We start from the raw sequence: 144179 nt of genomic DNA on the forward strand, positions 1-144179 counted from the left end.
ATGCCTGAACCAACCATGTTGTTCCACCTCCTACATATGCGATGACATCACCTGGTTTAAACGTCTCTAGAGACTATATCTCTCTCATCATTACTCAGTGCCTAGGTTTACCTCCAATGTACTCACATCCTACCTTACCTTTGTCTGTACACTATGCCTTGAATCTATGCTATCGTGCCCAGAAACCTGCTCCTTTTACTCTCTGTTCCCGAACGTGCTAGACGGCCAGTTCGTATAGCATTTAGCCGTACCCTTATCCTACTTCTCCTCTGTTCCTCTGGTGATGTAGAGGTTAATCCAGGTCCTGCAGTGCCTAGCCCCACTCCCCAGGTGCTCTCATTTGTTGACTTCTGAAACCGTAAAAGCCTTGGTTTCATGCATGTTAACATTAGAAGCCTCCTCCCTAAGTTTGTTTTACTCACTGCTTTAGCACACTCAGCCAACCCTGATGTCCTAGCCATGTCTGAATCCTGGCTTAGGAAAACCACCAAAAACCCTGAAATCTCCATCGCTAACTATAACATTTTCCGCCAAGATAGAACTGCCAAAGGGGGCGGTGTTGCAATCTACTGCAAAGATAGCCTGCAGAGTTCTGTATTTCTATCCAAGTCTGTAACCAAACAATTCGAGCTTCTACTTCTAAAAATTCACCTTTCCAGAAACAAGTCTCTCACTGTTGCCGCTTGCTATAGATCTCCCTCTGCCCCCAGCTGTGCCCTCGATACCATATGTGAATTGATTGCCCCCCATCTATCTTCTGAGCTCATGCTACTAGGTGACCTGAACTGGGACATGATTAACACCCCGGCCATCCTACAATCTAAGCTTGATGCCCTCAATCTCACACAAATTATCAATGAACCTACCAGGTACAACTCCAAATCCATAAACACGGGCACCCTCATAGATGTCATCCTAACTAACTCTCCCTCCAAATACACCTCTGCTGTTTTCAATCAAAATCTCAGCGATCACTGCCTCATTGCCTGCATCCGTAATGGGTCTGCGACCAAACGACCACCCCTCATCATTGTCAAACGCTCCCTAAAACACTTCTGCCAGCAGGCCTTTCTAATTGACCTGGCCGGGGTATCCTGGAATGACATTGACCTCATCCTGTCCGTAGATGATGCCTGGCTATTCTTTAAAAGTGCCTTCCTCACCATCTTAAATAAGCATGCCCCATTCAAAAAATTTAGAACTAGGAATAGATATAGCCCTTGGTTCACTCCAGACCTGTCTGCTCTTGACCAGCACAAAAACATCCTGTGGGGTTCTGCATTGGCATCGAATAGCCCCTGTGATATGCAACTTTTCAGGGAAGTTAGGAACAAATATACACAGGCAGTTAGGAAAGCTAAGGCTAGCTTTTTCAAACAGAAATTTGCATCCTGTAGTACTAACTCAAAAAGGTTCTGGGACACTGTAAAGTCCATGGAGCATAAGAGCACCTGCTCCCAGCTGCCCACTGCACTGAGGCTAGGAAACACTGTCACCACCGATAAATCCACTATAATTGAGAATTTCAATAAGCATTTCTCTACGGCTGGCCATGCTTTCCACCTGGCTACCCCTACCCCGGTCAACTGCCCGGCACCCTCCACAGCAAACCGCGAAAGCCCCCACTATTTCTCCTTCACCCAAATCCAGATAGCTGATGTTCTGAAAGAACTGCAAAATCTGGACCCCTACAAATCAGCCAGGCTAGACAATCTGGACCCTCTCTTTCTAAAATTATCTGCCGAAATTGTTGCAACCCCTATTACTAGCCTGTTCAACCTCTCTTTCGTATCGGCTGAGATCCCCAAAGATTGGAAAGCTGCCGCGGTCATCCCCCTCTTCAAAGGGGGTGACACTCTAGACCCAAACTGCTACAGACCTATATCTGTCCTACCCTGTCTTTCTAAGGTCTTCGAAAGCCAAGTTAACAAACAGATCACCGACCATTTCGAATCCCACCATACCTTCTCCGCTATGCAATCTGGTTTCAGAGCTGGTCATGGGTGCACCTCAGCCACGCTCAAGGTCCTAAACGACATCATAACCGCCATCGATAAGAGACATTATTTTGCAACCGTATTCATCGACCTGGCCAAGGCTTTCGACTCTGTCAATCACCACATTCTTATTGGCAGACTCAACAGCCTTGGTTTCTCAAATTATTGTCTCGCCTGGTTTACCAACTACTTATCTGATAGAGTTCAGTGTGTCAAATCGGAGGGCCTGTTGTCCGGACCTCTGGCAGTCTCTATGGGGGTGCCACAGGGTTCAATCCTTGGGCCGACTCTCTTCTCTGTATACATCAATGATGTTGCTCTTGCTGCTGGTGATTCTCTGATACACCTCTACGCAGACGACACCATTCTGTATACTTCTGGCCTCTCTTTGGACATTGTGTTAACTAACCTCCAGACGAGCTTCAATGCCATACAACTCTCCTTCCGTGGCCTCCAACTGCTCTTAAACGCAAGTAAAACTAAATGCATGCTCTTCAACCGATCACTGCCTGCACCTGCTCGCCCGTCCAGCATCACTACTCTGGACGGCTCTGACTTAGAATACGTGGACAACTACAAATACCTAGGTGTCTGGTTAGATTGTAAATTCTCCTTCCAAACTCACATTAAGCATCTCCAATCCAAAATTAAATCTAGAATCGGCTTCCTATATCGACTTCCTATATCGACTTCGGTGATGTCATCTATAAAATAGCCTCCAACACTCTAATCAACAAACTGGATGCAGTCTATCACAGTGCCATCTGTTTTGTCACCAAAGCCCCATACACTACCCACCATTGCGACCTGTACGCTCTCGTTGGTTGGCCCTCGCTTCATACTCGTCACCAAACCCACTGGCTACAGGTTATCTACAAGTCTCTGCTAGGTAAAGCCCCGCCTTATCTCAGCTCACTGGTCACCATAGCAGCACCCACTCGTAGCACGCGCTCCAGCAGGTATATGTCACTGGTCACCCCCAAAGCCAATTCCTTCTTTGGTCATCTTTCCTTCCAGTTCTCTGCTGCCAATGACTGGAACGAACTGCAAAAATCTCTGAAGCTGGAGACTCATATCTCCATCACTAGCTTTAAGCACCAGCTGTCAGAGCAGCTCACAGATCACTGCACCTGTACATAGCCCATCTGTAAACAGCCCATCTATCTACCTACCTCATCCCCATACTGTATTTATTTATTTATCTTGCTTCTTTGCACCCCAGTATCTCTACTTGCACATTCATCTTCTGCACATCTACCAATCCAGTGTTTAATTGCTAGATTGTAATTACTTCGCCACCATGGCCCATTTATTGCCATAACTCCCTTATCTTACCTCATTTGCACTCACTATATATAGACTTTTTGTTTTCTTTGTTCTACTGTATTATTGACTGTATGTTTTGTTTATTCCATGTGTGTTGTTGTATGTGTTGAATTGTTATGCTTTATCTTGGCCAGGTCGCAATTGCAAATGATAACTTGTTCTCAACTAGCCTACCTGGTTAAATAAAGGTTAAATAAAAAATTAAATAAAACATTGCTACCAGTGTTGTAAATCACAGCTGGCCTGGTACATTCATTGTTTTCTGTTTCTAGCCATTCGGGATGCACCGTTTCAGTCTCAAATACTTAATATTGGACAAAAATGTGTTAATGTATCTAAGGCTGGGAATGTCAATACATCAATTTAGCGAGGACAATGAGTCAACAAGTCAGCAATAATGTGGCTAATAGCCTAGCTTATATCTTTATGTAGCTATTTAGCAACCTAAAAGCACAGAGCCTAACGTTAGCTAGCTGCTGGGTGGATGTCATGAGTGGGTGAGTGGCCAACTTTTCCCCCCCGTATTGTTTTTCGGTGGCTACATCTAGAGATGCAGGTGTCATTTGGTTAGCTAGCAAGAAATGTCCATTACTTTGCTAGCTAGCTATGCTGAACTTCATCCACAGTTAGGATATATCTTAGTTGTCAATCAAATGTATTTGGCATCTATCAAATGGGTGGGCAGGCAAGTTCCTATTCAGTTGTCAAAACATGGGTTGGGACGAGCATGCATTGACTGGCAGTCTGCACAAGAATGAGCAGGCTACTATTCCCCATTGTTTATTAGTGCAATTTTGACTGCCAACTACAAGGACTTATCTACTGTTGCCTTGTTAGATTTTAGCTCGGCTCTCGCTGGCTAACATTATATGTTCATATACAACTGAGGGAGAGAGTAGAACTGATCAATAGGACTGTAAAGTTCCCAAATATAAGAGAACTCCCGTGGTATTTACATATTTGCAGAAATCCATTCAGGTGTATTTTGTGGCTTTTGAAGAATGCTTTGATCTAATGCCAAGAGTGTGCAACAAAGCTGTCATGGCAACGGGTGGCTACTTTGAAGAATTTTAAATATAACATATATTTTTTATTTGTTTACACTTTTGTGGTTACTACATGATTCCATATGTGTTATTTCATAGTTTTGATGTCTTCACTATTATTCTACAATGTAGAAAATAGTAAAAATAAAGAAAAACCCTTGAATAAATAGGTGTCCAAACTTTTGACTATGTGCAACAATTTAAAGATTTTATTTAGTTGCAGTTCATAAAAGGAAATCAGTCAATTGAAATACATTCATTAGGCCCTAATCTATGGATTTCACATGACTGGGAATACAGATATGCATCTGTGGTCACAGATACAGGGGAAAAAAGTTAGAGTGGATCAGAAAACCAGTCAGTATCTGGTGTGACCACCATTTTGCTCATGCAGCGCGACACTTCACCTTCGCATAGAGTTGATCAGCCTGTTGATTGTGGCCTGTGGAATGTTGTCCCACTCCTCTTTAATGGCTGTGCGAAGTTGCTGGATATTGGCGGGAAATGGAAAACACTGTCGTACACGTCGATCCAGAGAATCCCAAACATGCTCACTGGGTGACATGTCTGGTAAGTATGCAGGCCAAAAACTGGGACATTTTCAGCTTCCAGGAATTGTGTACAGATCCTTGTGACATGGGGTCATGCATTATCATGCTGAAACATGAGGTGATGGAGGTGGATGAATGGGACGAGAATCGGCCTCAGGATCTCGTCACAGTATCTCTGTGCATTCAAATTGCCATCGATAAAATGCAATTGTGTTCGTTGTCCGTAGCTTATGCCTGCCCATATCTTAACGCCACCGCCACCATGGGGCACTCTGTTCACAACGTTGACATCAGCAAACCGCTCACCTACACGACGCCATACAAGTTGTCTGCCATCTGCCCGGTGTCGTGGAAATTCTAATCAAGTAAGAGAGAAGAGACTTTGAATTTCTTGAAACAATCAACCTTCATTATTGCAATAATGAATCAATATTGAGCTGGTCAACGCCCTCCCGTAGGTGAGCCCAACAATACAGAGAACGTAAGGGGTTTATATAGAAACCCCAAAACTGGTTGGTTTCACCCCTCCCCGGTAGATCGGGGCATAATAAGCTACCTTGTTTTCTTCTTGTGGCTATGAGTATCGGGTGTGTGAGGTCATAGTGCACAAACAAGTGCAGTTTGGCAGTTCTGTTACTCCTTTCTCCTACCCAAGCTAGCCTCTGTTCTCTTCATATCTCCACACAGCTGTTCCCTTGGAAGATAGTAAAAGAACAGGATGGGCTGAAGAACTGTGGTCACTCTCAGAGACTCTTTGTCTTGTGTCCAAGTTACTCAGAAGCAAAAATGATTGGAAACAATACAGGTCTATTCTTTTCCTCAGGTTAATCTCTATCCCATGTTCATGACTACATGCTGTGGGGAGTGAACTTGGAAGAGAGGAAACCATCCTTTCTCAGAAGCACAACATTGGTAGAATAGAAATGTCTTACTATTGTTAAGCATATAATTGTGAACTATTAATATTAAACAAATCAGGTAAATACATATTTTTTCTCTCACATTCCCCTCTTAAGAAATCCAGTTTCTTATAAAAAAATGTAAGGGTACAAGCATTACATGATTATTGTTAACTTCTTCGGGATCGGTGTCCTATCCAAGGGACGGTTGAGCTAACATAGGCTAGTGCGATTGGCATGATGTTGTAAGTAACAAGAAAGTTTCCCAGGACATAGACATATCTGATATTGGCAGAAAGCTTAAATTCTTGTGAATCTAACTGCATGTCCAATTTACAGTAGCTATTACAGTGAAATAATACCATGCTATTGTTTTGAAAAGTTATTAATAAACAAATTAGGCACATTTGGGCATTCATGATGCAACATTTTGAACAGAAATGCAATGGTTCATTGGATCAGTCTAAAACTTTGCACATGCACTGCTGCCATCTAGTGGCCAAAATCTAAATTGCACCTGGGCTAGAATAATACATTATGGCCTTTCTCTTGCATTTCAAAGATGATGGTATAAAAACAATATTTTAAAAATTGTTGTTTTTTTCTTTGTATTATCTTATACCAAATCTAATGTGATATATTATCTTACATTCCTTTTATATTTCTGCAAACTTCAAAGTGTTTCCTTTCAAATGGTATCAAGAATATGCATATTCTTGCTTCAGGGCATGAGCTACAGGCAGTTAGATTTGGGTATGTCATTTTAGGTGAAAATGGGGGGGAAAAGGGGTGGATCCTTTTAACTTCTTATGGCTGCGGGGCAGTATTGAGTAGCTTGGATGAAAAGGTGCCCAGAGTAAACTGCCTGCTCCTCAGTCCCAGTTGCTAATATATGCATATTATTAGTATATTTGGATAGAAAACACTCTGAAGTTTCTAAAACTGTTTGAATGATGTCTGAGTATAACCGAACTCATATGGGAGGCGGCAACCTGAGAAAAAATCCAACCAGGAAGTGGGAAATCTGAGGTTAGTCGCCCCTATCGAATACACAGTGAGATATGGGTCATTTTGCACTTCCTAAGGCTTCCACTAGATGTCAACAGTATTTAGAACCTTGTCTGATGCTTCTACTGTGAAGTGGGGCCGAATGAGAGGGGATTGAGTAAGGTCTACCATGACCTGAACATGCGCTGAGCATGTGAGAGCGAGCGAGCTATTTGGACAGAAATGATGGACATTACCGAACAAATCAAACATTTATTGTGGAACTGGGATTCCTGGGAGTGCATTCTGATGAAGATCATCAAAGGTAAGTGAATATTTATAACGTTATTTCTGACTTCTGTTGACTGCACAATATGGCGGATATATTTTTGTCTTGATTGGGCTGTGAGCACCGACCTCAGATTATTGCATGGGTTGCTTTTTCCGTAAAGCTTTTTTGAAATCTGACACAGCGGTTGCATTAAGGGGAAGTGGATCTGAAATTCCATGTATAACACTTGATCTTTGATCAACGTTTATTATGAGTATTTATGGAAATTGATGTGGCTCTCTGCAAAATCACTGGATGTTTTTGGAACTACTGAACAACGCGCCAATGTAAACTGAGATTTTTGGATATAAATATGAACTTTACCGAACAAAACATACATGTATTGTGTAACATGAAGTCCTATGAGTGTCATCTGATGAAGATCATCAAAGGTTAGTGATTCATTTTATCTCTATTTCTGCTTTTTGTGACTCCTGTCTTTGGCTGGAAAAATGGCTGTGTTTTTCTGTGATTTGGCTGTGACCTAACATAATCGTTTGTGGTGCTTTCCCTTTTTGAAATCGGACACTTTGGTGGGATTAACAACAAGATTACCTTTAAAATGGTATACGATACTTGTATGTTTGAGGAATTCTAATTATGAGATTTCTGTTTGAATTTGGCGCCCTGCACTTTCACTGGCTGTTGTCATATCGATCCCGTTAACGGGATTGCAGCCATAAGAAGATTCAAGCATACATTTAAACAAACAACATCCTTCTGGTGCCTGACATTTCATCCATGCTAAACAACCTTCCTTTGTGTTGCTGAGTTTTATACCTTCCTTATCAAAACACAGTCAATCTGGAACAGAAAATGGAACATAAAAATAAAATCACACACAAACTTCATTACAGCAAATGGGACAATCATCCCGCTGACAACGAGCTCAGCGGTAGAAAATGTCCATCTCGTTTAGAACCCTTCCTACACCAGTGACAGAGACCCCTCTTTGGGCACTTTGTACATACTGTGTGGAAAATGAGCTCCACATCTGTGTCCTTATGCTCAGGATTGGTGTCCTCATCAGTAATGTAGTCAGGAATAGGGAATAGGTCAGGGAAATCATTCAGTTTACAAATGATAATTAAAACCCAATTAAAATTTGTCAGAGAAATTCTATAGTAAGAGAGAGACTGTAGATTCTTCCAACTGCTTTATTATAAGATTTGCAAAAATGAAGCAATCAACATCACCAAGAATGGTTCAGAGTTGAAAGGTTAACAAACATAGCCGGGTCTCTGCTTTTATAGAGAAAATACAACCCCTTTCTGTATACGTGGCAGTCAGCATATAGTGTGTAAAAGGTAATTAGTTGTCTGTGCAGACTTAAGATAGCACGAGGTTGATAGCCCGAGGGCTCAAGAGACTATTCTTTAAGCAGTAAAACAAGGGATAGCATGACTAATTATGTAATTTCCACAACATTATCCAACCCAAATGTAGAATGACATTGCTCGTGATTCATGTTGGTTCTATCACAAAAAAAACTCAACTTAACACACACCGATACTGGCAGAATGTACATTTACATTTGACATACAGTATATCCATCTTATAATTATAGTATTCTCTTTTCTCATCACGGTCATAATTACAGATCAGTATCTCAATGCATTCTTAGTTTAATTTACTATAAATTTCGCAGTGTGTAGACCTCCACAATCAACTTGATACCCCAAATAAACAATTTTGGGGTATCAAGTCTAAATCAATTACAGGCACAGTTGACCAACCCCTTCTCCTTCAAGGCACTCATTCTTCCGATGTGTCTTCATTGTCTTCTTCAGATAGCTTCACAGTTCGTCTTCCCAATGGCATACATGTTCAAAGTGGATGGCCCATGATAATGTCCCGATTTCAATGTCTGAGGAATACTCAGATTTTCCCAAAAATACTGTCTCACCTGTGTCGCCACGGCATCTACCACCCATTATGTTTTGTCCATTTTCCAACCAGTATACCAGCCACATGAGAGAAGTTTGAAACAGATCTCTCTCCATGCTCCCTCCACGTGGACTCATGTCACACTCCTGAGAGAAAACGCAGTTGATAGCTTTGACTGGATAATGTGTGCAGGTTGCTGGCTTGGACTCAGGTCTTACGGTAGAAGTGGTGAAGGACCATACTGAATGCCATTTTCACCATTACTTCAGCCGGTCAGAGGGGGTTGAGGTTCACACTGTTCTCGGGCGAATTATCCCTCCCATGCATATAGATAACATATTATTTACTGTATGACAAATGACAAATTATTCACTGTATGACAAATTATTACTACTACCCATATTGTTAATATAAATTTCTAAACCAGAAGTCAAAGAGAATAACAACACACAGTTGAAACCATTTTTTTTCCCAAATGGGCTTTTATTCCCCTATCATCTTGTCGATCTCACTGCAGAGTTACAGGATCAGGGAGTTTAGACCGCTAATCCTTAGGAAGAAATTTCAAACCATTCAGCAGACCCAATCTGGTGAGATTTGTTATTGAAGCAAAACAACAAACAAAACAAACAGCCATACACTTCTGCATATATCATTTGATACACTTCTATATTTCACTCGAGGTGGGTAAAATTTAGTACTGTCAACCATTACCAACATCTCTTTTTTCCTTTTACAGGCAGGCATGTTAAGAAAATCTATTTGCATATTTACCGAAAGGCCCCAGGGGACAGGTAATTCCCCCTTTGGACACACATTGTGATTCATGCGACCAAAAATAGCAAACATCAACACTGCCTGTTAAATCAAAATAACAAATCAAATGTGAACCCTTGATAACTCCTTTTTAACTTAATTGAATCCCATAAGGTAATTCAAGTAATAGTAAAATTGACTAGCGACAGTTGTCCCTCATTCAGGGGCAGCGCACCCTCTCTGTCCTTGTCATGGTCTACTCATAAAATGAAAACTTCAGAAAATTTGTGTGCCCTTTAAGATGTATCCTTTCTAACCCGTGAAAAACCCACTAAACCAAATGAAATAGACTCCATATGATGTATTAAACACAGTGTTAACACCACTAATAAATATTCAAAACGTAGGGTAAAAACAAACAAATAGCCAGGCCTTACATAATTTGGGAGCTCCCTTAACAACAAGTAGACTTCCATCAGTACTGGAAGAAAAAAATCTTACTTAAAACTTCTCTGGGATATGTGGGATGCTAACGTCCCACTTGGTCAAAAGCCAGTAAAAATGCAGAGCGCCAAATTCAAATATATTACTATAAAAATCAAACTTTCATGAAATCACACATGAAAGACACCAAATTAAAGCTACACTTGTTGTGAATCCAGCCAACATGTCTGATTTCAAAAAGGATTTATGGCGAAAGCACACCAAACGATTATGTTAGGTCAGTACATAGCCACAGAAAAACCATTTTAAAGGTAATCTTGTTGTTAATCCCACCAAAGTGTCCGATTTCCAAATCACAGAAAAACACAGCCATTTTCCCAGCCAAAGATAGGAGTCACAAAAAGCAGTAGAGATAATAGAGATAAAATGAATCACTAACCTTTGATCTTCATCAGATGACACTCATAGGACATCATGTTACACAATACATGTATGTTTTGTTCGATAATGTGCATATTTATATCCAAAAATCTCAGTTTACATTGGCGCCATGTTCAGAAATGCCTCCAAAATATCCGGAGAAATTGCAGAGAGCCACATCAAATAACAGAAATACTCATCATAAACTTTGATGAAAGATACATGTTTTCCATAGAATTAAAGATACACTTGTTCTTAATGCAACCGCTGTGTCAGATTTAAAAAAAACTTTACGGAAAAAGCAAACCATGCAATAATCTGAGACGGCGCTCAGATAAACATTTCTCCGCCATGTTGGAGTCAACAGAAATACGAAATTACATCATAAATATTCCCTTACCTTTGATCTTCATCAGAATGCACTCCCAGGAATCCTAGTTCCACAATAAATTGTTGTTTTGTTCGATAATGTCCATTATTTATGTCCAAGTAGCTACTTTTGATAGCACGTAGAGTACACATATCCAAACGCTCGAGCAGATCCAGGCGAACGTCGGACAAAAACTTCAAAAAGTTATATTACAGGTCGAATTAACTTGTCAAACTAAGTAGAGAATCAATCTTTAGGATGTTGTTATCATAAATATTCAATAACGTTCCAACCGGAGAATTCCTTTGTGTCTATAGAAGTAATGGAACGCATGTCGATATAATGTGGAATGCGCATGACCAGGAACTGGCACTCTGCCAGACCACTGACTCAAACAGCTCCCATCCGGCCCCACATCACAGTAGCAGCTTCATTCAACGTTCTACAGACTGTTGACATCTAGTGGAAGGCGTGGGAAGTGCAAACAGATCCATATCCCTCTGGTATTTCAATAGGCGATGAGTTGAATCGAGCAGCCTCAGAATTCTCACTTCCTGTTTTGATATTTTCTCAGGTTTTTGCATGCCATATGAGTTTAGTTATACTCACAGACATCATTCAAACAGCTTTAGAAACTTCAGAGTGTTTTATATCCAATAGTAATAATAATATGCATATATTAGCATCTGGGACAGAGTAGGAGGCAGTTCACTCTGGGCACGCTATTCATCCAAAGTGAAAATGCTGCCCCCTATCCTAGAGAAGTTTAAGACACATCAGATAATGCAGTGTCCCATCAAGTGGAATAAACACCTTTAAAAATAAAACAAATCAGAGAATCCCTTTCTGGTAATCATACCAATTGTAACGGCTGTCGTCTTCCTCCTCGAGGAGGATAAGTTAGAAGGATCGGAGGACCAATGTGCAGCGTGGTAATTGTTCATCTTGTTTAATAAAAGTGAACACTCAAAATACAAAAATAACAAATGTGAAAAACCGAAACAGTTCTGTCTGGTGCAGACACTGTAACGGCGTTCTAGATCTTCCTCCTCAGACGAGGAGAGGAGAGAAGGATCGGAGGACCAATACGCAGCGAGGTATGATGACATAATGTAATTTATTGAAAGACGAACACGAACACGAAAACACTTGGAAAATTACAAAATAAGAAAACGACGTAGACGAAACCTGAACATGGAACTTACATAACTACACGCAGAACTCACGGATAGGAACAGACTACATCAAACGAATGAAACAGCCAAAACAGTCCCGTGTGGTGCACATACACAGACACGAAAGACACAGGAGACAATCACCCACAAACAAACAGTGTGAACAGCCAACCTATATATGGTTCTCAATCAGAGGAAAACGTCAAACACCTGTCTCTGATTGAGAACCATATAAGGCTGATTACAAGACCTAAACATAGAAACACAAAACATAGAAATGCCCACCCACACTCACGCCCTGACTGACTAACACATACAAAACAACAGAAAATAGGTCAGGAACGTGACATAACCCCCCCCTCAAGGTGCGTACTCCGGACACACTACCAAAAGTCTAGGGGAGGGTCTGGGTGGGCATCTGACCACGGTGGTGGCTCAGGCTCTGGACGAGGTCCCCACCCCACCATAGTCAATCCCAGCTTCCGTAGCTTCCTCAAAATGACCACCCTCCAAATAACCCCACCTAAATTAAGGGGCAACACCAGAATGGGGGGCAACACCAGAATGACTGGCGGATCCTGGCTGGCTGGCTCTGGCGGATCCTGGCTGGCTGGCTCTGGCTGGTCATGGCTCGCTGACGGCTCTGGACGCTCATGGCTGGCTGACGGCTCTGGCTGGTCATGGCTGGCTGACGGCTCTGGCTGGTCATGGCTGGCTGACGGCTCTGACTGGTCATGGCTGGCTGACGGCTCTGGCTGGTCATGGCTGGCTGACGGCTCTGGCTGGTCATGGCTCGCTGACGGCTCTGGACGGTCATGGCTGGCTGACTCTGGCTGGTCATGGCTGGCTGACGGCTCTGGCTGGTCATGGCTGGCTGACGGCTCTGGCTGGTCATGGCTGGCTGACGGCTCTGGCTGGTCATGGCTGGCTGACGGCTCTGGCTGGTCATGGCTGGCTGACGGCTCTGGCTGGTCATGGCTGGCTGACGGCTCTGGCTGGTCATGGCTGGCTGACGGCTCTGGCTGGTCATGGCTGGCTGACGGCTCTGGCTGGTCATGGCTGGCTGACGGCTCTGGCTGGTCATGGCTGGTTGGCGGCTCTGGCAGATCCTGTCTGGTTGGCGGCTCTGGCAGATCCTGTCTGGTTGGCGGTTCTGGCAGATCCTGTCTGGTTGGCGGCTCTGGCAGATCCTGTCTGGTTGGCGGCTCTGGCAGATCCTGTCTGGTTGGCGGCTCTGGCAGATCCTGTCTGGTTGGCGGTTCTGGCAGATCCTGTCTGGTTGGCGGCTCTGGCAGATCCTGACTGACGAATAGCTCTAGCGGCTCCTGACTGACTAACGGCTCTGACGGCTCGGGACAGACGGGCGGCTCTAATGGCTCTGTGCAGACGGATGGCTCAGATGGCGCTGGGTAGACGGATGGCTCAGATGGCGCTGGGTAGACGGATGGCTCAGATGGCGCTGGGTAGACGGATGGCTCAGATGGCGCTGGGTAGACGGATGGCTCAGATGGCGCTGGGTAGACGGATGGCTCAGATGGCGCTGGGTAGACGGATGGCTCTGGCTGATCCTGTCTGGCGGAAGGCTCTGGCTGATCCTGTCTGGCGGAAGGCTCTAGCGGCTCCTGTCTGGCGGACGGCTCTAAAGGCTCATGGCAGACGGGCGGCTTTGAAGGCTCAGTCCAGACGGGCAGTTCATGCGGCGCTTGGCAGACGGACAGTTCAGACGGCGTTGGGCAGACGGGCAGTTCAGGCGCCGCTGGGCAGACGGCAGACTCTGGCCGGCTGAAACGCACTATAGGCCTGGTGCGTGGCGCCGGAACTGGAGGTACCGGGCTAAGGACACGCACCTTTAGGCTAGTGCGGGGAGCAGGAACAGGACACACTGGACTCTCAAAGCGCACTCTGTGCCTGGTGCGTGGTACCGGCACTGGTGACACCGGGCTGAGTGCACGCACATCAGGACTAGTACGGGGAGAATTACCAGTGTATACAGGGCTCTGGAGACGCACAGGTGGCCTAGTGCGTGGTGCCGGAACTGGAGGCACTGGGCTGGAGACACGCACCATAGGCAGAGTGCGTGGAGGAGGAACAGGGCTCAGGAAACGCACTGGAAGCCTGGTGCGTGGTATAGGCACTGGTGGTACTAGGCTGGGGCGGGAAGGTGGCGCCGGAAATACCGGACCGTGCAGGCGTACTGGCTCTCTTGAGCATTGAGCCTGCCCAACCTTACCTGGTTGAATGCTCCCCGTCGCCCGACCAGTGCGGGGAGGTGGAATAACCCGCACCGGCCTATGTAGGCGAACAGGGGACACCATGCGTAAGGCTGGTGCCATGAATGCCGGCCCGAGAAGACGCACTGGAGACCAGACGCGTTGAGCCGGCCTCATGACACCTGGCTCAATGCCCAATCTAGCCCTACCAGTGCGGGGAGGTGGAATAACCCGCACCGGGCTATGCACACGTACAGGAGACACCGTGCGCTCTACTGCGTAACACGGTGTCCGCCCGTACTCCCGCTCTCCACGGTTAGCCTGGGAAGTGGGCGCAGGTCTCCTACCTGCCCTTGGCCCACTACCTCTTAGCCCCACCCCCAAGAAATTTTTGGGTAGTACTCACAGGCTTTTCGGGCTTCCGTGCTAGACGCGTCCCCTCATAACGCCAGTTCCTCTCTCCGGTTTCCTCCGCTCTCCGAGCTGCCTCCAGCTGTTCCCATGGGCGGCGATTCACTTCAACTTTAGCCCATGGTCCCTTTCCTTCCATGATTTCCTCCCAAGACCAGAAATCCTGCTTCGTGCGCTGTCCGTTAAACCGCTGCTTGATCCGGGTTTGGTGGGTGATTCTGTAACGGCGTTCTAGATCTTCCTCCTCCTCAGACGAGGAGAGGAGAGAAGGATCGGAGGACCAATACGCAGCGAGGTATGATGACATAATGTAATTTATTGAAAGACGAACACGAACACGAAAACACTTGGAAAATTACAAAATAAGAAAACGACGTAGACGAAACCTGAACATGGAACTTACATAACTACACGCAGAACTCACGGACAGGAACAGACTACATCAAACGAATGAAACAGCCAAAACAGTCCCGTGTGGTGCACATACACAGACACGAAAGACACAGGAGACAATCACCCACAAACAAACAGTGTGAACAGCCAACCTATATATGGTTCTCAATCAGAGGAAAACGTCAAACACCTGTCTCTGATTGAGAACCATATAAGGCTGATTACAAGACCTAAACATAGAAACACAAAACATAGAAATGCCCACCCACACTCACGCCCTGACCGACTAACACATACAAAACAACAGAAAATAGGTCAGGAACGTGACAGACACACAAAGACTGAAGACAACCACCCACAAAACCCAACACAAAACAGGCTACCTAAATATGGTTCCCAATCAGAGACAACACAAAACACCTGCCTCTGATTGAGAACCATTTCAGGCCAAACACAGAAATAGGAAAACATAGAAATACAAACATAGACTGCCCACCCCAACTCACGCCGTGACCATACTAAATAAAGACGAAACAAAGGAAATAAAGGTCAGAACGTGACACCAATCTTATTCTTACCTGTTGCATTAATGAAGTCAAAAAATCAAACCTGTTTAACAAATCTGTTAGAACCTTAAAAAATTTGGTGCTGGTTTATCAGCTTAACATCGGTACTAAAACGTTTACTTGGATCTACCTTTATTTTAAATACTGTTCCTCGTAATGGAAATAGATAGTTTTAAATGACATTACCTTCTTGCTTAAATTCAGTGGTGTTACCCAAACTATAAAATTGAGTAATAAAGGTAAAGTAATAATTGGAAATTGTAAAAAAAAACATCTCCCACTCATCAATTCATACTTCTGCTCCAAGTGTCCCATTTTGTCCCTTTAGGTTCAGTGAGTACTACTCACTTTCATTTGCGGCTTACCTATTTTGGCAGTCTCAAGGCTCAATCCCTCTATTCATCATTTAACCTTGTATAGAAACCTCAGCTTCTTCAATTTACTAAAACATGTCATTATTATTGAGTGCTATCCAAAAACCACTAATAACATATTACCATTCCTATACTGTCAACACTCATAAAAGTTCACATCAACCATCTCTATCAATGTCTTTGCCACTGTCACTTTGTAAAGTTTAGAAAATAAAACAAAACAAACATGATAATTCTCTCATTATTAGTGTTATTCTATATTTTATTACCAACCTCTGTTGGATATTCACTTTCTGCTTATAACTTCAATTTAATGTTGTTGTAGCCTTGCTTTATTATGCATGTATTAATGGCCATGTTTAGTTAATTAAATTGAAAGTTGTCAATTGTGATTATGGTCACAGCTCTATCGCAATTGCCGTTCAGCTATTATTAGAATGCATTAGATTTAGGTAACAGTCCGTCAGATTAGGCTACAGGTAATAAAACGAACACTGGCTGTTGTTGACAAGCATATATTCAGTTCATATCCATATTATTAATATTTGATTCAGTGATTGAAATTACAACCAGTCAGAAGGTGAGTGTAGCTGGTGCATGAAGTCAGGCGCAGGAGAGCAAAATGAGTGAGCAACGTACTTTACTCAACAAATAAAGGCACAAGGTAAACAAATACACTTGACCAAATACAAACGGTAAGTATATTACGCACGGGTGAAAACAGCACCCGTCGAAATACCAGCCTTCATGAAACAAAATGACCATTGAAACAATCACACACAAAAAACATGGGGGAAACAGCAGGTTAAATTCATGAACATGTAATTGGAGAATGAAAACCAGGTGTGTAGAAAACAAATAAAAAAACAATGGAAAATTAAAGGTGGATCAGCGATGGCTAGAAGACCGGTGACTTCGACCACCGAACGCTGCCCGAACAAAGAGGGACCGACTTCGGCGGAAGTCGTGACACACCCCATTCTCTGTAGCCTATTCCAGCAGGCCATTGGGCAACACAAGATTGGAAACAATACAAGGCTATTCTGTTCGGCAAGTTTATCTTTATCCTATATGCTTGACAACACGCCTAGACCAGCTGCGGGAGTGAACGTGGAAGAGAGGAACCATCCTTTCTCAGAAGCACATTATTGGTAGAATAGAAATGTCTTACTATTGGTAAGTCTATAATTGTTAACTAATAATATTAAACAAATCAGGTAAATACGTCATTTTTCTCTCACACCGGTACAGTTGAAACCGGGATTCATACATGAAGAGCACACTTCTCCAGTGTGCCAGTGGCCATCGAAGATGAGCATTTGCCTACTGACGACGCCGAACTGCAGTCAGGTCAAGAACCTGGTGAGGAGGACGAGCACGCAGATGAGCTTCCCTGAGACGGTTTCTGACAGTTTGTGCAGAAATTCTTTGGTTGTGGAATCACACAGCTTCATCAGCTGTTCGGGTGGCTGGTCTAAGACGATCCCGCAGGTGAAGAAGCTGGATGTGGAGGTCCTGGGCTGGTGTGGTTACACGTGATCTGCGGTTGTAAGGCTGGTAGGATGTACTGCCAAATTCTCTAAAACGACGTTGGAGGCCGCTTATGGTAGAGAAAGGAACATTAAATTCTCTGGCAACAGCTCTGGTAGACATTCCTGCAGTCAGCATGCCAATTGCACGCTCACACAAAACTTGAGACATTTGTGGCATTGTGATGCATGACAGAACTGCACATTTTAGAGTGGCACAAGGTGCACCTGTGTAATGTTCATGCTGTTTCACCAGCTTCTTGATATGCCAAACATATCAGGTGGATGGATTATCTTGGCAAAGGAGAAATGCTCACTAACAGAAATAAGCTTTTTGTGCATATGAAACATTTCTGCGATCTTTTATTTCAGTTCATGAAACATGGGACCAACACTTTACATATTGCGCTTCTATTTTGTTCAGTATGTATTTCCACACTATGAGGGTGGAATAATTATAAAATTGCCCTTTTAGTTTTAACTTCTTATGGCTGCAGTGGCAGTATTGAGTAGCTTGGATGAAGGTGCCCATTTCAAACGGCCTGCTCCTTAGTCATAGTTCCTAATATTTGCATATTATTATTAGTATTGGATAGAAAACACTCCAAAGTTTCTAAAACTGTTTGAATTATGTCTGTGAGATTAACAGAACTCATATTGGCAGGCAAAATTCTGAGTTAAAATCAAAACAGGAAGTCAGAAATCTGAGGTTGTCTGTATTCACCAGAGTCCCTAAAGAAATCCAATTGACTTATGACTGAGGAACCCCCTGCCTAGGGGTTCCACTAGATGTCAGCAATCAATAGAAATTCCAATGAGACTTCTATGATGTTGTGGGAGAGAATGAGAGCAGAATCAGTCAGGTGTCCATCAAGCAGCCATGCGCTAACTGACGTTCCATTGCTCACGCAGACAAGAAGGAATACTCCGGTTGGAACTTTATTGAAGCTATATGTTAAAAACATCCTAATGATTGATTCAGTACTTAGTTTGAAATGTTTCTTCGACCGGTAATATCACATTTTGAAGTTTTTGTCCGATATAACGCTGACCAGAATTAGCGTTTGGATATGTAAACCAGAGGCGCTAACAAAAGAAGGTATTTGGACCTAAATAACGGATTTTTTAGAACAAAACAAACATTTATTGTGGACCTGGGATTCCTCTTGTGCTTTCTGATCTAAATCAACAAAGGTAATGAAATATTTATCATGTATTTTATTGTTTATAGTGACGCTCTCTTTGCAGCTGTGGTATGCTAGTTTGAGCGCCGTCTCAGATTATAGCGTGCAATTATTTTTCCGTAAAGTTTTTTTAAAATCTGACATAGCGGTTGCATTAAGGAGAGGTATATCTATAATTCAATGTTTATAACTTGTATTATCATCTATATTTATGATGAGTATTCATGTTGAAACGATGGGCTATGCAAAGTCACTTGATGTTTTTGCATTTACTGAATCTTGTAGCCTCAATGTAAACTCAGATTCTTTGATATAAATATGAATTTAATCAAACAAAACACACATGTATTGTGTAACATGAAGTCCTATGAGTGTCATCTGATGAAAATAATCGAAGGTTAGTGATTCATTTTATCTCTATTCTGGTTTTTGTGAAGCTATATTTTGCTGGGAAAAATGGCTGTGATTATTTTTGGTTTTGTGGTGACCTAACATAATCGTTTGTAGTGCTTTCGCTGAAAAGCCTATTTGAAATCGGACACTTTGGTGGGATTAACAACAAGATTACCTTTAAAATGATATAAGACACATGTATGTTTGAGGAATTTTAATTATGAGATTTCTGGTTTTTGAATTTGGCGCCCTGCACTTTCACTGGCTGTTGTCATATTGGTCCCGATATCGGGACTGCAGCCATAAGAAGTTGCTGTTTGAAAAGACTGCCTGAAATTTCTGCCTGTTTTGGAGGGATGGAGTTTTAGCCTGCTTGGTGACATCACCAAGCAGTTCATAGACCAATAAGAAAGAGGGTCCCATACCTCTCTACCAATAACAACTAGTTTTCAGTTTCCCCCTCCCGACTCAGACCACTCTCAGACAGCCCTAGCAAAGTTCTTGCTTGAGCAATTGCACTTTGCTAAAAAGCAATTTTGTTTATTTTTGACCATTTAAATTGTTTTCAATCACAGTAAGGTACTGTACTTCATTGTTACACAGAAATTATTTAATATTGAGATAAAAATGGCTGCATTGGACATTTTATAGGCTACCCTAATAACTGGAAAAAGTATCTTTGCAAGTAAACAACTTGAGTTATAAAAACAAATCTCCATCAAAGTAATCTATAAATCAAGGGTAATAAACATGTTATTAAAACATGTCTCCAACCGATCAAACTCTACAGCCTGGTCTCATAGACTAAACATAACATAGTAAATGTAAATCTGGAACAATCAAATGAGTATGAATAGTTACGTTTGTTATGATTACTTAAAGACAGAAGGTTACTTAAGGCAAAATCAAAAGGATGATGGTTTGTCGGGGTGGATGGGTAGGTGTATAATGCAAACATCTAGCAGCCCAAAGTTTGCATATTCAAATCTCCTCAAAAACAACTTCAACATCTTAGCTAAATAGCAACTACTTCCTACTTTTTAGCTACTTTGCAACTACTTCGCATGTTAGCTAACCCTTCCCCTAACCCTCTAACCTAACTCCTAACATTAACTTTAACCCTAACTCCTAGCCTAGCTAATGTTAGTCAGCCAGCTAAAGTTAGCCACCTAGCCAACGTTAGCAACATCAAATTGAAATTTGTAACATATTGTACATTTTGCAAATTCGTAAAGTATTATACAAATGGTGGTCTCAAATGAATACATAACATGCGAAACCTAACATATCATACTAAATGGAGTGTCTCGGATTTACGTACAGAATAATATGAAATTCTCTGAGACCAGGTTGAACTCTAGTGGTCTGTTAGCCTAGAGACTACATTAGCACACGCTTAAGGAATTCTAAAAGAGAAGGTTCACAAGGCGCTTGAGGACATGGATGCAGCTGTCAAGGGGTTAAATCACGTGGGCGCCTGTGAATTTATCACTTAGGCCCATAAAAACATGTAATTTGAAGAAAGAGAACAAAGAAATGAGGGAGTATAAAATCCCCCTGCGAGACACTTCTCCGTCATTCATTTCTTCTGCCCTTGCTATCCCCCAAAGTGTGCTCCAGCCCAGTCAAACTGCGAGTCTGCTCCGAATCAAAAGATGATGCTGCTTCCTTGGGTTTACTGTAGCGTCTTGGCATATCACCTCTTGCTCTGCATTCATTCTATGCCAGTACTGGAGGGGAGAGCCAGCAACAGGTATAAAGCAGTGGCGGTGAGTGAATTACGATATAAATGCAGATGATATGGAATTCTTTACATTTTGCAGAGCAGTCGCGTTTTATGAGTCGATATTATGGAGTCTGTATGTGGGTCCAAAATCACTCTCTGTGTGTGTTTTGAGAGGGAGAGAGAGAAAAGGAGAGGGAGAGAGAGCACATGCATAAATGTGCACAATGCAAGCACCATTTTCTTGTGAAGGTCTTTAGTAAATCAGTAACTTTGTTGTGCAATTTACAGGTATTCATGGCAAATTATTTTTATTCAAATTATTTGCAGCTATAGGCTACATGTCAATCAACTGGTACTGAAATACGCTAGTATGCAAAGGCCATGCATGTGCTCTTAAAACATGGGTTTCTTACACTGCTTGATTTAGATACAGGTGTGTGTGTGTGTGGGAAGCTGAGGGTGACCTTGGTGGAATTTTGACAGAGATTGTATGCCAATGTATGAATAATTAAGGATGCAACCTATTTTCCCAGTGATTTGTAACAGACCATTAGTGACACACTAATGACATGGTAACAAACTGGGTCAAGCCTTTACACCTTGATAGCCCTCAATATTTTCAATTGGTGGACAGACATGACAAAGGAGAAGCCCTAGACACAATACTTGCCTCTCAGATTTCACATTGGAGCTGGGCTTTGTGTACAGTTAATGACAGCATGAAGTGGCCCTTCGCTGAGAGAGAGATAACATAAGGACTCTTGAGTTATTTATACAGAAGGAGTGTGGGAGTGGTTTGGAATGCTTCAGGCCAATCAGGTGGAAAAATACTTAGGTCTGAACTCTGAAGATAAATGCTTTTCTTATTCCATTTAATGCTTGGCTATTGTAGGAGGTGACTATGTACACTGAGTTTACAAAATATTAGGAACACTCTTTCCTGCTCTTTCCATGACATAGACTGACCAGGTGAATCCAGGTGAAAGCTATGATCCCTTATTGATGTCACTTGTTAAATGCACTTCAATCAGTGTAGATGAATGGGAGGTGACAGGTTAAAGAAGGATTTTTAAGCATCTCCATTTAAGAGACAATGGAGACATGGATTGTGTATGTGTGCCATTCAGAGGGTGAATGGGCAAGACAAAATATTTAAGTGCCTTTGAACAGGGTATGGCAATAGGTACCAGGCACACCGGTTTGAGTGTGTCAAGAACTAAAACGCTGCTGGGATTTTCAAGCTCAACAGTTTCCCGTGTATCAAGAATGGTCCACCACCCAAAGGACATCCAGTCAACTTCACACAACTGTGGGAAGCATTGGAGTCATCATGGGCCAGCATCCTTATAGAATGTTTCTGACACCTTGTAGAATCTATGTTCTGACAAATTGAGGCTGTTCTGAGGGAAAAAGGGGGTGCAACTCAATATTAGGAAGGTGTTCCTAATGTTTTGTACACTCAGTGTATGTGACAAGATTGCGCTACTAAGCGCAAGATTTAGATTGCGCTACTAAGCGCAAGATTTTTCACCCAATGATAGACAGAGAGCTGTTTCCTGTAGAAAAAAGTGGTATGTGGGGGAGAAGTCGAACCTGAATAGAACACTGCTACTCATGGGGCAAGAGTTAAGAGTGTCTCAGCATGAGCCCAACATGAGGGTAGGCCTCCAGCAGTATGACATGATTTATGTTGTAGCCAATTGGAGATAACAAGTCACTTCTCCTATTTCTTACATGCTGGCCAGACCGCACGCACGCGTGTTGATTTTGTCCACCCACACAAGATGCGATTAGGACACGCAGGTTGAAATATCGCAACAAACTCCGAACCAACCAAATATTAATTTGGGGACAGGTCAAAAAGCATTAACCATTTATGGCAATTTAGCTAGCTAGCTTGCTGTTGCTAGCTAATTTGTCCTGGGATATAAACATTGGGTTGTTATTTTACCTGAAATGCACAAGCTCCTCTACTCGACAATGAATCCACAGATAAAAGGATAAACCGAGTTTGTTTCTAGTAATCTTTCCTCCTTCAGGCTTCTTCTTCTTCTTTCGACTTAATATGACGGTTGGCAACCAACGGTATCAACGGTATTACCACTACCGGTTGGAGTCTGGACCTCAGTTCATCTTTCAATCACCTACGTGGGTATATGCTCCTAATAGCCAATGAGGAGATGCGAGAGGCGAGTTCTATTTTAGCGCCTGGATATGCAGACGTGTGCGAGCAGTGTGGGTGCAATTATTGAATAACATGTATGCGTACATTTATTACATTTATACAACGCTTGCGCACGCGACGTGAGCAGTGTGGTCAAATCCCCCCCCCCAAAATGTTATAACATTTGATTTGTCACACAGCAGATGTTATTGCGGGTGTAGCAAAATGCTTGTTTCTAGCTCTAACACTGCAGTAATATCTAACAGTAATATCGAACAATTTCACAACAATACACACAAATCTAAAGTAAAGGAATGGAATTAAGAATATATAAATATTGGGCGAGCAATGTCAGAGTTAGATACAGTAGAATACTGTATACTCCTTTGTTTTGTTGACGTTGGGTGAGAGGTTATTTTCCTGGCACCACACTTCCAGGGCCCTCACCTCCTCCCTGTAGGCTGTCTCGTCATTGTTGGTAATCAGGCTGAGAATTCGTAGGCGATCGAATAAACCCCCACTTCATTCCATTCTGCTAGCAAACGTACAATCTTTGGAGAATAAAATTGACTTTCAAAACTGTAATATCTTATGCTTCAAGGAGTCGTGGCCGAACGACGACACTATCAACATACAGCTGGCTGGTTATACGCTGTACCTGCAGGATAGAACAGCGGCGTCTAGTAAGACAAGGGGCGGCGGACTATGTATTTTTGTAAATAACAACTGGTGCACGATATCTAAGGAAGACTCGAGCTATTGCTCTCCTGAGGTAGAGTATCTCATGATAAGCTGTAGACAACACTATCTACCTAGAGAGTTTTCCTCCGTATTTTTTGTAGCTGTTTTACATACCACCACAGTCAGAGGCTGGTCTAAGACAGCATTGAATGAGCTGTATTCCGCCATAAGCAAACAAGAAAACGCTCACACAGAGGCGGCGCTCCCAGTAGCCAGGGACTATAATGCAGGGAAACTTGAATCCGTGTTACTAAATTTCTATCAGCGTGTTAAATGTGCAACCAGAGGGAAAAAAACTCTGGACCACCTTTACTTCACATACAGAGACGCATACAAAGCTCTCCCTCACCCTCCATTTGGCAAATCTGACCATAATTCTATCCTCCTGATTCCTGTGTACAAGCAAAGATTAAAGCCGGAAGCACCAGTGACTAGATCAATAAAAAAGTGGTCGGATGAAGCAGATATTAAGCTAGAGGACTGTTTTGCTAGCACAGACTGAAATATGTTCCGGGATTCTTCCGATGGCATTGAGGAGTACACCACATCAGTCATTGGCCACATCAATAAGTGCATCGATGACGTCGTCCCCACAGTGACCGCTGCCGCTTTCAAGGAGCGGGACTCTAACCCGGAAGCTTATAAGAAATCCCGCTATGCCCTCCAACAAACCATCAAACAGACAAAGCATCAATACAGGACTAAGATTGAATCGTACTACATCGGCTCTGACGCTCGTCGGATGTGGCAGGGCTTGCAAACCATTACAGACTACAAAGGGAAGCACAGCTGAGAGCTGCCCAGTGACACGAGCATACCAGACGAGGTAAACTACTTCTATGCTCGCTTCGAGGCAAATAACACTGAAACATTCATGAGAGCACCAGCTGTTCCGGACGACTGTGTGATCACGCTATCCGCAGCACTTCCGTTGCTCCTGAAAGCCAAATTAATAGAGATCCTGGTCATGGTGCTACAGTATGTTGTTACATAATCAAATTGAGGACAATCAGCAATCTGATGTATACTTATGGCTTATTGTATCCTGGATTCACACCTTTCCAGTACTCCTCACATTGGAATACAAAAGAAGCCATCCACCCATGATGGGCTATTAGCAGGACAATAGACTCTTGCCAAGAAGGAGAGTAGGAAAGGAGCATAAAAAAATACTGCACAGTAGCCTAATAAACATATGCATTTTGAAATGGTAAAAAAAAAAGATATATTCAATAACATATTTCTACCACGGTAGATGCTGTGTTTTTGATTGACGGTCAATATTAAAAACAGTCAAGTGCATTCTCTCCATCGCCCACATGCACTTTAAACATTTGGATAATTAAGCATTTAAAGGCTGACATTGGTTGATTTTAATACTTCTGACAGCCACAATTCTAACTCCATCCATAACTTTTGGACTTTTCTTCAGGGATCAAGGTAAGACCCAGATGCAGACTGTCGAAGTAACAAAGTTAATTGTGGCAACAGGGGCAGGCAAAGATAGGTCAAGGCAGGCAGGGGTCGAAAATCTAGTGTAAGGTACGGACGGCAGTCGAACACAGGGCCGGGGACAGGCAGAGTCCAGTAATCCAGAGGTGGAGCAAAGGTACAGGACGGCAGGCAGGCTCAGGGTCAGACAGAGAGGTCAGGCGGGGGGGTACAGGGTCAGAACAGGCAAAGGTCAAAAACCAGGAGGACGAGGAAAGAGAGGCTGGGAAACGAAAGGAGCTGACAGGAAAAACGCTGGTTAGCTTGAACGAACAAGACGAACTGGCAACAAACAGACAAAACACAGGTATAAATACACAGGGGAAAATAGGGAGGTTTGGGCGACACCTGGAGGGGGGTGGAGACAAGCACAAGGACAGGTGACACAGATCAGGGCGTGACACTTTTAAACATTCCCAGAAGGCATGGATTATTATAACCTACATCAGGACTAAAACCTATGGGTTTAACCTTCTGAATTAATGATTATATTGAAGACAGAAGCCGCCTTTTAATGAGTTCCAAGAGCCGATCTGTTATCCAATGATTACTATTATTAACCCTGCATTATAATTATATAAAAGCCCTTTAGATATTCTCTGTAAGGTTTCACATTTCTAAATCAATATCACAGACCAGATTTGCCCTAACAAAAAATCCCCCTTAGATATTAATTTTGTATCCTCCAATCCTCTAAATTGAAATAGATCTACGTGTATATTTTATTGATCTGTATTTTCATTTAGAAGCCGACCTCGAGTTCAGAGAGCCGTGTCATACCAATTATTATTATTATTATTATTTTTTTTAAATCGAATTCAATAATATATTTGTTCCACTGTAAATACTGTGTTTTTATTTACAGTAGTGATGGACAGCTGGAGGCATTTTGAAAACATGTTGTTTTCAAACACTTGTTTTTCACAAGGGCTATCAGCAGGACAATAGACACGATGTGGTCCCAAAAACACCTCTCTGACATAGGGTCCAGCATATCTCTTGATAATGTCATTGAATGTCTCGCCAGATTTGATCCATGCCTGGGCCTGCAGCACGCAAAGTTCTTTGTTTGTCAGACGAATCATTGGGTCAAAACTACAGAACAGTACAAAACAAGAGAACACACATGGTTAATGTTCTGGGGGATTAAAAAATATATATACATATGTATATAAAATGGCTTACAGAGTCAAACTCTTTCCATAACTCAAGTTTCTTCAACTGTCTTCTGACTGTGATTAGAGCGATGTTGAGCCGTGATGCTAGTAGATTCCAGATGGTCTTTGCCGATTGCTCATCATCTTCAACCATCAGCGAGTCGATGGCTTGAATAGTCTCGCTTGAAATGGAATACAATGTAAAAATGAGCAGCATAAAGTAAAGACTTAAAGTAAAGCATTATTTTTAGCATTATTAGGCCTACTTTACAGTATTGTAGCCTACTGTACCTGTTCATTTTCCTGGGCTTCGCGTTCGGCGTAACACAGGCGAATAGCACTGTCCGTGACCATAATCCCAAAAGTCTAACAGTATTTTACCGACATGTTTAATTATTCAAGGCTCCTTTCTCTTCTCTGTGCTGGAGTTCTTTTAAGAATACAAAATAAGCCATCCACCCTTGATGGGCTATCAGCAGGACAATAGACTCTTACCGAGTCTGTCACGTCTGCTCCCGCTCTTCCCTCCCCCTGGCGCTTGAGGGCGCCAGGTTGCCCTGCATCACGCACTCCTGCCGTCCATCACGCACACCTGCCTTCCCTCGTCACACGCATCAGCGTTATTAGACTCACCTGGACTCACTTATCACCTGTTCATTTCCTCCCCTATATTTGTCAGTTCCCCAGCTCTGTTCACCGCTGCTGCATTGTGATGTTTTTGTCTTTAGTATTAGTTTGCTGATGCTGTTCCTGTCTCATTCCATGTCCGTCTTTATTAAATGTTTTACTCCCCGTACCTGCTTCGTCTCTCCAGCATCAACTCATGTGAGAGTCCACCAAATGCATTGTTTTCTAACCACATCTGGATGGATTCATGTCATCGAATGACAGAAACATTGGAATAAAGTAGGCTAATGATGGCAACAAATTGTTGCTTACTGGAACACCCAAAGTCGTCAAATTGTTATAATAGGATGTGTACTAACCTGCTTGTGGTCAACTATTTCAGCACCGTTTCGCGCTGCTCCGAGACAAGCATGGGCACTAGTCTTGATAAATCAATGAGATTTTTATTTTATTTTCATTTTCTCCGTTTGGGTATTGGTTAGCCTACAATTAGGGTGTGTAAATGTTGGGATTATTTTGCTCTTCACTCGCAGTCACTTAGTAGCCTACTCCCACCGGAGTAGTCACGTTGTACATCGCCATATTTTCCGGAAACCCTGAGGGTTTAGTTTTTCTTGGAATAGAAACACCATAATATTAATCAAATTAAGTAAGCTAAATTTAAAATCAATCCCATATTCTATGTTCTTAAAAAAAAGGTTTTACATTTTCTAGTACAGCCAATATTAAAAACAGTCAAATGCTTCTCAAAGATGCCCTCTGGTGGTCAAACTAGCACTAACTAGCATTAATGGCAACAATGGCTTACACTTAAATAACGTGCCATAGAATTCTGCAGCAGCCCGCAAGCTGTGCTGCAGTACTATGCACAAGTTAAAGGAAGAACCACTGTAATGGTGCAACACATTTATCCAAACAGGTGTCTGGACAGGGTTGATCTTTAGGCATGGAGGTTTACATACGTTGTCTTTTTATAGTAATGTAATGTTGTATTGTAAATAACCTTTGACATCGTTATCTTGTGACGTTGATGTTGTCTCCTCTATTTTAATGCTATGCTAGCTTCCACCTCAACTCTGCCTGAGAAATACCAGTTTGCGTTCTTCTCCACTGCGCATGTTTGGGAATGGCTCAACTCATGCTCTTTCTTTTATTCCGGATGATTTGTAATAGTGGAAGTGGCCTTGCTCATGCTTACAGAAAGCTGTGTGCCTTTACGCATCAGTTTGGACATCTTCCACACCAGTGGAGGGTGGTGGGAGGAGCTATATGAGGATGGGCTCATTGTAATGGCTGGAATGGAATACCTGGAACGGTATCAAACATATGGTGTTACGAATCCCTTTGGCCCGGCAGTCTAGGGGGGATGGTAACGAGACCCGTAACATAACTCATGCAAAGTATAATAGTGAAAACGTAACAGTAAGAACAAAAAACCACAGACAACTAAATTACCGTCAAACACTCATGGTTTATTTGTAAACACACGGGGAGCGGGTATTCCTACGGGTAGTGTATGCCCATGGGCAACTTGTCTTGGTACCCCATTTCCCACTATCAAACAAACATTCAAACACCATAACAAAACCAATACTCACAGGATAATGGACAAAGTGAAATGTAGTTGCAAACACAAGAGATCTACAGAGAGATTGCATGACAGAGAGATTGAGCTCCTGAGAGAATAACTGAATGGGTTTTTAAACCAAGGGAAAGGGGTTGTGTTTGGGTAATAGAAACAGGAGGAGGTGTGTCTTCTGATTGGGGAATGATGATTGCCACCTGTGAGGGGAGAAGGAGAGAAAAGAAATACACACACAGGATACACACACACAGGATACCTGTATCCGTAACATATGGAAACCACATGTATGACTCTGTTCCATTTATTCCATTCCAGGTATTATAATGAGCCTGTCCTCCTATAGATCCTCCCACCAGCCTGTACTGTTCCACACTTTATTCGTAGTGATTTGTCTGAAAATGCTCAAAATATTTTATTATATAATAAAAATCGAAAAGGATTGCATTATATTCAAGGGATCAGATTCTTATTTAGTAGGCCAATAGGCCTAAACAGTTTTGCCAAAGGAACAAAAATGCGACATGCTGGGAGAACGAGAGTGTTTGGTTTCGTATAAATCCTCGATCAGTTATATTCCAGAAACTGAGTCTCTTTCATTCATTGAGGGTTGATAGACCGATATACTAGCATTACAGGATTTAAACTTAACTACAAATGTATTGGGGATGCATGGGAAGAACTATGATTGAGTCTCAGCAGAAGAGCGTGTATGGTAAGGTATAATGTGTAGGCCTAATTTTCAACTGTACTTTCATTATTATTATAAAAAAAATGTTTTACTTCCAACAATAATACCAATATTACACAGGGACATTCCTGTGTAGACAATGAAAAAATGCAAAATAATAAAACACCAGGCAAGTCATTCATTTGTAAACTTGGAAAAGCGGGAACAACATAACACAACAAAGCATTATTTTATAAGTCCAAGTAAAGGAAGTGGATTTACTTAGTATTTATTTTTTTTAAAAAAAATTTCACCTTTATTTAACCAGGTAGGCTAGTTGAGAACAAGTTCTCATTTGCAACTGCGACCTGGCCAAGATAAAGCATAGCAGTGTGAACAGACAACAACACAGAGTTACACATGGAGTAAACAATAAACAAGTCAATAACATGGTAGAAAAAAAGAGAATCTATATACAATGTGTGCAAAAGGCATGAGGAGGTAGGCAATAAATCGAATAATTACAATTTAGCAGATTAACACTGGAGTGATAAATCATCAGATGATCATGTGCAAGTAGAGATACTGGTGTGCAAAAGAGCAGAAAAGTAAATAAATAAAAGCAGTATGGGGGTGAGGTAGGTAAATTGGGTGGGCTATATACCGATGGACTATGTACAGCTGCAGCGATCGGTTAGCTGCTCAGATAGCAGATGTTTAAAGTTGTTGAGGGAGATAAAAGTCTCCAACTTCAGAGATTTTTGCAATTCGTTCCAGTCGCAGGCAGCAGAGAACTGGAAGGAAAGGCGGCCAAATTAGGTTTTGGCTTTAGGGATGATCAGTGAGATACACCTGCTGGAGCGCGTGCTACGGGTGGGTGTAGCCATCGTGACCAGTGAACTGAGATAAGGCGGCACTTTACCTAGCATAGCCTTGTAGATGACCTGGAGCCAGTGGGTCTGACGACGAACATGTAGCGAGGGCCAGCCGACTAGGGCATACAGGTCGCAGTGGTGGGTCGTATAAGGTGCTTTAGTAACAAAACGGATGGCACTGTGATAAACTGCATCCAGTTTGCTGAGTAGAGTATTGGAAGCTATTTTGAAGATGACATCGCCAAAGTCGAGGATCGGTAGGACAGTCAGTTTTACTAGGGTAAGTTTGGCGGCGTGAGTGAAGGAGGCTTTGTTGCGAAATAGAAAGCCGACTCTAGATTTGATTTTGGATTGGAGATGTTTGATATGAGTCTGGAAGGAGAGTTTGCAGTCTAGCCAGACACCTAGGTACTTATAGATGTCCACATATTCTAGGTCGTAACCGTCCAGGGTGGTGATGCTAGTCGGGCGTGCGGGTGCAGGCAGCGAACGGTTGAAAAGCATGCATTTGGTTTTCCTAGCGTTTAAGAGCAGTTGGAGGCCACGGAAGGAGTGTTGTATGGCATTGAAGCTCGTTTGGAGGTTAGATAGCACAGTGTCCAAGGAAGGGCCAGAAGTATACAGAATGGTGTCGTCTGCGTAGAGGTGGATCAGGGAATCGCTCGCAGCAAGAGCAACATCATTGATATATACAGAGAAAAGAGTCGGCCCGAGAATTGAACCCTGTGGTACCCCCATAGAGACTGCCAGAGGACCGGACAACATGCCCTCCGATTCGACACACTGAACTCTGTCTGCAAAGTAGTTGGTGAACCAGGCAAGGCAGTCATTAGAAAAACCGAGGCTACTGAGTCTGCCGATAAGAATATGGTGAGTCGAAAGCCTTGGCCAGGTCGATGAAGACGGCTGCATAGTACTGTCTTTTATCGATGGCGGTTATGATATCGTTTAGTACCTTGAGCGTGGCTGAGGTGCACCCGTGACCGGCTCGGAAACCGGATTGCACAGCGGAGAAGGTACGGTGGGATTCAAGATGGTCAGTGATCTGTTTGTTGACTTGGCTTTCGAAGACCTTAGATAGGCAGGGCAGGATGGATATAACAGTTTGGGTCCAGGGTGTCTCCCCCTTTGAAGAGGGGGATGACCGCGGCAGCTTTCCAATCCTTGGGGATCTCAGATGATACGAAGGAGAGGTTGAACAGGCTGGTAATAGCGGGTGCGACAATGGCGGCGGACAGTTTCAGAAATAGGGGGTCCAGATTGTCAAGCCCAGCTGATTTGTATGGGTCCAGGTTTTGCGGCTCTTTCAGAACATCTGCTATCTGGATTTGGGTAAAGGAGAAGCTGGGGAGGCTTGGGCGAGTAGCAGCGGGGGGTGCGGAGCTGTTGGCCAAGGTTGGAGTCGCCAGGAGGAAGGCATGGCCAGCCTTTGAGAAATGCTTGTTGAAGTTTTCGATTATCACGGATTTATCGTTGGTGACCGTGTTACCTAGCCTCAGTGCAGTGGGCAGCTGGGAGGAGGTGCTCTTGTTCTCCATGGACTTTACAGTATCCCAGAACTTTTTGGAGTTAGAGCTACAGGATGCAAATTTCTGCTTGAAAAAGCTGGCCTTTGCTTTCCTGACTGACTGCGTGTATTGGTTCCTGACTTCCCTGAACAGTTGCATATCGCGGGGACTCTTCGATGCTATTGCAGTTCGCCACAGGATGTTTTTGTGCTGGTCGAGGGCAGTCAGGTCTGGAGTGAACCAAGGGCTATATCTGTTCTTAGTTCTGCGTTTTTTGAACGGAGCATGCTTGTCTAAGATGGTGAGGAAGTAACTTTTAAAGAATGACCAGGCATCCTCAACTGACGGGATGAGGTCAATATCCTTCCAGGGTACCCGGGCCAGGTCGATTAGAAAGGCCTGCTCGCAGAAGTGTTTTAGGGAGCGTTTGACAGTGATGAGGGGTGGTCGTTTGACCGCGGACCCGTAGCGGATACAGGCAATGAGGCAGTGACCGCTGAGATCTTGATTGAAGACAGCAGAGGTGTATTTGGAGGGCAAGTTGGTCAGGATAATGTCTATTAGGGTGCCCATGTTTACGGATTTAGGGTTGTACCTGGTGGGTTCCTTGATGATTTGTGTGAGATTGAGGGCATCTAGCTTAGATTGTAGGACTGCCGGGGTGTTAAGCATATCCCAGTTTAGGTCACCTAACAGAACAAACTCTGAAGCTAGATGGGGGGGCGATCAATTCACAGATGGTGTCCAGGGCACAGCTGGGAGCTGAGGGGGGTCGGTAGCAGGTGGCAACAGTGAGAGACTTATTTCTGGAGAGATTAATTTTTAAAATTAGAAGTTCGAACTGTTTGGGCATAGACCTGGAAAGTATGACAGAACTTTGCAGGCTATCTCTGCAGTAGATTGCAACTCCTCCCCCTTTGGCAGTTCTATCTTGACGGAAAGTGTTATAGTTGGGTATGGAAATCTCCGAATTTTTGGTGGCCTTCCTAAGCCAGGATTCAAACACGGCAAGGACATCAGGGTTGGCAGAGTGTGCTAAAGCGGTGAGTAAGACAAACTTAGGGAGGAGGCTTCTGATGTTGACATGCATGAGACCAAAGCTTTTTCGATCACAGAAGTCAACAAATGAGGGTGCCTGGGGACATGCAGGGCCTGGGTTTACCTCCACATCACCCGAGGAACAGAGGAGTAGTAGGATGAGGGTGCGGCTAAAGGCTACCAAAACTGGTCGTCTAGAGCGTTGGGGACAAGGAATAAAAGGAGCAGATTTATGGGCGTGGTAGAATAGATTCTGGGCATAATGTGCAGACAGGGGTATGGTGGGGCACGGGTACAGCGGAGGCAAGCCCAGGCACTGGGTGATGATAAGAGAGGTTGTATCTCTGGACATGCTGGTCACAATGGGTGAGGTCACCGCATGTGTGGGAGGTGGGACAAAGGAGGTATCAGAGGTACGGGGAGTGGAACTACGGGCTCCATTGCAAACCAAAACAATGATAACTAGCCTGAACAACAGTATACAAGGCATATTGATATTTGAGAGAGACATACAGTAAGGCATAAAGTAATTGCAGGTCTTGATTGGGAGAGCTAGCTAAAACAACAGGTGAGATAACAGCAGCTAGTCAGCTAACACAGCAACAGCAGGTAAAATGGCGATGACTAGGCAGAGAGGGTCGGATTAACTACACACAGAGCCTGAGTTAAAACACAGAGCCGACAGATAAAACACAAATAAACAGAATGGAGTACCGTGAATTAATGGACAGTCCAGCAGGCATCAGCTATGTAGCCAAGTGATCATAAGATTGATAGTGATCATACAAAATTGATACTCTTGTCAAGCCAAAGGCCTTTTGAAATGAATTTCCTATTCATTTTAATAACTCTATTCCAAATCACTATTTTATGGGTGTAAAAATTGTGCTTAAATATCATTTTCCAGAAAGAGAAAATAAAAATGCTGGTCAAAATTTCACAGGTAATTTTGGAGGGTCAAAATCACATTTCATTAGAAATTCAACTCCACCAAGTTAATTATACAGACTGTTAGGGATAGGATAACACATAGTAGGTAGAATTAGATAAACACAATTTCAACCATTTGATCTTAAAAATACCCACTAACAACTCAAAATCAATAGCCTGTAAACCTCCACCTTCCGGTTACTGGCCCAACACTCTGTCCACTAAGCTACCTGCCGCCCCACATCATAGTCGTTCACTAATTGAGATTTACAAATATGTTTTATTTCTCCAAATAAATCTAAATATATAATTATTTTACCCCTTTTTCTCCCCAATTGGTAGTTTCAGTCTTGTCCCATCGCTGTAACCCCCATATGGACTCAGGAGAAGCAAGTCGCACCAATGTGTCGGAAGAAATGCCATACAACTGCGATGCAGTGCCTTAGACTGCTGCGCCACTCAGGAGGCCAGAATGGACTTTTTTGATGTTATTAGAAGAAAGAAAAAGGGACTGACTTGGGTAAATTATTCTAGATAGACCATCAGTCTTGGACAAAAGAATACGACCGAAAATGGAGATATCACGTTGCATATCTTTAAGACGTTCCACTGTCTTAAAGAAACTCTCATGGAGTTAATTCTACTATCAATGTTTAAAGATTCTCTATCTGAAATGTTTTTAGTGATAACAATTCTTAAATATTTGGAGGTAGTGTTGATGGAGTCACAGCAATGAATTGTCATGAGAACATCTTTTGATTCTGTCAATAGCAAATGGAATAGCCACTCTATTCTTTAGGAAAAGGGCAGTATCATCAAAAAATACGGATCCCTTTTGAATTATCAGATTTGCTATGAAATACGGCTAATAAATCTATGGATAAAATAAATAAAAGAAGGGACATTTGACAACCCTGTCTAATTCCTCTAGCAAAAGAGAAACAAGAGGATGTTCCATTATTCATAGCCACCAAACTGCTAGTATCATTATACATCATCCTTATCAGTTTACAGAAAATCTCCCCTAACCAAAAGTAGAGATAGTTCTAAATAAAAAGTTGTGCTCTAAAGTGTCAAAACAATATAAAGCCATCTTCTATGAACTCACTAATCTAAAATATCTAATACCAATCGTATACGGTTATGAATACTCCTTCCTTTAATGAAGGCTGATTGAGTTTCACCGATTATATCATCAAGGCCTTTTTTCAGCCTATTAGCATAGACACGGGCTAGTCAGTTGCCAACAGCATGATTGGTCTCCAATTGCCCAAGTAAAGAGTTTGTCTTTGGTTTGGGTATAAGAACTATTAGTCCCTGTCTCAAAGGAGGTCAGAGAGCATTAGCAATACCCTCTTTGTAGACCCAAAGCAGTCACTCTCTAATATCAGGCCAAAAATGTTGATAGAATTCAGGAGTCAGGCCATCTGGTCCAGGAGATTTATCTATAGGCATTTGCTTAATGGGCTAGTAACTTTAAAAAACTCAGTAGTATCACAGAGTTTCTTAAACATTTCTTCTATAGGCTTAACAGAGTTATTAACTGAATCAAAAAAGGTCGCCTTCCAAGTCGCCTTCCAAAAGATGACTGATACAGTGTACTGTAGAAAGAATGTATATCCTTATTAATCATTTCAAGATCATCAGATATGTCATTAACATAAATGGATGAAATACTATTCCTAGTCTGCCTACTTGTCTCCAAATTAAAGAAATACAATGTATTTTTTCCCCTTTTTCAATCCATTTGGCCTTTGAGTGGATGAATGCACCATGTGCCTTATCGTTGTATATGTCATCCAGTTCACTTTGGTCTTTAGCAAGCTCTGTCATTTAAATCAAGTTTATTCCTCAGCCTGTTAATATCACCAATAATAGCCATCTGCTTGGAGAATATTTTTAAAGCTAGCATTTTACTAGTAGTGATGGCCTGACATCGAATTCTGAATTTAATCATTTCTCATTTGTTAGTAGCAGAATCGAGACAGGTCTCTCTGATAAGATCTTTAGACTGTAAACAAAAATACTAATTATTTAAAAGAAAATAGTTACATTTACAGTATGCTTTAGAACATTTGTCAGTATCAAAACAAAAAGAAAGAATGATGAAACAAGGTACTGAGGAAATACTACATTCACTGACAAGATTAGGAAGATACAATACCAACCAATAATCAATTCTAGATTTTAATTGTCTGTTGCTAGTTGTAGTGTTAAACCAAGAAAATTGTTTTGAAGCTGGATTCTGAGAATGCCAAATATTGGAAAGGGGCTACAAACGGGGCTAAGGTGACTGTCAATTAGTATAGTAGGTAGGGCTACTGTAACGGCAGCCTTCCTCCTCTTCACGAGAAGAGAAGGTGTAGCAGGGATCGGACCAACACGCAGCGTAGCCAGTGCTCAACATGTTTAATAAACGAAACTGTGAACACTTACAACAATACAAAAATAACAAACGTGGCAAACCGAAACAGTCCTCTCTGGTGAAACGAACACAAAGACAGGAAACAACCACCCACAAAATCCCAACACAAAACAAGCCACCTAAATATGATTCCCAATCAGAGACAACACAAAACACCTGCCTCTGATTGAGAACCATATTAGGCCAAACATAGAAACAGACAAACTAGACACACAACATAGAATGCCCACCCAGCTCACGTCCTGACCAACACTAAAACAAGTAAAAAACACACAAGAACTATGGTCAGAACGTGACAGCTACACTTAAGTTTTCATGCAAAGAAGAACATTGGAAGCGAGATTTGTGCTCCTTGCATGTCATGCACATATTTAAAGTCCACCCTACCCAGCAAACTGTCGTTAAAAAGACGTTGAAAAGACGAATATGCCCGACGGCAAATATACGTTCGGTTTTGGTTGAAAGTGAAAATTTAAAAGATGTATTTTTCATGTCGTTGAAAAGACGTCCGTCTACAGCCCGTTTCGGTTGAAAGGTGAAAATATGTATTTTTCAGGTTATTGTTTTAACGACTTGCAAAGAAACATATTTTCAATGTACTTGTAGCCTATACACATGGACGCAGTAACCCCAAAAAATTATCTGTAATTTTTTTTAATTAACAGTCACTACTCATTACATTACTCCAGTATTTGCACAACATTCAGTCAAAAAATACTGTCGAGTACAGTGATAAGACAAAATACATTTAAGTTCAAATTAATTTAAGGAATTATATTAATTGAATAATTATCCATCAAAATTATAATATATAATATATTTTGCTGCATTAGCAACGGCCCTGTGTGGAGGTGACGTGGAAACCACCACCCTCGGCTCTACCAGGAGCATGCTTGAGGTAGTCTGCCACAGCTCTCCGAATATCATGGTCAGTGGCCTTGCTGTTCCATTTCTTGACTGCAGCCGTAACACCAAAATAAACACAGTAAATTATAGAAAAGACTAATGGATATGGAGAATCTTACAGGTTCCCCACGGCACTTAAATCAGCATTCAGGGCTCAAACTACTGGTTTATTATCAACCAATGGTGGCTATTTTGTGTTGTTCAGTAAATGATAATTACATTTATTCAGAATAATTTAGAAGTGGATAAATGTGTTTTCTTTTCCATGTCTATCAAAGACAAAAATCTATTTCCAAGATAATTTTGGTTAAAGTTGTCCTTCTCAGGGGCTGACAATTGATTAGGGCTCAAACTTGCACACAGTGTAGAAAAGACGAGGGCTTGTTTGGATGGCGCAATTTGTTTCTTTCACTCCTCCCTAATAGACTAATAATCACATTCACTGGTAAACTCTGAACACTGTACCCTAATATATTTGTCAGTATGCGGAGATCGCAAGTAAAAAATGTAACTTGAAATGGGGGAATGTTTAGCCGACTGGTCGTTCAGGAGACATAGGCAATGTCAGACGTATGGAAGACATTTGACTTGAGCTCATAGAAAGAGGAAGTAGTGCTGTAGGCTATGGTACAGTGTAAACAACACAAAATACATTATAGGTGTACTAGAGAGTTGATCTGTACTAATGAAAAAATTATAAAGCCTTTACTATTATTATTTAGGCCATTGTATACTGTAGGCTATTTATTCAAGAGAATACTTGACTGCATTTAAATACATGACTAGTGGGTTGTGTGATGAAATTAAGTAATGATAAGGCCTAATTGGTAACAGGCCAGAAAGCTAAACAAAACCAGCCTAATGACATACTCGAGAGTCTGCTCTAACGAAGAAAAAAAAATGGTAAAGCATTTATTAGGGCTACAGCATAGCAAAACTAAAAAAACAGAATTTGAGAAAATGTCACGCTGGGCGGACCGTTATACATTTTATCAGGAATCAAGGTAAGACCTAGGTGCAGACTGTGTCGAAGTAACAATGTTTATTACAGCAACAGGGGCAAAGGTACAGGACGGCAGGCTCAGGGTCAGGTCAGGCAGAGGTTGGTAATCCAGAAGTGGGGCAAAGGTACAGGACGGCAGGCAGGCTCAGGATAGGCAGAGTGGTCAGGCGGGTGGGTACAGGGTCAGGACAGGCAACGGTCAAAAACCAGGAGAACGAGAAAAGAGAGACTGGCGAAAGCAGGAGCTGACACAAATGTTGGTTGACTTGACAAACAAGACGAACTGGCAACAGACAGAGAACACAGGTATAAATACACGGGATAATGGGGAAGATGAGCGACACCTGGAGGGGGGTGGAGACAATCACAAAGACAGGTGACACAGATCAGGGTGTGACATATTTAAGCATTTAGGGCTACAGCATAGCAAAATTTTAAAAAACTGAATTCGAGAAAATATCACGCTGGACGGACCGTTATATATTTTTTGAACTTGCAATAGGTTAAAAGGCCATTAAGGTCACATGATGACGTCATTCAAAATTGCCATGCTCCTAAAACCATTTTTCTCAAAAAGGGACCACACAAATTACCACCATGTAAATGAATAATTGGTTTAGAAGACAAAATAAGAATCTAGACTATTTCCGCTAGCGGAACCCCTCGACAACATTCCGCTGAAAAGGCAGCGCAGGATATTCAAAAATATTTTTAGAAATATGTAACTTTCACACATTAACAAGTCCAATACAGCAAATGAAAGATAAACGTCTTGTTAATCTACCCATTGTGTCTGATTTCAAAAAGGCTTTACAGCGAAAGCACAACATATCATATGATTATGTTAGTTCAGAGCCATGTCAAATAAACACAGCCATTTTTCCAGCCAAAGATAGAAGTCACAAAAAGCAGAAAGAGCTAAAATGAATCACTAACCTTTGATGATCTTCATCAGATGACACTCATAGGACATCATGTTACACAATACATGTATGTTTTGTTTGATAATGTGCATATTTATATCCAAAAATCTCAGTTTACATTGGCGCGTTACGTGCAGTAATGTTTTGATTCCAAAACATCCGGTGTTTTTGCAGATAGCCACAGAAATCCCAGAAATACTCATAATAAACATTGATAAAAGATACAAGTGTTATTCACAGAATTAATGATAGACTTCTCCTTAATGCAACCACTGTGTCAGATTTCAAAAAAACTTTACGGAAAAAGCATAATCTGAGTACGGCGCTTAGAGCCCAATCCAGCCAAAGAAATATCCGCCATGTTGGAGTCAACAGAAGTTAGAAATAACATAAATATTCACTTACCTTTGATGATCTTCATCAGAATGCACTCCCAGGAATCCCAGTTCGACAATAAATTACTGATTTGTTCCATAAAGTCCATCATTTATGTCCAAATAGCCACTAGTTGTTAGCGTGTTCAGCCCAGTAATCCATCTCATGAGCACTACGTCCAGACAAAAACTTGAACATTTCCGTTACAGGTCGTAGAAACATATCGAACGATGTATGGAATCAATCTTTAGGATGTTAACATAAATCATCAATAATGTTCCAACCGGAGAATTCCATTGTCTGTAGCAAAGCACTGGAACGAGAGCTAACTCTGTCGGGAGCGTGCGTCACGAGTGTGAGACACTCTGCCAGACCCATGACTCATTCAGCTCCCATTCCCCCCTCCTTTATAGCAGAATCCTGAAACAAGTTTCTAAAGACGGTTGACATCTAGACATCCGCTTGAGGCTCCCCCCACTTCGGTGGCGCCTCTGGTGCAGGGATCGTCGCCGGGACCTCCGGACCGTAGATCGTCATCGGGGACTCCAGGCTAGGAACCCCCCCTGTAAGCTGGGGACCGTCGCTGGAGGCTAGCACAGAGCGCACCGAGCTGTGAATGCGCATGGGAGACACAGTGCGCATCACCGCATACCACGGTAAGCACGGGGAGTTGTCTCAGGTCTAAACCCTGACTCCGCCAATCTCTCCGGCTGCCTCTCGTGCTTTCGTTGTTCCCGTGACTCCTGGTCTCGTCGCCGTTCCTCACTCGCTGCTTCCGCCTGTTTCCACGGCAGGCTCTCATGCCCTGCCATTACCTCCTCCCATGTCCATGATGTCCTCCACTCCGGGGCACGCTGCTTGGTCCGTTGGTGGTGGGATCTTCTGTTACGCTCCTCGTCGGATGATAAATGACCGGACAAAGGTGCAGCGTGGTAGGCGTACATTTTCTTTATTAAATGTTCCACCAAAAAAACAAACGACAAAACAAACGTAAAGCTTCGGAGTGCAAACACATGGAACAAACAAAGACAAGATCCCACAAAACCCAAAAGGAAACTGACAACTTAGATCTGATTCCCAATCAGAGACAACGATAGACAGCTGCCTCCGATTGGGAATCAAACACACCAACATAGAAACAGAAAACCTAGAATGCCCACCCTAATCACACCCTGACCTAACCAATTAGAGAAATAAAAAGGCTCTCTAAGGCCAGGGCGTGACAGAGTACAACTACCGAGTCGATGTGCAGGGGTACAAGGTAATTGAGGTAGCTACAGTTCCTTCAGAAAGTATTCATACCCCTTGACTTATTCCAAAAAAAATTGTGTTACAGCCTGAATTCAAAATGGATTGCAATAAAAAAAAAAATCTCACCCACACACAATACCCCATAATGACAAAGTGAAAACATGTTTTTAGTCATTTTAGCAAATTTATTGAAAATGTAACTAGGCCACTCATGAACATTCAATGTCTTCTTGGTAAGCTACTCCAGTGTATATTTAGCCTTGAGTTTTAGGTTATTGTCCTGCTGAAAGGTAAATTTGTCTCCCAGTGTCTGTTGGAAAGCAGACTGAACTAGGTTTTCCTCTAGGATTCTGTTTAGCTCTATTCTGTTTATTTGTATCCTAAAAAAAATCCCTAGTCCTTGCCTATGGCAAGCATACCCATAACATGATGCAGCTACCACCATGCTTGAAAATATGAAGGCTGTTGATTGTGGCCTCCTTCAATGGCTGTGCGAAGTTGCTGGATATTGGCGGAAACTGGAACACACTATCGTACACTTAGATCCAGAGCATCCCAAACAGCTCAATGGGTGACATGTCTAGTGAGTATGCAGGCCATTTTCAGCTTCCAGGAATTGTGTACAGCACTTTGAGACATGGGCCCGTTCATTATCATGCTGAAACATAGGGTGATTGCGGCGGATGAATGGCATGACAATGGGTCTCAGGATTTTGTCACAGTATCTCTGTGCATTCAAATTGCCATCAATAAAATCCAATTGTGTTCGTTGTCCGTAGCTTATGCCTGCCCATACCATAACTCCACCGCCACCATGGGGCACTCTGTTCACAACGTTGACATCAGCAAACCACTCGCCCACACGACGCCGAAGACCCTGGTGAGGACAACGAGCTCGCAGATGAGCTTCCTTGAGACAGTTCTGACAGTTTGTGCAGACATTTTTCGGTTGTGCAAACCCATAGTTTCATCAGCTGTCTAGGTGGCTGGTCTCAGACGATCCCGCAGGTGAAGAAGCCAGATGTGGAGGTCCTGGGTTGGTGTGGTTACATGTGAACTTCGGTTTTGAGGCCGGTTGGACACACTCCCAAATTCTCTAAAACGATGTAGAGAAAGGCTTATGGTAGAGAAATTAACATTAAATGATCTGGCAACAGCTTTGGTGGACGTTCCTGCAATCGGCATGCCAATTGGTGGGGTGGGGGTGGGGGGGGTGGGGGGGTGCAGAAATGAAACAGACCAAACCATTATCAATTTCTATTGGTCTATTAGAGAAGTCCTTATCAACCAATGGAACGGAAGAAGAATTCCTCACTACCGGCAGACTGTCAGAACATAATTTCTAATAGTTATCTATGTGGGACTGATACCAGTGTGGAAGAGCTGGTCACTTTTAAAGGACTTGGTGAATGATTACCTTGCCAATAGGAATATTGAATATTATTGTCTTGTGCGAGTTTCCTACTAATACAGGATGTGGTAGGAATCGTAAGGGACATCATCATTACACCTGTTAATACTTAATTAATACTTATTTTCTATAACTTTGTTTGAAATCTATTTCTTATTTCAACAGCAAGTACAATATGCCCTTTGTGTTTTATAGAAATGCAAGATGTTTAATGTGAATTACTTTATGCTTACTGCTAATGTTTTTTATACTGTCTATTTTTTTATGTTTTCTATTGCTTTCTAAAAATACATTTTAAGTATATTTCTTTTAAAATGGTCTAGGTGGAGTGTAAGAATATTTCAAAGATAAATACACACCGCAGAGGACAGGAGGTCTAAAGTACTAAAAGTCAACAGTACTAACGGTCAATAGGGAATCCTCAATGGAAATAGTTGCTTTTCAGTCAATATCTGTTAGGAATGTCAGTCCTGAACTTATAGCTATGTGTAGCATGTCCTCATTGGTCCAACCTGAAATAGGATACTTGTGATTTGGCCATTGGCCCAGTTTTATTGCAAGGAATTCTAATTGGTCAACCACAGGCTAGGGCTGGGTTATAAAACTACATCCTGTCCCTTTGTTCTGTGGAGAGAATCACTGAGGCTAATCACTGGGGAGAATCACTGAGGACAGGGAAGAAATGATCTACCATCTACTTCCAAGCATGATTTGTCTGCTTTGAATAAACCTATTTTCCTCCCCCTGATTTGCTTTGGAGTCTGTGTTATTGAAGAATAACATCAACTGCTAACAGTAAGCATGTGACCGCATGTTGTGTGTGTGTGGGCGCATGTAGTGTGTGTGTGTGTGTGTGTGTGTGTGTGTGTGTGTGTGTGTGTGTGTGTGTGTGGGTGTGTGTGTGTGTGTGTGTTGGGGTGTCAGTGTAAGTATTTGTGAGTGTGTGGGTAAGATCCAGTCTGTGTGCATACAGTCAGTGCAAGAGAGTTAGTGCAAAAAAAGAGTCAATGCAGGTAATAGCTATTTGATTAGCTGTTTAGCAGTCTTATGTCTTGGGAGTAGAAGCTGTTCAGGGTCCTGTTGGTTCCAGACTTGGTGCACTGGTACCGCTTGCCGTATGGTAGCAGAGAGAACAGTCTATGGCATAGGTGGCTGGAGTCTGACAATTCTTTGGGCATTCCTCTGTTATAGAGGTCCTGGATGGCAGGGAGCACGGCCTCAGTGATGTATTGGGCCGTACTTACCACTCTCTATAGTGCCTTGCGGTCAGGTGCCTTGCTGTTGCCATACCAAGCGGTGAGGCAGCCAGTCAAGATGCTCTCATGGTGCAGCTGTAGAACTTTTTGAGGATCTGATGCCATGCCAAATCTTTTCCGCCTCCTAAAGGAGAAGAGGCGCTGTTGTGCCCTATTCACAACTGTGTGGTTCTTTGTGGACACCGAGGAACTTGAAGCTTCCTGTTGTCGTGACGTTGTATTAGTTAATGTGACGACTGTTGCTCATCGAATGATTAAAAGTTTCTAATTGCGTGATTAACTGAATCACGCAATTATTAACTCATTAACCTGGGGCACCATGGGAAAATACGTTTTTATTGAGTTTCTATTTCCCAAATTAACTCAAAGAATATCGATTTTACAACAGCCGCTAATTAATCAGTTACCTCTACAGTCTCGTTCTGAACGTCGCATCATCCGAGAATCTGCACGGACCCGGGTCTCACCAATGAGTTCGTACCACACCAATCTTAGTTGACTATTTATTTACTAGAAAGCTAAAATGATGATAAAAGATACACATACACAAAAACACATTCTAGGCTATTGATTAGAACTTAGTATAACGGGCCAACACACTATGGCGCGTGTTACCCAAAATGGGGATTTAAAAGAGAGAGAAAGAGAGAAAGTACACGAGAGAAATATACATTTGTGTGAATTTGTCAGCTATGCTTATTCTAACCCTAATCTTGCCCCAAACTGCCGCTCTTATGGGTCAGAATATAATGACGTAATTACGTGTGGAAGGTCTCCATGGATTTCCCGCGTGGACCGTTCAGGCTGCTCAATGACGCACTTCTCCGGCGCACCTCTCTAGTTGTCCTCACGATGTCAGTGTCCTTTTTGGCTTACTGGCCTGTTCCCTTGCCCTGGCTCTGGAAGGGATCTTCTGATGACAGACAGCTCCGTGGTGTTTAGAGCTCACAGCGTAGGAATGAAACAGTGTAGATACCACGATTCGATGGGGCGTGGAGGCTAGGTGGTTCGGCTTGAATTCACCCGCTTAGACACAGCTACTCATCAGTAGCTTGGGTAGAAAAAGATTTCTTTGTCTTCAAACTTGTTTTGGGTTTGTTGACTTTTTAGACCTTTGGCTGCAGCTCGGGTCACTTAGTCTGATCTGTTAATTCTGCACTCACAGGTTTTATACCCTCGGGTCAGAAGTGGGCGTAACCGCCTTTAGGGCAATTCTCTGGGGGTACCAAGTTAAAAGGCAAGGTCTAGATTTGACTCAAATCAAATTTTAGACAACTAGCTTCACATTTCATCTTTACCAAAACATTCTCTTTGATTTGGACATTTTCCACACAACGTACAATGTATAAACATCAAACATATACGAGGAAAACTCTTAACGTTACAATGTTTTCATAATAACGTCATCTATTAACCTTTAATAACAAAACAAAAATGACATACATTTTCATATTCCATCTATCGTCATGACCACCATTGTAGCTGACGGAAACCATTGTTCCAAAGTCCCTTTATTGCATGTTTAATGTTCTGAGGCTGGTTCTCCATAGGAGAGGACAAAGGAATGTTGTCTGTGGCCTAGGATTTACCATGGGCGTGAGGGGTCATAAAACCCCCACATCTTCAGACCCCTAGATCTCTCCTCCTCTGTTGGGGTTGAGAGATAATCTGTAGGGTTGTGGTCTCCTGTAACCTGACCTGATCAGGACAGTCATGACACTGTAGTCTATGATCAGCTCCTTTGTCTGGCTGACGTTGAGAGAGAGGTTGTTGTCCTGGCACCACATTGACCTCCCCACTATAGGCTGCCTCATCGTCGTCAGTGATCAGTCCTACCACCTTTGTGTCATCAGCAAACTTGATGATGGGGTTGGAGTCGTGCACAGCCATGCAGTCCTTGGTGAACAGCGAGTACAGGAATAAGCACACAACCACGAGGGGCCCTTGTGTTGATGACCAGTGTGGCGGATGTGTTATTGCTTACCCTCACTGCCTGGGGGCAGCCCGTCAGCAAGTCCAGCATCCAGTTGCAGAGGGAGGTGTTCAGTTCCAGGGTTGTGACCTTGGTGATGAACTTGGAGGGGACTATGGTGTTGAACGCTGAGCTGTAGTCAATGAACAGCATTCTTACATAGGTATTCCTTTTGTCCAAGTGTGTGAGGGCTGTGTGGAGTGCAATAGAGATTGCGTCGGGGCGGTATGGAGTGGGTCCAGGGTGTCTGGAATGATGGTGTTGATGTGAGTCACGATCAGCCTTTCAAAGTATTTCATGACTATAGATGTGAGTGCTGCGGCGTTCTTGGGCATGGGGACTATGATTGTCTGCTTGAAACAAGTTGGTATTAGTGACCAGAACAGGGATAGGTCAGTGAAGACACTTGCCAGCGCATGCTCTGAGTATGCGTCCTGGTATTCTGTCTGGTCCCGCAGCCTTGCGAATGTTAACTTGTTTAACCTCTCTTGGGTACGTGAGACGTTATCGTCCCACCTCTTCAACAGCCAGTGAAACTGCTGGGCGCCAAATTCAAATACAGAAATACTCATTATAAAAATTCCGAAAACAAAACATATTTTACATAGGTTTAAAGATGAACTTCTTGTGAATCCAACCACGGTGTCAGATTTTAAAAATGCTTTACGGCGAAAGCATACCTTACGATTATTTGAGAACATAGCCCAGCAGACAAATCATTACAAACAGCAACCAGCCAAGTAGAAGAGTTACACAAGTCAGAAATAGAGATACAATTAATCCCTTACCTTTGATGATCTTCATATGGTTGCACTCAGCAGACATTCATTTACTCAATAAATGTTCCTTTTGTTCGATAAAGTCTCTTTATATCCAAAAACCTCAGTTTTGTTCGCGTTTTCTTCAGTAATCCACAGGCTCAAACGCAGTCAAAACAGGCAGACAAAAAAATCCAAATTGTATTCGTAAAGTTCATAGAAACATGTCAAACGATGTTTATATTCAATCCTCATGTTGTTTTTAGCCTAAATAATCAATAATATTTCAACCGGACAATAACGTTGTCAATATAAAAGGTAAACAAGAAAGGCACTCTCGGTCGCCCGCATGAAAAAGCTCTGTGACACTTTAGGGTACACTCATTCAGACTGCTCTTACTTCCTCATTTTTCAGAATACAAGCCTGAAACAATTTTTAAAGACTGTTGACATCTAGTGGAAGGCATAGGAACTGCAATTTGAGTCCTAAGTCAATGGATACTGTAATGGCATTGAATAGAAAACTACAAAACCAACAAAAAAACTACTTCCCGAATGGATTTTTCTCAGGTTTTTGCCTGCCAACACTTATCTTTCCAACTAGTTTTCGCAGTCTTCATCAACAACTGAGGCGTGCTACAGAAGAGTCTGCACTTTCTTTTCAAACGACTTTGCTGACTTTAACTGAATGATAAACAGACAAGAGTTACCATGGTAAAGCATAGATCAACGGTCAGAGGGAAGCCACATACATGCTGTATATTGAAAAGGGAGCATGCCGATGCTCCTTAAAAAACCTGTCAATTGAGAAAGAAATATGGTTAAAAGCAACGCTGACAGCTCCACTTTGAGAGATACTTTGAGAGTGTTATCTAGTGATCAGTGATATCTGAACATGTAGATGCTTGTGCAGATAATTGAAGATTAAGAGGAGCTTTGCTGGAGCTTGGCACTTGGCAACAAGTCTACATTCTTATGCCATAATTCTTCAGAGGTAAGAGATCTCCACATTTCAACAGACTTATTAGGGAGATTCCGAACCTTGAAGCTTAAGGCACTTCACAATTCAAGCCATTGGCAGCAGGATACGTACTTAAGTCAAGGTTACAAAATAGATCCATTTGTTGGAGTAGTCTGGCAACATAGACCGAACTCTGAGTTTACCACAGAGCTCTTTAAATATTGGAATTTTCCTTAAAGCTGTTGGAACGTTCACTCGTGGGATGAATCTACACTACAGCATTTGTTCCAAAACTTTTTTGGTCTTGTTTCCCACCTGAATTCTTTCAAAGTTCTCTTTGATCCACAGACTTAAGCGAACCCAAACCAAATGCACAGATTTTTGGAATGACAACCAATTCATTACTTCACTAAAAAGCAGCTTAGTATTAGTAAAAAGCAGGTATTGACAGTGGTGCATCTATCTCTCATCTCCCATCGTCTGCATCCTCTTCCTGCTAAACCATTTCTCCTCTCAGTGTAATTACTAGGTTTGTGTACAACCTCTCAAGGTGTGCAGAATGCAGATCTCTGTGGCTCTTTGTGCATAAATATTGATCCTAGAAGGATTTCCTCCAGCATGCACATTCTTTGTCTTAAGTGTGGCCTACTTGTATCTGCCAAAGGATGCCCGAGTTAGTGGGGATAGTGCATATCACATATTATTTGAAGCCTCATATACTCTGTGCAGTATGTTCTCGGTATGTGGGAGGAAAGTAAATGTTACATATTCCTGTTCCCTGCATGGATTTGAATGGAAGCCACAAAGGGTGCAATGAAAGGTCAGTGCCTTCATTTAAATATTTTAGCAGACACTCTTATCCAGAGCGACTTACAGGAGCAAATAGGGTTAAGTGCCTTGCTCAAGGGCACATCAACAGATTTTCAGCTAGTCGGCGTCGGCATTCGAACCATTGGTTACTGGCCCAACGCTCTTAACCGCTAGGCTACCTGCCGCCCTTCAGAAAGTATTCACACCCCTTGACTTTTTCCACATTTTCTTCTGTTACAGCCTGAATTAAAAATGTATTACATTTAGATGTTTTGGTCACTAGTCTACACACAATACCCCATAATGTCATGTTTTTTAAAACTTATTACAAAATAATAATAAAAAACTGTAAAACTGAAATATCTTGAGTCAGTAAGTATTCAACCCCTTTGTTATGGCAAGCCTAAAGAAGTTCAGGAGTCAAAATGTGCTTAACAAGTCACATAATAAGTTGCATGGTTTTAATAATAGTGTTTAAAATGATTTTTGAATGACTCTCATCTCTGTACCCCACACAAACAATTATCTGTAAGGCCCATTTCAATTTCAAGCACAGATTCAACCACAAAAACAGAGTTTTTCCAATGCCTCGCAAAGGGCAACTATCGGTGGGAAAAATAAAAGACAGACATTGAACATCCCTTTGAGCATGGTGAAGTTATTAATTACACTTTGAATGGTGTAGCAATACACCCAGTCACTACAAAGATACAGGAGTCCTTCCTAACTCAGTTGCCAGAGAGGAAGGAAACCGCTCAGTTGAATTTAAACAGTTACAGAGTTTAATGGCTGTGATAGGAAAAAACTGAGGATGGATCAACAACATTGCAGTTATTTCACAATACTAACCAAATTGGTAGAGTGAAAGGGAGGCTGTACAGAATTAAAAAATATACCAAAACATGCATCCTGTTTGCAATAAGGCACTAAAGTAAACATAAAAATATGTGGCAAGTTAACGCTTTGTATTCAGGACATGAAGTTATGTTTGGGGAAAATCCAACACACACTGAGTACCACTCTTTGTATTTTCAAGCATAGTGGTGGCTGCATCATGCTATGGGAATTCTTGTCATCGGCAATGACTCGGTTTTTATGATAAAAATAAATGGAATAGAGCTAAGCACAGGCAAAATCCTAGAGAAAAACCTGGTTCCTGAGTGGCCTAGTTACAGTTTTGACTTAAATCTTCTTGAAAATCTATGGCAAGACTTGATAATGGCTGTCTAGCAATGATCAACAACCAACTTGACAAAGATGGAATATTTAAAAATAATAATAATATAATAATAATATGCAAAGATTGTACAATTCAGGTGTGAAAAGCTGTTAGAGACTTATCCAGAAAGACTCTTGGCTGTAATCGCTGCCAAAGGCGATTCTAACATGCATTGAGTCATTTATCAAATCAAGATATTTTACTGTTTTTTTTTTACAGACTATTTTTGGGTAGATTGTTGACACAAAAAAAAGACAATTAAATCCATTTGAATCCTACTTTGTAACAAAACAAAATGTGGAAAAAGTCGAGGGGTGTGAATACTTTGATGGCACTGTACCTCAGCACGAGTCTGTAGCCGTCTTGGTTGGACCAAGCAGTTTTTTCCATAAACTAAAGCAACCTCCAGTAGTTACAGTAATACCAAACCTTACATTATAATTGAACACCAATTGTTTTCAGGTTGGTAAGGTAACAGCATGATAAGCCACTTTCATGACAAACTCGTTTGCTGTGCACCAGACCGACATCCAGATGTTGTCTGTATGATGAGGGTGAGAGGGAGTTTCCTAACACCTGCTGCCCTCACTACAGCTGTTTGTTCGGGTAGGAGGGAGGGGTTGGGGAGTCGGAGGGGTAAGGTGGCGATTTATTAGGTAATGAATGATATTAACAAAAGCCCCTTAAAAGCAACAGACGCTACTGGAGAGATGAAACCCAAGAGCCCTGGGCCGCGTTTCCCAAAAGCATCTTAAGGCTTAAAGTTCATCGTTAAAACCATTTCTGACAATAAACTTGGCCTTTTAAGATGCTTTTGGGAAACCCTGCCGTGGTCTATACACAGCACATTTTGTCATTGTCTTTCAGGGATGTTCCTACAGAACATCCCTGAAAGACAATGTCAGCTCTCCTCTCCTGGGTTTTGCAAAGTATGAACTGAAACACTGCAGCTCTACATTGTTCGACTTTGAATTTTTAAGCCTTTGTTGTTGAAATGTAACCCAACACCTGCCACCACATGTCTGACTAAAACAAGTCACCCCATCAGTTCTATTGGACTACCGTGAGCTCATCCAACTAATCTGTGTGCAATATGACGAGGTGCCACCCAGGGTTGGGGTTTATTCTGTCAACTCAGTTCATGTAAGAAATACATCCAAATTGTGAATTGGGGAAAAGTCATCGCTGAAAATGTGGAGCCATCTAGGATCAAGTCAAGCGGTGGAGGTGCAGTGAGTGTCAAATCAAATTGTATTTGTCACATGCTTTGTAAACAACGGGTGTAGACTAACAGTGAAATGCTTACGGGCCCTTCCCGACAATGCAGAGAGAAAGAAAATAGAGAAATAATAGAAAAGTTAAACACATAATAAAAGTAATAATAAATACACAATGAGTAACGGAAGCTTGGCTATATCCACGGGATACCAGAACCGAGTCGATGTGCAGGGGAACGAGGTAATTGAGGTAGATATGTACATATACCTAGGAATAAAGTGACAGATAATAAACAGTAGCAGCAGTGTATCTGATGAGTCCAAGAAGTGAGTGCAAAAGGGTCAATGCAGATAGTTAAATAGTTAACCAAAATGCTACCTGGACTAACTATTTATCAATCTTATGGCTAGTTGAAAGAAGCTGTTCAGGGTCCTATTGGTTCCAGACTTTCCATGCGGTATCAGAGAGAACATTCTATGACTTGGGTGGCTGGAGTCTATGACGATTTTTAGGGACTTCCTCTGACACCGCCTGGTATAGAGGTCTTGGATGGCAGGGAGCTCAGCTCGGCCCCAGTTACTTACTGGGCTGTACGCAGTACCCTCTTTAGCGCCTTGCGGTCGGATGCAGCCAGTCAAGATGCTCTCAATGGTGCAGCTGTATAACTTTTTGAGGATCTGAGGGCACTTGCCAAATCTTTTCAGCCTCCTGAGGGGGAAGAGCCGTTGTCGTGCTCTCTTCACAACTGTGTTGGTGTGTGTGGACCATGATAGATCCTTAGTGGTGTGGACACCAAGGAACTTGAAATTCTCAACCCGCTCCACTTCAGCCCCGTCGATGTTAATGGGGGCCTGTTCGGCCCTCCTTTTCCTATAGTCCACGATCAGCTCCTTTGTCTTGCTCACAGGGAGAGATTGTTGCCCTGGCAACATACTGCCAGGTCTCTGACCTCCTCCCTGTAGGCTGAACAGTTACACGTTGACAGTCATAGTCATATGTAAAACATATTTATGGAGCGTTTGGTGACGTTCATCTCCAACATCTATTAAAGATGAATTCCTCAACTGAATAATGAGCAAATGATGGTGCACTGTTTTATTGTTTCATGTTAAAGACATGGCATGGCAGCTTATGGAGTGAATGTTTTGTAATATGGTGAATTATACGAACTTGTTTTGCCAAGATTCATGAAATACGAATTTATGAGTACAAAACGCTCATTGAACAATTATATCATTCTATCCAACCTTGATGGGCTATCAGCAGGACAAATAGACTCTTACAGAGTCCACAAAATGCATAGTTTTTTTAAACACATCTGGATGGATCCATAACGAATTGCTATGGGAGTAAATATCACTGAATGACAGAAATATTGGAATAAAGTAGGCTAATGAAGGCAACAAATTGTTGCTTACTGGAACACCCAGAGTCATCCACTTGTTATAATAGGATTTGAAGCAATAGCCTACCTGCGTGTGGTCAACTATTTCAGCACCGTTTCGCGCTGCTCTGAGACAAGCATGGGGACTGGTCTTGATAAATCAATGAGATTTTTATTTTCACTGAATCTCCGTTTGGGTATTGGTTAGCCTACAATTAGGGTGTGGAAATGTTAGGATTGGATGTTAGCTCTTCACTCGCAGTCACTTAGTAGCCTACTCCCGACCGGTCACGTTGTATAGCGCCATATTTTCCTAATGGGAACCCTGAGGGTTTTGTTTTTCTTGGAATAGAAACACCATAATATTAATCAAATTAAGTAAGCTAAATTTAAAATCAATCCCATATACTAGGTTCTTACATTAACATTTTCTAGTACAACCAATATTAAAAACAGTCAAATGCTTCTCAAAGATGCCCTCTGGTGGTCAAACTAGCACTAACTAGCATTAGTGTCAACAATGGCTGATACTTAAATAACGTGCCATAGAATTTTGCGGCAGCCCGCAAGGTGTGCTGCAGTATAACACAACTTTTAAAGGAAGAACCACTGTACCACAACGACTGAAATGACTACAACATTTAAAAAAAGAGCTGCAGTTAGTTTCAAAGTGAGTGGCAAGGAATACGTTAGTCCTAAATATTTCTGAAACATTGTATTTGGGACAAATCATTCACTTAACCCTAAATCTTGTAATACATAATGTGGAAAATGAGCAAGTTGAGGTGACTAAACTGCTTGGAGTAACCCTGGATTGTAAACTGTCATGGTCAAAACATTGATATAACAGTAGCTAAGATGGGGAGAAGTCTGCCCATTACAAAGCACTGCTCTACCTTCTTAACAGCACTATCAACAGGGCAGGTCCTACAGGCTCTAGTTTTGTCGCACCTGGACTACTGTTCAATCATGTGGTCAGGTGCCACAAAAAAGGGACTTAGGAAAATTGCAATTGTCTCAGAACAGGGCAGCAAGGCTGGCCCTTGGATGTACGCAAAGAGCTAACATTAATAATTTCCATGTCAATCTCTCCTGGCTCAAAGTGGAGCAGAGATTGACTTCATCCCTACTTGTATTTGTGAGAGGTATTGACATGTTGAATGCACCGAGCTGTCTGTTTGAACTACTGGCACACAGCTCAGACACCCATACATACCCCACAAGACATGCCACCAGATGTCTCTTCACAGTCCCCAAGTCCAGAACAGACTATGGGAGGCGCACAGCACTACATAGAGCCATAACTACATGAAACTCTATTCCATATAGAGTAACTGTTGCAAGCAGTACAATTAGATTTAAAATCAAGATAAAAATACACCTTATGGAACAGCGGGGACTGTGAAGCAACACAAACATAGGCACAGACACATGCATGTAGATATGTTGTAGTGGTGGAGTAGGGGCCTGAGGGCACACGGTGTGTTGTGAAATCTGTGAATGCATTGTAATGTTTTTAAAATGGTATAAACTGCCTTAATTTTGCTGGATCCCAGGAAGAGTAGCTGGGATCCATAATAAATACAAATCATTTACTTTCTTTGAACGGTACTTAGTTGCATATACCTCTGTTCACAGGGATGGCCTCAGAAGACCCACAACTATGGCCTGAAGAAGAGGGGCAGATTTGGCCATACTCAGGACATACTGAAGGAACGATTGCGCCCGTCGGGAGGTGTCTATCCAGAGACTGTGCTTCCAGGGAATGGAACAGAGTTGGTCTGGAACCGGCCTCGTTGCGGCGTTCCAGACTATCCTACTCAGAAGCAAGGTGGTGTCTCGGACTACCACATGCGGAAGGGGGAAACCTTTGGAGGAAAGCAGCGTCAGAAGCGATTCGTTCTCTTTGGGGGGCGCTGGGACAAGACTGACCTCATCTACAAGTAAGGGTCTTCTTCTTGGGTCGCTCTAGAGTCTAGACACACTCATACATTGCTTTTTCAATGGGGTCTACTATTTTGGGGGAGTTTTCTGGGGAACCTTTATACGTGGCATGCACTCAATATGTCACTGATGTCTTAGTAGTTTAGCCAGCATGCGCAGAGATAGAAAGGCAATCCCCGTCAAGATAGACTGGTTCACTTCTACATTACACTGGCTGACAAAGGCCGCTACAGGGGGTATTTTCTTCTGAATGAAAGGTGGGTGATGGGGAAATATGTATCGTGCTGGTCCCCATCCTAACTTCTTTTATATGCTCAAAAACAGTAATTATTTGGGTGAGATCACCCAGGTTTCAGCTACTGTGAGGAGGGAGGAGCCTTTACATTTAAAGGTCCAATGCAGCCATTTTATCTCAATATCAAATCATTTCTGGGTAACAATACAGTAAGTTATTGTGATTATTTTAAATTAAAATGGTCAAAAATAAACAAAAATAGCTTCTTAGCAAAGGGCAATTTTTCAAGCAAGACAATAATGTTGCTAGGACTGTCTGGGAGCGCTCAGAGTGGGGAGGGGAGAACTAGCTGTTATTGGCAGAGGTTTGGAACTCCAAAGGCCAAAACTCCATCCCACCAAAACAAGCTGAAATCATAATGTTCACAATTGCACAGTATTATTCCTACCTCAGTGTGGAAATATACAGTGTATTGGGAAATTATTCAGACCCCTTCACTTCTTCCACATTTTACACAAATATCCGCAGCGTTGAAGGTCCCCAAGAACACAGTGGCCTCCATCATTCTTAAATGGAAGAAGTTGGGAACCACCAAGACACTTTCTAAAGTTGTCCACCAGGCCAAACTGAGCAATCGGTGGAGAAGGGCCTTGGTCAAGGAGGTGACCAAGAACCCGATGGTGACTCTGACAGAGCTCCAGAGTTCCTGTGGAGATGGGAGAACCTTCCAGAAAAACAGCCATATCTGCATCACTCCACCAATCAGACCTTTATGGTAGTGTCTAGACAGAAGCCACTCCTCAGTAAAAGTCACATGACAGTGGACTTGGAGTTTGCCAAAAGGCACCTAAAGGACTCTGACCATGAGAAACAAGATTCTCTGGCCTGAATGACAAGCGTCACATCTGGAGGAAACCAGGCACCGCTCATCACCTGGCCAATACCATCCCTACGGTGAAGCATGGTGGTGGCAACATCATGCTGTGGGGATGTTTTTCAGCAATAGGGACTGGGAGACAGGTCAGGATCAAGGGAAAGAGGAACGGAGCAAAGTACAGAGAGATCCTTGATGAAAACCTGCTCCAGGACCTCAGACTGAGGTGAAGGTTCGCTTTCCAACAGGACAACGACCCTAAGCACACAGTCAAGACAATGCAGGGGTGGCTTCGGGACAAGTCTCTGAATGTCCTTGAGTAGCCCAGGCAGATCCCAGACTTGAACATCTCTAGAGAGACCTGAAAATAGCTGTGCAGCAACACTCCCCATCTAACCTGACAGAGCTTTATAGGATCTGCAGAGAAGAATGGGAGAAACTCCCCAAATACAGGTGTGCCAAGTTTGTAGCGTCTCGAGGCTGTAACAGCTGCCAAAAGAGCTTCAAAGTACTCAGTAAAGGGTCTGAATACTTATATCAAAAAAGGAAATATTATATTTACGTATATAAATGTGCAAAAATGGCTAAAAAACGTTTTTTTGCATTGTCGTTATGGGGTATTGTGTATAGATTGATGAGGGGGAAAAAACAATTTAATCAATTTTAGAATAAGGCTCTAACATAACAAAATTTGGAAAAAGTGAAGGGGTATAAATACTTTCTGAATGCACTGTATATAAATCACAGGAAAATCCCTTTTTTACTGCACTGGGCCCTTTAATCCAAAACGAAAGAAATTTCAGTGATGGATAACTAACTTTGTTGTTCACTTGCAACTGCTGTCTTAAGCTCTGCTGTAGACATCAATAATATAATATATGTGACCCGTTTCAGGAAACTAGGCTATGTCGCGGGTCACTACTTCACAGGAGAGCCGTTTGAACATAACCTTTTTTATAAATCAAAATGTTGTTTTTTAGGCAGAAATTTATTTTCGAACATGTGAACATTCATATGCCTTAATAACAAACGTGTATGCGATCTGTAAATACGAATACAATTGTTAAATTACGAGCCTAGTTGATTTAGCCACAGAAAAAAGACGGCAACCTTCCCGTTAGCCATGATTGGCTGAGATAAGAGTGCTGGTCATGCCGAGAGATGAGTTTGGATTGGTGCCATAACGCACGCTTCTGTCTATTTGAGCTGGTCAGTATGTGTTGGTAATCCTGTCTAATGCAGCTTTTTAAAAATGTATTGCGTAGTAAAACTGCAGAAGTGTTGCTCTCCACTTTCTGGAGTACTGAGTTTTGAAATCAGTGGAATCCGAGTGATAGCGAAGGAGATGGAAAAAAACCCTGTCTCCAGATTAAATCTTCAGACTAAGGGCAACCATGGCATTCGTGACAGGAGACGCATCCATCTATGATGTATACGGATGGGTAAGATAGTCTAGCTAGCTATATTTTAAGATATTAAGTGTTTCTAATCTTGAGTGTACTGTTAGCTAGCTAACGTTAGCTGGCTGGCTCACGTTACGTGTATGATCTTATTATTCGTATCTCAGAGCCATTTGCTTGGCTAGTTATAGCCTAATGTTAGCTAGGTAACATTGAATCTGGTAGGTTAACGTCGTGAGTTGGGATTATGGTTCATTGTTTAGCTAGCTACATGTCTTAACAAAAGACTACACTATGCAAGTAATCATTTCGGGTGCGTTTGTCAATTCAGTCTGGCCATCTACTCCGATTTCAGAGCGCACTCGACTGAGTATGCCAGAGCACAAAATAACTAATGAATTTACGGACGCTCAACAAACGTTGAATATGGCCGGTGTCAGTAAACGTCAACAAAAAAGCGTAAATAAATTGTTGCCAGGAGCACATTTACAGTCACCAATGCTCTGGATAACATGAAAACAGTCTAACCAGCTCTGCTAGGGCGAGTAGAATGGTCAGAGTTTGGGTGGGGGCTAAAGCTTAAGAGGGTGTGAACGATGATGAATGGGTGTAGACAAGGAAGAGCTCTCCATTAGGTACCAAGACATTCAAAGGCCATTTTCTCAAAAGTGAGGTTACAAGTTTATCAACTTTCAAAGCAGAATTACTTTTCCATTGTTCCTCAAATGCAGTGTAGGATATACCATTTTGTAGCTCTGTGTCTCTGCTTTCATCCAATGTAAAAAACACCATTTCAAATGTTGCTACATAAGACCGAATCAAGGCGGTCGGTCACATATGCAATTTAGCAGACACCTTTATCCAAACCAACTTAGTCATGCATGCGTACATTTTACGATTGGGTGGTCCGGGAATCAAACTCACTACCCTTGCGTTACAAGCATCATGCTCTACTAACTGAGCTACAAAGGACCTCAAAGGAGAGGGTGCCCAGTCTATGTGTATTCAGTGTTTAGCTGTGCTTATGATAAAATTTCAAAAACAAACGTAACAGAAAACTAGGAGGCACTACTTCAATTTAGTTTGGTATTTCTTTGCCTTTGAAGCATCTTTTGATTGACACGATGAACCCTGTGCCATCAGGGTCGTTTGGTCCCCTCCTTGTGTTTTGACTGCCTCGGCTCTTCCATTGCAGTTAAAAGACAGGCCTAGCCAGACATTGGCCACCCTCCTACTCTGTCATTAGGAGTCTGGCAGTTGTGACCTGAAAAACCCACAGCCATTTACATGAGTCAGAGCACTCAAGCATGTTACAGCAGAGCAGCCCACATATTTCCCAACATCTGCACATACAGCTCAGCAGGGAGGGGGGCTGGAGAGGGGAAAGGTCAAGCTAGTAGTTACTTCCAGGAGAGTGTTATCAGAGCAGAGCCAAGAAGAATAAGTCTTTGTTGTTGCGGCACTCAATTTCCATTTCAACACTACAGTAAGTGTCACTCTTGAGAGAAAATCTAGACGATGTAAAAACATAGAGAGAAATAATGGTGTAGAATAAAAAAAATAGAGAGCTCATGTTTTCATGTGAAAAATGCCATATGTATTGATCAAACGTAAAAATGCTGAGTATAATCAACCACCCTTCGCCAAACACCAAAATATTGCCTCATTAGTCATCATTACTCATGTTCCCTTTGAGGTAACCACTTACTAAGTTTCCCTAAATATGGCTTCATGGTCATTTTGCTGATTGTCAACAGGTACAGAACCTCCCGTGCCCTTTACTCCCTCACACACAATAATTTCTGCACACACAGCTGAGTGGCCTCTTTTCAAGAAAGAAATGATTTACAGCACAGTAAAGGGTGTGTACTGTACTCTGCTGGCTCATCACATTTTTACCTCAGGAGACACACAACATCACAGAGCGGGACCTGCATCTTTTGCCCCTCGAGCCAGCAATCAGCACTGTTGTTCCCACTCCTCTTCTCCCACAGTGCCTGGCTGTGGTGAGGACCAAGTCGAGCGACTGACTCCAGGGGGGGTCATTACCAGGCCAGTGTTTTGCTGTCTCCTCTGTGTTGACTTTGTTGTACAAATAACGGACTGTAGCATTAGCAACACAGTGACTGTTCCATAGTCGTCTCTAACTCCTCCCAGAGCACAACTTTGAAGTGGAACTGACAGTGTTTTAATTACTTTGCAGATATGAAACAGACAATCATCATATCAGGCAAAATATCAAATTCCCAGTTTTTGCTACAAAACCAACTTTATAAGAGGTTATAAAAATAGGTTCTATTTTACTCAGAATTCCATGGCGTACAGTAAGGCGTTGTTGGCAGAGTAGATGGATGCAGTCCAATGCATGATTAATATAATTCAAAAATACATTTCTTGGTAGTCCCAAAAATATTGCTATCAAGTTGTAAATCACAGCTGGCCTGTCACATTGTTTGCTGCCTCCACCCATTCGGAATGCTCTGTTTCAGATTCAATGACTCAATATTTTGAATAAACGGACGACTGTAACTAAGGCTGGGAATGTCAATACAAGTCCCAGCAAGCACTGACAATGAAGAACCCAAAAACGAAATCTTCAACAAAACACCACGCAAAGGAAAAACATGTACACCAATTACAACATTTCAGCAGTAGCCTAGGCTGGCTACTCAACCACAATACATTGAGTGTACCATACAGCAATGCTGCATTCATTATTTATTTAGCAAGCTAAAACAGAGAGCCTAACATTAGCTATCTAATAGGAGGATGCCATGTCATTGGAGGAGTGGGTAAGTGACCGACTTTTCCCCCTCATATCGTTTCAGTGGCTACAGCTGAAGATACAGCTGTCATTTGCTACGGCCTGAAAACACACACTCCAGTTCAAAGTGCAGGCCCGTGTGGCAAATAGCTTATTTGCACATAAGCCTGATGTAGCTCTGATTGGCTATGGCGCATCGGTCTGCGTAGACTCCGGTCTTGGACAAGACAGATGTTTTGTTTACGGCAGTGTCTATTAAATGTCCAAACCCACGGCCGCCTTCCCACTCTATATTGCTGTAGAATTTTCACAAATGCCTTACTATACAGTACCAGTCAAAAGTTTGGACACAGCTACTCATTCCAGGGTTTTTCTTTATTTTTTTACTATGTATAAAAGTAGAGAAGACATCAAAACTATGAAATAACACATATGGAATCATCTAGTAAGCAAAAAAGTGTTAAACAAATATATTTGAGATTCTTCAAAGTGACCACCCTTTGCCTTGATGACAACTTTGCACACTCTTGGCATTCTCTCAGCCGGCTTCATGAGGTAGTCACCTGGAATGCATTTTAATTAATAGGTGTGCCTTGTTAAAAGTTCATTTGTGGAATTTCTTTCCTTCTAAATGCATTTGAGCCAATCAGTTGTGTTGTGACAAGATAGGGTTATCTTCTGTATACCACCCATATTTGGTAAAAGATCAAGTCCATATTATGGCAAGAACAGCTCAAATAAGAAAAGAGAAACAACAGTCCATCATTAATGTAAGACATGAAGGTCAGTCAATCCGGAAAATGTCAAGAACTTTGAAAGTTTCTTAAAGTGCAGTCGCAAAAACCATCAAGCCCTTTGATGAAACTGGCTCTCATGAGGACTGCAACAGGAAAGGAAGGCCCAGAGTTACCTCTGCTACAGAGGATAAGTTCATTAGAGTTACCTGCCTCAGAAATGTCAGCCCAAATAAATGCTTCAGAGTTCATGTAACAGACACAGATCAACATCAACAGAGGAGACTGCGTGAATCAGGCCTTCATTTTAATTTAACCTTTATTTAACCAGGAAGGGCTCATTGAGATTTAGAATCTCTTTTTCAAGAGCGTCCTGGCCAAGATAGGCAGCACCAAGTCATTACAAAAATTACAGACAGACATGAAAAACTACAAGTCATCTAGTAAAAACCATTGAATTCACAAGAGTATAACAATATCAAAAACAGCAAATTAAAAACATTGACAGGTCAGGGAATCAGCCTCAAAATCCTTCATCAGTGATTTAAAAAGTTCTTCCAGTTTAAAATTATTTTGTAAGGTGTTCCAAGACGATGGCGCAGAGTACATAAAAGACCTTTTACCAAATTCAGGTCGGACATTTGGAACAGTTAGCAGGATAAAGTCTAGCGAACGAAGAGAGTACCCACCACATTTCTGAACAATAAAAATGCCCAAATAAAAAGGTAGTAAACCCCAAATGGCTTTCATGGTCGAATTCATGGTCGAATTGCTGCAAAGAAACCACTACTAAAGGGCACCAATAATGTCACGCTGGTATGAAGGGATCGGGAGACAGGCACAGGAATGCGTAATAGGGTTTTTTATTTCCCAAATGACAGCTTGCCGTGTAAAGTCACGTGGAAGAAGACCAAACACGTATACAAAACACAGGGGAGAAACCCAAACAAAAGAGCGAGGAGTACCTCGAATAAATACACGATTGCATAATGATTATCCCACGGGACGAGACCCGTAATCATCTGCACAATATACCTGGCACGAAAGCCAAAAAAATATAGCACAGGTACTCACACGACCAACGGACATTGAACCTATAATCAACAGGACAATGGTGAACAAAGGGCACACTTACACAATTACTAATCAAATAGGAATAGGGACCAGGTGTGCGTAATGACAGTTCTGGAGGGATCCGTGACAAATAAGGAGAGACTTGCTTGGGCCAAGAAACACAAGCAATGGACATTAGATCGGTGGAATTCTGTCCTTTGTTCTGATGAATCCAAATTTGAGATTTTTGGTTCCAACCGCCATGTCGATGTGAGATGCAGAGTAGGTGAATTGGATGATCTCCGATGGTGAGGTTCCCACCGTGAAGCACGGAAGAGGAGGTGTGATGGTGTGGGGGTGCTTTGCTGGTGACAGTTGGTTATTTATTTAGAATTCAAGGCATACTTAACCAGCAAGGCTACCACAGCATTCTGCAGCAAAAGGCCATCCCATCTGGTTTGCGCTTAGTGGGACTATCATTTATTTTTCAACAGGACAACGACCCAACACCTCCAGGCCGTGTAAGGGCTATCTGACCAAGAAGGAGTGTGATGGCGTGCTGCATCAGATGACCTGGCAATCACATGACATCAACCCAGTTGAGATGGTTTGGGATGAGTTTGACCACAGAGTGGAGGAAAAGCAGCCAACTAGGGCTCAGCATATGTGGGAACTACTTCAAGACTGTTAGAAAAGCATTCCAAGTGAAGCTGGTTGAGAGAAAGCCAAGAGTGTGCAAAGCTGTCATCAAGGCAAAGGGTGGCTACTTTGAAGAATCTAAAATATAACATATATTTTGATTTGCTGAACACTTTTTTGTTTACTACATGATTCTATATGTGTTATGTCATAGTTTTGATGTATTCACTATTAGTCTACATTGTAGAAAATAGTCCAAATAAAGAAAAACCTTGAATGAGCATGTTTGTGCAAACTTTTGACTGGTACTGTACGTCGTTCCCCAAAACGTCATACATTCATGAAAATGACCATATCTAAGTGCTTGATTGTCATATTTTTTAAAGGTGTCATATTCTTTCTGAAGGTGTATATGATTTTAATAAGATTTCATGTTGGCGTCAGGTGCTGTAGGTGGAATCGGGCCCCGGCATGCATCACCCTCGTAGGGTTAGGGAGATTTATTTAGGTAGATTGGGGTTATACAGTGACAGCACAACCTGGTCTCTCCTGTCTGGGCATGCATGTAGGGCCTCCACACAATGAGACACAATCAATTTCTCTAACGCACCCAACTACCCACACAAGCCATTATGAAATCTAAAATGAAGAATGAAAGTGATAGCCCCCATGGCTGGTATTAAGGGAGGTAGGAAAGAAAATGTCTGCAGGGCAGAGGGGCAATGGATTGCGAATGAAAGAGGAAGTGGATAATGGCACGAGATGGAGATTGAGACAAAACATGTCACGGTTGTTTAAATGTCCTCCATAGGGAGTAGCCTGGGGAAAACAAGCGCTGCCCTTTCTGTCTGTCAACGCCTGTCATAATAATGCAGGTCTTAATGTTTGGAAGCACAAACAACCTCAGTCAACTCTCCCTTTAGCCTTCTCCGGTAATCCACATCAACTGTGAACAAGTGAAGTTATGTTGCTATGTACTGCACATGACCTATGCCTTGAATTATGAATCCGAATACATGATTATGAATAAAGAGTGTTGGTTGGTTAGTTGGGTCAGTATGCAAGAACCTCTATCTCATAGTCTTTGTTCATGTTGCTGTATACGAACCATGCCATCATGGTGTCAGTTGATCTGCCATTGTGCAGACAGTTGAGCTACTCCATAGATCCCATTCAGCAACGTATGATATCAGATTCCTTTGTCAGCTCCAACCCGCCAGTCAAGCTAGGCAGCATCAGACTGAGCTTTGCGCCCAGTTTACTGCAGCCTCTCTCTCACAACAGCCAGATTATCCCGGGCCGAGGCCAGGGTCACCTCGTGCCCATAAAGCAACCAGAGAAATGCCCCCTGCAAAAGAGGATTATGGGTAGAACACAAAGTTGCCAATCACACCGGTGGTCCCTGACACAAGTGTGTGTGTGTGTGTGTTGCAGGATTATGCGCTACCCTTGGCAACTGAGTAAGGAGAAAGTGCGTCGAATCCTACAGGAGGCGCTGCTTGTGTGGAGTGACGTCACGCCCCTGAAGTTCACCGAGGTCAGCAGTGGGAGAGCTGATATCATCATCGACTTCACCAGGTAATCATCATACTAGATGATAGATGTTCTAAGTTTGTATTTGTGCATTTTGGGCTTTGTGGTCAGAGGCGAAAACAACTTGTATCTGCTAACACTATGAGAACCTGAGGCATCCAAAGTGCCAGGCTTGGGATCAAGATCAACTCTTTTTCAACTCACTTATTTCAGGAAATCAATAGAAAGTTTAGGAAATTAAGACAAAAATGCCCCATCAATTAGTAGGACAGTTTTTAAATATACTTTCAATATACCAGCATAACTGCATGACTCAACTAGAAATTAATCACAGTATTTGCACACTTCAGCACTGCCATACAGTATACAGTACCAGTCAAATGTTTGGCCACACCTACACGTTCAAGGGTTTTTCTTTATTTTTTCTGCAATGTAGAATAATAGTGAAGACATCAAAACTATGAAATAACACATATGGAATCATGAAGTAAACAAAAAAGTGTTAAACAAATCAAAATATATTTGAGATTCTTCAAAGTAGCCACCCTTTGCCTTGATGACAGATTTGCACTCTTGGCATTCTCTCAACCAGCTTCATGAGGAATGCTTTTCCAACAGGCTTGAAGGAGTTTCCACATATGCTGAGCACTTGGTGGCTGCTTTTCCTTCACTCTGTGGTCCAATATATCCCAAACCATCTCAATTGGGTTGAGGTCGGGTGATCGTGGAGGCCAGGTCATCTGATGCAGCACTCCAGCACTCTCCTTTTTGGTCAAATAGCCCTTACACAGCCTGGAGGTGTGTTGGGTCATTGTCCTGTTGGGGAAAAAAATGATAGTCCCACCAAGCACGAACCAGATGGGATGGCGTATCCCTGTAGAATGCTGTGGTAGCCATGCTGGTTAAGTGTGCCTTGAATTCTAAATAAATCACAGACAGTGTCACCAGTAAAGCACCCGCACACCATCACACCTCCTCATCCATGCTTCACAGTGGAAACCACACTGGCTCTAATTAACATCCTAGGTCTGTAAGCCATGCTTCAGGGTGGATTCCCCCCCCTGAAGCAGAAACAGGTTTTTAAACACTCTTCAACCTGCACTTGAATGTTACAAAGCAGGACTTGTTTGCTGCGGTTAATGTGAATGAACGTCCTCAGGGCAAACTTTTTCCACCCTCATCTGATTTTTTTGTTCTGGCACGAGCACAACAGAATTATATTCCCTTGTCTTAAATGACTGTATCCACCTACACACCAGACCTACAGTGCCTCCAGAAAGTATTCATACCACTTGACTTATTCCACAGTTTGTTGTCAAAAGGCAAAATGGTTTAAATATATATTTTTCTCACCCATCTACACATAATACTCCATAATGACAAAAAGGAAACAGGTTTTTAAACATTTTTGCAAATGTATTACAAATAGAAAACAGAAATACCTTATTTACATAAGTATTCAGACACTTTGCTATGAGACTCGAAATTGAGCTCAGGTGCATCCTGTTACCATTGATCATCCTTGAGATGTTTCTACAACTTGATTGGAATCCACCTGTGGTAAATTCAATTGATTGGACATGATTTGGAAACGCACACACCTGCCTATATAAAGTCCCACAGTTGAAGACAAGAGTGCATGTCAGAGCAAAAACCAAGCCATGAGGTTGAAGGAATTGTCCGTAGAGCTCCGAGACAGGATTGTGTCAAGGCACAGATCTGGGAAGAGTACCAAAAAATATCTGCAGCATTGAAGGTCCCTAAGAACACAGTGGCCTACATCATTGTTAAATGGAACAAGTTTTGAACCACCAAGACTCTTCCTAGAGTTGGCCGCCCGAGGAAAACTGAGCAATCGGGGGAGAAGGGCCTTGGTCAGGGAGGTGACCAAGAGCATGATAGTCACTCTGACAGAGCTCATCTGTGGAGATGGGAGAAACTCCTAGGACACCCATCTCTGCAGTACTCCACTAATCAGGCCTTTATGGTAGAGTGGCCAGACGGAAGCCACTCCTCAATAAAAGGCACATGACAGCCCGCTTGAAGTTTACCAAGCATCACGTCTGGAGGAAACCATCACTGCTCATCACCTGACCAATACCATCCCTACGGTGAGGCATGGGGGTGGCAGCATCATGCTGTGGGGATGTTTTTCAGTGGCAGGGACTGGGAGATTAGTCAGGATTGAGGGACAGACAAACGGAGCAAAGTACAGAGAGATCCTTGATGAAAACCTGCTCCAGAGCGCTCAGGACCTCAGACTGGGCCGAAGGTTCACCTTCCAACAGGACAACGACCCTAATCACACAGCCAAGACAATGCAGGAGTGGCTTCGGGACAAGTCTCTAAATGTCCTTGAGTGGCCCGGCCAGAGCTCGGACTTGAACCCGATCGAACATTACTGGAGAGACCTGCAGCAATGCTCCCCGATCCAACCTGACAGAGCTTGAGAGGATCTGAAGAGAAGAATGGGAGAAACTCCCCAAATACAGGTGTGCCAAGCTTCTAGCATCACACTCAAGAAGACTAGAGGCTGTAATCGCTGCCAAAGGTGTTTCAACAAAGTACTGAGTAAAGGGTCTGAATACTTATGTAAATGTTATAGTTCAGTTTTTTATTTGTAATACATTTGCGCACATTTCTATAAACCTGTTTTAGAATTTTTTTTCATCAATTTTAGAATAAGGCTGTAACTTCCAAGTGAAGGTGTTTGAATACTTTCCGAATGCACTGTAAGTATTCACACCCCTGAGTCAATACATGTTAGAATCATATTTGGCAGTGATTACAGCTGTGAGACTTTCTGGGTAAGTCTCTACGAGCTTTTCACACCTGAATTTTACAATATTTGTACATTAGTCTTTTAAAAATCCTTTGTTCTCTGTTAAGTTTGTTGTTGATCATTGCTCGACAGCCATTCTCAAGTTTTGTCATAGAATTTCAATCTGATTTAATTAAGGCAAAACTATAACTAGGCCTCTCAATGTCATCTTGGTAAGCAACTTGTGTTTTAGGTTATTGTTCTGCTGAAAGGTGATTTTGTCTCCCAGTGTCCGACTGAACCAGGTTTTCCTCTAGGATTTTGCCTGTGCTTAGCTTTATTCTATTTATTTCATCCCAACAAGTGCTGATGACAGGCCTCCCCTGACATGATGCAGCCACCACCATGCTTAAAAATATAAAGAGTGGGACTCAGTGATATGTTGTGTTGTGTTGGATTTGTTTTTTACAGTATTACTTTAGTGCCTTAATGCAAACAGGATGCATGTTTTGGAATAATTTTATTCTGTACAGTCTTCCTTCTTTTCACTCTGTCATTTAGGTTAGTATTGCGAAGTATTTACAATGTTGTTGATCCATCCTCAGTTATCTCCTATCACAGCCAGTAACTGTTTTAAGGTCACCATTTGCCTCATGGTGAAATCCCTGGGCGGTTTCCTTCCTCTCCGGCAACTGAGTTAGGAAGGACGCCTGTATCTTTGTGGTGACTGGGTGTATTGATACACCATCCAAAGTGTAATTAATCATTTCACCATGCTTAAAGGAATATTCAATGTCTTCTTTTTTATTTTTATCCATCTACCAATAGGTGCCCTTCTTTGCGAGACATAGGAAAACGTCCCTGGTCTTTGTTTGAATCTGTGTTTGAAATGAACTGCTTGATTGAGGGACCTTGCAGATAATTGTATATGTGGGGTACAGAGATGCGGTAGTCTTTTAAAAATCATGTTATACACTACTATTGAGTGAGTCCATGCAACATATTATGTGACTTGTAAAGCACATTTTTATTCCTATTTAGGCTTGCCATAATAAAGAGGGTGAGTACTTATTGACTCAAGACATTTGAGCTTTTCATTTTGTATTAATTTATAAACATTTCTAAAAAGATAATTCGACTTTGGCATTATGGGGTATTGTGTGTGGGCCAGGGACACATTCTAAATTGAATCTATTTGAAATACTGACTGCGATGACAGCATTACTTTGATCAGTTACTGTACAAAAGGTCCAATGGAGCCTACTTGAACATCTGAGCCGAGAACCCAGCAAATAGTCAGTGTCAATTTCCACTTCTAGTGAATCTTAATTCATCTCAAAATGGATACATCCCTGGTACGTACAGTACAAACTTAATAACAAACACGTGAATCAGATTTGTACGGAGCCCCTAAAGTGATGTTATGACTTTTGAAGTGGTCATGAGGTGAACTTTGTCTTAAACAAATGGGTGACCATTTGCCTTGTGCCTCTGTTTGTTGTGTAGGTACTGGCATGGTGACAACCTGCCCTTTGATGGTCCTGGAGGCATTCTGGCTCATGCCTTTTTTCCCAGAACTCACCGGGCAGGCGACATCCACTTTGACTATGACGAGAGTTGGACTGTGGGCAACAGCATGGGTGAGTGAATAGCATAAATAAGCAATTTATGATTCTATAGGTACAGATTTAGGATCTTATTTTGATCACCCTGTTGCAGGATACATTTCCTGGACATTTAAAACTTGTAGTGTATTTGAGGTTTAAAAAGGCTTCTGAAGTTTGTCATTTCCACTTAGAAATATTTGACTTGATTTTACATTATGACAACCCCTACAAAAATGTCCATTAATTATAATCCAAATAATAATTAACATTTATTGTTGCTGCAGGATTATCTTCTTTCTGTTGCAAAATTTATCAAATTAGGATCCTACATCTGTAGTAGTTTATAAGGGAAGATACTGAATAAACACTGCCAAAGATACTGCAAAGTTACTGCCTAAATCTTGCTCAGGAAAGTTTGTTTAAAGCCCTCTGTCTCACAGTCACTGTCCTATGTCCCATGGTGGTCCCTCAGGCACGGACCTCTTGCAGGTGGCGGCCCATGAGTTTGGCCACGTTCTCGGCCTCCAGCACTCCCTGGTCGACCGAGCCGTCATGTCTCCCTTCTACAGCTTCTCATACCCGTTGGAGCTGAGTGACGATGACAAGCAGGGCATCCAATACCTGTACGGCCCACCGCGGAAAGCCACGCCTGTCATCACAGAGACCAATGAGATCGAAACCACTGTGGTGAGGACAAAACATGAATAGAAGTTCAACTTATTAGTGATCACATCCATTGTTGGGAGCATACACAGTGCCTTCAGAAAGTATTCACACCCCTTGACTTTTACCACATTTTGTTGTGTTACAAAGTGGGATTAAATTGTCAATGATCTACACAACATACTCTGTAATGTCAAAGTGGAAGTAACATTTTAACAAAATGAAAGTCAAGGGGTGTGAATACTTTCTCAAGATACTGTAGGTAGACACTGAAACATTATCTGGCTCATTCGCAATGCTTGTTTCAGTGGCCCAATTCATTCTCTTGACAAAAGTTAAGATTCAAGAAAGTGTCTTGCCTTCCAATAGGCTGAGTTGAGCTTCTGCCATTTTGCTTTTGCATGACAACATGTGCTCACTGTGGGTCTCTCTCGCCATGACTTGGCCACAGCCGGACCCCTGCAGGACTAACTTTGATGCAGTGTCCATGATCAGAGGTGAGCTGTTCTTCTTCAAGTCCTGCTATGTGTGGCGTATCCGCGACGGCCGACTGCAGGCGGGGTACCCGGCGCTAGCAACGCGCCACTGGAGGGGGATCCCCAATAACATCGATGCGGCCTACGAAGACAAGACTGGAAACAGCTGGTTCTTCCAAGGTGGGTTCCACCATAAAAACAGAATAACTGCCATACTCTGGGGGCCTTTACCCATTCGAGTAAGTCTATGTCTGTGGACTCCACTGCTCTGTTGGTAGCAGTTGCTTTTAAGCGCTGATATTTGGAAGGCATTGTAAGGAGTACAGAAGTAGCTCGTCCAAGGGCAATAAGTTCCAAGTTGTCCTGATGGTGGCGCTGAACTGCCATAGGATTTGAAACAAGGCTGCTTGCAGCTATATATTTTTTGTTGTTGAAAGGAGATAGTATTTTATGACAGGACCGCTTGTAGCAAATATGCTAGGGGTAAAGAAAGGAAGGGCACAGACAGGAGAGGCCCAAGGTGAGAATTGCCCCTTTGCCAGTTGGTATGTATGGTCCAGAGTCGGAGTTTAGACTGCTATACCAGACTCTGACACATTGGTAGCGTTCTGAGTAGGACCGAAAGTGTGCATTTTGAGAGCCATTTTTATGAAAGTTAAGTTAGGTCAAACTTCTAAAATGAAAGTATTGGACAGCAGATCACGAGGGGGGAAATATGCAGAAGGGCTCAGCCAGTGTTTGGGTGGGTAAATTAGGTCCACAGCTCCTACAAACAGCAGCAGTAGGGAGAAAGATACAGGGTCAGATATTATTCCATCCCACAAAACGTTTACATTACAATTGGGAGTAGAATAATCTGTTCCTAGATCTGTTTCTTAAAAGACATGGGTAATGTTTGGTGTGTTCTCATTTGTGTCCCCTGTGTGTGACATCATTAACAGGTGACAGTTACTGGGTGTTTGACGCAGAGAGGAAGATCACAGGGCCGGACTCGTTGAGTCGGCTGGGCCTCCACGTGTCGGACATCCAGGCAGCCCTCATGTGGGGCGAGGACAAGGCCCAGAAGACTTACCTCTTCAAGTCGGGCACCTACTGGCGCTTCAGCCCCCTGGAGAACCGGGTGGATACAGCCCACCCACGCAGCATGCAGGATTGGGGGGGCATCCCCATGGACATCGACGCTGCCTTCCAGGACCAATATGGTGAGTCGTACTTCCATTACTGTAAGAAGAAAAGATAAGTTAATAATGTATTTTCAGCAAACTTAACATGTGTACATTTTTGTATGAACATAACAAGATTCAACAACTAAGACATAAACTGAACGAGATCCACAGACATGTGACTAACAGACGTGGAATAATGTATCCCTGAACAAAGGGGGGGTCAAAATCAAAAGTAACAGTCAGTATCTGGTGTGGCCACCAGCTGCATTAAGTACTGCAGTACATCTCCTCCTCATGGACTGCACCAGATTTGCCAGTTCTTGCTGTGAGATGTTACCCCACTCTTCCACCAAGGCACCTGCACATTCCCGGACATTTCTGGGGGGAATGGCCCTAGCCCTCACCCTCCGATCCAACAGGTCCCAGACGTGCTCAATGGGATTGAGATCCGGGCTCTTCGCTGGCCATGGCAGAACACTGACATTCCTGTCTTGCAGGAAATCACGCACAGAACGAGCAGTATGACTGGTGGCATTATCATGCTGTAGGGTCATGTCAGGATGAGCCTGCAGGAAGGGTACCACATGAGGGAGGATGATGTCTTCCCTGTAACGCACAGCATTGAGTTTGCCTGCAATGACAACAAGCTTAGTCCGATGATGCTGTGACACACCGCCCCAGACCATGACGAGCCCTCCACCTCCAAATCGATCCCGCTCCAGAGTACAGGCCTCGGTGTAAAGCTCATTCCTTCAACGATAAACACGAATCCGACCATCACCCCTGGTGAGACAAAACCACGACTCATCAGTCAAGAGCACTTTTTGCCAGTCCTGTCTGGTCCAGCGATGGTGGGTTTGTGCCCATAGGCGACGTTGTTGCCGGTGATTTCTGGTGAGGACCTGCCTTACAACAGGCCTACAAGCCCTCAGTCCAGCCTCTCTCAGCCTATTGCGGACAGTCTGAGCACTGTTGGAGGGATTGTGCGTTCCTGGTGTAAATCGGGCAGTTGTTGCCATCCTGTACCTGTCCCGCAGATGTGATGTTCGGATGTACCGATCCTGTGTAGGTGTTGTTACACGTGTTCTGCCACTGCAAGGACGATCAGCTGTCCTTCCTGTCTCCCTGTAGCGCTGTCTTAGGCGTCTCACAGTACGGACATTGCAATTTATTGCCCTGACCACATCTGCAGTCCTCATGCCTCCTTGCAGCATGCCTAACGCATGATGAGCAGGGACCTGGGCATCTTTCTTTTGGTGTTTTTCAAAGTCAGTAGAAAGGCCTCTTTAGTGTGCTAAGTTTTCATAACTGTGACCTTAATTGCCTACCGTCTGTAAGCTGTTAGTATCTTAAAACCTGTTTGGGAAAGGCGTCCCGCTAGCGGCAAACCTGGCCAACATCCGGTGAAATTGCAGAGCGCAAAATTCAAAAACAGAAATATCCATAATGTAAATTCATAAAACATACAAGTGTTATACATCAGTTTAAAGATTAACGTCTTGTTAATCCAGCCGCCGTGTCAGATTTCAAAAAGGCTTTACGGCGAAAGCATACCATGCGATTATCTGAGGACAGCACCCCGCGTACAAAACCATACAAACATTTTCCAGTCAAGTAGAGGAGTCACAAAAGTCAGAAATAGCGATAAAATTCATCACTTACCTTTGATGATCTTCATATGGTTGCACTCATAAGACTCTATGTTACACAATAAATGTTTGTTTTGTTCGATAAAGTCCCTCTTTATGTCCAAAAACCTCAGTTTGTTGGCACGTTTCGTTCAGTAATCCATTGGCTCAAAGGCGGTCACAACAGGCAGATGAAAAATCAAAATAGTACCAGTAAAGTTCGTAGAAACATGTCAAATTATGTTTATAATCAATCTTCAGGTTTTTTTCTGTCTAAATAATCAATCATATTTCAACCGGACAATATAAAGGAACAACAACGAAAGGTGCGCTCTCGGTCGCGCGCACCAAACAGGTCTGGGACTTTCCACTGTCCACTCATTCAAAGTAGTCATTCTCCCTCATTTTTCAGAATAAAAGCCTGAAACAATGTCTAAAGACTGTTCACATCTAGTGGAAGCCATAGGGAATGCAATCTGGGTCATATCTGTTTATATGGTGGATAGGCGTTCAATGGAAAAACACCCATTTCAAAATAATGGCACTTCCTGGATGGATTTTCCATATCATATAAAATCTACCAATTATATGCATTTCTGGGCCTGAGTAACAGGCAGTTTACTTTGGGCACGCTTTTCATCCGGGTGTGAAAATTCTGCCCCCTTTCCCAAACTGGTTTAATGACCGTTCCACAGGTGCATGTTCATTAATTGTTTATGGTTCATTGAACAAGCATGGGAAACAGTGTTTAAAACCTTTACAATGAATATCTGTGAAGTTATTTGGATTTTTACGAATTATCTTTGAAAGACAGGGTCCTGAAACAGGGACGTTTCTTTTTTTGCTGAGTTGAGTAGTATGTACAGGATACACATGGTATACACCGCCCAACGAAACGCTTACTTCCAGGGTCCTTCTCGACAATGCAACAACAATAAGAAATAATAAAATATAAGTATAAGAACATAAAGTAAATGGCTCAGTAAAATATAATAAACATTTTAGTATAAGTATAATACACGAAGGCACAATTTATAGTTCAATATTTACACGTGTTTTAGGGGAAGGGTGGTTGGGGCAGGTGTTTCAATTGTACAGTATTTTGCAATAATAATAAGAGTCTGGTAGCAGCAGTTGTGATGTGTGTGTAGAATGAATGTGTGTGGATGACTGTATGTCTGTGTGCATGAGTGAGTGCATGTGAGTGCAGGTGTTGAGTCCAGTTCCCTCATGGATTTGCAGAGCTCGTACCTGCTTGCCTTGTACGTGTCGCGAGCCACCGAGTCATCAGGGTTTATTTTGCTGACATTGAATGCATTTAAAGTGACACTGACATTGTAAGTGTGTGTTTGTGTTACATGATAATTATGTTGAACTGCAGTGGACTAAATGTTGATCCTTTGTCCTCTTGACAGGATATGCTCATTTCCTGAGTGGGATGCAGTATTGGAAGTTTGACCCGGTGGAGGTGACGGTTTTGGAAGGATACCCACGCTATATCGGCATGGACTTCTTTGGCTGCCCGCTTCCTATTATCAATAAAGCCCAGGAAGAGTCCATATCGCCCGAAGAGGTGAATGGAATATCACGGCCAAATTAATTCGTTTGCTCTTAAGACTGATGTCATTACAATGGGACTTTAGACTGATATAATTATATAATTGCGTAACATCAGCAGGTTGAATGCAGCTATTAGTCAATTAGAGGTGAGGACTTGGTTGAAACTTTCATTATGAACCCAGTCTGAGGTCCGTGGCTGTCTGAAGACCACTAGAAATTGAGGTCATATTTCAACAGATGAATTGGGTATATTTCGTTCTATCATCATCCACAATATGATATTTTCTGGTGTAAAATCAACGCACAGGCTTTCAGAGATACGTTAAAGAGCACACGGCCAGCTCTGCTGAATATATATATATATATTTCTACATGATGTATAGCCTTGATTCTTATTTATTGTTGTTCATTTGTTGTCAAACGTTTTTTTATCCACAGATGAGTCTCAATAATTTTCCTGTGCAGTCCCGCTTTCTTTCATGCCATTGTTTATCAGGTGTAGCAGTGTAAACCTATTTGACAGGGACCCACATTTTCTCTCCAGACTCATTGAGCTCTCTATTTCACACACAGATGCTCAAACAGACTCAACGAGGAAGGTAAATGTGTACCTCAAAAACATTGCTTTGCCTTTAACAGTTAAAGGTTACATTACACTCCAAAATCAAAGTTTGTCAGATGTTTTGATACCTTAAAAGTAGTGTCCTAGGTCGTTGATTTCAACAGAACATCTGTTTTGTACATCCCGCTATACGCCACAATCCAAAATGAATGGAAAAGATAAGCACCATTCAATTTACTGTGCTTACCTTTTCAATTTATTTGGGTTTGATGCATATTTTTATTTTACATTTAACTAGGCAAGTCAGTTAAGAACACATTCTTATTTACAACGACGGCCTATCCCGGACGACGCTGGGCCAATTGTGCACTTCCCTATGGCACTCCCCATCACGGCCGGATGTGATTCAGCTTGGATTCGAACCAGGGATGCCTCTTGCACTGAGATGCAGTGCCTTAAACAACTGTGCCACTCTGGAGCCGATATAGCTAGAGGGTTGTGAATTCATCCTGACTTTAGACAAACTTTGAGGCCTGAAGAGATGACAAAGTTTATTTTCGAGTGTAATGTCCCTTTAACACAACATTGATATGATGATTTTACAGTGGTGGAAGCCAAGCATCGCATATCAACAGTTTTCACAGTGATACCTCATCAGGTAAAACGTCCTTCATGTTCTTCTCTGACTACTCCAAGATGATGCTGTAAACCTTATTCATGTTGTAGCGTGTAGCCATTTGTCATGCAGCTAGCGTCAATGAGAAAGCCATTGGTGTTGCAGTGTATCAGTGCAGGCCACTGATACTATTTCCTCACTTTTTTATACATTGTGATCAATCAATCAACCATATTTATTTATAAAGCCCTTCTTACATCAGCTGATGTCAGAAAGTGCTGTACAGAAACCCAGCCTAAAACCCCAAGCAGTAAGCAATGCATGTGTAGAAGCACGGTGGCTAGGAAAAACTCCCTAGAAAAGCCGAAACTTAGAGAGGAACCAGGCTATGAGGGTGGCCAGTCCTCTTCTGGCTGTGCCGGGTGGAGGTTATAACAGAACATGGCCAAGATGTTAATAAATGACCAGCAGGGTCAAATAATAATTATCACAGTGGTTGTAGAGGGTGCAACAGCACCTCAGGAGGAAATGTCAGTTGGCTTTTCATAGCCGTTCATTCAGAGTATCTCCACCTCTCCTGCTGTCTCTAGAGAGTTGAAAACAGCAGGTCTGGGACAAGGTAGCAAGTCCGGTGAACAGGTCAGGGTTCCATAGCCGCAGGCAGAACAGTTGAAACTGGAGCAGCAGCACGGCCAGGTAGACTGGGGACAGCAAGGAGTAATCAGGCCAGGTAGTCCTGAGGCATGGTCCTAGGGCTCAGGTCCTCAGAGAGAGAAAAAGCGAGCAAGAGAGAGAATTAGAGAGAACATACAGGACACTGGAAAAGACAGGAGAAATACTCCAAATATATTAGACTGACCCTAGCCCCCAGACACAAACTATTGCAGCATAAATACTGGAGGCCGAGACAGGAGGGGTCGGGAGACACTGTGGCCCTGTCCGACGATACCCCCGGACAGTGCCAAACGGGCAGGATATAACCCCACTCACTTTGCCAAAGCACAGCCCCCACACCACTAGAGGGATATCTTCAACCACCAACTTACCATTCTGAGACAAGGCTGAGTATAGCCCACGAAGATCTCCCCCACGGCATGAACCCAAGGGGGGTGCCAACCCGGACAGGAAGATCACGTCAGTGACTCAACCCACTCAAGTGGCACACCCCTCCTATGGATGGCATGGAAGAGCACCAGTAAGCCAGTGACTCAGCCCCTGTAATAGGGTTTGAGGCAGAGATTCCCAGTGGAGCGAGGGTAACCGGCCAGGCAGAGACAGCAAGGGCAGTTCGTTGCTCCAGTGCCTTTCCGTTCACCTTCACAATCCTTCACACTCCTACACTCAATCATAGGACCTACTGAAGAGATGAGTCTTCAATAAAGACTTAAAGGTCGAGACCGAGTCTGCATCTCTCACATAGATAGGCAGACCATTCCATAAAAATGGAGCTCTATAGGAGAAAGCCCTGCCTCCAGCTGTTTGCTTTGAAATTATAGGGACAGTAGGGAGGCCTGCGTTTTGTGACCATAGCGTACGTGTAGGTATGTATGGCAGGACCAAATCGGAAAGATAGGTAGGCGCAAGCCCATGTAATGCTTTGTAGGTTAGCAGTGAAACCTTGAAATCAGCTCTAGGCTTAACAGGAAGCGTAGAGAGGCTAGCACGGGAGTAATATGATAATTCTTTGGTTCTAGTCAAGACTCTAGCAGCCATGCTTAGCACTAACTAAAGTTTATTTAGTTCTTTATCCGGGTAGCCGGAAAGTAGAGCATTGCTGTAGTCTAACCTAGAAGTGACAACAGCATGGATTCATTTTCCTGCATCATTTTTGACTGAAAGTTTCATATTTTTGCAATGTTACGTAGATAGAAAAAAGCTGTCCTTGAAACAGTCTTGATATGTTCGTCAAAAGAGAGATCAGGGTCTAGAGTAACGCCAAGGTCCTTCAGAGTTTTAATTGAGACGACTGTACAACCATCAAGATTAATTGTCAGATTCAACAGAAGATCTCTTTGTTTCTTGGGACCTAGAACTATCTCTGTTTTGTCCGAGTTTAAAAGTTGAACATTTGCCGCCATCCACTTCCTTATGTCTGAAACATAGGCTTCCAGGGAGGGCAATTTTGGGGCTTCACCATGTTTCATCGAAATGTACAGCTGTGTGTCGTCCTCGTAGCAGTGAAAATTAACATTATGTTTCCAAATGACATCACCAAGAGGTAAAGTATATAGTGAAAACTATAGTGGTCCTAAAACGGAGCCTTGAGGAACACCGACATTTACAGTTGATTTGTCAGAGAACAAACCATCCACAGAGACAAACTGATATCTTTACGACAGATAAGATCTAAACCAGGCCAGAACTTGTCCGTGTAGACAAATTTGGGTTTCCAATCTCTGCAAAAGAATGTGGTGATCGATGGTATCAAAAGCAGCACTAAGGTCTAGGAGCACGAGGACAGTTGCAAAGCCTCGGTCTGACACCATTAAAAGGTAATTTACCACCTTCACAAGTGCAGTCTCAGTGCAATGATGGGGTCTAAAACCAGACTGAAGCGTTTCGTACACATTGTTTTGTCTTCAGGAAGGCAGTGAGTTGCTGAGCAACAGCTTTTTAATTTTTTTTGAGAGGAATGGGAGATTCAATACAGGCCAATTTAGTTTTCGTATTTTCTGGGTCACGGTTTGGCATTTTCAAGAGAGGCTTTATTATTGCCACTTTTAGTGAGTTTGGTACACATCCGGTGGATAAAGAGCCATTTATTATGTTCAACATAGGAGGGCCAAGCACAGGAAGCAGCTCTTTCAGTAGTTTAGTTGGAATAAGGTCCAGTATGCAGCTTGAAGGTTTAGAGGCCATGATTATTTTCATCAATGTGTCAAGAGATATATTATTAAAAAACTTGAGTGTCTCCCTTGATCCTAGGTCCTGGTAGTGTTGTGCAGACTCAGGACAACTGAGCTTTGGAAGAATATGCAGATTTAAAGAGGAGTCCGTAATTTGCTTTCTAATGATCATGATCTTTTTGTCAAATAAGTTCATGAGTTTATCACTGCTGAAGTGAAAGCCATCCTCTCTTGGGGAATGCTGCCTTTTAGTTAACCTCGTGACAGTATCAAATATAAACTTTGGAATGTTCTTATTTTCCTCAATTAAGTTGGAAAAATAGGATGATCGAGCAGCAGTGAGGGCTCTTCGATACTGCGCGGGACTGTCTTTTCAAGCTAGTCGGAAGACTTCCAGTTTGGTGGAGCACCATTTCTATTCCAATTTTCTGGAAGCTTGCTTCAGAGCTCAGGTATTTTCTGTATACCAGGGAGCTAGTTTCATATTACAAATGTTTTTAGGGGTGCAACTGCATCTACGGTATTACGCAAGCTTAAATTGAGTTCCTCAGTTAGGTGGTTAACTGATTTTTGAACTCTGACGTCCTTGGGTAGGTGGAGAGAGTTCTGGAAGGGCATCTAGGAATCTTTGGGTTGTCTGAGATTTCATAGCACGGCTTTTGATGATCCTTGGTTGGGGTCTGAGCAGATTATTTGTTGCAATTGCAAACTTAATAAAATGGTGGTCGATAGTCCAGGATTATGAGGAAAAACATTAAGATCCACAACATTTATTCCATGGGACAAAACTAGGTCCAGAGTATGACTGTGGCAGTGAGTAGGTCCGGAGACATGTTGGACAAAACCCACTGAGTCGATGATGGCTCCGAAAGCCTTTTGGAGTTGGTCTGTGGACTTTTCCATGTGAATATTAAAGTCACCAAAAAATAGAATATTATCTGCCATGACTACAAGGTCCAATAGGAATTCAGGGAACTCAGGAACATGGTATATGGCCCAGGAGGCCTATAAACAGTAGCTATAAAAAGTGATTGAGTAGGCTGCATAGATTTCATGAATAGAAGCTCAAAAGACAAAAACGCTGTCGTTTTTTGGGGGGTAAATTGAAATTTGCTATTGTGAATGTTTGCTCCGCCTTTGCGGGATGCGTGGGCGACATGGTCACTAGTGTAACCAGGAGGTGAGGCCTCATTTAACACAGTAAATTCATCAGGCTTAAGCCAGGTTTCAGCCAATCACATCAAGATTATGATCAGTGATTAGTTCATTGACTATAACTGCCTTGGAAGTGAGGGATCTAACATTAAGTAGCCCTATTTTGAGATGTGAGATATCACAATCTCTTTCAATAATGACAGGAATGGAGGAGGTCTTTATTCCAGTGAGATTGCTAAGGCAAACACCGCCATGTTTTGTTTTGCCCAACCTAGATCGAGGCACAGTCACGGTCTCAATGGGGATAGCTGAGCTGACTACACTGACTGTGCTAGTGGCAGACTCCACTAAACTGGCAGGCTGGCTAACAGCCTGCTGCCTGGCCTGCACCCTATCTCATTGTGGAGCTAGGGGAGTTAGAGCCCTGTCTATGTTCGTAAATACGATGAGAGCACCCCTCAAGCTAGTGTAACAGATGTGAAATGGCTAGCTAGTTAGCGGGTACGCGCTAATAGCGTTTCAATCGGTTACGTCACTTGCTCTGAGACTTGAAGTAGGGTTTCCCCTTGCTCTGCAAGGGCCGCGGCCTTTGGGGAGCGATGGGTAACGATGCTTCGTGGGCGACCGTTGTTGATGTGTGCAGAAGGTCCCTGGTTCGCGCCCGAGGTTGGGGCGAGGGGACGTACTAAAGTTATACTGTAACACTAGGATGGAACCCGTCACTCCTCAACAGGCCAGGCTTGGTCCTGTTTGTAGGTGAGTCCTAGAAAGAGGGCCAATTATCTACAAATTCTTTTGGGAGGGGCAGAAAACAGTTTTCAACCAGCGATTGAGTTGTGAGACTCTGCCGTAGAGCTCATCACTCCCCCTAACTGGGAGGGGGCCAGAGACAATTACTCGATGCCGACACATCTTTCTAGCTGATTTACAGGCTGAAGCTATGTTGCGCTTGGTGACCTCTGACTATTTCATCCTAACATCGTTGGTGCCGATGTGGATAACAATATCCCTATACTCTCTACACTCGCCAGTTTAAGCCTTAGACAGCACTATCTTCAGATTAGCCTTAACGTCGGTAGCCCTGCCACCTGGTAAACTGGATGATTCGTTTCAAGTCTAATACTGCGGGTAATGGAGTCGCCAATGACTAGGGCTTTCAATTTGTTAGAGCTAGGCTTTGGCGTCTCAGACCCCGTAACGGGAGGAGGAGATGACTCCAACCCATTGCTTAATGGGGAGAACCGGTTGAAGTTCCTGTCGGCTGAATAAGCGACACCGGTTGAGCATTCCTACAGCATTTCCCTCCAGAAGCCATGAGAAAATTGTCAGGCTGCGGGGATTGATACTACTATCTGTACTTATTGGTGGCACAGACGCTGTTTCATTCTTTCCTACACTTTAATTACCGTTGCCTAACGATTGCGTCTGAAGCTGGGCTTGCAGCACAGCTATCCTCGCCGTAAGGCAATTGTTCTCCTGTATATTATGAGTACAGTGACTGCAATTAGAAGGCATAATGTTAATGTTACTACTTAGCTTCGGCTGGTGGAGGTCCTGACGAACCACGTCCAGATAAATCGTCCAGGGTGAAAAAGTTGAATGAAAAAAGTAGAGCGAGGGAAAAAATGTAACTATAAAACGGTAATTTAAAAAGTAAAAAATGTAAATTTGGCAAGTAGCAACAAACCGCACAGCAGCACGTAAACAAGTCTACAAGCTGTGACTGGATTTGTCATTGATTGCAAGATAACTATTTCACATAGCTGAGGTGAAAGAGCCCTTACTTGCACTGGTTGTTTTTGGCTGCAGAGCATTGTCTGTTGAAATGTCTCCCAAACACAGTATTTTAACCATGTGTATGTAAGTATCCCAGATATCCATCTAACCATCCACCTTTCCTTTTTTTTTTTTTTTACTTGAATATATTTTTACGATGTAAATAATTTTGTATAAATGCTGTATAATACTTTGATACCAATAAAAAATATCTTGGTTTGAATAAAATAACATTTTGTTTTGCAAATGAAGTGTTTCACTAAATTCACTTAGTATTTTATTGAGATCCCCAATTAGCCGCTGCCAAGGCAGCCAGTGGCTGCTCTTCCTGGGGTCCAAACCGGAAACAATACAACAAATAAAAGACATAATATACACTGAATGTACAAAACATTAGGAACACCTGATCTTTCCATGACATAAACTGACCAGGTGAAAACTATGATCCCTTATTGATGTCACCTGTTAAATCCAATCAGTGTAGAGGAAGGGCAGGAGACAGGTTAAAGAATGATTTTTAACCCTTGAGAGAATTGAGAAATGGAATGTATTTAAGTGCCTTTGAATGGGTTATGTTTGTAGGTGCCAGGCGCACCAGTTTGAGTGTGTCAAGAACTGCAATGCTGATGGGTTTTTCATGCTCAACAGTTTCCCATGTGTATCAGGAATGGTCCACCACCCAAAGGACATCCAGCCAACTTGATACAACTGTGGGAAGCTTTGGAGTCAACATGGGCCAGCGTCCCTGTGGAACGCTTTTGACACCTTGTAAAGTCCATTCCCCGACGAATTGAGGCTGTTCTGAGGGCAAAAGGGGGTGCAACTCAATATTAGGTAGGTGTTCCTAATGTTTTGTGTACTCATTGTACATAATATTACATAATCTCCAGCCTCTGCCTCATGCTTTATAAACAGGAGATGACTCTTCACGGTCCACATTGTGCCTTAAGGTCATTTTCTGTTATTTTAAATATAGTTTTATTGCTAGCTTCAGTTACCTGGGGTGGCAGAGTTCCATGTAGTCATGGCTTTTTTTAAATACTTTGTTTGCCAGCCTCTGTTCTGGGCCTGGGGACTGTGAAGAGACCTCTGATTACATGTCTTGTGTTGTACTGATGTGTCCGAACTGTGTGCCAACTGCTTGAACAGACAGTTCAGTACCTTCAACACCCCGCACAAAAACCAATAGTGATGCAGTCAATCTCTCCTCAACTTTGAGCCAGGAGAGATTGACATGCATGTTACTGACATTCGCCCTCCGTGTGCATCTAAGTGCAGTATGTGCTGCTCTGTTCTAGACCAACTGCAATTTTCCTATGTCCCTCTTTGCCACAAATGACCACACAACTGGGCAGTAGTCCAGGTGCGACAAAACTAGGACCTGTAGGACCTGTCTGTTCGACTGAGATGTTAAGAAAGCAGAGCAACGCCTAATCGCGGACAGACCTCTTCCCATTTTATCAACCGTTGAATATATGTTTGGACCATGACAGCTTGTTACCTAGGGTTACACATAGCAGTTTAATCTTCTCAACTTGCTCAATCACCACATTATTCAATAATAGATCTAAATTAGGTTTATTTAGAATTGAGTGGGTGATTTGTCCCAAAAACGATGCTTTTGGTTTCTGCGCTATTTAGCACCAGCCTGTTGCTAGTTAGCCATTCTAAACTGGCTTGAGCTCTATGTTAAGGATGTCAGTTGTTTATTTTACTGTCGTAGCCGATGTGTATACTGGTTAGTCGTCAGCGTACATAGACACACAGGATTTATTCCAGGTCAGTGGAAGATCATTAGTAAAAACAAAATCGCATATCTGACACACGATAAGGAATTACGTCTGTTGAAATATTATGACTAACAGTAGGGGACAGACCCGGAGGCGTTACATCTGCCTTCACTAACATTGAATCTCTCAAAGTTGTGGAATGATTATTAGCAGAAAGACTGCATATGGGGGCTGGTTATAACATGCCATATAACATGAATACCATGCCACAAATTGCAAACATCTAAAACTGTTATCACAGTGCTGTATCAGTAATGTTATTAATCATTGCAACATAATACATTTGGATTGCATCAACTGCATCCTATTGAAGTGCAGGCATTATTGTAAGGATTGTTCCGGGCCAATGTGGACTGTGCTCATGTTTTTGTTCATGAGCTGAGGGCCCAAAGCAGATCTGGTACCAATCTATCCTCCTCACTGAGGTCCAATTGTGTTGAAATGGAACCCAGGTTCTATTGTGAAAGAGAAGGGAAGTGCTACTAAGGTACACAATAGTACATTTTGGTAGACAGAAGGTGCTCTTTGGTAAAAGGGGTAAATTGGTCATCAAAAAGAAAGGAGGCCCAAGGCACTCTTTATATAATTAATTAAAATGCCTTAATTTGTATGGCATGTTCAATAGAAACAAAGTTTTAAAAATCCGACGCGTTTCGGCTGTATATCCTTCGTCAGGGAGTACAAAGAAATAATACAATGTCCTCTTTTGAACAGCTTTTCCAACTGGCCCTAATTTGAAGAGGGAATGGTTACAACATTTATTGGACACACCTAGGTGTTTTGTAACCACTCCCTCTGCAAAATATGTGAAAAATAAATTATTTTTTGTCCCGAAAACTAAGCGTTATGTCTGGGGCAAATCCAACACAACACAGCTGAGTACCACTCTTCATATTTTCAAGCATGGTGGTGGCTGCATCATTCAATTGGTATACTTGTAATCGTTAAATAGGCTTGACGATCTATGGCAAGACTTGAAATTGGCTGTCTAGTAATGATCAACAATCAACTTGAGAGCTTGAAGAATTTAAAAAATAGTAGTGGGCAAATATTGTACAATCCAGGTGTGCAAAGCTCTTAGAGACTTACCCCAAAAGACTCAGCTGTAATCGCTGCCAAAGGTGCTTCTACAAAGTATTGACTTAGGGTGTGAATACCTATGCAAATTTGATATTTCTGCATTTAATTTTCAATAAATGTGCAAACATTTCTAAAAACATGTTTTCACTTTGTCATTATGGGGTATTGTGTGTAGATGGGTGAGTTTTTAAAATCCATTTTGAATTCAGGCTGTAACAGAAAAACGTGGAATAAGTCAAGGAGTATAAATACTTTCTGAAGGCACTGTATTATATTGTTATTTACAATAAAAAGGGACTCCAAAATGACATACAATTGAAGTCGGAAGTTGACATACACCTTAGCCAAATACATTTAAACTCAGTTGTTCACAATTCCTGACATTTAATCCTAGTAAAAAGACCCTGTTTTAGGTCAGTTAGGATCATTTGCACATTTGTGGCCTGCTGGAGGTCATTTTGCAGGGCTCTGGCAGTGCACCTCCTTGCACAAAAGCGGAGGTAGCGGTCCTGCTGCTGGGTTGTTGCCCTCCTACAGCCTCCTCCACGTCTCCTGATGTACTGGCCTGTCTCCTGGTAGCGCCTCCATGCTCTGGACACTACGCTGACAGACACAGCAAACCTTTTTGGCACAGCTCGCATTGATGTGCCATCCTGGATGAACTGCACTACCTGAGCCACTTGTGTGGGTTGTAGACTCCGTCTCATGCTACCACTAGAGTGAAAGCACCGCCAGCATTCAAAAGTGACCAAAACATCAGCCAGGAAGCATAGGAACTGAGAAGTGGTCTGTGGTCACCACCTGCAGAACCATTCCTTTATTGGGGGTGTCTCGCTAATTGCCTATAATTTCCACCTTTTGTCTATTCCATTTGCACAACAGCATGTGAAATTTTATTGTCAATCAGTGTTGCTTCCTAAGTGGACAGTTTGATTTCACAGAAGTGTGATTGACTTGGAGTTACATTGTGTTGTTTAAGTGTTCCCTTTATTTTTTTGAGCAGTGTATATATATATATATATACACACACACACCTGTATATAGTCTCGCTATTGTTATTTTACTGCTGCTCTTTAATTACTTGTTCCTTTTATTTCTTATTCATTTTCATATTTTTTTAAACTGCATTGTTGGTTAGAGGCTTGTAAGTAAACATTTCACTGTAAGGTCTACACATGTTGTATTCGGCGCATGTGACTAATACAATCTGATTTGACAGGTGTGTGCGTTTCCAAATCATGTCCAATCAACTGATTTACCACAGGTGGACTCCCAAGTTCTAGAAACATCTCAAGGCTGATCAATGGAAACAGGATGCACTTGAGCTCAATTTCAAGTCTCATAGCAAAGGGTCTGAATACTTATGTAAATAAGGTATCTGTTTTTTTTTGTATTCATTTGCAAACATTTCTAAAAACCTGTTTTTCATTTTGTCATCATGGGGTATTGTGTGGTGATTGAGTGAAAAAAAACAATTTCATCCATTTTAGAATAAGGCTGTAACTAACAAAATGTGGAAAAAGTCAAGGGGTCTGAATACTTTCCGAATGCACTGTGCCTCACAGTGAAAAATAATAATAGCCCACTTGATTGTGCAACTTGCTGACTCAACAAGAATTTGTAGAGCAACATATAATATTAATTTCAAATATCTGGTTTATGTTATTTTATTAAAAAAGGAAACTAAAAAATGTACTAAAAGAGTGTTTCTATTAACAGACAGATCAAGTCAGCATTGTCTATCATGAGAGATATGAGTGCATCAAAGCAGTATTATAGGTAGAGCTCACTTAGATGGTGAGTCCGTAGAATCGACAAAGGCTACATTTCATACGGACAAATACACTCTTACCCATGGCACCTTTTATATACCACGTCGCCTCATCTCATCAGAAAGGAGTAGCGGTTGAACCACTAGAGGGGCTAGAAATGGATAAGGCTCCTTGAACAGTCCCTGATCTGGGATCAGATGTCATTTTTCTAATTAATGGGAGTAGAGATGTGACATTATGCTTGATTGTCATGCTAATCCAGTACCAGAGTTAGTTTAATATTATGGGGGCTGTAAGAAGGGACCAGTTGAATGTCTATTGTCACGTTTGTTTGTGTGTGTGTCTCCACAGACACACACACTCCACATAGGAGTTGACTGTTAGCTGACTAGAAGCAGTGGTGTGCCACAAAACCTTTCCTAATCTTGATAAAAATGTTTGAACACTCTGGAATTTTGATTTGGGAGCACCTGTGCAAGTCAGATAATACATTAAATGGTACATTGTTACATCTGTATCGTTGTTCCAAGTCCAGAGCGCTCAGGCTGTTACATTTGTATCATTTGAGGGGCTCGCATCACGAGCAAAGTCATTTTTATTATTTTACTGAGTCTGTGATAACCATTAGCACTTGTAAATTTGATTAATTAGGCTTAGCGAGAGTAATTTATTTCTTAATATATGGCTCTGGGCTTAGCTATACCACAGCCTCTTGCCATAAAAACAAACGGAACTTGGCTTTGGTTGCACCTCTAGCACAGACCGTTCAAAACGAAATACCTATTTACCCAATACCTACATTTTATTCTTTCTGGCTCAGATTTGCGGGATGCTCTTAAAGGGGTATACACAAGTGAACCATCATGTGTAAGGAACTATGAAAATACTTAAAACAAACCCTATTTAATAAACATTTGTCACAGAAAATAGATGATATGCAATATAGATCAGATGGAGGTCATTACCACTAAATAAATTAATAGGGCCATTTTTGGTGTGCCGCAGAATTGTATATCCCATCAAGATGTGCCACGGTTCAAAAAGGTTGGGAACCACTGGACTAGAGACTCTGTAGTAGCTTATTGGTGCTTCTCTCTACCAGGCGGGGGCAGTGTTGGCAAGTCGTCTCATGCGCCTGAAAGTAAAACACATTAAATAGGTTACTATCGGAAAGGGGGATACCTAGTCAGTTGTGCAACTGAATGCATTCAACTGAAATGTGTCTTCCGCATTTAACCCAACCCCTCATGTGGCAGATGGGCTGGCATAGATACAACGCAGTAGAAAACATTCTTAGATGGGAAATCTGATGATGTAGGACAGTGGTTTTCATACTTTTCTGACCAAATACCCTATTCCAAATTATAACTGGTTTTGCACGGATCAGTTTTCAATTGTCTGAGTGGTGTAGACCAAAATAAATGTGTCTGATTTTGAGGAAAAACCTGAATCTTGTTGTCTCTTCCTGAACATTTAATTAGTCCACTGTTACTACTACAATCCCTCCAAAAATGGTGCATGACAGCAGTCAAGTGTTCAAGTTAGAGAACAATACAGAGCAAAGTACTTTCTGTCCAGAGCAAAAAACTGTCATGATGACGTATGTTCAATCTTAAAATCTGACGGATGACATGCACAATTATTTGGGATTGTATTAACAGCGGAATAATGAACAAAATACTAAAAACAGTTTGAGTGTAGTATTCCTTTTCTACAACAGTGGACATAGAGATGTCGAGGAGACGAGGGCGCTAGTCGGGAAAGTAAGTCTATCTCAATTGGTCTTTCTGTGATTCCTCGCATCCCATCTCCTCACAAGTATTGGGGGAGAAGGTTGAGGGAAGATGGAGGAAAAATGGAAAGATGAATTGAGAAAGAACTAGGTTTTGAATGCCAGGCTGTCTCTCTCTCACCTGGTGTTCCTGTCCTGGTCCCTGATCTTCTTCTCCATCTCTGCGTCTGTCAGGGTCTCCAGCAGAGGGCACCATGTGTCAGCGTCGCCTGTGTGGCGGATGGCAATCTCCACCGTTGGCAGGGGGTTCTCACTGCAGAAAATGACATCAGAGCGACAGGAAATGAGACGCAAAACTAGGAAGAGAGTGCCCAGAATGGGACATGCTGCAGTCATGGTGTGTTGAAGAAGTGGGAGAGCAAATAAGAGGCATCTTGGAGGAGAAAAACAACATGGTCGCCCTTGTCACGCTTGTGTTAGTGCCATTTTGATGAGGAATAGACATACCCTTGATCCAAACGGACAAAAACACAACTTATTCAAACTTTTAAAAATGGTTTTGGGAAATTTCGTATTCAAATTGTGTGACGATCATGTTTTTTTTAACGAAGATGCCATCTTGATAAGTAAAGCACAGATTCCCCACTAGCACACTCAGCCAAAGCAATGAAAACAGTCATACAGCATCCATCAATCAAACCCTGCTCAGCCCACTACGACATTTTACATACCTGTAGTCAAAATGCCTCAATTTTTATTTTTAATCCCCATGTTATAAGGGCTTCTAAACTAACACATGCCTTTTCAGTTTGACAAATGAAGAACTGGGAGAATAGATAAAGGCATCAGTGGAACCGTTTTGTCTGATACCTTCTGGATTTCTGATCCTCTCTCAACATAGTTACAACAATAAGCCACACAGTTTTCTGTGTTCTACTGAGCCATTTACTTTATGTTCGTATTCTTATCTTTTATTATTTCTTCTTGTTGTTGCATTGTCGAGAAAGAACCTGTAAGTAAGCATTTCGTTGGACGGTGTATTCCATGTGTACCCTATACATACAACTAATACAACTTGAAACTTGTGTGTAGTGCAGTTTGTAGACCAACCAACAGTGATAACTACATAGTTTTCCCTGACTTGGCAGAAACAGAATATCATACAACTTCATAGGCTTTTTTCTACTCATAATACAAGTACAAATGGTTTCCTTTGGGTGGACAAGCCCTGCAAAGTCAAGTCAACAGATGAGAGAGAGAGATAAAGTGTAAATGTACTCAGCTTCCCAAGGCAGATCATGTCAAGAGAACGTGGGTGGTGAGGGTTTAGCTTGGGGGGAGAGGGGTAGTAGTTCGAGTAATTCAAAAGAATATTGACCTGAAATCAGCCCTATAAAAAGACAGACAAGTGGGGGAAGAGAGTAGAAAAGATCATTAATTTGCAATGCTAAACAAAAAGGCATGTTAGAAAAACTCTCCAGTCCTCATTTACACACAATCAATGACTTGAAATGACTCAAAAGCATTGGCATTAGGGTTGGCAATCGATTAGTAATTTCTCCATTTGCTATTTCAGTTCATTTCATGAAATGTCCATTGGTGAAATGGAATCGGCCACCACTGTTTGATAAGCAGGTGACACACAATGGAACAGCCCATGTGAACAAAACATCTCAAATTAACAGAGCCAAGCTAATGCGATGAGAAACCATGCAGGGCAGAGTGGGGGAGGAACAACACACAAACAAACAGGCTGTACTGTACGGTGGTTCCTCCTTTAAAAGTTGCGTCATACTGCGGCACTGTCGATCGCGTGCTGGACTTTGGGCTAGAATGTTGAGGGTTCGAAACCTGCTCCCTGCTCGTTTCATTACATTATTATGCCGGTCTCAGAGCAAATAGCCTGGATTGTTACTCCCATCTCGTTCCTCCCTCTCTTCCACGTGTCATTCAGGACGCTTGTGGGCGTGCTGGTAGGATGTACTGTTTTTTTATTATGTTTTTATGAATTACAAAATCAGGTGTCTAGTCTATTGCATAATTACAATGTGTAATCATTACATATATGCAGACACAGCATCATTCAAATAATGGCGTTTGATACACCTGGTATTGAATGATAAAAAAAAAAATCGTGATTTTCGTAAATTAACTTCATGACAAAAAAATATGCACAATCGTTTGTCTCTACATTAACTAACATATTCCTCTCAATTGTACGTTTTTAGCTTGACTCGTTATGACGTTATAACTACTTACATTTGCTTCCCCCGTAATGTTTTGTTAGCCATCTTTGCTGAAGTAAGTCACCAGGGACAAGAGGCTCGCGTCAAATTCATCATTGGAACCACTCAATAGGATTGGTCATATAAACACCTTGGGACTCAAATGCATAATGAGTGCTCTAACTCCCCCTTGTGGTGCTCTGGAGCAATGAACCCGTGACGCTGGGTACCTCTAAGCCCCGCTGTGTAAGCTCGCAACTTTTAAAGGAGGAACCACTGTATGTCTGTCTGTGTCACTGGCTGGGAGAAAATCTGTACAACGTTAAGGCATTTCAATATGTAAAACGATCGCCATTAGACGCTAAAGGGACCGTTTTAGTGTTTAGTTGGCTGGAAACTCCCTATGGATGAAGCTTTTGTTTTGGTGGAAAAACACATGGTACCCGTGCTTGTGAATAATGGATGAAGGCTAAAGGGTGTGTGTGTGTGTACACTCTGTGGTGTATACAAGATGCAGGCTGTCTGTGTGTTTGAAATTAAAATCCTTAGCAGCCAACTTTTAAACCCCTCCCCACACACTCTTAAGACACCACACAACACATGCAAATGCCTCAACCTGACCTCATGTTCATGTCACTGTGAGATATCGTTAATCTTACAGAACACATACAGTTGAAGTCGGAAGTTTACATAGACTTAGGTTGGTGTCATTAAAACTCGTTTTTCAACCACTCCACACATTTCTTGTTAACAAACTATAGTTTTGGCAAGTCGGTTAGGACATTACTTTGTGCATGACACAAGTCATTTTTCCAACAATTTTTTACAGAGATTAATTCACTTATCATTCACTGTATCACAATTCCAGTGGGTCAGAAGTTTACATACACCAAGTTGACTGTGCCTTTAATTAAAGAGCTTGGAAATTTCAGAAAATTGTCATGGCTTTAAAAGCTTCTGATAGGCTAATTGACATCATTTGAGTCAATTGGAGGTGTACCTGTGGATCTATTTCTAAAAACATGTTTTCACTTTGTCATTATGGGGTATTGTGTGTAGATGAGTGAGAAAAAAATAGATTTAATCCATTTTGAATTCAGGCTGTAACAACAAAATGTGGAATAAGTCAAGGGGCATATTAAAATACATCACATTGGGGGAACTAAATGAGTTCTGGCCTTATTCCACAAAAAATATCCATGGTACTGGCAACCTTACATCTTGAGTATCAAAAATATCTATTCTACAAAACAGTGGGGGGAATGCTGCATTTAGGCTGAAATGTGTCGTGACAAAGACCTTCCGATCAAAGAGTAGCAAAATATGTGTGCGGGTATTTCTACCTCTCCATTTTGTCATTACACTGGGCAATGCATAGGATGTTAAAATGTCTGACCGAGCATGTGTGTGAACTGGGAAGGTTCTGTCTGGATCCATCAGTGTCATTAGGTGTGCTCTGTGTGTCCATACATGTGTATTTAGTGTTGTTTTTGTTTGTTTGGTGTGTCTATGTTTGTGCAAATGCATATATTGCATTTCTATGCATATTTTGAGCATCTGTGTTACCTGAAGGCGTACGTCCTCTGGTGCCAGCTGAGCTGGCCGCGGATGCTGTAGGCAATGGTAGTAACAAACTCTCCTCCCAGGCCCAGCTCGGAGCACAGCATCAGGGCAAACGTCTCCGGAGAGTTCTCCCTCTCCGACATGTCCCACTCAAACTGGTCCACCAGGGAGATGTTCCCAACGTGGATGTTCAGCTGAGACACACACACACACACACACGTTTAAGAAATACAGTATGCATAGGAGTGATGTTATGACAAACCCTTGATTTTATTATTGAGATGCAGCCCTGGGCCTGTGCTCCCATTGCAACAGTGAATTGTTTGTGTGTGACTGTGTATGTGCCCACCTTGATGATGACCCTCTGGTCGGTCTGTTCATCCAGGATGCTGTCTGTGGGGTAGGACTCTATCTGCTGGCGGATAGCTGAGGCGATGGCCGGGACAAAGGCCAGGGGGTTCAGGTCCAGGTCGTCACACAGGATCTCAGCAAACATCTCCGGAGTCATCAGCTTCTCTGGAGGGACAGGATAGGACGGTGAGTGGAGGCAAAGAGAGAATGAACAGGGGTGAATGTCAATAGTTTGAGTGGCTTCCTATCCTCGTGTTCTTTCCTATAATCACCCTGATGTGAAAGAACACGGCTGATGAGAGCAGGATTTTTCCTCAGTAGGCATCCATCACTTTGCTTCCATCTAACCAGTGTGTTTTCAGATCAGTGCAGATGAGACTAGGATAGGAAGGAAGCCACTTTAGACTATTGAGATGTGCCTCAAAGTGCGGCTGTTGCTGGGCAGCGATTCTAAAACCTTTATAAGTAATTTTCAGAATAACATCCCAAACTAGAGTTTGTAACTCCAAAGCAGTCTTCCAGCCAAGGGGAATGGATAGTGGAGCCGTACCATTCATGTTCCAGGTGAAGGCATCTCGAAGCTTCTGCCCGTCAATCTCCATGTCCAGACGAATGGGAACCAACACCTCGGCCTGAGACGCATTCTCGTGGATCACCGCCGGGTCGTGGTCGTCAAAGCTTCAGAGAGGGAAAAGGGGGAGAAGACAAGGTATTAGATCACGCTACAACCTACGAAAAGTAGTAAATCATTTGTTTGTCTTCCCATCATTATTGGAGACATTTAAAGACACTTATCGTGAATACCAGGCTGTAACATCTACCCCTAATTTAGCTTCTACCTGTCTTCAGCTGGTCGTTGCTAATAAAAGATGAACCCAATAAGCGTTATTGTACACCGGTGGCCACCATTCGGAATGTATGATGAATTGATGTTTATCACATGGGAATTCTGTGTCTCTCTCTCTCATCATTCTACTAGCCTGGTGGTCCCGGCTGTTTTTACTTTGGCCAACTGCTTTCCGTGTTCATTAATTTGTTATGTCAACATGTGTTTGGCATGACAACGATAGAAGAGTTGGCTCCGCACATACAGAATGGGACTAGGTTGGTATCCTACACATTCTTAGTAAAGTATTTTTAGTTCTGTGTTAGACCCCAGGAAGATTAGCTGACGGCATGACCTCAGCTAATGGGCATCCTAATAGAATTCAAATTCAACAATGGTAAATTCTATTGTCCTGCAAAATTGGGTGCACAGTGAAAGATTCAGTCATCTTGTCGCTCTATAGGATATTTTCTGGACTAAATGTCCATCAACACTCGCATTCAGAGAGCAGCATACGCAACATGCACTGTTCAACAGATCACATTTGCGCCAGAAAAAGGAGAGATGTTCACTAGCGAGGCCACACAATGGATCCTCTGCTAAAACCACAGCAAAAGGAGCGATGCTTTGAGCCAGACATGCTGACTTATGTGTTTTCAAGCTTTAAAAAAAAAAAGGGAAAAAAAGAGATGTGATGTCTAGAATTGGGTGGGCCTTTTGGAGACAATTGCATCACAACTGTTGATTGCCTAGCTGGGAAAATGATAGAGTAACATTTGTTTTGGACCTGGTGAGGAGGATTCCAACAAACAGAACAGTAGTAGACCACAAGTGTTGTTTATTATCCCACCCTGGTGCATTCCATCCAAGCCCTAACAAAACCAGCATCTCGGGAATACTACCCTAATGCTGTTTCCAACAACCTGTGTTCCCTATCATTCAATCATCCTTCCTAGCATGATAGCATCATAGGCTATACAAGGTGAAAAGGCCTCACGGTGCATTCGCCCACAGATTGCGTCGCTCTTTGTTCCTTCAAATAATTAAGTTATTTAGGCCTACATTTTTCACAAGTCAAGGGTGTCTTATTCCTAAACTAACTTCTTATTCCTAAACTAACTTCACCATTGGATAGATAAACAAGATCCTAACATAATTTAGTATGTACTTTACTTTATTATCTCAACCATACACCATCTAGAGAGCTTAGTTACAAACACAATCGGCAACTAAACAAAGATGCCATGAAAACAAGAGATATGGTCAGAGACCGTGACTGTTGAAAACATGGCAACAGCGCTTAAAAGCCTCCATCTTTCAAGGTCAGCAAAAAGTGGCCGAGTAGGCGGATCTGTTTTGATATGTTCCGGCGACACAATTAAATGCTTTTGTTATCTAGACAAGTGGGCTGTGGGAAGGGGAGAGCGGGAAGGATGTTCTCATAGACGGTCAGGTCAGGGGACAGTGCTTGCTTTCTGGAAGACCACAAGAAAAACACTTGATGAATGAGCAACTCTACCTAATTTAAAAACCAGAGGGAGTCCCAGTGACCCTGGACGACCTCTGTCTCAAGTTGTATCTCCTGACCCTCAAATAGCTTGAGAGGGTGAAACAGACTGCGACTGAACCATTCCTTCATTTCCCCCACACTAAGGATCGCCGTCATGCAGTCACTGATGAGAGCCGTTATGACGAGCAGAGCTGAGATTCATCCGCTAATGTGGACACCTCAGGACTTTTCCAAAGGCTCATTTTCACAAGAGAAATGTAGCAAGTACCTCGAAGCGGTCAATGAGAAAAAAAGAGTACAAAGCCACTTTTGCACAAGTCATCAAAAGGGCCCTTCTAACCCAGCCTGAAAAGTGCAGAGATTATTCTCAATTTAGGTCTTTCTATAAATAATGGCGCCAATGTGTCACATTGGGATCAACATTTCAAAATGGTTTGAAACAAAAAATATTAATTTTTTTATGCAGTTCCAAATGTGTACTTAGAGGAATATATGCAAATTGGCCCATAAGTCCATTTACAACATCATAAGCCTAGGACTATACATCCTTTAAGCAGGGTTGATACAGACATTGGCAAGTCAAATTTAAGGACTTTCAGGGACTTTTTCAAGTACTTAATTGTAATTTTGAAGGACCTCAATGTTATACAATTGTGCGGCAGGTAGCCCAGCGGTTAAGAGCATTGGGCCAGTAACCGAAAGGTTGCTGGTCAGAATCCCGGGGCCGACTAGGTGAAAAATCTGTTGATGTGCCCTTGAACAAGGCACTTCAACCTAATTGCTCCCGTAAGTCGCTCTGGATAAGAGCATCTGCTGAATGACTAAAATATAAGGCTTAATATAGAATCCCTCTACCCCAAAAATATGTATGTGTAAATAATTGCCTTTAAAAAGGCAATTACCACTAAGAATAATGATTTTTTTAGGCTTTGCCAATGCACTGATTTTCAAATTATTATTATATTAAAAATGTGAGCATAATATGGACTTGCCTGACTAAATAAATTGGATGCATGCATGGTGATTTCTCTGTAGCCTATGTGGCAAACATAGGCACACATAATAAAGCCATGAATAAAAGTATCATTAACCTCAACATCGGTTTTAATAGTGAGAAAGCGACCAAAAAACATATGAAAACATGAACTCATTACCTTGATGCTTTCTCTGTTAAATCTAAGAATACCCTGCTGTAAATCAAGCAGACTAAAACAGATGATCAACATCAATTCGCCAGGGTTATTAGATCCCATGTGGATCCAGTCACAACTGTCTTCACTGACGTACTGTAACAAATGAGACACCAACATATTCTGGACAATCCTCAACAACAACTTTTTTTCAGCATTTGTTTTATGAAATCTAGTCAAATGTCATAAAACAATTATGTCCAATACAGAAAGTAAAAACCACTAAATAAAATCCCATTCCATTCCTACCGTCATCCAATGACATCTAGGCAGTTTTTACAGCGATTTGTCTGGGAATAAACGACCACGACACAAAAACTTCCCGTTAGGACCCAGATACAAAGTACAAACGTATTCCCTTGATAAGACCAGCATGAATGCAAACATATTAAAAAAAAATGTTTTTTTTTTAAAGGTAAATGAGCTGTGATGTGCCATCACAAGAGCTGTTTCTCACTTGACTGTCATTCAGATGATGTGTGAAATTATCACAGTGTAATTAAACAGCTCGACACCAAACGTGCATCCAACGAGTATTACAAAATTATTGAAGAACCACGTTAACGAAGTATCTATTTACAGTACCAGTCAAAAGTTTGGACACACCCACTCATTCAAGGGTCTTTCTTTATATTTACTATTTTCTACATTGTAGAATAATAGTGAAGACATCAAAACAACACATATGTAATCATGAAGTAAAAAAGTGCCAAACAAATCAAAATATATTTAATATTTGAAATTCTTCAAAGTAGCCACACGCCTTGATGACAGCTTTGCACACTTCGCATTCTCTCAACCAGCTTCAACTGGAATGCTTTTCCAACAGTCTTGAAGGAGTTACCACATATGCTGAGCACTTGTTGGCTGCTTTTCCTTCACTCTGCGGTCCTCAACTCATTCCAAACCATCTCAATTGGGTTGAGGTCGGGTGATTGTGGAGGCCAAGTAATTTGATGGCGCACTCCATCACTCTCCTTCTTGGTCAAATAGCCCTTACACAGCCTGGAGGTGTCTCACAAAGACACGGCAGTTGTAACCAAAAATCTCAAATTCGGACTCATCAGACCAAAGGACAGATTTACACCGGTCTAACGCTCATTGATCATGTTTCTTGGCCCAAGCAAGTCTCTTCTTATTATTGGTGTCCTTTAGTAGTGTTTTCCTTGCAGCAATTCGACCATGAAGGTGTAATTCAGTCTCCTCTGAACAGTTGATGTTGAGATGTGTCTGTTACTTGAACTCTGTGAAGCATTTATTTGGGCTGCAATTTCTGAGGCTGGTAACTTGAATTAATTTATCCTCTGCAGCAGAGGTAACTCTGGGTCTTCCTTTCCTGTGGCGGTCCTCATGAGAGCCAGTTTCATCATAGCGCTTGATGGTGTTCGCAACTGCACTTGAAGAAACTTCCAAACGTCTTGAAATTTTCCAGATTGACTGACCTTCATGTCTTAAAGTAATGATGAACTGTCGTTTCTCTTTGCTTATTTGAGCTGTTCTTGCCATTAAATGAACTTGGTGTTTTACCAAGTCTTCTGTATACCACCCCTACCTTGTCACAACACAACAGATTGCCTCAAATGCATTAAAGAAAGAAATTCCACAAATTAACAAGACACACCTGTTAATTGAAATGCATTACAGGTGACTACCTAATGTAAGTTGGTTGAGAGAATACCAAGAGTGTGCAAAGCTGTCATCAAGGCAAAGGGTGGCTACTTTGAAGAATCTCAAATATATTTAGATTTGTTTAACACTTTGTGTACTACATGATTCCATATGTGTTATTTTATAGTTTTGATGTCTTCACTATGTAGAAAATAGTTAAAATAAAGAAAAACCCTGGAATGAGTAGGTGTGTCCAAGCTTTTGACTGGTACTGTAGGCTAAGTAAGTTTCAAGGTAAGGTGACTTTCGGTTAGACGCATTCTATTTTGCAATTGCAACATTTTGGGCGGACTTGTGTGCCCATGAAAACCGCTTTCATGTTACGTAGTTACACTGCATTTCTGAGATCGACACTAAACAAAAATGTAAACGCAACACGAGATTTGACTGAGTTAGTATAAGGAAATCAGTCAGTTGAAATAAATTCATTAGGTCCTAATCTATGGATTTCACAACTGGGAATACAGATATGCATCTGTTGGTCACAGATCCCGCAAAAAAAGGTAGGGGCAGGGATCAGAAAACCAGTGTGTGACCACCATTTGCCTCATGCAGCATGACATCTCCTTTGCATAGAGTTGATCAGGCTGTCGATTGTGGCCCGTTGCCCCACTCCTCTTCAATACCAATGCTGGATATTTTGGTGGGAACTGGAACACACTGTCTTAAACGTTAATCCAGAGCATCTCAAACATGCTTAATGGGTGACGTGTCTGGTGAATAAGCAGGCCATGGAAGAACTGGGACATTTTCAGCATCCAGGAATTGTGTACAGTCGTGGCCAAAAGTTTTGAGAATGACACAAATATTAATTTTCACAAAGTCTGCTGCCTCAGTGTCTTTAGATATTTACTATGGAACTATTACTGTTACTGTTACTATGGAATACTGAAGTATAATTACAAGCATTTCATAAGTGTCAAAGGATTTTATTGACAATTACATGAAGTTGATGCAAAGAGTCAATATTTACCGTGTTGACCCTTCTTTTTCAAGACCTCTGCAATCCGCCCTGGCATGCTGTCAATTAACTTCTGAGCCACATCCTGACTGATGGCAGCCCATTCTTGCATAATCAATGCTTGGAGTTTGTCAGAATTTGTGGGTTTTTGTTTGTCCACCCGCCTCTTGAGGATTGACCACAAGTTCTCAATGGGATTAAGGTCTGGGGAGTTTCCTGGCCATGGACCCAAAATATCGATGTTTTGTTCCTCGAGCCACTTAGTTATCAATTTTGCCTTATGGCAAGGTGCTCCATCATGCTGGAAAAGGAATTGTTCGTCACTAAACTGTTCCTGGATGGTTGGGGGAAGTTGCTCTCTGAGGATGTGTTGGTACCATTCTTTATTCATGGCTGTGTTCTTAGACAAAATTGTGAGTGAGCCCACTCCCTTGGCTGAGAAGCAACCCCACACATGAATGGTCTCAGGAAGCTTTACTGTTGGCCTGACACAGGACCGATAGTAGCGCTCACCTTGTCTTCTCCGGACAAGCTTTTTTCCGGATGCACCAAACAATCGGAAAGGCGATTCAGTCAAAGAAAATGACTTTACCCCAGTCCTCAGCAGTCCATTCCTTTACCTTTTGCAGAATATCAGTCTGTCCCTGATGTTTTTCCTGGAGAGAAGTGGTTCTTTGCTGCCCTTCTTGACACCAGGCCATCCTCCAAAGTCTTCGCCTCACTGTGCATGCAGATGCACTCACACCTGCCTGCTGCCATTCCTCCTCTGTACTGGTGGTGCCCCGATCCCGCAGCCCAATCAACTTTAGGAGACGGTCCTGGCGCTTGCTGGACTTTCTTGGGCGCCCTGAAGCCTTCTTCACAACAATTGAACCGCTCTTCTTCAATAAGCATGACAAAGTGATCTCCAGCCTTGTCCTCGTCAACACTCACACCGGTGTTAACGAGAGAATCACTGACATGTCAGCTGGTCCTTTTGTGGCAGGGCTGAAATGCAGTGGAAATGTTTTTTTTTGGTATTCAGTTCATTTGCATGGCAAAGAGGGACTTCATCTGATCATTCTTCATAACATTCTGGAGTATATGCAAATTGCCATCATACAAACTGAGGCAGCAGACTATGTGAAAACGTATATTTGTGTCTTTCAAAACTTTTGGCCACGACTGTGCAGATCCTTGCAACACGGGGCCGTGCATTATCATGCTCAAACATGGAGGCGGATGAATTCCACAACAATGGGCCTCAGGATCTTATCACCGTATCTCTGTGCATTCAAATTGCCATCGATAAAAATTGTCCGTAGCTTATGCCTGCCCATACCATAACCCATGCTTCTCTGAGAAGGTTTCTGACAGTTTGTGCAGAAATTCTTTGGTTGTGCAAACCCACAGTTTCATCAGCTTTCCGGGTGGCTGGTCTCAGATGATCCCGCAGGTGAAGAAGCCGGGTGTGGAGGTCTGGCGTGGTTACACGTAACCACAGCCCTGGTGGACATTCCTGCAGTCAATATGCCAGCTCCCTCAAAACAGCCGTGACATTGTGTTGTGTGACTAAACTGCACGTTTTAGAATGGCTTTTTATTGTCCCCAGCACAAGGTACACATGTGTAATAATCATTCTGTTCAATCAGCTTCTTGATATGCCACCCGTCAGTTGGATGGTTTAACTTGGCAAAGGAGAAATGCTAACTAACAGGGATGTAAACAAATCACATTACATGTTGCGTTTATATTTTTGTTCAGTATAGTTACAAAAAAAAAAGTCTGATAGCTAGATCCAGGATTCATGTTCAATGTCTAATTTAACTGATTAATGGTTTATATATGATATAACGACAACTTGCTTTACCATAAATGCAAGGACAGAAAAGTCACACGATTTTGGACAAATCCGTCAAGACACCAACCATGAGAAAGTTAAACATTCGGTTTTAAATCAACTTGTGAATTTTATGGAATACATCTTATGTTTCCCCTTATATCTTAAGGTAATGACATGAAACAAATTGGCAGATTATTATCAATAACTGTAACAAGTTGTCCAGCATAGGAAATCCTCATTGTACCCTAGTTTATAGAAAGATGTATGTGTATTGCTCCATGACGAAAAGGCACAGGTCTATCTATATAAAATGGCACACAAGCACTCAGTGTGTGTGTATCAATACAGACACAGCCACTGGCCAATGTGGGTTTGCTTTCCTCACCACAGGGGGAAGGTCCTCTTCTTGTCGCGGCCCATGCGGTTGCGGTTGATGGTGGTGGAGCAGGGCACAGCGTCCAGGTGGTGGGAGCTGTTGGGCAGCGTGGGGACCCACTGGCTGCTCCTCTTCGCCTTCTGCTCCCTGGGATGGACAGAGAAGTACTTGGGACTTTTGACATGACGACATATGACGAACAAAACCCATTTGGCTTAGTTCACTCTCTAAAAAGACTCAAATACAGCATATCCTACGGTGACACTTTCTGTACTTTGAAAGTTCTATATCTTGAAAAAATTATGCTGATATTCAAAACATTTTGGGACTGTATCAACAGTGGACGAATGAAACAAATACCAAAATACAGTTTAAGTGGAATTTCTGTTTTGGCATGCATACTCCCGTAATTTGGTATGAATCATATTGTCATGCACTAGCAGCACTCGGTTCTTTCCTAACGCAAAAGACTATATGGTGAGATAAGAGGGAGGCATTACCTGAGGTACGCTGGTAGCTCTGTGCTTATGGAAACCGCTTTGTACTTCTCATCATTCCCCTCAAAGATCTCTTCACATTCGGACGCCTTCAGCAGAGTCACACTTGTGGCTAAAAGTTGTGTTAATAATAGCCTAGAGTTCTACTTGCTGTCTGGACTTATAGGCTAAGTGGCTCTGTGAAAAACAATAAAAGACAGTTTTCATAAGATAATGTGGCTGACAAGAGTGTATCACTCACCGTGTGATGATGCTACAATCTTCTTCCTTTCCTCTACTGAGGCTAACCTCCTCCAGAGTGATGGGTACCTTTTATACAGAGAGCCCCTGAACATACGGAGGTAGTTTCCAACCTGAGAGCAAGGAAGAGAGTATTTTTTTTGCGTTAACAGAGTATAGGGCCCAGACAGTCCAGAAACAACCCCAAGACCCTACACTTCATGTAGCTCCCTGTTCACCTACCACTGCGTGGCCGTGCACGACTCCAACACCATCATCACGTTTGCTGACGACACGACGGTGGTAGGCCTGATCACCGGTGATGATGAGACAGCCTACAGCAGGGTTTCCCAAACTAGGAGTCGCAACCCCATGAGGGGGTCACCTGACTTGAAAACGTGGTGAGGAGATCATTTTTGCACTTGGTTCATAGAACCGGGGTTACGTCAGAAACCTCCGATAGCCGTTAGATGTGGTTGTAATAAACAGACCGGTTTCTGTTTTCTTCCTACAAATGTGGTTCCATCTTTACTTCTACAAAGTATTATGACCCCATCACTGAAAGATACGACTCTCAGGAACACCTATGTACATACTGTTTCCCTCTACTCTGCCCACAAGCCATTAGAACCGAGTGGACAAGACCAGGCACTAAATCAGACTGGTGGACAAGAATATCATCAACGATCATAAAACATTATTGCCTGATGATCTTCTGAACTTCTAAATACCTTTCTGATGCATGTTAGTCACTTCAAACCATACTGTCTTCAGATTGAAATACTGTAAAAAAAATACTGTCAGACTGTCTGTCATAGCCCAAATTACAAAAGTAAACATTGGCCATTGATTACATACATTTTTTCACATGGGTGGGGGAGTCACCCAAACAAAATGATATCAAAACGGGGTCGCAGGCCCAAAAAGTTTGGGAACACTTGGCCTACAGGGAGGAAGTGACCAGGTCAACAACCTCTCCTTCAACCTCAGAAAGACCAAGGAGCATATCGTGGACTACAGGAAACAGGGGGCGAGCACGCCTCCATCCACACCGGGTTGAGAGCTTCAAGTTCCGCGGTGCCCAAATCACTTAGGTACTTATTAAAATGGTCCACACCCAGTCATGAAGAAGGCGAGACCGCACCTCTTCCCCCTCAGGAGGTTGAAAGTATTTGGCACGGGCCCTCAAAGAGTTCTACAGCTGCACCATTGAGAGCATGGCTGCATCATTGCTTGGTAATGGAAACTGCACCGCCCTCAATCGCATTTGCACTACAGGGGGTGGTGTGGACAGCCTAGTAAATCACTGGAGCCGAGCTCCCTGCCATCAGGACCTTTTATTTTAGCACTGACTACGCACACTTAATTTGCTCACACACATTCACACACAATATATACGCTGCTGTCTAATCATATAGCCTGATGCCTAGTCACCTTACCTCTGCCACGCCAGTATCCCTGCACAATGTAAATATGCTATTGGCACTGACTCTGTATAGCTTACTTACTTTCTCCTGTTCGTCCCTTTCATATTTGTCGTGTGTTTTTGTTAGAACCACCCAGCGCACAACTCCAGACCACACAGTCACAACAATACCTGACTTGGCTAACGTTAGCTAGCAAGCAGTTTGTCCACATTGACATTGCATGGGCCAATAGTACGCTCACTTGATTTTGTGCTTATTACTACAATAGACAGCATAGACACTCTAATTGCATGCGAGCTTGACGGTGCTAGAGAACTAGCCAGACATGATTCATTCTGCATAGCGCGATGTTTTGCTAGCTATGAGATGTAGCTAGCTTTCATGACAGACAATAATGGCGCAGGCTGATGGCCAAAATGTTGTCTGCGCTGTATTGCTAGATAAATATTGCTCATACACACCTCTGATCCAACCATGTAGAAGTCTCCATCTTGCTCTAGCTGCAATTTAATCGGCTTCTGGCCAAAGGTTTTGCTTAACGCCATTTTTTCAATAGCTAGCTAAGTAGCTAACAGTAACAAAGCTACACAACGCATGCTCAACCCGCCGTGTTCAAAAGCGTCACTTCTGCGCGCACAACAGTGTAATACAATTTCAGACAAAGGTTTTATTACTGTATCATAATTGAATTTATTTGAATCAATGTTACTCATATTTCCCCCTCAAACTATCCCACCCCTTCCACTTCTTCCCTGTCTACTGTACTCTTGGGAAAAGGTAGGTCAGGTAAAATTATCCTGAACAAATTCAAAGATTTTGGCTTAGAAGTTTAATAGTCACATGTACAGGATTGAAGGTGTAAATCCTACATTCCCGAGCTCCAACAATGCAGGTCAATGTGAAATCAAAACAATACATGTACTAAATAATATAAATAAAATATATACGTAGTAAAAAGAACAGTGATACATGTCCATTTGGATGGAGGCAGGGTGAGGGGCAGGAGGGGCACATGGGAGATCAAATAAAATTGTATTAGTCACATGCGCCGAATACAACAGTGAAATGCTTACTTACAAGCCCTTAACCAACAATGCAGTTAAGAAAATACCTACAAAAAAGTAAGAGATAAGCATAACAAATAATTAGACAACACAGTAAATAACAATAGTGGGGCTATATACAGGGGGTAGCGTACAGAGTCAATGTGCAAGGGCACTAGTGTCAAAGTAATTGAGGTAATTATGTACATAGGGGGAAGGGTGCACCGGTACCGCTTGCTATGCGGTAGCAGAGAGAACAGTCTATGACTAGGGTGGCTGGAGTCTTTGACAATTTTCAGGGCCTTCCTCTGACACTGCCTGGTATAGAGGTCCTGGATGGCAGGAAGCTTGGCCCCAGCTGTAGAACCTTGTGAGTATCTGAGGACCCATGCCAAATCTTTTCAGTCTCCTGAGGAGGAATAGGTTTTGTCGTGCCCTCTGTCTTGGTGTGTTTGGACCATGTTAGTTTGTTGGTGATGTGGGCACCAAGGAACTTGAAGCTCTCAACCTGCTCCACTACAGCCCTGTCGATAATAATGGGGGCGTGCTCAGTCCTCCTTTTCCTGTAGGCCACAATCAACTCCTTTGTCTTGATCACGTTGAGGGAGAGGTTGTTGTCCTGGCACCACACGGCCAGGTCTCTGACCTCCTCCCTATATGCTGTCTCATCGTTGTCGGTGATCAGGCCTACCATTGTTGTGTCATCAGCAAACTTGATGATGGTGTTGGAGTCGTGCCTGGCCATGCAGTCATGAGTGAACAGGGAGTACAGGAGGGGACTGAGCACGCACCCCTGAGGGGCCCCAGTGTTTAGGATCAGTGTGGCGGATGTATTGTTACCTACCCACCATCTGGGGGCGGCCCGTCAGGAAGTCCAGGATCCAGTTGCAGAGGGAGGTGTTTAGTCCCAGGGTCCTTAGCTTAGTGATTAGCTTTGAGGGCACTATGGTGTTGAACGCTGAGCTGTAGTCAATGAATAGCATTCTCACGTAGGTGCTCCTTTTGTCCAGGTGGGAAAGGGCAGTGTTGAGTGAAATAGAGATTGCATCATCTGTGGATATGTTGGGGCGGTATGCAAATTGGAGTGGGTCTAGGGTTTCTGGGATAATGGTGTTGATGTGAGCCATGACCAGCCTTTCAAAGCATTTCACGGCTACAGACGTGAGTGCTACGGGTTGGTAGTCATTTAGGCAGGTTACCTTACTGTTTTTGGGCACAGGGACTATGGTTGTCTGCTTGAAACATGTTGGTATTACAGACTCAGACAGGGACAGGTTGAAAATGTCAGTGAAGACACTTGCCAGTTGGTCAGCGCATGCTCGGAGTACACGTAATCATGCTCGGAGTACACGTAATCCGGCCTTGTGAATGTTGTTTAAAGGTCTTACTCACATCGGCTGCGGAGAGCCTGATCACACAGTCGTCCAGAACAGCTGATGCTCTCATGCATGTTTAAGTGTTACTTGCCTCAAAGAGAGCATAGAAGTTATTTCGCTCATCTGGTAGGCTCGTGTCACTGGGCAGCTCTCGGCTGTGCTTCTCTTAGTCTGTAATAGTTTGCAAGCCCTGCCACATCCGACGAGCGTCGGAGCCGGTGTAGTACGATTCGATAGCCACCACTATTCAGATAGCTATCTTTATGGGAATGGTGACATGAGTATGACAATGTAATCCGTGTTGTTTTAGGGACTCCTGAGAACCAGTAAACCAGGCTGTTGTCTTGTGAAACAGTGGATGTAAAGAATCTAACTAGATAAAGCATTTACTGCAAATTAAATTTTGTCCGTTTGAATTTTGTACGTTTGAAACATCCTGCAGAGCAGCAGATCTCTCCTATGACACACAGCGGCGAGCTGCAGATCCCCTCCTGGTCCTCATGAAGTTATGGAGGACACAGGTAGCCTTCACATGCCTGAATTCCTCGAGAAGGCAGTCCCAGATGGCCCTGGTCACCCAACCTTGTAACTGTAGGCAATCGTTTTGAAGGAATCTCCAGTTGCAAGGTATCTGCAGGAATATGGAAAATGTCATTATTAGACTTTTACATCACCAGCTCATTGTGAATTACTAATGTATAATATATCTTATAACAAATCATGCTAACATTGGATATATAGAAGCATGTGCACACATGTGCATGTGACAACAGCAGGATCATATCAAGGATAGCATTACAAATAAATACATAAATACCACTTGAAGGTTGATGATGAGTTGATCATTTGAGTGAGCTGTGTAGTGCTAAGGCAAAAACAAAAATGTGCACACCTTTGAGTCTCCAGGACCAGATCTGCGAACCACTGCTCTTCATTGGTACCGCTTCATCTGCAGACAGGCTTTCACAGCTCTCAGTATCTAAGGACAGAAAACATCACACTAAAAATACTTAATTAAACACAAATTAGACAGCACTGAATATTATGTTACTATTATCTCTGTCATCACTTCTATGGACTGGAACTACACAAAAGTATCTGCCCAATCCAGAATAGCCTACTCGCTCACTTTGAGAATTGGAGCTGCTATCCTTTCACCCTCCTCCATGGCTGTTCGCTAGCTACCTACAAATGCATTTGGAGTTAGTTTTTTACAATCATAAATACATCAAGATAGCTAGCTAATATGAAGTTAGGTAGCTGGTGATATTTAATTAACTTAGCTAGATAGCCATGCAGTATGTAAAGTTGGCTAGATAGGTAGCTAGCTACATTAGCAGCACATTTGAGTTAGCCTGCACTGTAGCTAGTTAGCTAATAATAGATTTTGAAATGTATTTACTTACAGTACTTGAATAGGTTCTCCCAGCCATGTGGACATTTGGAAATAGGGCAGCACAGTTTGTTTGTCACAAAGTTTTAGAGCATATTACTATTTACCTGTGAATAAATTCATAAAATGGAGAATGGATTAAACTATTTATCCATTTAATAACCAGACATTCATACAAACTTGCTATAATTAATTCTTGACCCACAAGCGAGACACAATTTACCGCATACTAATGTACACGTACTTAACAGTAGGTTTTCACCAACAATGAATTCGGCAGAAGTTCCGCCCTCATTCATTTTTAAGGAGGGCAGGCAGAGAAATGTGCAGAGGTTTGTTGGAAGATGAGCGGCGAGAACCCTGCTACTGGAGCGGTAGAAAAATTTGAGCTCTGCTTGTAATGTCTGCACATTTCAAGCGAAGCGTTGGAGTGAAACATTGTCAAGAGGAGGCGCCGCCTCTGGTCAAAACCCTACGTAACTGGGCCCAAAAACTGTCTTCTCCAGCAGGTGGTGTTTTTCATTTATTTATTTTTGCTCAACAAGCAAGGAGTTTTTTGTATGGAGGTCAATGAGAGACTATTGAATTTGGTGGTTAATAACATTTTTTATGGCCTATTTGCTACAAGTGACTTATTTGATCGAATACAAGTTTCGTAATGCTTAGGAGTATACTGGTAATAAGTAGGACACGTGATATCCGTACAACTTTGAGAAAAAACACTTTGATATAGGAGTTGTCACTAGTTATCAAATTTAATTGGTCACATGCATATGGTTAGCAGATGTTATTGCGAGTGTAGCAAAATGTTTGTGCTTCTAGTTCCGACAGTGCAGTAATATCTAACAAGTAATATAACAATTCCACAACAACTGCCTAATACACACAAATCTAAGTAAAGGAATGGAATGAGAATATATAAATATAAATATGGATGAACAATGACAGAGAGGCATAGGCAAGATGCAATAGATGGTATAAAATACAGTATATATATATATATATATATATATATATATATATAAGATGAGTAATGCAAGATACGTAAACATTATTAACTAGCGATCCATTTATTAAAGTGGCCAATGATCCTGTATTTAGGCAGCAGCTTCTGTGTTAGTGATGGCTGTTTAACAGTCTCATGGCCTTGAGATAGAAGCTGTTTTTCAGTCTCTCGGTCCCAGCTTTGATGCACCTTGCCTGACCTCACCTTCTGGATGGTAGCGGGTTGAACAGGCAGTTGCTCGGTTGGTTGTTGTCCTTGATTATCTTTTTGGCCTTCCTGTGACATCGGGTGCTGTAGCTGTCCTGGAGAGAAGGTAGTTTGCCCGGTGATGCGTTGTGCAGACCGCACAACCCCCTTAGAGCCCTGCGGTTGTGGGTGGTGCAGTTTCCGTACCAGGCGGTGATACAGCCGGACAGGATGCTCTCAACTGTGCATCTGTAAAAGTTTGTCAGGGTTTTAGGTGACAAGCCAAATTTCCTCAGCCTCCTGAGGTTTGCACCTTCACCACACTGTGTGGGTGGACCATTTCAGTTTGTGCACACCGAGGAAGTTAAAACTTTGCACCTTCTCCACTGCTGTCCCGTTGATGTGGATAGGGGGGAGCTAGTCCATGATCATCTCCTTTGTTTTGTTGACGTTGAGTGAGAGGTTGTTTTTCTGACACCACACTCCGAGAGCCCTCACCTCCTCCCTGTAGGCTGTCTCGTCATTGGTGGTAATCAAGCCTACTGCTGTTGTGTCGTCCTCAAACTTGATGATTGAGTTGGAGGCATGCATGGCCACGCAGTCATAGGTTAACAGGGAGTACAGGAGGGGGCTGAGCACACACCCTTGTGGGGCCCCAGTGTTGAGGATCAGCGAAGCGGAGATGTTGTTTCCTACCTTCACCACCTGGGGGCAGCCCGTCAGGAAGTCCAGGGCGGGGTTGCACAGGGCGGGGTTGACACCCAGGGCCTCAAGCTTAATGATGAGCTTGGAGGGTACTATGATGTTGAATGCTGAGCTCTAGTCAATGAAAAGCATTCTTACATAGGTATTCCGCTTGTCCAGATGGGATATGGCAGTGTGCAATGTGATGGCGATTGCATCGTCTGTGGACCTATTGGGGCGGTGAGTAAATTGAAGTGGGTCTAGGGTGACAGGTAAGGTGGAGGTGATATGATCCTTGACTAGTCTCTCAAAGCACTTCATGATGACAGAAGTGAGTGTTACAGTGCAATAGTCATTTAGTTCAGTTACCTTTCTTTGGTACAGGAACAATGGTGGCCATCTTGAAGCATGTGGGGACAGCAGACTGGGATAGGGAGAGATTGAATATGTCCGTAAACACACCAGCCAGCTGGTCGGCCACAGAGAAGGAGAGCCCACAGTCCTTGGTATCAGGCCGCGTCTGTGGCACTGTATTATCCTCAAAGCGGGCAAAGAAGGTGTTTAGTTAGTCTGAAAGCAAAACGTCGGTATCCATGACGCGGCTGGTTTTCCTTTTGAAGTCTGTGATTGTCTGTAGACCCTGCCACATACACCTCATGTCTGAGCCGTTGAATTGCAACTCCACTTTGTCTCTATACTGACATTTTGCTTGTTAGATTGCCTTACAGAGGGAATAACTACACTCTTTATATTCGGCCATATTCCCAGTCACCTTTCCATGGTTAAATGTGGTGGTTCGCGGTTTCAGTTTTGCGTGAATGCCGCCATCTATCCATGGTTTTTGGTTAGGGTAGGATTTAATAGTCACAGGGGTTACAACATCTCCTATACACTTCCTTATAAACTCACTCACCGAATCAGCGTATACGTCGATATTATTCTCTTAGGCTACCCAGAACATATCCCAGTCCGCATGATCAAAAAAATCTTGAAGCGTGGATTCCGATTGGTCAGACTAGCATTGAATAGTCCTAAGCACGGGTACTTCCTGTTTGAATTTCTGCCTATAGGAAGGGAGAAGCAAAATGTAGTCGTGGTCAGATTTGCCGAAAGGAGTGCGGGGGAGGGCCCTGTATGCATCGCAGAAGTTAGAGTAGCAGTGATCCAGTGTTTTTCCAGCGCGAGTGCCACAGTCGATGTGGTGATAGAATTTAGGTAGCCTTGTTCTCAAATTTGCTTTGTTAATATCCCCAGCTACAATAAATGCAGCCTCAGAATATATGTGTCACCTATACTCCCTCTCCAGCCTCTAGTTCACCAGGCTGCTGATTATCCCGCACACCTGTCACCATCGTCTCGCACACCTGCACCTCATGACACTCACCTGGACTCCATCACCTCCTTGATTACCTGCCCTTTATATGTGACTCCCTTTGGTTTCTTCCCCAGTCGTCATTGTTCCTGTTTCATGTCGGGGCGTTGTTTGTGTTTTGTGTTCATTGTTTCTTTTGTTTATTAAAACACTCACTCCCTGAACCTGCTTCCCCGACTCTCAGCACACTCGTTACAATATGGTTTCCATTTTGCATAAAGTCCAGTGAAGTTCCTTGAGGGCCATAGTGGTACCGGCTTGAGGGGGTATATACACGGTGGGCATTTCATTGTGAGGAATTATAGGTTAGGAGAACAAAATTACTTGTGTTCCTGTATGTTGTTACAATTACACCATGAGTGGTTAATAATCATGAAACATGCCCTTCTTCTTCCCGGAGAGATGTTTATTCCTGTCGGCACGACACACAAAGAATCCAGGTGGCTGAACCGACTCCGACAGCATATCCCGAGAGAGCCATGTTTCCATGAAGCAGAGTATGTTACAATCCCTGATGTCTCTCTGGAAAGGAACCCTTGCCCTGCTTTTGTCAAACTTGTTACCTAGAGACTGGACACTAGCGAGTAAAGCAGCCAACAAGTGCTCAGCATATGTGGGAACTCCTTTAAGACTGTTGGAAAAGCATTCCAGGTGAAGCTGTTTGAGAGAATGTATTTTTATTTGCTCCTAGCCTTTTCCACTTCACAACAACAGCATTTACAGTTGACCAGGGCAGCTCTAGCAGGGCAGAAATGTTATGAACTGAATTGTTGGAAAGGTGGCATCCTATGACGGTGCCACGTTGAAAGTCACTGAGCTCTTCAGTAAGGCCATTCTACTGCCAATGCTTGACTGTGGAGATTGCATGGCTCTGTGCTCGATTTTATACACCTGTTAGCAACAGGTGTGGCTGAAATAGCCAAGTAAACTAATTTGAAGGGGTGTCCACATACTTGTGTGTGTGTGTGTAAACACCTACTCATCATCAAAACTATGAAATAACACATATGGAATCATCTAGTAACCAAAAAAGTGCTAAACAAATCAAAATATATTTTATTTTTGAGATTCTTCCAAATAGCCACCCTTTGCCTTGATGACATCTTTGCACACTCTTGGCATTCTCAACCAGATTCACCTGGAATGCTTTTCCAACAGTCTTAAAGGAGTTCCCACATATGCTGAGCACTTGTTGGCTGCTTTTCCTTCACTCTGCGGTCTGACTCATCCCAAACCATCTCAATTAGGTTGAGATCGGGGGATTGTGGAGGCCAGGTCATCTGATGAAGCACTCCTTCACTCTCCTTCTTGGTAAAATACCCCTTACACAGCCTGGAGGTGTGTTGAGTCATTGTTATGTTGAAAAACAAATGATAGTCCCACTAAGCCCAAAGCAGATGGGATGGCGTATCACTGCAGAATGTTGTGGTAGCCATGCTGGGTAAGTGTTCCTTGAAATAAATCACAGACAGTGTCACCAGGAAAGCACCCCCACACCATAATACCCCCTCCTCCATGCTTCACAGTGGGAAATACACATGCAGAGATCATCCGTTCACCCACACCGCGTCTCACAAAGACACGGCAGTTGTAACCAAAAATCTCAAATTTAGACTCCAGACCAAAGGACAATTTTCCATCGGTCTAATGTCCATTCCTCGTGTTTCTTGGCCCAAGCAAGTCTCTTCTTATTATTGGTGTCCTTTTGTAGTGGTTTCTTAGCAGCAATTTGACCATGAAGGCCTGATTCACACAGTCTCCTCTGAACAGTTGATGTTGAGATGTATCTATTTCTTGAACTTTGTGAAGCATTTATTTGGGCTGCAATTTCTGAGGCTGGTAAACTCTAATGAACTTATCCTCTGCAGCAGAGGTAACTCTGGGTCTTCCTTTCCTGTGGTGGTCCTCATTAGAGCCAGTTTCATCATAGCGCTTGATGGTTTTTGCGACTGCACTTATATATTCAGTATTGACTGACCTACATGTCTTAAAGTAATGGTGGACTGTCTCTTTGCTTATTTCAACTGTTCTTACCATAATATGGACTTGATATTTTACCAAATAGGGCTATCTTCTGAACAAATATAAAATATATTTTGATTTGTTTAACACTTTTTTGGTTACTAAATGATTCCATATGTGTTATTTCATAATTTTGATGTCTTCGGTATTATTCTACAATGTAAAAAAATTATTAAAAGCCTTAAAGGTGTTCTAAAACTTTTGACTGGTATTGTATATATACAGTGCCTTCGGAAATAATTCAGATCATTGACTTTTTTCACATTTGTTACGTCACAGCCTTATTCTAAAATTGATTTAAAAAAATGTCCCTCAATATATGCACAAAAGCCGATAATGACGAAGCAAAAAAAGGTTTTTATACATTTTTGCAAATGTATTAAAAATACAAAACAGAAATACCTTATTTACATACAGTGGGGAGAACAACTATTTGATACACTGCCGATTTTGCAGGTTTTCCTACTTACAAAGCATGTAGAGGTCTGTAATTTTTATCATAGGTACACTTCAACTGTGAGAGACCAAAAATCCAGAAAATCACATTGTATGATTTTTAAGTAATTCATTTGCATTTTATTGCATGACATAAGTATTTGATACATCAGAAAAGCAGAACTTAATATTTGGTTAATATCCTGCGCTCAGGACCACAGACTGGGGTGAAAGTTGTCCATCAAGGATGATCAATGGAAACCGGACATCGAGTTCAAGTCTAATTGCAAAGGGTCTGAATACTTATGTAAATAAGGTAAACAGCACCATCCCCCACTAAAAACAATAACATGTTGGAAAAACAGCTCCAGTGTATATTTGGCCTTGTGTTTTAGGTTATTGTCCTGCTGAAAGGTGAATTTGTCTCTCAGTGTCTTTTGGAAAGCCAGGTTTTCCTCTAGGATTTTGCCTGTGCTTAGCTCCATTCAGTATTTAGTTTTTTTTACTGCTGAATCCTTTCCAATGACGACCATACCCATAACGTGATGCAGCCACCAACGTGGTTGAAAATACGAAGAGTGGTTTTCAGTGATGTGTTGGGTTGGATTTGACCCAAACATAACACTTTGAATTCAGGACAATAAGTTAATTTCTTTGCCACATTCTTTTCAGTTTTACTGAGTGCCTTATTGCAAACAATGTTTTGGAATATTTTTATTCTGTACAGGCTCTTGTTTTCAATCTGTCATTTAGGTTTGTATTGTGGAAATGTTGTTGATCAATCCTCACTTTTCTCATATCACAGTCTTTAAACTCTAACTGTTTCAAAGTCACCATTGGCCTTGTGGTGCAGGAATAATCCCTGAGCAGTTTCCTTCCTCTCCGGCAACTGAGTTAGGAAGGACATCTGTATCTTTATAGTGACTTGGTGTATTGATACACCATCCAAAGTGTAATTAATAAGGGACAGTATCACGTTTCAAGGTAAGACCCAGATCCAGACAACGTCTAATTAACAACAGTTTATTAATCCAACAGGAGCAGGCAAAGACAGGTCAAGGGCAGGCAGGGGTCAGTAATCCAGATAGGTGCGGCAAAGGTACAGGACGGCAGGCAGGCTCAAGGTCAGGGCATGCAGAAAAGGTCAAAACCGGGAAAACTAGAAAACAGGAACAATTGAGATACAGGAACAGAGAGAAAATCGCTGGTAGGGTTGACGAAACAAAATGAACTGGCAACAGACAAACAGAGAACACAGGTATAAATACACAGGGGATAATGGGGGAGATGGGCGACACCTGGAGGGGGGTGGAGACAATCACAAAGACAGGTGAAACAGACCAGGGTGTGACAGACAGATTGCAATTTACTGGGGGGAGAGGTGGTCCAAAATAGTGGAGGGTTAACTTCTTACTATACCACAGGTCAGTATAGTCTACCCTCTATCCACCATTTCATAGTGACAATAGTGGTAGGTGGATCGTTTGTCCAGATCTGCAATAGGCTGACTAGCAATAATACCACACATAAAAACATTCAAAGCTGCATACATTTTTATATACATCGACAAGAAAAATAGGAATAGCTGATGGGCAGCAGAAAGGCCAGGTGCATCATTGCACATGAAAGAACAGTGAAGACCGACACACACCTCAATAATATCCCCTATTGATCTTGTTTAGGGACAATGCAATTAACCTACCTAGACTAGCCTACAACACCACAATGCAATGAACAATTGCATTATTGTTTTCAAGTGAGTACACCATTCTACTCTAGGCTGCAGTGAAAATGTAATTTGAATAATGTCCGGAAAAGTCCTGTGATTTGAATGTAAACTAGTGTTTATTCGCAGTTCTGAGCTTGTATTGTAACTGACATTTAACGTTTGCTAATGTTTCATCCTCTCTCGACTGAGGTGAATGAATAAGCTACACTAGCTAATAAGTTAGCTACCACAGTCAGGTCAGCTCTAGCCTCTAGTTATCTGTCAGATAGCGATATGAATCACGGACTGTCTGCCCCATATTCCAGTAGCTACTCTACATGACCAAAAGTATGTGGACACCTGCTCGCCTCATTCCAAAATCATAGGCATTAATATGGAGTTGGTCCCCCCTTTGCTGCAATAATAGCCTCTACTCTTCTGGGAAGGCTTTCCACTAGATGTTGGAACATTGCTGCAGGGACTTCAGCCACAAGAGAATTAGTGAGGTCGGGCACTGATGTTGGGCGATTAAGCCTGGCTCACAGTCGGCGTTCCAATTCATCCCAAAGGTGTTCGATGGGGTTGAGGTCAGGACGCTGTGCAGGCCAGTCAAGTTCTTCCACACCGATCTCGACAAACAATTTCTGTATGGACCTCGCTTTGTGCATGGGGGCATAGTCATGCTGCAACAGGATCTTCCCCCAACTGTTGCCACAAAGTTGGAAGCACAGAATCGATTTTTATGGGCTTTAGCACTTGGCGGCCGCGTTTTGTGACCTTTTGTGGTCTACCACTTCTAGGAACACCTTCCTAATATTGAGTTTCACCCCCTTTTTCCCTCAGAACAGCCTCTTCGGTGCATGGACTACAAGGTGTCGAAAGCGTTCCACAGTAAATCTGGCCCATGTTGATTCCAATGCTTCCCACAGTTGTGTCAATTTGCCTGGATGTCCTTTGGGTGGTGGACCATTCTTGATACCAGAGCAGATAGTGATATGAGCTGTCGAATAGCGATATGAGGTGGCTGTTATTAATAATATAATAACAGCTGTTGTTTGATGGAAATGTTTTTTAGCCTTTGTTTTGTTCTGTTTCAGAATTAAATTAACTTGGCTAGCTTTTTATTAGTCAGTATGGCAATGTAACGTTATTGATCTGTTAGTGTCCCTAGCTAATTCCCTACTTTTCACACTGGCACAGTAATAAACAGCTCTAACGTTACAGGCTTCACTGTCATGGTGCACCGATTTCTTCATCCCGCTCCCACCCTTACCCACTGCCTTACAGTATGGTCCGACTCCCACCCGCTACCACGAGAACTGTTCCTAAACCCAACCGCAGTCCCGCAATGTTATTTTAGGCGTATGTGACGCAACTCACTTGCCAGCCATGGTTCCAGCAATTTTGCACCATATAGTCAATATTAAATGCTCAAAAATAACTTAAGGAATAGGTTAAATTACCAGAGTTTCTCACATGGCCATTATATTGTATTACTGGGCTATATCAGCCAATATGCTAGATGTAGTTTAAAGAGAGCAGAGTTGACTTGCACGTTATCTTAAGCTATTTTTATAGCCTAACCTTTTAGGAGTGGGAAGATTTTCAGACAGAGAAATATGTCTGATCAATATTTCGGCGTATTTCTAGACAACGTAGTAAATTATAGCCTAACCATAGGCCTATTTAAGAAGTACATTTCCTTGGAAAGATAACTGCCCCGTGCTTCTCCGCCCATGCGTAGACTATAGCCTACTCTATTTAATTGAGACCATACGCGCAGCTGATCTCGCAGGTATGGCTACTGAACTTGAAGCAGCAAGGATGACACTTGCTACGTTCTGCATAGGCCTATAGGACATAGACTACCTTTTATGAGGACGATTGGCAGGCAGAGACAAATACATGGGTAATAAATACTTATTGAAAATGAAAAGGCGCGATGCTCGCTCACCATAGTAGCCTAACCTGTGCGCCTTTTCCTTTTCAATGATGATTCCATTTTTTGATTGCACTTCGACTCACATTGGTTGAGCGCGCTCCACTTCTTTCCATTATCTATATTTATTTACAGACACTGTAGTAAACTACAGTCTAATCATATTTAATTAAACCTCCCGAGTGGTGCAGCGGTCTAAGGCACCTGTCTGACATGTAAGCACGCTTCTCTCTATGTGTAGGTAATTCTTTCTAACATGACTTTTTTGCAAGATATCAGGTAGTAGAACTGCATAAGTGTTGCTCTCCACTTTCTGGAGGGCTTTCCGGAGAGTTTTGAAATCAGTGGAATTAGAGTATGATAGCTAAGGAGATGTAGAAATGTCTGGCGTTTGATTGCAAATATGAGGACAGAGTCAAAAAGAGAACACACAGAAGGCTGTTTGTATAAAACAGCTGTCTCCGGATTACATCTTCAAACTAAGAGCAACCATGGCATCCGTGACAGAGAGGGAGAAGTGTTCATCCATGTTTACGGGTAAGAGAGTCTAGCTAGCTACATCTTCAGATATTACACGTTTCTAATTTTGTCAGAAAGTCGTTTTCATTTCAAGTTAGTGTACTGTTAGTTAGCTAGCTAACGTTAGCTGGCTGCTCGCTAGCTAACGTTATGTGTATGATCTGTGTAGTAATATTATTTGTACCTCAGAACCATTTGTATTGCTAGTTATAGCCTAATGTTAGCTAGCTAAAATTGAACCTGGTTGGTTAGCTACCTGCAGATTATGGTTCATTGTTTAGCTAGCAAGTCATTGTTTCAATAGAATGTTTATGATGTCACTGCGACAACTGTAAATAGACGTAGCTGGTAAATTCGATCTGGCTATCTACTAAGATTTCAGAGCACTCTCGTCTGAGTGTGCCAGAGCGCAGAATAACTGACAAATTTACAAACGCTCAACACCCATTTAATATGGTTGGTGTCAGTAAACGTTGGCAAAAAAGCGTAATTAAATTGTTGCCAGGAGCACAGTTGCAGTCACCAATGCTCTGGATAACATAAAAACAGCCTAACCAGCTCTGCTATAGCGAGTAAAATGGTCAAAGTGACCTGTTCTCTCATTTGTGTCTGGAAGTAGCTAGCAAGCTAGCCAACGTTAGCCAGTTAGCTTGGGTGCTTGACATCTGTTGTCAGGTCAGAACGCTCTGATCAACCCTACTTTTCGGCCAGAGCGTCCAGTGTGTGCTCTGAATGCTCGGTGAGCAAAACGCTCTGAATTTACGAAAGGCCAATCTGACAACGCTCTGAGTTTACGAACACCCAGAGCACACTCTGGCACTCCAGGTTAAATTTACGAACACACCCGTAGTATAAACTAGCCTTTAGTCTTGAAACCTTTGGTGGTTTTGTACATAGCCTCACGGGAATCCTTAAAGAGATGGGTGGGGATAATGCTTAAAAGAGTGTGAACGATGCTGAATGGGTGTAGACAAAGAAGACCTCTCCAATAGGTAACGTAAACTCGTACATCGCCTTGGTCCGTACAATTGCCCTTATTTTAGCGCCCCAAAAACGTAATACTTCCAGATCAACTGTAATGTCAATACCATTGTAAAGCACAATTTCTCCCCTTTCCAACAAAATCGATTACATGACCTAAACACTGCCCGTTTCTGCATAATTCAAGCAGGCAATGAGCCATGTCGGGTCTTTTTAAAAATGGCGGGTGGGGAAGCGAAACTAATGCGTGGTAGTGAGAAGTACAGATGCCGTGTGGGAAAATTGCTTTATTCACTCGATCTGTCCAACTTATCACCTTATCGCCTCTAAAATGTAAATAAAACACTATAAAGAGTTTATATAATGTGTCATTACATACCTATTTGAGGGTTTGTGTCGAATTTGAATCGGGTTTTTAGGGCGGTGCTAAAGTGATCTTAGAAGTAAACAGCGGCTTTGAGAATGTGATGATCACATGCAATGATGACAAAAAAATGACTAGGTATCCCCTCTTACATGCGAGCGTCGCAAAATAAATGTAGAAATCCATGTTATTCAATTATTGCACCCACACTGCTCGCGCGCGCCAACGAGCGTCTGCGGGCTAAAGGGCTAAAATAGAACTCATTCCTATTTCTGACGCAGATCGCGCTGCAAGTCCTGCCTCTCCCATCTCCTCATTGGTTTATAGAAGCAGGTACCCACGTGCCATCTCCTCATTGGTTATACCCACGTGGGTGATAGAAATACTAACTGTTTTGCCGGTAGTCGTGGTAATACAATGAAAGTTTAGATGCGATCACCATATAATTTAAACGATGAAAAAGCCTGGAAGGAGGAGAGATGACTAGAAACGATTCGGTTGGCCGTTTTATGTGTGGATTAATTGTCGGAGTAGAGATCCTTGTGCATTTCAGGTAAAATAACAACTCAATGTTTATATCCCAGGACAAATTAGCTAGCAACAGCAAGCTAGCTAAATAGGACAAATTAACGTTAGCTAGCAAGTGCAAGCTAACTAGCTAAATTACCATACATGTTTAATGCTTTTCGACCTGTCCCCAAATTAATGTCATTGGTTCAGAGTTTGTTTTGATATTTTAACCTGCGTGTCGTGATCGCGTTTGGTGTGGGGGGGCAGAGTTACAGTGATGTTTGCAGTTGCTGTGCGTAGCTAGGAAAAAAAGCCATATTACAACCTATGTGTTATGATAATTGCGTTGTTTGCTCTATAAATCCTGTTAATTGATATGCCATGCCACCGTCATATACAGGCCTAAGGCCGAGAAAATCAGAAGACACAGTAGCAGAATAAATTCAACCAAACATTTGTTTCATCACAAAACTGGAAAACAACATCGGTCTGGGGAAGTCCACGAAGCATATTGCATGTGACAAACAGTTACATGAACTACAGCATGCTCAAGCAAGTTAATGTTTCCAACATTTTTGGACTACTAAATAACTATTGATTTAGAACCATGGAGAATTACAGCAAGTCACAAAGAAAGCAGGAGCTGCCTCCACTATTCCAGCACAATTTCAACTTCAACATTTCAACATCGTTGGGTTTACATGTAAACACCCTCCAAACACCAGATCTCAGCTTAGGTGCACTACTTTTCACGGTTTTGCTACACAATGATGGTGTTTTGAGTCTTTCTGTTTTACCAAACCTAACGTGAGAAAAACTGACAGAGACACTCTTCCCAGCACCTCACCTGAACAGATGAAAACAGAACCTGATAAAGAGGGCCACAGTATATCAGAACCAACCAGTAAATCCACACTGTTCTGCAGCTCAGTGAAAATAGGGATGATCGCATGGAGAGAGGAGGATCTTGGTGACTAGGAACAAAGAGAATACAGACTATAAAAGGACATCAGTGGTAATAAGGGTAGGAAATCCATGGAGTTGTCCCATTTGAAATCACCTAGTAGTGTACGTCAAAGTCCTGCTGCGCCGCCTCTTCATTGTTGTAAGGTGTGTGGAAAGTATTTAATCTCCATGGTTTCTTTAGTTAGTCACATGAAAATGCATACAATGGATGAAGACCTTTTTTGTGGCGTGTGTGGAGAAAGCTTTGATTCCACAGAGAGAATGTAAGTTCATCTCCAAACTCATAGTGAAAGTGACTCATAGGACTTCACTATGAGTACTAAGTTAATAATGCATATGGGGGGCCTCCCGGGTGGCGCAGTGGTCTAGGGCACTGCATCGCAGTGCTAGCTGCGCCACCAGAGTCTCTGGGTTCGCGCCCAGGCTCTGTCGCAGCCGGCCGCGACCGGGAGGTCCGTGGGGCGACGCACAATTGGCATAGCGTCGTCCGGGTTAGGGAGGGTTTGGCCGGTAGGGATATCCTTGTCTCATCGCGCTCCAGCGACTCCTGTGGCGGGCCGGGCGCAGTGCGCGCTAACCAAGGGGGCCAGGTACACGGTGTTTCCTCCGACACATTGGTGCGGCTGGCTTCCGGGTTGGAGGTGCGCTGTGTTAAGAAGCAGTGCGGCTTGGTTGGGTTGTGCTTCGGAGGACGCATGGCTTTCGACCTTCGTCTCTCCCGAGCCCGTACGGGAGTTGTAGCGATGAGACAAGATAGTAATTACTAGCGATTGGATACCACGAAAATTGGGGAGAAAATGGGATAAAATGTAAAAATTAAAAATAAAAATAAAAATAATAATGCATATGGGGATGTGGGGAGAGGGGGAGAGGGGAGAAATTATTAAAATGGCCACATTTTGGGAAATGTTTCAGCAACAGCTTTAATATGATCAAACACATTAGGAGCCACTCAGGGGAGAAAACCTATCAATGTCCTCATTGTGGCAAAGGTTTCAGCAATAGCTCTAATCTGAAAGTTCACATCAGGAGCCACAAAGGGAAGAAAACGTGTCAATGTCCTCATTGTGGCAAAGGTTTCAGCGACAGCTCTAATCTGAAAGTTTACATCAGGAGCCACACAAGGGAGAAATCGTATCACTTTTACTTTTGTGGCAAAGGATTCATTCAGAAAGCAAACATGTTGCATATAAGGATTCACACATGCGAGAAACCTCATACTACATATTAGTAGTTTTTGTGTGGAAATGTTTCCGCTTTGGCACAGATATGAAAGTGCACATGACGAGACACACAGGAGAGAAATTGACACCGGAGAAATCCCTTAATTGCAGTTTGTGTTTCGCCGCTCACATTTCTCTGACAATTTACATGAGGATTCATACAGGGGAGAGATCATACAATCAGTAGCCAATTTATTAGGTACACCTCCCCGTTCACAAAAATGGTTCGCTCCTACAGACATTGAGTCATGTGGCCATGGCATGCTATATAAGGCCGACAGGTATTGAGACATTCAGTTGCTGTTTGATTGAACGTTAAAATGGGAAAAACTAGTGACCTAAGCGACTTCGAGTGTGGTATGATTGTTGGTGCCAGGCGCGCCGGTTCCTGTATCACTGCATGACAGTGTCTAAGGTTTACCGAGAATGGTGCCACAAACAAAGAACATCAGTCAGCGGCAATCCTGTGGGCGAAAACAGCTCGTTGATGAGGGAGGTCGAAGGAGAATGGCAGGAATCAGGCAAGCTAAGAGACGGGCCACAAATAGGCAAATAACGGTGCAGTACAACAACGATGTGTAGAACGGAATTTGAGAAAGCACAACTTGTCTGTCCTTGTCACGGATGTGCTATTGCAACAGATGACCACACCCGAGTTCCACTCCTATTAACTAAAAACAAGAAGAAGCGGCTGCAGTGGGCACACGATCACCAACAGCAGAACACAATTATTGAGGAGTGGAAAAACATTGCCTGGTCTGACGAATCCCGGTTCCTGTTGCGTCATGCTGATGGCGGAATCAGGATTAGGCGCAGGCAACATGACTTCATGGCCCCATCCTATCTGGTGTCGACGGTACAGGCTGGTGGTGGTGGTGTAATGGTGTGGGGAATGTTTTGAACGCCACAGTGTACCTGAACATTATTGCTGACGTGATGCATTCCTTCATGGCTACAGGGGGTTCCGACCCGGTAATAGATGGATGTACCTAATAAACTGGCAACTGAGTGTATACGTGTCCTGTATGTAGAAAAGGCTTTATTTCCTCAAGTGCATTAGGTGCACATAAAAAAAACATATTACCACATCACCATGGTCATCCAATGAAACAAGAAATAGCAGAGACAAAAACAGAACTTTACAACAGGTGTATTGTATTTAAAAGGAGCGCAAATCAGAGGGAATAGCCTAAGTGCCTTGTGTGGGGAGAGGGGGTCATGTCTGCTCCTGCTCCTCCCCTCTGGCGTACGACGTCGCCGGAATACTATCCACCGGCTTGATTCAATCTGTATCACGGAATTTAATTTTCAATTGCACTATACCACGGATCTTCTGCGATACTGATTTGAATCGAGCCCTAACAGAGAGCAGTAAGTGAGTTTCTGAGCAACAGTAGTCACTGCTAATTTGTTCAACGGGACATTTGAACTGATGTGTTGTATCTGTGCACAGAGCTTGCGTTTGATTTGATGTAGAATTGAATGATATTTCACATGTTTTGATATCCCATTTTTTGTACTATTTTGTTCCATTGTATTGAAAGCAACTTATTTTGAAAGCGTCACTCCATGGATGTTAATAAATAAAGATTTTATAAAGATTAAATAAAGTTAAAGATTTTATGAACCATACTGCAACTCTCAATGGTTTCATGACCTGAGGAAACCTCAAAGGTGTTATGACCGCCTATGTATACCCATTAAAGTGTTTTTCAGTGGGGTAGTCTTATATACAGTGTAGTACAGCAGAGACAAATGCAGATGATTTGACACATGGTAAGTGTTTATTAGGTGGGTTTTTCTCCATTACAAACAGCGCAATAAGGGGGAAAGCAATATCAAAACTGACCATTATACAAAAGACAGGATTGACGTAAAGCAACCAAAGTCAAAGGGATATGGAGACAAGTGGACCTGCAAATACAGTGGTATAACCATCGCATATATATTTACATATTAATTTGTAATTGCATGGGAAAAGAAACAAAATGTAGAATGCTACAAAAGTATTTACAAGTTAATAAATAAAGCAAGCACGCACAAAAAATCTAAAGTACAAAGGACATTGAGTCTTTTATAATACAAAAAATACAAAAAGAACATAGAAAAAACATTGAAACAGGTAATCGTTAGAGAGTTCTGAGTCTTTGACAGTGATGGAGAGCGATGGCACAAAGGTTTTAAGGATGATCATTGTGAGAGGTTGAGGCATGGGGACATGTTCCTGATCAGGCAGTGTTTCTGAGAGGGACTAACTTAGTTTGATCGGTGCAGTCTTCGGTGCAGCCTTACTTTTACCAAAAACAACACAGAAGAGAGTCTCTTTCACACACAGACTAACATTTGTGAAACCTGACATGTTGACATCTTTATGACAGACCCCCCCCCCCCCCACCCTGATATATAGATATTCTGGGTACCTGGGGAGGGCACACAAAGACATTCGCAAAAAAAGAGAAACAATAAGCACACATTCCGGGATGAACTCTCACTTACACCCACACATTAACTGGGAACTTACACAAAAGTTTGAGATGTGCACAAAGGATCCATCCCTCATTCATTGACGCATTACAGAAGTTGTCTTTAACCACAGATCTAGGTTTAGCGTTCCCAACCTCAAGCCTAACCTTGGTCATAGGACGTAGGAATATAAACTGACCTTGAATCAGGGCTTAGGGGCAACTTCCATCAACACCACCGATATGAAGTCCAGCGAATGACATAAGGGCAGTAGACTCCCGGACCCCAATATTCACAAACATACAGCAACCATCACTGTCACCAAACAGCACAGTTGAATGCATTCATAACGCAGTACTTATATAATGTGACTAGGGAGAGGCTATACGGACACACCTGGTGCTCAAATGGATGACATTGTCATGCCCTGATCTATTTCACCTATCCTTGTGCTTTTCTCCACCCCCCCTCCAGGTGTCGCCCATCTTCCCCGTTATCCCCTGGGTACTTATACCTGTGTTTTCTGTCTGTCTGTGCCAGTTCGTTTTGTTCGTTCAAACCTACCAGCGGTTTCCCTTGCTCCTGTTTTCGTTATAGTCCCTGTTTTCTAGTTAAACAGTTTTTACCTTTTCTGCCTGCCTGCCTGCCCCGAGCCTGCCTGCCGTCCTGTACCTTTGCCTCTACTCTGGATTACCGACCTCTGTCTCACCTGACCATGAGCCCACCTGCTGTTCCGGTGCCTTACACTCTCGCTGGATTATTGACCTCTGCCTGCCTTGACCTGTCGTTTGCCTGTCTCTGTCTCCATCTGGGTCCTACCTTAAAACGTGATAGACATATGTCGCGCAGCTGAGAGTCGAGTGTGGATTTGGTTCAGTGAGTCGTCCTGATAGGCCCTTCCCAGCTAGTTTATGCTGGCTAGCTGGCAACAGCAGCAGCGTGGCTGTAAAAGAAAGGGATGGGCGAGGGAGAAATAACTTGTAGTATTGGTCATCGGGATTTGGTCACCATCTCCAATTTGTTCCATCCCACTTGATTTTATTTTGAGTAGGATAGCAGCCTACATGAAAAACATGTTGGTAGTGATCTAGATGGATGTCACCGTTATGCAGTCTACACTGCTCAATGGGGAGAGTTTGCACTGCAAGCCAACGCATCACAGGGCACCGTGTCCTTCTCTCCCGCTTGCCGCAGTAAGGATAGGGAAGTAGATAGTGTAGACAATAGTGATTTTCACCGAAAATGTACTACCTCTAACGTTACATTTTGTAAAATTATTAATTAGACAAAAACGAAAGGATTCTTAACACTCCCAAGTCCCAACTTCGGCCGACAAGTTTCAAGTTCTCGCTGAAGTTTTTAGCCACGAGCATTAAACTAGCTTGCTGGGAACGGCTCATCGGGAAGACTGTCTGAAATGACTGAACCGAATCCGTTCTTCACCACTCGACTCTCACTGTACAACAAACGTCATCAATTTGGGCACCAGGAGTGTCCATATAGCACTCCCCTATGACCACCCATCCTTATGATAATTGACATATGAAAAACTATCATTATAGCACCTGAAAACATTTCCATGGCTTTACTATTAGGCACATCAAGGATGTGTTGTGAAATGTAAATTCAATGTTTCAAACTGTCATACCATTTTTACACTACTGTACTGAGCTGAGCCAAGCTGTACTGCGCTGGCCTAGTTATGCATCAACCATAGTTGCTGGAACTGTGCTGGAAAGGACCATATTAAAATAAAATATCAGAGCCAGCCAGCACACTATGGTTCAGGTTTGCACAATATGTAGAAAGGCTATAGAAGTAAAGTATAGCCAGCCTACATATAGCCTGCCCTCTGATAAAGACCCAATCCTGTGTCCATTTTAGAATGTTTATTGCCATGCACAGGACACAGTGTGACACGGTCAGTCAAAAAGTCAATCATTTCAGAAAACCCTTTGAGCATGAACACAGGCTTTAACACTGTAATCCACAATACCACTGACATGGCTGCTGATAGTTAGGGACGTTAGGTTTGATCCTAAGTGCTGCAATACTGTAAGAAATGGATAGACATGGGGTACTACAAACCAAGGACTCATCATATCAGATGATCTTCTATCAGAGTCATAGACAAAGAATCACACATCTGTGGTGCAAGGAATCTCTCAACAGCAAGCAAACTCACTCCCCCACTGCAATCTCCATGCTCCCAAAAACGGTCTATGATCATATGTCATAGTCCACTCTTATCTGTTCTTTGGCACACGCGGAGTGGACCAGTATGTTTTAATTTGAGTTCTTTCTTTTCCTCTCTTTCCTTTATCTCCTGAATTAACTGGTACACAAGGAAAAAAGGCCTTAACGAAAGAGAGAAATAAAGGACAAGAAGGACAGACCTTTCATTCTTCTTTTTTTCTTTACACTACATGGAACAAACAGACTAGACGTTTAAAGACCACGGTTCATTTCACAATACAACATTCATGTTTCCATCTCTGTCCATCTCTCTCTCGCTCTTTCTCTGAGTGCTTGAGTACTTTACGCACGCACGCACACACACACACCAGCTGAGGGAGGGTTCTGTAGAAATGATAGGGAGTATAACTCCTTTAAGAGGGAAGGCATTTTCAGACGCACCTGGATGAAATACAGTTACCATTTTCCCTCAGTTTTCCCTCTTGAGTGCTCACTCTTGATTAGGACGTCCACAGGGCTGAAGCTAACAGGAAGTGATTTGTGCAAGTTCATTGGCCTATAGGTCTTTCCATCCCACTCAGCTGTATTAGTCCTCTGAGGCTTTGACGCTCAGACGCCGAACACAAGACCGAGCTGGAGGCTGGCCCCTCTACCATGGCACAGCAAGGGTGGTACTAAAAGATGGAACCCAGAGAGCCCAGCAGGAAGCGGGAGGTGGGCGAGGACATGGTCTAGCCCCTCAGAAGATGCCCTTGCCGATTTTCAGGCCTTTCTGCTTCATGCGCGGCAGTGTGGAGCTGGCCACGTGCTTGGTCCGGCCCACCTTGGGGAAGCCACGTTTCTTCAGGACAAAGTCGTAGTTGGCCGAGGAGTTCATGGCATAGAAAACGTTGGCATTGTCTGGAATCTTCAGCTCTGTGGAGGGAAGGGGGTGCAAAAGAAACACAGGTATGGTTAAAAGACACATTGAACCAACAGGCAAGATGGAATGTTAAAATCTGGTTGAGAAGATGGACGGAGAGATTGTTAGACACGGCTTACAGTGTGCAGATATTTCAAAATAGTACAGTAGGACCAGAGATAGGAACAAATTGGAAATGGGTTAGGAACACTGAAATGTTTGTAACTTTGGAATGTAGTTCCAAAGGCATCAACTCTGAGGTTTGTATCTTTCAGGTTCCGCCCGAAGTCTTGAGTTGAGCATGACAGACAGCTGACTGACCTTTCTCCTCAGAGATCTTCTGCAGCAGTTCGTAGTCCTCCGCTCTCTCCCGGTCCAGGTTGTGTTTCACCATGGCTTTCCTGATCACCGCCGGCGTCTTGTCCTGACTGGTCACCTGGAGATCACATAATGACCACATTAAGACATTGGTATTGGCTCAACCAGACCCCACAACCACCAAACACATTGGCAGGGAATTTCTCTTTCTAATCTACCATAATCATCACCAACGCAGCAGCTCACCAAGATGCTCTTGTACATGTTGCCGTTGTCCACGTCCAGACTGACCCGGATGATGCAGCAATCGTCCACCTGCTGGTTGTAGAGGGGCAGTGACAGCGATGAGTAGTTGGACACACCCGACACGGAGCGCTTGTGCGAGCGGGAGCCGGCCCCTACCACGGGCGTGGAGGACATGGAGGAGGAGGAGGCGCTGCTGGAGCCCGAGCCAGATCCCACACCAGAGGCGTCCAAGGAGGACAGAGAAGTGGACTCCCAGAACTGGAGAGAGACCAAGAGAGAAGGGGGACAGCACGGGTTAGACCACAGTGCCACTTAAGACTATTGAAATGCAATCAAAGAAAGCAATGCATCTTAAACAGGTACATTTACCATGTTTGGAAACTGTTGAATGAATTCCAGTGTATTTTGACAAACATTTGGGAACACTGGAATTGAGACTGCTGTTGTTTTACATTATGAGTAATGGGATAGTGTTTGCATGACTTGAACATGTCACTAGCATGACATGCATGTAGAAAACACAATGAAAAGTGTAGGAGGGATGAATGTGCGACCAGGTGAAACCCACAATGCTACTTCTATTGAGTTGTTATGAGCAGTATGGATACAAGGTGAACTCTTCATCCCCAATTAAAGACACAACAAATGAAACCAGTCAAAACAAACAGGTCAAAGTGCGGTCATGATCAAAGTGAGCAGACGCATAAATCAATTCGACACCTGCACACATTCGAAAACGACTCAACATGCACACGCCATTCTCGCCCCCCCCCAAAAATGGCTACAGGGATGATGTGATGGTGACGTCACACAGATAGATAGAAACAGTGCAAACAGCACACTCCTTTGATGGTAGTGTGAAATGGCTGTGCCACGAGCTAGTGTAGGTGAAACAGAAATATGGTACAGGAAGTAGTAAATAGTACCGTGGGTGCCAGGTCAGGCAAGGGGCCGCACTTCCCTAACGTGGAATTGGAATGTTTTACGGAAGGCGTGGAGGTCTACAGAAAAGGAATTAAGAGCTACAGTCACCAGTGGGCTTCACATGGGCTGTTTCTTGTGGGCTGGAAGAGTTATAATATGCTATGACAGTAGTACCGCTATAGTGATCATACTGGTATCATGGTCTTTAAAGGTAGACTCAATGATATGACATCATCATCTTACACAGTGGAGCAACTTCCTGCTTACGGACATCAACAATGACAGAATTCTATAGCACACTGTCCTCTGACATGTCTTCATTGTAAATAGGAGTGTGTTCTTAACTTACCTTCCGGTATAAATGAAGGTTAAATTGGTGAATAAAACATCTCTCTCACCTTTCGCTCGTGGGCGTCAGGCGAGTCGGAGATGAGGCTGATATTTATCTCCTCGACGTCGGAGCTGCTGGAGCCGGCTGAGGTGACGCTCAGGGAGTCTGCTCCGTCACCCCCTCCACCTCCACTTGAGCCCCCCAGGCCGGGGGCGTAGCGCAGCTGGTCAAAGGACTTGGAGTGAGAGCTGCCCGCACTGCAGTAGCCCGGCTCCAAGCTGGCCGGCTGGCGACTGAAAGAGGGAGTGAAGGAATGGGAGGGAGAGGGAGGAGGGAGAGATGGGAAAGAAAATGCAGAATGAGAGGAAGAGTAAGAGAAAGAAGAATGAGTAAATGAAATGAAACATTGACACAAATAGACTGCAAATCATTAGGGGGGAATTCCGACCCAAGTTAAGCACGCGTAATTGGAATGTAATTCCCTTTTTATGCACTTTTCTCGATACACGTATTCTGACCTTGAACTTAAGCATGAGAACAACATGCTATTCACCTGCCATTGGGTTGAGGTGGAGATGGAATAAATAAACACACACACAAACACTCACTCCATCATTTGCTCACTTACACATAATATGCGCACACATTTAAACTGACTCTACACATGCACACACCCACTCCCATACAAGCTGCTTCTACTCGGCTCATCTTATATCCTGTTGCCTTGTCCCCTTACCGCTATACTCAACCACCTTCATCACTCAAGTATCCCTGCACATTGTAAATATGGTATTGGAACTGACTTAAAAAATATATTTCCTGTATCTAGAATGCTTACTTACTTATGTTAGATTCTGGGTGAAACTTGGAACATTGTAATAGTCAGAAGCATAGCATATAAAGGAGTGAAAGAGACTGGTTTTTATATCCGAAGTTAATGGTTATCTGTAGGAGACAGATGGCTTTGGAACGTGTTGGGTGGACGGGAGAAAGTCACAGGATTGCTATAGGGGAAGCGGATGGACATATGTGGATTAGGCGAAGGAGGGGTTGAGGTCAGGTCAGATCCCCTGAAGGTAGAAATGATGGTTTATTACCCTATTTCCCTCTTCCTGTCGAACCATAAGATGTAAGGATTGGAGAGAAGGAGGAGGGCCTAAAGTGGAGCATATATACTTGTGGTGGTGGAAACATGTTTTTGTCTGAATGCAGCTGTATCGACCCTTTGGGAATAATTAAACTTGGTTAAGCTTCTCTATTGTCCGTGAGTTATTTACTCTTAAAAATAGAACCTAACACTTACTTACTTTCATATTTCTTATTTTTATTTATTGTGTTTTTTTTTTCTAGCTATACATTGTTATTGATTATGCATTGATGGGTTTCAAGTTTGCAAGAAAGGCATTTCAGTGTACTTGTGCATGTGACATTAAAACTTGGAAACTTGAAGGTGTGGCAGAGGTATGTCTACAGATACACCATATTCTGACCTTGACTAATTCCCTAATAATTCCACCATCTTTACGCGTGATGGAACCATGAATAAGGTCGAGAGAACATACTGGTTCCAAGTGGGAAAAGCATCTACTTAATTTTTTTAATAGAAATAACACAATTGTCCATGCACTGTAATTTATAACTTACAAGAGCTATTGATCAGAGGTAAGTAAATGAGTAAACCGTTTGGATAAGGGGATTGTAAATATAAATGACACTTGTTTTAGATCTATATTGTCTTATTATGATCGCTGGAGACAAATGTGAAAGCAGTCATTTGGCAACAAACTGAAGCATATCAACAGATCAACTTTCCCACAGTAAAGTGGGCACTCTCGAATGTCTTAATTATAGGCTACCCCGACATTCTCTGTTCCCTATTTCTATCATGTTAAATATTAGCCACTGTAAGTATTGAACGTCACCAGGCCTAATAACCACACATATTCAACTGTAAATGTACTGTTAGTTCCCTTCATTTGGTATAGCCTACATTATCATTTAATTACATTGTTTCCTTTACCTTCATTTGGCCTTCTCTGTAAACACCATCACGGCCGTGTGGTTGTTGCTGAGGATCATTAGTAACAGTTGATAATAATTTTAAAAATACATGTAGGCTAATTAAATCAATATGGAGCTCAGACCGAGCCGTAACAGTTTGAACCCGACGCATTGCGCAATACTTGGCTGTGTCATCACACAGTTCCATGGTTAGTGCAGACAATAGACGGGGGTATAGCCTACTATTGTACACTATTCTCCCTATTATAATTCTTTGTACACTAATCTTCCAACATTACAATGGGTTGAAGAAATGAATGTGGCAATTTTCAGAATTAATCTTTCTTTTGCGCGTAAAGGCTCTCCAAATCTGTTTTCTATGATTCATAAATACTTTACTAAACCTAAATAATCTACAAGATCAGAGTCTTTTTAAATCTACCAATTGGTGCTGAAACAGAGTCGAATTTGCATATATTTAGATTGCTTTCTTTCATTGATCCCTAATATTCAGAACCTGTTCTCTCGATATATTCTAGTGATTCTGTTGACAAAATTCAAACTAAAAAGGTACACTGTATTTAAAGGGATGGCTTAAGATACTGAAAACCCTATTGTATGAAAACTCCACGAGAAAATCTTTTGGCCAACAAGTGTGAGGGTTTTCAGTTGTTTAATAACATGTATTCAGAGAACGCAAGGTAGCACCTGCAGAGCACGTAACGCAAATTAATAAGGTAAGTCTAAAAGGTGTACATTTCCCAAGACTGAATCGGACCCATATTGCACCCATTGAACGGAAATACTTTCTGCAATAATTTTGGGAGGATTTATTTCTTGACTCACTCGCTCCAGCGTTTGATGATTCCTGTGTTCTTCTTTTTCAGAGTATTTGAGGCTGACTCCGACAGCGGCTCGATCTCACACGACTGACTGTAGCTGTGGAAAGCACACGGTGAAGAGTATGTGTGTGTTCCTGTCTTTTCAAGTGTCTAGTCCTCCCCTTCCCTCTCTTCCACTGTCCGTCTCATAATCCTCTCCTCTCTCCCACCCTTCCATTCTAATACATACTGTTTGTCACACCCACCATAATCTATTTCTGGTGTTTTTAACAGAATATATTAGAGAATATTTCTAACAGAATACTCTCTGTTCCTTCTCTTACCTCTCGGCCTCAGTGAGTTTGTCCACACCGGAGAACCAATGTCGGAAACGCTTGTTGCGGGTGAAGTTATAATTGTTGCAGGCCAGCTGCAGAAGCTTGATCTGGGCGATCACCTCAAACTCCTACAAGACCAGAGGAAATATAAGGGTAAGTATGCAGTGTTCATCTTCATCATCATCGCACATGAAATACATGTTGCATTTCTTACCTTCCTCCTCTTCTCAAAATGTATCAGCCCTCCCTGTAAGCAAGAAAATATGTTCTTTAGAACAGAAATTGTTGAAGAAGGTGTGTGTTCGTGCGTGCATGCGTGCGTGCGACTCTCACGTCCAGGTAGTCCTTCATGGCAGTATCCATCATGACTAGGTCTGTCAGGAAAGTACCCAGGTAGGGAATGGTCCCCTGCATCACACTCTGAAATATACACACACAGGCAGACAGAGACTGGGGTTAGTGTGTGTGTGTGTGTGTGTGTGTGTGTGTGTGTGTGTGTGTGTGTGTGTGTGTGTGTGTGTGTGTGTGTGTGTGTGTGTGTGTGTGTGTGTGTGTGTGTGTGTGTGTGTGTGTGTGTGTATGACTTTGCTAGTGATGAAATAATGCATTACAGACTTTTTCCCCACTGAGGACACATGTAGATGAAAAAAATAATATATATTTCTTCATCTCCCTCTGCGTACAATGATTAGGTTAAAAACCTCTTAACGCTAGGGGTCAGATTATTATATATTTTTTTAAATAACGTTCCCAAGGTAAACGGACTATTTCTCAGGTGCAGATCGTAGAATATGCATATAATTTACAGATTAGGATAGAAAACACTCCAAAGTTTCCAAAACTGTCAAAATATTGTCTGTGAGTATAACAAAACTGATTCTGCAGGCGAAAACCTGAGGAAATCTAACCCGGAAGTGATTATTTTTATTTTATTTTATCTGTGTTTCCTGGCCCGTCTTTCTTCCACTTAAAGGGGTATCAACCAGATTCCTTTTCCAATGGCTTCCTCAGGCTGTGACCAGGCTTTAGACATAGTTTCAGGCTTTTATTTTGAAAAATTAGCGAGATTTTTCAAAAGTAGTCAGGTGTCCTCTGATTAGTTCCTGCGCGCGAGAGGGGTAGCTCTCCATTTTCCTTTTCCTCTCTTATTGAATAGGTGTCACGTTCTGACCATAGTTCTTTTGTGTTTTCTTTGTTTTAGTGTTGGTCAGGACGTGAGCTGAGTGGGCATTCTATGTTATGTGTCTAGTTTTCCCGTTTCTGTGGTTGGCCTGATATGGATCTCAATCAGAGGCAGGTGTTAGTCATTGTCTCTGATTGGGAACCATATTTAGGTAGCCTGTTTTGTGTTGGGTTTTGTGGGTGGTTGTCTTCATGTCTTCGTGTGTCTGCACCAGACTGAACTGTTTCGGTTTTTCACATTTGTTGTTTTGTATTTTGTAGTGTTCACGTTTATCGTCTTTATTAAACATGTTGAACACTAACCACGCTGTGCTTTGGTCCTCTCCTTCGTCCACAGAAGAAAGCCGTTACAATAGGTTACGGTCTGGTTGAAATATTATCGATTATGTTTGTTAAAAACAACCTGAGGATTGATTTCAAAAAACATTTGACATGTTTCTACGACCATTACGGATACTTTTGGGAATTTTCGTCGAACGGAACGAGGCGTTGGTTTTCTGAACATAACGCGCAACCCAAATGGCGTTTTTTTTGTTATAAAAGTGATATTTATCGAACAAAAATAACATTTGTTGTGTAACTGGGAGTCTCGTGAGTGCAAACATCCAAAGATTATCAAAGGTAAGCGATTAATTTGATTGCTTTTCTGACTTTCGTGACCATGCTAATTTGGGGCTAGCTGTTGTAGCATTGATTGATACACTCACAAAAGCTTTGATTGCTTTCGCTGCAAAGCATATTTTCAAAATCTGACACGATAGGTGGATTAACAACAAGCTAAACTGTGTTTTGGTATATTTCACTTGTGATTGCATGATTATAAATATTTTTAGTAATATTTTGCGCCCTGCAATTCAGCGGTTGTTTAGGAAAATGATCCCGTAAAAAGGGATCCGTAGCGCAGAGAAGTTAATGAACTATCTCCAGTTGGCTATTGTTCCCAGTTTAATAATTGCACAACTGATCATATGACTACACTGTAATTACAGTCAAATTAAACTGTAAAGTTGCATATCACTACTACAGTCGTGGTCAAAAGTTTTGAGAATGACACAAATATGAATTTTCACAAAATCTGCTGCCTCAGTTTGTATGATGGCAATTTGCATATACTCCAGAATGTTATGAAGAGTGATCAGATGAATTGCAATTCATTGCAAAGTCCCTCTTGCCATGCAAAAGGACCAGCTGACATCATGTCAGTGATTCTCTCGTTAACACAGGTGTGAGTGTTGACGAGGACAAGGCTGGCGATCACGCTGTCATGCTGATTGAGTTTGAATAACAGACTGGAAGCTTCAAAAGGAGGGTGGTGCTTGGAATCATTGTTCTTCCTCTGTCAATCATGGTTACCTGCAAGGAAACACGTGTCGTCATCATTGCTTTGCACAAAAAGGGCTTCACAGGCAAGGATATTGCTGCCAGTAAGATTGCACCTAAATCAACAATTTATCGGATCCTCAAGAACTTCAAGGAGAGCGGTTCAATTGTTGTGAAGAAGGCTTCAGGGAGCCCAAGAAAGTCCAGCAAGCGCCAGGACCGTCTCCTAAAGTTGATTGGGCTGCGGGATCGGGGCACCACCAGTACAGCGCTTGCTCAGGAATGGCAGTAGGCAGGTGTGAGTGCATCTGCACGCACAGTGAGGCGAAGACATTTGGAGGATGGCCTGGTGTCAAGAAGGGCAGCAAAGAAGCCACTTCTCTCCAGGAAAAACATCAGGGACAGACTGATATTCTGTAAAAGGTACAGGGAATGGACTGCTGAGGACTGGGGTAAAGTCATTTTCTCCGATGAATCCCCTTTCCGATTGTTTGGGGCATCCGGAAAAAAGCTTGTCCGGAGAAGACAAGGTGAGCGCTACCATCAGTCTTGTGTCATGCCAACAGTAAAGCATCCTGAGACCATTCATGTGTGGGGTTGCTTCTCAGCCAAGAGAGTGGGCTCACTCACAATTTTGTCTAAGAACACAGCCATGAATAAAGAATGGTACCAACACATCCTCAGAGAGCAACTTCTCCCAACCATCCAGGAACAGTTTGGTGAGGAACAATGCCTTTTCCAGCATGATGGAGCACCTTGCCATAAGGCAAAAGTGATAGCTAAGTGGCTCGGGGAACAAAACATCGAACTCCCCAGACCTTAATCCCATTGAGAACTTTTGGTCAATCCTCAAGAGGCAGGTGGACAAACAAAAACCCACAAATTCTGACAAACTCCAAGCATTGATTATGTAAGAATGGGCTGCCATCAGTCAGGATGGTGCCCAGAAGTTAATTGACAACATGCCAGGGGGGATTGCAGAGGTCTTGAAAAAGAAGGGTCAACACTGCAAATATTGACTCTTTGCATCAACTTCAAGTAATTGTCAATAAAAGCCTTTGACACTTATGAAATGCTTGTAATTATACTTCAGTATTCCATAGTAACATCTGACAAAAATATCTAAAGACACTGAAGCAGCAAACTTTGTGGAAATTAATATTTGTGTCATTCTCAAAACTTTTGGCCACGACTGTAGATTGAGCTGTGAGCCTTTTGCGAGTAAGAGTGATTCCATAAATTACCACTAGAGAGTCGTGTCTCCCTTCTATCCACCACAGAGAGAGAGCAAATAACTATGAACCCCTTCATTTTGAAAAGAAAAATACTGCTCCTCTAAGCTATCTACATTAGATGCATCCATGACAGTCATTTGCTACAAAGTGGGCCAATTTCAAAGACAGTGATTTTAAAGTGGAGAAGACAAGTGAGAGTGAAAGGGCAAGAGGAGAGCGTTTTGTTTGTGTATATGTGTTTGTCTATGAATGACTATGCACACCTGTGTGTTTGTGTGATAGTACGCTGTGTGTGTGTGTGTGTGTGTGTGTGTGTGTGTGTGTGTGTGTGTGTGTGTGTGTGTGTGTGTGTGTGTGTGTGTGTGTGTGTGTGTGTGTGTGTGTGTGTGTGTGTGTGTGTGTGTGTGTGTGTGTGCGTGTTAAAGTGAATGCATCAGCAGAGTTCAGTGAGGACAGAGAGAGGGGCTGCTTGTTTTCTGTTCGATGGCTCTTACCCGCTGGAGCGCTAATTGACAAAACCCAATTACTCACGCCAGTCTTATCTATAGGGCCAAGATGGGAGTGCTTTCATTACATCTGGCACCTCCTTCTCTCTTTCCCTATCTGTCTCTTGAAACAGACAGTTGAAGTCGGAAGTTGACATACACCTTAGCCAAATACATTTAAACTCAGCTTTTCACAATTCCTGACATTTAATCCTAGTAAAAATTCCCTGTCTTAGGTCAGTTAGGATCACCAGTTCATTTTAAGAATGTGAAATGTCAGAATAATAGTAGAAAGAATGATTTATTTCAGCTTTTATTTCTTTCATCACATTCCCAGTGGGTCAGAAGTTTACATACACTCATTTGGTAGCATTGCCTTTAAATTGTTTAACTTGGGTCAAACGTTTCTGGTAGCCTTCCACAAGCTTGAATTTTGGCCCATTCCTCCTGACAGAGCTGGTGTATCCGAGTCAGGTTTCTAGGCCTCCTTGCTCGCACAAGTTTTTCAGTTCTGCCCACAAATTTTCTATAGGATTGAGGTCAGGGCTTTGTAATGGCCACTCCAATACCTTGACTTTGTTGTCCTAAAGCCATTTTGCCACAACTTTGGAATTATGCTTGGGGTCATTGTCCATTTGGAAGTCCCATTTGCAACCAAGCTTTAACATCCTGACTGATGTCTTGAGATGTTGCTCAATATATCCACATCATTTTATTTCCTCATGCAGGAGTCCCTCCTGCAGCAAAGCACCCCCACAACATGATTCTGCCACCCCCGTGCTTCACGGTTGGGATGGTGTTCTTCGGCTTGCAAGCCTCCCCCTTTTTCCTCCAAACATAACGATGGTCATTATGGCCAAAAAGTTATATTTTTGTAAATTTCTCCAAAAAGTACAATCTTTGTCCCCATGTGCAGTTGCAAACCATAGTCTGGCTTTTTTATGGCGGTTTTGGAGCAGTGGCTTCTTCCTTGCTGAGCGGCCTTTCATGTTATGTCGATATAGGACTCGTTTTACTGTGGATATAGATACTTTTGTACACGTTTCCTCCAGCATCTTCACGAGGTCCTTTACTGTTGTTCTGGGATTGATTTGCACCAAAGTATGTTCATCTCCAGGAAACAGAACGCGTCTCCTTCCTGAGCGGTATGACGGCTGCGTGGTCCCATGGTGTTTATACTTGCGTACTATTGTTTGTTACCGATGAACGTGGTACCTTCAGGCGTTTGGAAATTTCTCCCAAGGACGAACCAGACTTGTGGAGGTCTACAATCTTTTTTCTGAGGTCTTGGCTGATTTCTTTTGATTTCCCCATGATGTCACGCAATGAGGCACTGATTTTGAAGGTAAGCCTTGAAATACATACACCTCCAATTTTTTATTTTACCTTTATTTAACTAGGCAAGTCAGTTAAGAACAAATTCTTATTTTCAATGACGGCCTAGGAACAGTGGGTTAACTGCCTGTTCAGGGGCAGAACGACAGACTTGTATCGTGTCAGCTCGGGGATTCGAACTTGCAACCTTTCGGTTACTAGTCCAACGCTCTAACCACTAGGCTACCGTGCTGCCGCAATTGACTCAAATGATGTCAATTAGCCTATCAGAAGCTTCTAAAGCCATGACATAATTTTCTGGAATTTTCCAAGCTGTTGAAAGGCACAGTCAACTTAGTGTATGTAAACTTCTGACCTACCGGAATTGTGATACAGTGAGTTATAAGTGAAATATTCTGTCTGTAAATAATTGTTGGAAAAATGACTTGTGTCATGCAAAGTAAATGTCCCAACCGACTTGCCAAAACTATAGTTTGTTAACAAGAAATTTGTGGAGTGGTTGAAAAACGAGTTTGAATGACTCCAACCTAAGTGTATGTAAACTTCCGACTTCAACTGTATATCTCTCTCTCTCTCTCTCTCCCTTCTCTCTTTCCCTGTATTTCTCTCTTTCCATCTCTGTCTTCTCTTTCTTTTCCCTCTATATCCCTCTCTCTCTCTTCATCTCTCTGACTGTCACGCTTTCACTTTCATTTTTTGAGCTCCCCTTTACTCTCTTCTCCTGCCCTCTTCTCTCTTTAAATCTGTCTGCCAGGTCATTTAATTTCTCTCTTCGCTCCCTCCCTGCTTTTCATGTCATCCTCCATTTCTCTAAAGCCACTTTTTCTATCTTCCTCATCAATCTTTTTAGTCCTTTATCTCGCTCTCTCTCTCTGTCCAGTCCATCTCCCCCTCCTTTGTTGCATTCCCTCTATCTTAATGTCCTTACCAGGTCTCGGGGTTGCTGCTGTCTCTTCTGGGCTCGTTTGGGGTTTATTTCCAGGGTGGCAAATTTCGACGTGCCCTCCTAGACAGAGAGAAGAACCGACAACAAAAACACAGTGAGATCAAATGCCTAAGCCCCTATTTCAGCGATCAAATAACACCGGGCTGTTTTTGTTTGGTTAAACATGGTTAATTAAATGGGAGAATACACACTTTTTCCTGGAATGCGTCCTGTCCTTTAACAAGCTATGAAATGGTAAACATACAGACTCCCACATTCTACTTCAGAGGAACAGGCAGAGTAGGGATATCCCCAACTGGCACAGCCTACCACCATGCTATGATGTCACTGAGGGGTTCCCCACCCCCCAATAACACACCTACCCATCCTTAATACACGCATAACGGCTACATCTAGATGCCCTGACATCTGTGTGTGTGTGTGCTTTGGAATTTGGGGAATGTTAGGGTTTGAGATCTATGTGTACGTAAGCGGGCTTAGTTACTATCCCTCCAAACAAACACACCCCCTCGTCCAAGTAAAGACCAACCACCCATGACCTGCCCTTTATATCGTTCTGTTCTATTCTGTTCTGTAACATAACAGTTGATAATGGATTAGCTAAATGAATCATGTTCCCAAGTGCACAAAGCGCTATACATTGTTAGGTAAGAACTCTTCTCATAGGGACGATGACCAGACTTTTCACCAAGATATTGCATTAAGATAGGAAACTCCTGACGACAGAATTCCATACTTTGTTTTTTAATTTGATGGTGGAGAAATTGTATTGCTGTCCATTCAACTACCTGAATAAAGTCTTGTTTTTATGCGTCACAAATTAATTTCAGAATGCCCTTTTTGGGCACCAAACGCTTCACACGTCACACGGCCTATTAGTTACCCTATTCTGCTACTTACTGCAGGGTAGTGTGTCAGCCACACCCTGTCATCTGATCGTGAGTGATGACACCATCAGTGTGTGTGTAGGAGTAGTCCTAGAGGGGTGTGACCCCACACAAAGGAAATCATATCACTCAACTGTCTAAAAGTTGACTCCATCATAGCCTACTGTGATCAGAGCAGTGTGTGTGTGTGTGTGTGTGTGTGTGTGTGTGTGTGTGTGTGTGTGTGTGTGTGTGTGTGTGTGTGTGTGTGTGTGTGTGTGTGTGTGTGTGTGTGTGTGTGTGTGTAACATATTTATTAATGCTTTTTTGATTCTGCCCCCCAAATACATAATGCATGCCCGCACACACATACAAGTGCGCCAGGGTTTCTGTTAGGAAAATGTGGCACCGGACAACGTGACCGGGAAGATTTTAATTTACCGGCCATTTGAAAAAAAGAAAATGACCCATATGCATTGGGTGCATAACCCACGGTGCTCAGAATGACAGAGATCACATTTAGATTATGGTAATGCATCTTAACAGGATGTTAAGGTAATGCATCTCAACAACTCATGCAATGAAGCAGCCAATAAAAGGTCATTTTCAAACCTTTGCCATAAGGCGATTCGCGGGAAAACACCAATCTAAACAGCGCACCTGGGAAAACACCATTCTAAACAGAACACCTGGGAAAATACCATTCTAAACAGAACACCTGGGAAAACACCATTCTAAACAGCGCACCTGGGAACACCATTCTAAACAGCGCACCTGGGAAAACACCATTCTAAACAGAGCACCTGGGGAAAACACCATTCTAAACAGAGTACCTGGGGAAAACACCATTCTAAACAGAGCACCTGGGAAAACACCATTCTAAACAGCGCACCTCGGAAAACACCATTCTAAACAGCGCACCTGGGAAAACACCATTCTAAACAGCGCACCTGGGAAAACACCATTCTAAACAGCGCACCTGGGAAAACACCATTCTAAACAACGCACCTGGGAAAATACCATTCTAAACAGAACACCTGGGAAAATACCATTCTAAACAGAACACTTGGGAAAATACCATTCTAAACAGAACACCTGGGAAAACACCATTCTAAACAGCGCATCTGGGAAAACACCATTCTAAACAGAACACCTGGGAAAACACCATTCTAAACAGTGCATATGGGAAAACACCATTCTAAACAGCTCACCTGGGAAAACACCATTATAAACAGCGCACCTGGTAAAACACCATTCTAAACAGCGCACCTGGGAAAACACCATTCTGAACAGAACACCTGGGAAAACACCATTCTAAACAGCGCGGTTCCATAAGTGAAAGAGATAAAAAAAATCTCTGTTATAAACTTAGAAAGAGGTAATATGACTGGGATTGTTCCTTTGGCTTCTGGACAACAAAATAAATATGAAAACCAATAGAACAGGAGAGAAATATCATAGCGGTGTGTCCAATAAGGAAGTAAATGGAAATAAATTAGCCAAAATTATATAATTACTCCTGACTATACATAGAATCGTGTCTATAAATAAAATCATTCAAAATACTTCACCAGAAAGCATTACTTAGCCACAGAAGAATAGAGGATCAATCGCTTCTTTTAAAAAATTTGCTGTGGATTGTTTCAAATCACAAGCTCGTAGGCCTATGTCTATTTGGGAAGCCCACAATTTGGGCAGCCCACGTGACAATAGGCCTAGCTGATTATTGACTTTCGGCTATCAGTGAAAAGCATCTTTAAAATATGTGTGAAGATAATGTGTCTTGAGAGACAAGAAGAGGGGGAGGGGTGTGTGGCGATATAGGCGAGTCGTTCTCCAGAAGGGCTCAGCTGTCTCCCTCCAATTCTTGCGCATTCATTGTTTCATTTTGTGAATTGTTTGCCCTTTGATTTTAAAAAATCTATCCCCCATTACACATGTCAACAGTAGTAAATGTACCGTTTATCCTGATCATTTGGTTACATTCATTTATGTTAATGCATGTATTAATTACAGTCATTTGCCATTCTCATTCTTGAAGTGGAAACGTTTTTTGGAGAGTTCACAAGCTGCTACACTTGTGAGAAGTTTTGGTTGATTTCATAACAATAATTTACGAGATTTGTAATTTGTTCATTTGCCTTTTGTTTGGAGCGCCCCACGTGGGCAATGAGCATGTGTCTGGTTTCTCTGTTATGATAATGTTGAGGAAGTGCGCGCCTGAGCACGTATAGAAACAGTTTTCAACAGGCGATTGCATTTGAAATCGTTGGGCAATGAATGGGCTTATAAAAGCACGTTTTACTCCAGCATCAACCACCTGAGGACCTGCAGGAGAAATCCGGCTCAAAATAGGCTCTGTATGCTCAATATAGTCTCTGTAGACCACCAAGTGCTAACAGTCAGTATCTGGATAACATGTGTGAAATGCTTGATAATGTATGTGATATCAATAGAGGTATATATATAGACGCATTTAAATATTGACTGGCTTTCATCATGTTGCCCACTCAAGAGAAAGCTTCAAACTGTACCTAGTCCCTGCAACCTGGTTCAGGTTATCAATCAACCTACCAGGGTAGTTATAAATAGCACAGGAATGAAATCATCGACATGTATTGATCACATCTTTACTAATGCTGCAGAAATTTGTTTGAAAGCAGTATCCAAATCCATCGGATGTAGTAGCCACATCTAGGAAAACCAAAGTTCCAAAGGCTGGGCCTAATACAGTGTATAAGAGGTCATACAATACGTTTTGTAGCGATTCCTATGTTGTTGATGTAAATAATATTTGTTGGTACATGGTGTGTAATGAGGAGCAACCAGACGCTTCACTTTACACATTTATGAAATTGCTTATTCCAGTTACTAATAAGCATGCACCCATAAAAAAAATGACTGTAAACTGGATTGATGAGTAATTGAGCAATTGTATGGTTGAGAGGGATGAGGGAAAATAAATGGCAAATAGGTCTGGCTGTACAACAGATTTGAAAACGTACTGAAAATGAAAAAATTATATCACTGAAAAAAAGAAGAAGAAACTAAACTATGAAACAAAGATAAAGGACATAAAGAATGATAGTAAAAAGCTTTGGAGCACCTTAAATGAAATTTGTGGCAAAAAGGCAAACTCCGCTCCATCATTCATTGAATCAGATGGCTCATTCCTCACAAAACCCACTGATATTGCCAACTATTTAAATTATTGTTTAATTGGCAAGATTAGCAAACTTAGGCATGACATGCCAGCAACAAATGCTGACACTACACATCCAAGTATATCTGACCAAATTATGAAAGACAAGAACTGTAAGAGGTTAAAAAATGATAGTTGTCTGTCAACAATGACAGGCACCGGGGTCTGACAACTTGGATGGAAACTTACTGAGGATAATAGTGGACGATATTGCTACACCTATTTGCCATATATTCAATTTAAGCCTACTAGAAAGTGTGTGCCCTCAGGCCTGGAGGGAAGCAAAAGTTATTCCCCTACCTAAGGATAGTAGGCCCTCATTGTAAATAAGAATTTGTTCTTAACTGACTTGCCTAGTTAAATAAGGGTTACATAAATAAATAAAATAGTAAAGCCCTCTTTAATGGCTCAAATAGCTGACCAATCAGCCTGTTACAAACGCTTTGTAAACTTTTGGAAAAAATTGTGTTGGACCACATGTAAGGCTATTTTACAGTAAACAAATTGACAACAGACTTTCAGCACGCTTATAGGGAAGGACATTCAACAAGCACTGACACAAATTACTGATGATTGGCTGAGAGAAATCGATGATAAAAAGATTGTTGGGGCTGTTTTGTTAGACTTCAGTGTGGGTGTTCAGTGTTGACATTATCGAGCATAGTCTGTTGCTGGAAAAACGTATGTGTTATGGCTTTACACCCCCTGGTATATTGTGGATAAAGTGTTACCTGTCTAACAGAACACAGAGGGTGTTCTTTAATGGAAGCCTCTCCAACAAAATCCAGGTAGAATCAGGAATTCCCCAGGGCAGCTGTCTAGGCCCCTTACTTTTTAAAATCTTTACTAATGACATGCCACTAGCTTTGAGTAAAGCCAGTGTGTCTATGTATGCCGATGACACAACACTATACACGTCAGCTACCATAGTGACTGAAATGACTGCAACACTTAAAGAGCTGCAGTTAGTGACCGAATGGGTGGCAAGGAATAAGTTAGTCCTAAATATTTAAAAAACGAAAAGCATTGTATTTTGGACAAATCATTCACTAAACCCTAAACCTAAACTAAATCTTGCAATGAATAACATGGTAATTGTAACGATGTGCGCTGAGAGTCGGGAAGCAAGCTCAGAGAGTGAGTGTTTTAATAAATAAAACACAACATAATACAAAATAAGAAACACGAACAACGCACAGACATGACACAGGAACAGAAACAATAACGCCTGGGGAAGGAACCAAAGGGAGTGACATATATAGGGAGGGTAATCAGGGAAGTGATGGTGTCCAGGTGAGTCTGATGACGCGCAGGTGCGTGTAATGATGGTGACAGGTGTGCGCCATAATGAGCAACCTGGTGACCTAGAGGCCGGAAAGGGAGCACACGTGACAGTGCCCCCTCTCTGACGCACGGCTCCAGCCGCAGGACACCGATCAAAAAGACTATCCCGGGGATCAGGAGCGGACAGGTCACCCCTGTTGATGCGCGGGAACCTGTCACCGGCTGGGGCGCAAGAACTTGACAGACCGGCTGAGGCATGAAAGCCCGACGAGCTGGCTGTAGCAGGGGAGCCTGGCGATCTGTCTGAGGCATGAGAGCCTGTAGCGGCTCCCGGACCCGACATCATTCACACCAGAAAAAAAACACTCCCTGATGCTTCCCTTAGGTGAGGCGTCATTCTGTAACGATGTGCGCTGAGAGTCGGGAAGCAAGTTCAGGGAGTGAGTGTTTTAATAAATAAAACACAACATAATACAAATATAAGAAACACGAACAACGCACATAACTGACACAGGAACAGAAACAATGACGCCTGGGGAAGAAACCAAAGGGAGTGACATATATAGGGAAGGTAATCAGGGAAGTGATGAGTCCAGATGAGTCTGATGACGCGCAGGTGCATGTAACGATGGTGACAGGTGTGCGCCATAACGAGCAGCCTGGTGACCTAGAAGCCGGAGAGGGAGCACACGTGACAGTAATTGAGCAAGGGGAGACTAAACTGCTTGGAGTAACCCTGGATTGTAAACTGTTATGGTCAAAACATATTGATACAACAGTAGCTAGGATGGGGAGAAGTCTGTCCATAATAAAGAGCCAGTCTGCATTCTAAACAGCACTAGCAACGAGGCAGGTCCTACAGGCCCTAGTTCTGTCACACCTTGACTACTGTTTAGTCGTGTGGTCAGGTGTCACAACGAGGGACTTAGGAAAATTGCAATTGTCTCAGAACAGGGCAGCAAGGCTGGCCCTCGGATGTACACAAAGAGCTAACATTAATAATATGCATGTAAATCTCTCCTGGCTCAAAGTGGAGCAGAGATTGACTTCATCACTACTTGTATTTGGGAGAGGTATTGATATGTTGAATGCACCGTGCTGTCTGTTTGAACTATTGGCACACAGCTTGGACACCCATGCATACCCCACAACACATGCCACCAAAGGTCTCTTCACAGTCCCCAAGTCCAGAATAGACTGTGGGAGGTGCACAGTAGTACATAGAGCCATGACTACATGGAACGCTATTCCACATCAAGTAACTGACACAAGCAGTAAAATTAGATTAAAAAACAGATAAAAATACACCTAATGGAACAGCGGGGACACAAACATTGGCACAGACACATGCATTCAAACACACGATAACATACGCACTATACACACGTGCACATAGATTTTGTATTGTAGATATGTAGTAGTAGAGGTGGCCTGAGGGCACAAACTTAATATGTTGTGAAATCTGTTGTGAATCTATTATAATGTTTTTAAAAATGTATAACTGCCTTAATTTTTCTGGACCCCAGGAAGAGTAGCTACCAGCAGCTAATGGGGATCCATAATAAATAGACATTTAAATGCTGTGCGTGTGTGATAGTTGTGTGGGTATTCAACAAAAATCTCCACAGGCCAATTTAATTTGACTAGATTATGCAAATTAACCTACAGACTGATAAGAATGATGGTCAAATGTATTTAAATCGACTAGTAATTCCATCAATAAAAAAGCATTAAATTGCAATGGGATTTTTTTGGCCGGCAACAGGTTTATTTTGGGACTTTTCAAATATATTTTTTGCCCAAAAGCCAGCAACATACAATACCAGTCAAAAGTTTGGACATACCTACTCATTCAGGGTTTTTTCTTCTACGTAGTAGAATAATAGTCCCGTGTGGCTCAGTTGGTAGAGCATGGCGCTTGCAACGCCAGGGTTGTGGGTTCATTCCCCACGGGGGGACCAGGATGAATATGTATGAACTTTCCAATTTGTAAGTCGCTCTGGATAAGAGCGTCTGCTAAATGACTTAAATGTAAATGTAATAGTGAAGACATCAAAACTATGAAATAACACATATGGAATCATGTAGTAACCAAAAAAGTGTTAAACAAATCAAAATAGATTTTATATTTAAGATTCTTCAAAGTAGCCACCCTTTGTCTGGTTGACAGCTTTGCACACTCTTGGCATTCTCTCAACCAGCTTCATGAGGTAGTCACCTGGAATGCATTTCAATTAACAGGTGTGCCTTGTTAAAAGTTCATTTGTGGAATTTCTATCCTTCTTAATGCGTTTGAACCAATCAGTTGTGTTGTGACAAGGTAGGGGTGGTAAACAGAATATAGCCCTATTTGGTAAAATACGAAGTCTATATTATGGCAAGAACAGCTCAAATAAGCAAAGAGAAACGACAGTCCATCATTACTGTAAGACATGAAGATCAGTCAATACAGAACATTTCAAATACTTTGAAAACTTCTTCAAGTGCAGTTGTAAAAACTATCAAGCGCTATGATGAAACTGGCTCTCATGAGGACCGCTACAGGAAAGGAAGACCCAGAGTTACCTCTGCTGCAGAAGATAAGCTCATTACAGTTACCAGCCTCAGAAATTGCAGCATAAATAAATTCTTCACAGAGTTCAAGTAACAGACACATCTCAACATCAACTGTTCAGAGGAGACTGTGTGACTCAGGCATTCATGGTTGAATTGCTACAAAGAAACCACTACTAAATTACACCAATAATAAGAAGAGACTTGTTTGGGCCAAGAAACATGAGCAATGGACATTAGACCGGTGGAAATCTGTCCAAATTTGAGATTTTTGGTTCCAACCGCCGTGTCTTTGTGAGTAGGTGAACAGATGATCTCCGCATGTGTGGTTCCCACCGTGAATCATGGAGGAGGTGGTTTGATGGTGCTTTGCTGGTGACACTGTCTGTGATTTGTTTAGAATTCAAGGCACACTTAACCAGCATGGCTACCACAGCATTCTGCAGCGATACGCCATCCCATCTGGTTTGAGTTTAGTGGGACTATCATTTATTTTTCAACAGGACAATGGCTACCAGGCTGTGTAAGGGCTATTTCACCAAGAAGGAGAGTGATGGAGTGCTACATCAGATGACCTGGCCTCCACAATCACCGACCTCAACCCAATTGAGATTGCTTGAGATGAGTTGGACCGCAGAGTAAAGGAAAAGCAGCCAACACGTGCTCAGCATATGTGGGAACTGCATCAAGACGGTTGGAAAAGCATTCAAGGTGAAGTTGGTTGAGAGAATGCCAAGAGTGTGCAAAGCTGTCATCAAGGCAAAGGGTGGCTACTAAGAATCTCAAATATCTAGATTTGTTTAACACGTCTTTGGTTACTACATGATTCCATATGTGTTATTTCATAGTTTTGATGTCTTCACTATTATTCTAC

At 42.5% G+C, this 144179-nt stretch overlaps 3 protein-coding genes and 1 pseudogene across 10 annotated transcripts in view; 1 reads left to right on the forward strand and 3 right to left on the reverse strand.

Annotated features, from left to right (window-relative positions):
• Window positions 1-20723: 20723 nt before the first annotated feature.
• On the forward strand, window positions 20724-79855 carry LOC139551989 (stromelysin-3-like). The gene is made up of 8 exons (XM_071363323.1): window positions 20724-21018; window positions 53269-53573; window positions 62708-62851; window positions 67074-67207; window positions 67647-67861; window positions 68289-68493; window positions 69255-69515; window positions 72523-79855. Exons 1-8 carry the CDS (start codon window positions 20905-20907, stop codon window positions 72705-72707), a joined length of 1563 nt encoding a protein of 520 aa, XP_071219424.1. The 5' UTR covers window positions 20724-20904; the 3' UTR covers window positions 72708-79855.
• Window positions 77243-78146, reverse strand: LOC139551675 (uncharacterized; annotated as a pseudogene).
• A 4288-nt stretch (window positions 79856-84143) lies between the features above and the next one.
• Window positions 84144-101260, reverse strand: LOC139551990 (SWI/SNF-related matrix-associated actin-dependent regulator of chromatin subfamily B member 1-like). 3 transcript variants are annotated; one of them, XM_071363324.1, is made up of 9 exons: window positions 101093-101259; window positions 99227-99338; window positions 98989-99097; window positions 98498-98635; window positions 90686-90813; window positions 90134-90300; window positions 89788-89978; window positions 86178-86309; window positions 84144-85399 (listed from the first exon to the last, which is right to left on the reverse strand). In XM_071363324.1, the coding sequence occupies exons 1-9, from the start codon at window positions 101174-101176 to the stop codon at window positions 85360-85362; spliced, it is 1101 nt and encodes a 366-aa protein (XP_071219425.1). In that variant the 5' UTR covers window positions 101177-101259; the 3' UTR covers window positions 84144-85359. The 3 variants fall into 3 exon arrangements, with proteins under 3 accessions (XP_071219425.1, XP_071219426.1, XP_071219427.1); XM_071363325.1 differs by lacking the exon at window positions 101093-101259 and adding an exon at window positions 99448-101025; XM_071363326.1 differs by lacking the exons at window positions 84144-85399; window positions 86178-86309 and adding an exon at window positions 86395-87386 and having other exon boundaries at window positions 101093-101260.
• An 18860-nt stretch (window positions 101261-120120) lies between these two features.
• LOC139551710 (ral guanine nucleotide dissociation stimulator-like) overlaps window positions 120121-144179 on the reverse strand; it is a 111221-nt gene continuing 87162 nt past the window's right edge. For 4 of the 6 annotated variants that reach the window (XM_071362986.1, XM_071362984.1, XM_071362981.1 and 1 more), the window contains 10 exons: window positions 135383-135460; window positions 129231-129317; window positions 129112-129144; window positions 128904-129025; window positions 128585-128677; window positions 125805-126030; window positions 125409-125483; window positions 124483-124740; window positions 124240-124354; window positions 120121-123932 (listed from right to left, as the gene is read on the reverse strand). In XM_071362986.1, the coding sequence (XP_071219087.1) occupies window positions 123757-123932; window positions 124240-124354; window positions 124483-124740; window positions 125409-125483; window positions 125805-126030; window positions 128585-128677; window positions 128904-129025; window positions 129112-129144; window positions 129231-129317; window positions 135383-135460 (1263 nt within the window). In that variant the 3' untranslated portion in view covers window positions 120121-123756. The remainder of the gene's footprint in view (window positions 123933-124239; window positions 124355-124482; window positions 124741-125408; window positions 125484-125804; window positions 126031-128584; window positions 128678-128903; window positions 129026-129111; window positions 129145-129230; window positions 129318-135382; window positions 135461-144179) is intronic. The other 2 variants (XM_071362985.1, XM_071362983.1) reach the window with 2 other exon arrangements.

This window comes from Salvelinus alpinus, chromosome 24, assembly GCF_045679555.1.
Source record: "Salvelinus alpinus chromosome 24, SLU_Salpinus.1, whole genome shotgun sequence".
Classification (NCBI taxonomy): Eukaryota; Metazoa; Chordata; class Actinopteri; order Salmoniformes; family Salmonidae; genus Salvelinus; species Salvelinus alpinus.

Coding starts and splice junctions, on each gene's coding strand:
- LOC139551989 (XM_071363323.1), top strand. CDS start 20,905: ATGATGCTGCTTCCTTGGGTTTACTGTAGCGTCTTGGCATATCACCTC. Junction 53,574..62,707: donor AAGACTGACCTCATCTACAA/GTAAGGGTCTTC, acceptor TGTGTGTTGCAG/GATTATGCGCTACCCTTGGC. Junction 67,862..68,288: donor ATGAGATCGAAACCACTGTG/GTGAGGACAAAA, acceptor ACTTGGCCACAG/CCGGACCCCTGCAGGACTAA.
- LOC139551990 (XM_071363324.1), bottom strand. CDS start 101,176: ATGGCGTTAAGCAAAACCTTTGGCCAGAAGCCGATTAAATTGCAGCTA. Junction 90,301..90,685: donor CTTCACCTGGAACATGAATG/GTACGGCTCCAC, acceptor CTGTCCCTCCAG/AGAAGCTGATGACTCCGGAG. Junction 89,979..90,133: donor ACCAGAGGGTCATCATCAAG/GTGGGCACATAC, acceptor TGTGTGTCTCAG/CTGAACATCCACGTTGGGAA.